At 40.9% G+C, this 129,759-nt stretch overlaps 2 protein-coding genes and 1 long non-coding RNA gene across 3 annotated transcripts; 1 reads left to right on the top strand and 2 right to left on the bottom strand.

Moving 5' to 3' along the window:
- Nucleotides 1–9,855: 9,855 nt before the first annotated feature.
- Nucleotides 9,856–60,668, bottom strand: PLS1 (plastin 1). The gene is made up of 19 exons (XM_072139589.1): nucleotides 60,428–60,668; nucleotides 60,171–60,323; nucleotides 58,370–58,437; nucleotides 48,662–48,878; nucleotides 44,283–44,398; nucleotides 33,183–33,346; nucleotides 29,089–29,218; nucleotides 28,840–28,972; nucleotides 27,046–27,127; nucleotides 26,073–26,238; nucleotides 24,924–25,066; nucleotides 22,880–22,957; nucleotides 22,516–22,708; nucleotides 17,327–17,405; nucleotides 17,088–17,202; nucleotides 14,703–14,836; nucleotides 12,621–12,744; nucleotides 11,657–11,781; nucleotides 9,856–10,114 (listed from the first exon to the last, which is right to left on the bottom strand). Exons 5-19 carry the CDS (start codon nucleotides 44,350–44,352, stop codon nucleotides 9,979–9,981), a joined length of 1,872 nt encoding a protein of 623 aa, XP_071995690.1. The 5' UTR covers nucleotides 44,353–44,398; nucleotides 48,662–48,878; nucleotides 58,370–58,437; nucleotides 60,171–60,323; nucleotides 60,428–60,668; the 3' UTR covers nucleotides 9,856–9,978.
- Nucleotides 60,669–76,377: 15,709 nt separating this feature from the next.
- On the top strand, nucleotides 76,378–120,884 carry ATR (ATR serine/threonine kinase). The gene is made up of 47 exons (XM_072143068.1): nucleotides 76,378–76,541; nucleotides 78,088–78,179; nucleotides 78,687–78,836; nucleotides 80,424–81,307; nucleotides 82,020–82,213; nucleotides 82,488–82,682; nucleotides 83,549–83,745; nucleotides 84,098–84,250; nucleotides 84,460–84,658; nucleotides 86,396–86,649; nucleotides 86,727–86,917; nucleotides 87,156–87,256; nucleotides 88,281–88,452; nucleotides 92,410–92,580; nucleotides 93,401–93,595; nucleotides 93,709–93,894; nucleotides 93,977–94,069; nucleotides 95,172–95,302; nucleotides 95,386–95,529; nucleotides 96,296–96,389; nucleotides 97,395–97,520; nucleotides 98,136–98,342; nucleotides 98,638–98,751; nucleotides 99,353–99,468; nucleotides 100,000–100,120; nucleotides 102,282–102,419; nucleotides 102,590–102,794; nucleotides 103,846–104,027; nucleotides 104,978–105,142; nucleotides 105,429–105,520; nucleotides 105,949–106,040; nucleotides 106,466–106,643; nucleotides 107,550–107,726; nucleotides 108,956–109,115; nucleotides 109,223–109,396; nucleotides 109,577–109,719; nucleotides 110,268–110,365; nucleotides 110,448–110,680; nucleotides 111,292–111,426; nucleotides 111,620–111,826; nucleotides 113,663–113,806; nucleotides 113,899–114,049; nucleotides 114,161–114,317; nucleotides 114,546–114,699; nucleotides 115,566–115,717; nucleotides 116,932–117,037; nucleotides 119,653–120,884. The coding sequence occupies exons 1-47, from the start codon at nucleotides 76,480–76,482 to the stop codon at nucleotides 119,824–119,826; spliced, it is 7,959 nt and encodes a 2,652-aa protein (XP_071999169.1). The 5' UTR covers nucleotides 76,378–76,479; the 3' UTR covers nucleotides 119,827–120,884.
- Nucleotides 96,002–103,587, bottom strand: LOC140122319 (uncharacterized). The gene is made up of 3 exons (XR_011854309.1): nucleotides 103,430–103,587; nucleotides 102,570–102,749; nucleotides 96,002–96,457 (listed from the first exon to the last, which is right to left on the bottom strand). It is a non-coding gene; the product is annotated as an uncharacterized lncRNA (long non-coding RNA).
- Nucleotides 120,885–129,759: the final 8,875 nt, after the last annotated feature.

The raw sequence follows: 129,759 nt of genomic DNA, 5'->3' as shown, positions 1-129,759 counted from the left end.
TCATGCTCTTCCTTTCATAATGTGGCTCCCATCATCTCTGCCTCATATTTTGGACCCTCACATGAACCCTCAGATTAGCCCCCCTCTCCTATTGTTGTTTCCCTCATCTCCTTCTCATATTGTGGTCCCTCTCATCTCCCCTCATATTGTGCTAGTGTGGCCTAGGGCACGCTTTGGTCAAGGTGCTTGGTATGAGGACCAGTTTGGGGTTACGACCCTTGGGGTTACCTGTTTGGGGTTGCGACCCTCGTGCTGGGACAGCTGGTTCTCCTGCAGGTATGCAGTACCCTTCCCTCTTGTCTCCCGTTGAGACTCCCGGAGTACCTGTTGGGAAAAAATTGTGGTCTCGTTGTCATTGCCTCTGGGGCAATGGTAGCAACAGGTTCAGGAACCAGATCATCCTCCAAGGGCAGCAGTATCGGGGACTGCTGCGGGAATGGTGTCCTCTCCGGCGTAGCTCTCACTGGGGTTAGAGACAATCACACAAAACTGAGGTACAGCCATGAGGTCAATAAAACTAGGGGTTGACGAACATAGAGGGTCTCTTGGACTGGGTGTTGGGGTTAAAGGACAGCAGGTGGCGATACGTGTGGGGCGGTTATCCCCAGCTCCCTCTTGTGTGCACGTTTGCTGCACAGGTAATACTTGCTTATCTTTTGATTTAGGTTAGCAGTGTGGTACCACCTATTCATTTACTTTGGCTTGTATATACTCTATACAAAAAAACCCCTTTTTTTGTAACTTTTTTGCAATCCGCTTGCATTATATATTGGTACCATATTCTCCCTAGCCCAATGTGTAATCCCTTATAGGATAATATTGTTGTATCTCTTTTTTGTGTTACATAAGGCTTTAGTCTCCAGGGGGAGCTGGTGTTCCCATGATCAGTAACACTATCACATGTTTGGTTTTCCTATGGTAGATTATTTTGTGACTCTGTTCACATTTCTTTTGGTTTTTATTCTTTTTTTGATGTTGTGGTGTTTTTTTGATATATGAATAAAGAATGTATTGTCTTGGTCACTTGGCATGTATCCTTTCTTTTTCTTGGGGTTAAAGGACTTGACACAGGGGTGAAGGGTCGAAGACATCTCTTCAACTGGTTCCTGTGTAGCCGGAGTAGCCGGTCTCCTCTTGAAATTTTGTACACTTCAGGGGAGAGACTGTTCCTAACTAGGTATGGCTCATGCTCCCAATGCCCATCTAATTTACTGGTGGGATGGTTGTTCCGTAGCCACACTCGTTCCCCAGGGACAAGAGGCTCTACAAAGGCAAGGAGGTCAAAGTCTCTCTTTTGTTTGTCTTGGGCCTCCTCTACCCGTAGATCCACAATTTCCCTGGCATCTGCCAGGCGCCTCTGGTGTTCCTGAATCCAATCAGTCTGGGGGAACAGAGATTGGGAATCAGGGGCTTCCATGTCCAATGCCATATCGGCATGGAGATGGCCATGTCTCCCGAACATAGTATGGGGTGTATCCGGTGGAGCAATGGGTGGTGTTGTACAGATACACCAGCTCCGGTAGAAGCTTCAGCCAGTCAGCCCTTTTGGCAGGGATCAGGGTCCTCCGCATGTTGTGAGTGCACGTTAATGTTAATGAGTCCATTTCCCTGCGGGTGGTAGGCTGTGGTCCTTAACTTTTTACAGCCATAGAGGGTACACAGCTCTTGGAACACCTGGGATTCAAACGCCATCCCCTGGTCCATTAGGATTTTATCAGGACAGCCATAGGGGAGAATGAAGTTCTTCCACAGAGTCGTTGCGGTGGTCCTGGCGGACAAGTCTCTGACTGGAACTGCGACCGCAAACTTGGTATAATCGTCTATTATAGTCACATGCATAGGTATGACCGGACTGGCTAGGCTCCAACTTCACATGATCTAGGGCCAGGATCTCCAATGGGGTGTAGAGGCGCCCTTTTATTATGTCCCTCTCTCCGAGCGATGGCACAGGCTGGGCACTCCCGACACCAGGCCTCGATGTTGGGTTATATGTTCAACCAGTAGAACCGCTTCTGGAGGGTAGCTTCAGTCTTCTGAGCTCTGAAGTGTGCGGACTGAGTGTGATACATATGCAGCACTAGCTTGTCATCTCTCCTTGCGATCACAATCCAGTACAGTCAGTCATAGGTTATGGAATCCAGAGCTCTCTTCTTTAGCAGGCTCTGATGCATACTCAGAGTCTTCCTCTGGCGCCACAGTTGGGCGAATTCCCCGTCAACCCTTCGCCGACGAATTCTTTCAGGCACTCGCCCACTAGAGAGATAGTCCATCAATTCTCCTATGGCATGGCTATCAGCATGGAGACTCATCCAGAGGTCCTTCTCTGTGAGTAGCGCAGACTGTTCTTGTTGTGGAGCAGGCTGTCACCGGTGTTCCCGTGACCCATATTGCAGGTTCACCCGTGCTACTCGCTGCCCACGGGTGCAGTGCCAGCACCACTCACCTGTCCCCGTTCCGGACCCCCATCCACAGCCCGCGTGCGCCGGCTTCAGGAAATTTAAAGGGCCATTTTCCCAAAAGGCTATTTAACCTTGCCTCTTTCATCACACCCTGACGGATATTTCTGCCTACGCCATTGAGAAAGCTTCCCTGCGACATTCCTGAGTATTCCTGTGATCCTGTGTGTTCTTGCTCCTGAGTTCCTTGTTTCTGTGTACCTGCATTCCTGTGTGTTCCTAAGTTCCTGCATTCCTGTGTTCCTGTGTCCCTTGTGCCTGTGTTCCCATTCCCATCTGCCTGGACCTCCCGTTGCTGACCCTGGATTGGACTTGACTTTGCATCTTTGCTGCCTGCCCTGACCCTGTGCCTGAATCTGACCACGAGAATGTCTTCCACTAAGGTACCTTGACCTCAGCTGCCACCGCGGGCTAGTCACACCTGTGGAACGACCTGGTGATCCCCTGCAGCAGCAAGACCATCCCGATTTGCCTCTGGTGAAGACCAGGTTCCACTTAGATTCCAGTCCCAGGTGTCGGCTAGTACCACCTCCCGTGGTGGTCCAGAGGATCCACTGATCCTGAATCCTACACAGGCGCTGCTTAAGAGGGCAAGGAGTACACTCTCTGGGCTTCTTGGCGCACAAAACTGGCATAGAATGCCGGCGTCTCAACGTCTTCTCACTGAGCATCCGTGGAGGGTCCCTCCCACTGGTCGGGGAGATGGGACAGAGCATCAGAGCATCGGTGTTGTCGTTGGTTTTGCCAGCCCGATACTTGATGGTGAAGTTAAAGTTGGCTAGTCTGGAGGCCCACCGCTGCTCCAGTGCTCCAAGCCGGGCGGTGTTCAGATTCGCCAAGGGGTTGTTGTCTGTGAAGACGGTGAAGTAGGAAGCAGCCACATAGTCTTTGAATTTTTTGGTCACAGCCGAGACTAACGCCAGGAACTCCAACTTGAATGAGCTGTAATTCTGGTCGTTCTATTCTGGTTCTCGGAGGGAACAGCTGACGTAGGCTATGTGTTAGGAAAACTAATATCTGGAATACTGTACACCAAACTACCACACAGTCTGAGTGCAGGCTGACAGAACAGAGCAAGAGGGCAAACTAACCCTGCGCTGTTCTACCAACTAGACCCTACCAAGGCAGAAACCCCCTTGAAGGTAGGGAGCCTCTGCTGCAGGAACCTCCTAATTACCCTGCAAGGCCCTGGGAGGTGAGAGGAACCCAAATAGGTTTGTCAGCCGCAGTGAGGTGGTACAGACAGAAAACTGCAGTGTGGGAGTTAGGACAGTATTCAGACAGAGGGAAAAAATAGGACGAAACAAGCAGGGTTCAAGACAGCATAAGAAATTATTAGCGTAACCTAACTGGTGAATACAATACCAGTGTGAAGCAAACAATGCTACAGGAGACCAGGAATCCAGCTAGGCTGTAAGTTCCAGAAGGACAAACACTGGCAAAGGTGGAAGGTCCAGATCCAATTTATGCAGCCTGAGATCCGCCCCCAGAATCCCATTAGAGCAGGAACTGACAGCTTTAATTTCCCTAAAGCGCATGCGTCCTGGATGCCCGCTGCCCCGTGCGCACAGCAGGGTTAACTCGCTGCGGACCTTGGGCGGAGCACGCACAGAAACTCGGGGAGGACCGCTAGCATTGTCAGCATGGAGGGTAGAAGGACCAGCAGACGCAGTGTCCCTTTGAGCAGATCTGACACTATGACCCTTTCAGTTCCATTCTGGAGCTGGGAAAGTACAGCCCCTAGTCCCTGCTTGCTGGCATCGGTGTAGAGTGTAAAGGGCAGATTACTATCTGGATATCCTAACACCAGAGGCTCAGTTAGCCTTTGCTTCAGTATCTGGAACGCAGCTTCTCGTTCTGCTGTCTAGTCGATGGGCGCTTGGGACCATTGGCCGTCTTTCGGAAGTCCCCTTAGGAATTCTTGCAGGGGTGCCGCTAGCTGGGCAAACTTCAGGATAAACTGCCGGTAGTAGGTAACAAATCCCAGGAAGCTCTTGATATCCCGGATGGTAGACAGGGTAGGCAAGTCGTGTACAGCTGTGACCTTCTCTGGGTCTTGCTCAATTCCATCAGCGTTCACCACGTGTCCTAGACACTTTACGCTAGGCTGTAACAGATGGTACTTGGATGGTTTAACCTTCAACTCATGCTTGGTCAGGATTTGGAAGACTTCAGCCAGATGTTGGAGGTGATCCTCATAGGTCTTGGAGTAGATGATGATATTGTCGAAGTATAGTAGGATGGTCTCGAAGTTTCGATGTCCCAAACATCCCTCCATTAGCCGCTGAAACGTGCCCGGGCATTGCATAGGTCGGAGGGCATGTTGTTGAACTTGAAAAGGCCCATTGGGGTGGTGAAAGCCGTCTTCTCTCTATCTTCAGGCGCCATGGCCACTTGCCAGTAGCCACTGGTCAGATGAAGGGTGGAGAAGAATGCAGCCAACCCTAAGGCTGCGAGGGATTCCTCGATTCGAGGCAGCGGATAGGCTCCTTGTGGGTGATATTGTTGATCTTTCTATAGTCAACACAGAATCGAAGGGTTCCATCCTTCTTCTTCACAAGGACCAATGGGGCAGCCCATAGGCTGTAGCTCTCCCAGATGACATTGACTATCTTCATCTCTTGTACCAGCTTCTTCACCTCTTGGTAACAGGCTGGAGGAATTGGCCGATACCTCTCCATGATAGAAGAACGAGAGCCAGTAGGAATAGTGTGCTGGATCAGGGTAGCCTGCCAAGTCCAGCGGGTGTTTGCTGTAGGCCTGGTGGTGTTGCATGATGACTTCCAGGACACCTTGTACTTGGTCTGCATCGTTGTCTCCAATATTGAGCTCTAGCCCCCATGATTGCTCAGCAATCCCACACAAGGAGGTCTCCACTAGATATTCAGGTTGGATGCTGAAGAGAGTAGTCACGCATTGGTATCTTCTCAGATCCACCGGGGAGTCCCCCATATTTAGCAGTCTGATGGGTACTTGTCCTCGAGATACAGTGACTAGGCTCCTATCTGTCAAAATGGGTAGGTCTTCATCAGCTGGTAGAGGTTCTACCATCGCCTGGTAGTCTTGACCTTGAACACCCATACAGGCTCGGCACCATAGTAACGTCTCAGTCCCAGGTTTAAGGTAGACAGGTTAAGGATCTTGGATCTGGACTCTGTCGGGGACAGCAAACTTCTGTTGCACCGCCAGGACTTGCATGGTCTCTTGATTCACCTTCTGAGAATCACTGGGCATCATTGGTAGGGCGTTCTGGAGAGCCTTCAGCACTTCAGGATAGCAGAAGCGGAGGACATTGGTAAGTAACACCAGGGAGAAGTTACCATCTTCAAGGAGCCTCAAGATAGTAGGGCATAACAATGGTGGGCCCGGGTGACAGGAGTCGCTACCCCCCTTTATCTTCCCCAGTGGTACTCACTCAGGATCAGCCACGATAACAGGACAGCTCTGGTGCACTGGCAGGTCTCCAGCAGGTGGTGTTTGCAAGAAATAAGGAGGAAGAGGCTGATGTATTGGTTCTCCCTGGAGCAACCCCTGTGTGTCTGTAAGATAAGACCCATGGAAATGGATGGGGAAGCCCGTGGTGGTAACAGCCTTATCCAGGGATCAGACGGAGGCAACTTTGTGCAAATCAACTCACAGTTCTTTATTGAACAACAGGTAGCAGGCAACGGGCCTGACCGGTCAAACAGCAGATTTGGATTACTGGAGGGGTCGTGGAGAGTGGTCTGTAGGAATAATGCACCAGCCTGGTAGTAGATGTGGATTGGGATAACTGAGATGGAGCTGTGCCCAAACTGTGGAAGCTGCAGTTCTGGATTAGAGTCTCCTGACTCCATTCCTAGGATTGGTTCTTGTGACAGAACTGTCTCTCTGTTCACTCTGTCCTTGTGCTCAAAGACCATGTGCTCCCACTGCACAGGAGTTTTATACTCCACCCGGTAAGGTGCTAGCACCTCTCCAATCACACTCCGGTTTACAATACAGCCAAATAATTGGATAACATCTTACACCCATTTAACTATTGCCCTTCCAGTTAGAGTCTACAGCTGCAATTAGTTAATTTCCAGGCTCTAGAACCTTCATAGAGGGTTCCCGACTAACAGCTCCTGACCTGGAGAGGTCGCTATTCGCAACTACCACCCTGCCTATGTATTATCAGGGGTGTTGCACATCGCTATGGAGAGGGGAGGGCAACCCCTCCTCCTCTTCATTGCGGCGAATGTATGCCCCGGTAGGCATACGTTTGTGTGAATGCAGACACATTGGGGATTATTTACTAAGGGTTGCGCCGCTGTGTATTTAACTAGGGATTGTGTCACACGTGATCGGATTGTGGCGCAGCTTCGCTGGCTTTCATGTGACAGAAATCGGCGGGCGGGCCGTCGAACTATCAGACTGACTCAGGACTGAGCGCAGGATTTAAGTATCAAATTGTGTCGCATGATAATGCACTTACATGCACCAGGAAGAAGGAGGTGAACTCTGTCGGACCTGCACGGGGAAGCGACACATGCAGGATATCGAGCGCATGATCTTCTTGAATCGCGGTACAGTGCATTCCGGTCGGGCAAAGCACTTTCGGGGATCGTGACAGGAAAGGTGAGTAAATGTGGCTGATTATTACATTAGGTTATGAGCTGCCATTACACATGTTTTCCCTGGTGAATGCATATAGAAGTAGTGAGACCCCTACAGGCAATAACAGCATATAACATGCTACAGTAGTGGCTGTACATAAAACAGGACTGCATGGTTGACTGTTCTATGATAATGTGTGGTTGTCACTGCTCTCCATCACCCACCTCTTAAGAATATATTTATTACCTGCTTCTGGCAAGCAAAGGGTCGTCACCCAGTTATTGTAACAAATTTGATGGAACCGGTGTAAAGCTTTTTTAGGATTCCCCCACACAATATTTAGCCATCACTTAAAACTTTCAAAGAAGGAAAACTCCGGCACAGCTAAAACTTGTTTTGTGTTTACCCCTTAACACTTCGGCTCTTTCCTGGTTTTGTGTTTCTATTTATTATAACCCACCTTCGTAAATCTAGAACTCTTATTTATCAGCTTAAGGGCTTCTTATCTGCTGGACAAAGTGTGCTCCTACTGTCAGTATTTATTATTTCATGCAATGTACTGGGAAGCTGCAAAAATACCAAAGTCATTTGCAATATTTTCTTAGGACTTAGTATTTATGACTTTCTTGAACGGTCCATCTCCTTTATTCTCCTTTATTCTTTGGCTCAGTACAATGAAAGAGATACCAAATTTACATAGTTTTTATTACATTTAAATACCATTCAAAAATGCTCAATTTAAAGGCCATCTGCCACCAGGATCAAGGATTGTACACCAAGAACACTGACATACTGGTGTGAACCCTCTCTGACAGGATCTGCTCTTCTTTCAGCTTCTCATCTCCTTGTTTTTACAAGAAAAGACTTTTAAAATTATGCAAATTAGCCTGTAGCCCCTCAAGTTTATTTGCATAATTTTTAAGTCTTTTTTTCTTAATAAGAAGCTTAAAGAAGAGTGGATCCTGCCAGAGGGGACACACACCAGTATGTGAGTGTGATTGGTTTACAAACCTTCATCCTGGTGGTAGATATCCTTTAAGTCAATTTAAATTTAATCAATGGAAAACCTTAAAGCGGTTGTTCAGGAATAGGTACTTCTAATGGCTGTTTAGCTTTTACCGACCTCTCTCTAGCTCCAATTCTCCTGTCACTGCCAGTGTTTGGGAACAGAGGTCAGCGGTGACAATCGTATACAATGCTCCTGTGCTGTATTTCCACTTTTCATAAAGGGGTTTCGTATTCCATGGCTCTTTCCTGTAGCTTCTCCAGACAACCTCTGGCACTGGACCAACCCTGTGGATGGAGCCATAAGCAGCATTTGTTGTGTCAGGCTACTGCACTTCATCTCCTATTCAATGGCATAAGAGGTGGTACCGTGATATTGACAGCGGCCTGCAGTTGTGTCACTTGTACGGGTGCGCTGCATTGGTGCGGTTACTTATCCTCTTTATTGCACTGACCTGGCTTTGTGTGGTCTATTGCTTTCGCAGGTGGAACATGATTGGATCTACCTTTTGATGTTTTAATGTTTTAAAGGCCTGTGTGCCCACTGCTGATGTGTCCTCATAAGGAAAGGCACCCTACATAATGGCAGATACCTGAGCGTTGTGGTTCTTGTGTTCCCAATGAAGGAACTATTTCTGCTACTATCTGAACTTTTATGCTATGCTATGCCTCTTTTATGTCCTTGACTTTAATTCTGGTTTTGTATTCTGCTCTGTCAAGATCCCAGCTTGACCTGTCTATGGTTTATATCTCCATGCCTTGACCTCTGATACTCTGGACTCTGTTTGCTGCCTGCTCCTGACTTATGTAGTGCCCATGATCAGAGAAGCATTGAACTTTGGACATATGTGAACATTTAGATATTTCCCCTATGTAAATTTAGCACTTCTTACTTTATTTTTCATCAAGAGTTAACTTAATCTATAGTGTTTTGTTATTTACAGTCTGTTTATTACTGTATCTGTATAGGCTAATAGGAAGGGTTGATGAACATTGAGATACAGGCCTTTCCTCAGCATAGAGCCCTTCTTTTGTAGATTGGAGAAGTCAGACTTATGTTATGCTTTGTATTGCTTTGCACCTGAATTTCTTCGGTAAAGAAGGTAACTGTTCACTGCAGACCCTGACTCTGTGGACTTATTGCCCATTGGGTTTCACCATGACTTACCATCCCTTTGGGAGAGCAGCGACACGTGGTGGCGCCTCCATGGTGCCTGGCGACCCAGCATAGCGTTGAGGCCACCCCTTCCTGGGAACTGCACCTATGGTTTGTTTTGGGGTTTTTTTGTTTTTTGTTTGGTTGCCATTTAGTTTCAGCTGGATAGACATCTACACCAGACTATGTTGGCTTCACACTGGCTACACACTTGCTTTGCCTGACGCACAATCTGGTGCCTACAACAGGAGTACTTTGAAAGGTAGTGACCTTGTTCCCTTGTTGAAGTGAAGTGGATTGTGTCTAACGCAATCGGATTGTGGCGCAGCTGCGCTGGCTTCCATGCGACACAAATTGGGGAGCATGAAGTTGATCTGTGGGGATATGAGTCAGATCTTCTTATCACACACTGACCTAGTGTATTCGATTCATAGTTGATTTATACTCCATTAAAGAGCTTTCACAACCAATTTTCCTCTTTACCCTACAGAAATGATTGTGCAGAACTGGTCCAGCCAAATGGATATCCATTCTACAAAAGAAAACCAGTCCTTCCAAATCTATTATGGTGGTAACAATCAATCATTCTTCAAGAAGCGTCAATTATTCAACAATATTACACTATTTTCAGAATAATGAAAATTGTATTTAATATCCATCATTACGTACATATTTCATCACATTCATCCTAGTTTATTTCTGCTGGGCAGCATGGTCCGGCTCCCTGGAGGCACTCCACATACTTAACATGGCAATAAAACATTAGGGCGAGGTACATGTGTATTATTTTAATTTGTTTAGTCCTCTTCCCATGAGGCAAGCAAATACTGTCATGACCATCTTAGGTTTTACTTCTACTAAGTCCTCAGGCAGGGCGTATATTCGTGCCCCAATCTTCCTGGCAATGGAAATGGCATACCTAGAAATTAAAGAGTAAAGATGATAAATCTGAAATGTGCTCTTTTTTTGTATACTTTTTTTTTTTTTAACAAAACTGCCAGTTGGTAGAAAAATGACCCCATATAGGGTCAAAGTCTCAAGCTATTTGTGAAGGGAGAACTTTTCACATCTTGTGCCTTGAGCTTAATTTAAGGAGATTTATCTTATGACACATGCACATTACCTGTGTATTACAACACATACACAAGGCAAACCTTTTCAATGATCTATTCAACATCCTTACATCAATGAACTGTACCACTGCCTCTCCCCACTGCTGGAAGTATCCAACCAAAATCCTAATATAGCAACTACTCCTAGCAGAGGAAAGGGGCTGTGGAGCAGCATCGGGCACAGAGAAGAAAGCTCTTCAGGCTGAAAGACCAGAGCTTCAGAGCTGGATTATAACTTCACTATTCACTGTCCTATCACTACTAACATACACAAAGGTATGGTTGTCTGCAGTTTTATATGGTCACAACTGCTGACAGATTCCTTTTAATGCCCTTATGCAGGGGTAGGTAGGTATGTTGAGTGCCTTTACATAAGGCATTACTTTCTGTTGCAATATGTAGAAAAAAACCTTTACAAAGAAGCTTTAAGCTCTCATGACAAGTCTGTAGTAAATGCTTGCATATCTTTGCACTGATTTAATTAGAATTATGCATTACACCTTTGTTCACCTGAATGCTGGAGGTAGAAATGGAAAGCTTAACCAGAATCCCTTTTTTCCCTAATGAATACCGGTAATTCATAAAACAAAGATGTCCTCTTAAAGGGAACCTGTCATCAGGTTCACACATTTCACCCAGTGACTGAATTCCATAGACCTTTTTATATTAAAAGGCTGCAATCATTACAATTATCTTCTCTATTTTCTGCAGGCTCTTTCCACCCTCCCTCATGCAGCCATTAATCCTCCAAGCAAAACTCTGTCAGCTAAATCTGCTGGAGTAAAGGGGAAGGAAGGAGAGAGCTAGCAGAGGAAAGAGAAGATTTAAATGGGCATTGCGGTGCTCAGTTGGACAGCATGCCAGATTTAACATGCAAAGTCCTACTGAAGTGTCTTGCACGCTCCATGTTAAAGGTGCACCAAAAAAAAGGTTGGTGCACTCTGTTGGTGTAGTAGCGGGAGCACCAGATTCACAAAGAAAGTGCAACACAAATCACCAATCTGGCGCTCTCGGAACACTGCACAGGCAAAACCTAACATAGTGCAGACTTTGCTGTTTTTAGTAAATGTTTTTATGTTTTCTATTACTTGTGCCCTGATGTGTGTGTGTGTGGGGGGTGTGTGTGTTGGGGAAAGGGGTGGACTCACTTTCAGAAAATGTATCCAGTAAAATCTGTATCTTCTAAGTGCACAATTTTCATACTGTAATACTGAGTTATTCATGATTGCATCCTGTCCACTTATAAATTAAAATCATGATTAACATCCATACATTTTACACTTTCCTCTCTTTTTGGAGTGCTACTCAACCAAACAAGAAGGTGCAAATAAATGATTATGGTCACTCACTTTGCGTTGTCCATTTTATCTGTATTTGAAAGATTTTCTCTTTTAACCATTTCGGCTTTGACAGCTTTAGGAGCAATGGCATCAATTAAATCAAGCACAGGCAGACTGGTGCTAATAGCCTTATCCTGAAAGGGAAGGGTTAACACAGCATGAACTATTAACATGTTTTATAGATGTGTCAGGCTGGAAAGTGACTTTAATGGATTTGTGTAAGTGTAACGTTACTGTTATTTACTTAACTCTGCAAAATTACTGCTCAGGATCTTCCACTGCTGGTCTTCAATTAATCATAAATATATAACAGCATTAAATAATGCATAATGCAATGCCAAACACATGACTGAAGGATGGACTACACAAGACCATAGAAAACAAAGTGCAAAGGTTTATCTATAAGGGGTATTCTTTTTATTTTTAAAAGTTATTATAATATTCATGTTTTCAAATTCTGCTCACAATCATTTATCATTATTATTATTATAAAATGTAGGGTTGACCCCTATAAGCACAATAGAATGGTGCAGCCTAAAGATCAGTTTGTGAGTTGGCATAAATTTTTAAAAAGTTGCTTTGACTGCCAGGCTGCACCTTTTTCATGGTACTCTAGATGATATGTAACATGGCTGCCTTTTCCTAACTGGCTTACAAAATGGCTGTCTGTTTCTAGGTGACATCATGTTATAAATAAAGTCAGCTGTAAAAGTAAAAAATAGCATTAAAGGGGTTTTTCAATTAATCTGTTCCATTAGACATGTCTCTGCATATACATGTCTTTGCCTTCTTCAAGAGCTTCAGCCTTTCTATGTTCTCACCATGCTGACCTCTACATATATACACAAATTGCTGTTCCTTCAGTTCGTCCTAATGGCGTCACTCACTATGCCTCTTGCTTTAGCGGTCCCTCTAACTGTCCCTCTTGCTTTAGCAGTCCCTCCTTTGGCAAAGTTCACAAAACTCTCATTACCTTGAAGCTGGTGATGAATGTGGTCTTGCTTGCATCACGCAGCGTTTCATTTACCCACTTTATTATGGTTCTGTCATCAATCTTCGCACCCTCTCCAAGATCTGAAAGTACATTCAGTGTATACCTAGGAGATGGAGGTCTTACATTTAGTATAAATCAGTGTAGTGATGTATTTTACTATAATTTCATTATTGTTCATTATTAGTGTACAAATACAATGGGAGTATTATTAAGATTGGCGTTTTAAGGCAACCTGTCATTTGGAAGGTCAATTTTATATGATGACAGGTTCCAATAGCCATGGCCAAGCAGGTTGATTTCAATGCTGCCTTTGTTGTGCATCTGAATAATTCCAGTCCTTTTTGATTGTTTCTTTAACATTACCTGGCTCCCTGCCAGCAGTGTGTGGTGAGTCCTGGGGGAAATGGGATGAGTCACCTTCTCCTCAATGCTTCCTCCCTCTTCCTCACTTATCACCCTCCCACAGCCTCTCCCCTGTTTATGTCAGCTCACCACCACAAGAAATTTGTGTTTGAAGGGAAGTGACAGGTTGATGACAGGTTGACAGGCCGTTGACAGGTTCCCTTTAAACATTACACTTAAAATTCCCCCCTCATCTTTTATGTCATTCCTTTTTTACTCAGTTTTAGAGACTTCTAATACTTCCTGGGGTCCTGGGATCTCAGATCTCAGAGGTCTGGTGTCGGTCATCTATACTCATCTTCTTCTGGAGGGGGGGGGATGCTCTGAGTCCCTCATACCTTTATTATCTGATGAGGACTAGGTGGGCTAGATGAGGACAGTTATAATCCATCAATGCTATACAACACGTAAAAATGTGGGACCTATTTAACTATATATCTAGATAAGTATTGTTATATAAAAAATAGTGCAAATTTTTTTTTTAAAGTTACATTAAAATAAGAATAATAATCTTTATTTATATAGCGCCATCATATTCCATAGCGCTTTATAAATCAAATAACACCCATTTACTATAATGTCATTGTGTCAAGTCCACTGACTGTACAGTCAAATATCCAAACATCCCACTCTAGATAGTCAAAAGACAAGCACAATTTAAAGGGAACCTGTCATCAGAAATGGGCCTAATAAACCACTACTAGTATGTTGTCAAGCAGCTTAACATCTTCCAGATCATGTTTCTTTCATGGTTCAGCGTGGTTCCATAATGCGGAAAATCAACTTTGAAGTGAGATGTAAACTGATATAAAGTCATGGAGGCAGAGTTTTATATTGAAGCTAAGCACTCCCCACATTCTCCCATGTGATTGACATCATGCACAGGACCTCAGGAGATCTGCCTAGTGATGTTTCTGGATGCAGGACTATCAATTACAGTGAAAGAACCATGAAAGGACCATGAAAGAAACATCATCTGGAAAGTGCTTGATAAAGACTCCATGTGAGAATATTTTGGAAGCACCAATTAAGATGTGAATTTTTTTTCACCTGTTGTGCAGGTTTCACAAATTAGATGTATGTCCTAGCCTGCCACTAGGGTGATGTGATGTACTATCAGGGGTGCACCATCCATGAGGCAAGTTGAGCCTCTCGCCTCAGGCATCAGGATTTGCAGCTAGATGGTGGCAGCCACCAGCCATAAAACAGGAATTAACACTTAAAAATAGTGTCTCTTCACACTTTATCTCAGCCTGGGTTTGAAACACTGCATGTAGAGCCCAACTACCAAAAAACTTATGTTATATATTAATACTGGATAGGGCAGTGCCATCTATAGATCGCCTCGGGCAAAAGAATATTTAGGCTCACCCCTGTGTACTACATTTGTACTACTGTGCAAGGCTGTTATTTCTATGGTAGGGGATCAGGAGAAGGGAGGCAGTGAGACAGCAATGTCGGCAGTACTCCCCTATCAGGCTGGGAGTCAGTGGTCTGACACAGCCCTTCTTGCATGGACCCAGTTGGACAATGGTATAAAGTCAATAAATTACATAGTTATAGTTATATAGACAGTGTTGCATACACATTAAACAGAATAGCATGACATAAAAAGGAATGTGGGTTTAAGCTCAAGCAGTTATTTGGCTGGGTACTTACCGCCTCATTAGCTGCCAGACTAAGGCGAGTGTAAGTGTACGGTTCCCTTCATTCAGGTCATTTCCACATATCCCAACTAAGGAAAATCTCGCCTTGTTCTTTCCCAACTCTACAGCATAGTTGCAATTCTCTATCTAGGAAAAAAAAAACATAATTAAGTAGTCGAAAAAAATAAAAAAATTTGCCCATAATTGTAGATGTGTATATTTTGTGTCAAATTGTTAGAAAGAAAAGTAGTATTACTCAAGAGTTCCAAGTTTGCCATTTTGACCAATTTACTATAAATAAGAGCCAGGATAATCCTGTTATATTACAGATGTCCCAAGCCTGGAAAACCATGAAGTCATCACCAAATACCAAGCAATAAAAAAGATCTCTCAAAAAAGATCCCAACTGACCCTTCAAAGAGTCCACAATTTAAGCAAGACATGTTGAAATTTGCATAAATCCATATTAGTCACTAAATTTCCATGGATGCCTAACATCAGGGACTAATATACAAATACTGTGAGGTATGGTGTAGTTCACCTAATACAGGACTATTTGGTGTAATTGAGCCAACAAACATATTCCAAAAAAATCCTCTAATAAAATCTATAGTATATGTCTAGAAGTATCCCAAAATCAAGCTGATAGAGGAATCCCATAAGTAGGATGTCACACAATCACCAATCCAAGTCCTAGTGCACATTGCTGTACACATTTCACATATCAGCAATGGTTGTAGGTTTTCATAGTGGTGCACACATACAAGCCTGAATATTTGCCCATCATTTACCGTACATATAAACTCATATAATAAGCTGCTTATGTCAGAATGGGAGTTACATAGCAGGGATAAAGGATATCATGTCATCCATAACATAGAGTTTGAGTCTTAAAATCTCTTATCTTTTACACTCATTTGTCAAAGTCTCTCTTTCCGGACAACTCTCAAACTTTTTGGGGTGACTATCCAACATTTGCCACTGGGGTTTTATTTTGTTTATTCATGCTCTCAAATCTTTTTCCTATTTAACAAATGGTTTTCATTATGTAATTAAATCATCCAGTATGGTCAGAAGCTGATAAGGGTGACGAGGGTTGCAGCCCAGTGCCCAAAGCTTCTAGGGAGCCCATGAACACTGACACCACCTTCCAGGTTTGGAACTGACCTGTGGAGATAATTAAGAGAAGGACCTCTAGCCCTGAAATTGTCACACAGTGTGATGTCTCTCAACATTTATTCATACAAGACCCTTTTCAGGACCTTTACAGGTTCTTCCAATGAACTTGAAGGGAACCGGTCATCAGGATCCCATATTTTCACCCAATGACAGGTTCCCATAGCATTTTAATATGATTTCCCAATCTGCTTTTAGAATTAACATTAATGATTCCAAACCCTTATAAATGTCATCATCATCATCTCCTCTCTGCTCTGTCAGCTCTCTCCCTCTTCCCCCTCCTGCAGACGTGAGCTGTCAGAGATTTGCTCGGAGCATGGAGTCAGCTAATGGCTGCAGGAAGTGGGGGGGGGGAGATCTAGCAGAGCACAGATAATGATGATGATTGTAACCTCATAACTGATGCCCACATGCATGACGCTATGCAGTTTGCTGGCAGGGAGCCAGGTATACTTTTATTAACTTTTAAAAGTGAATGAAACCAGTAATGTTAACTATAAAATCAAATTGAAAAAAATAGCCTTAAAAAGTCGATGGGGACCTGTCATTAGGTGAAAATGTGTGATGGTGATGACCAGCGGTGTAGAGATTGTAACCACCACTTGGCCCGGGGGCTAGGAGGGGCCACTAGCCTGCAATGATGGAAAGATCCATGACCGGGGGGTGTGAGTATATGTCGATGTAGCATATATGGGGCCTCAATCAAAAGTTCGGGGGTCACTGGTGTCTTGTTACACCACTGCTGATGACAGGTTCCCTTTAAACTGCAAAACATATTGCCTACAGAAGCACGTGTAGGGAGGCAAAAAATGCTGATCCATTAAAAAAAATGAAGTGTCTCACAATTTTTATATAGGCCGGAACCCATGGTCTTAATCCACCCCTGTGTATAGTCATCAAATAAGTCATTCAAAATATGATGATACTTTCAAAACCGTTTCTGAATGTATGAAATCACAAGCCAGAGATGAGGGTATTCCCATTTTCCCATGTAAGAGCTAAAGTTAGTAAAGTAAGATATATTACAAAAGTTTCTTTCATTAACATGTACTATTGATTTATACTAAGTTTTTTTTTGGAAAGCTAGTGACCAAGTAATCACCCATTAGATGAACACTCTTGGGGAGATTATTTAGATGAAGAACTATAACAACCACTGCTCTGCTGCATGTCTGTAATGTAGTATTATGCTATAATCCTAAATATCCTGCACACAGACCTTTCTCATGCGTCCTCCAAGCGCAGAAAACGGGGGTTTATTAACACGACCCCAGTCCACTGGCACCCGTGTCCTATCGTACAGCTGGAAGATCACTAGAGCATCACTTAAATCACTAAAAAAGGGAAAAGAACATCTTGTCACATACAAATCAATAGTTTATCATGCTAAAATAAAGTAATATTATACCCAACAATCTAATAAAATATCCATGCACATACTACCATGCAGAGAATTACCTGTACATATGGTTCACATAAGGGTTCACCCCAAGGGAATTCATCCAGTTGCGGAATGTCCTCTCCTCATTTGTCTCCCCTGTATTCATAAATGACACATAGCATTACAAACAATATGTCATCTGGGGATCACTACTGTACTAATGGCTCCTTCTGGTAGTGAAGGCGCATGAAGCATTTTATTGGGAGACTGGAACTATTTGGGCATTTTAGTTGAGCATCACTGCGCACTGCATGTAACACTAATGAATGCACTGGACTCTGTAGTGTTTTTCAATAAACAGGTCGTTCTTACATGGGTAAAATGGTAAAGAAAATCCCCCACCTCCCTGTTCCCTCTCCTCTCCCCAATCTCATGGCGATTTCAGCAGACGGAGGAAGGGGGATAGGAGAAGTGCTCTGGTGATGGAGCGCTTGCACTTTACATAAAGATTAATGTAAATTTTTAACTGAACTATAGGAGCAGAGCTCATAGTAAACTTATAGCTGGATTCATCCAGCAGCTCTAAGGGGATTGTCAGGGCTTTTACCTACTCCAACACTCCCCTTCAAAGATGAGAGGTGAGTATAAGAGTTTTACTGATTTGCTACCCTTGTATAAACTGGACATTTACTACCAACATGGAGCCTCTACTCTCTCTATGCTCTAGAGCAGGAGGTACTGTTACAGTGGGGGACATGTATACATTAAAAACCGGCAATGCTGAGAGGCACGAGCGCCTCAGACTCATTTACATATTTTAAAAAGTCGTTTGAGCAGAAAATATGCTGTTTCTTTATGCACTAAAACAAGTGAATAACAAAAAGAGCTTGTTGTGCTGGTAGATGTCCTTTAAAGCTCCGACAACCCCTTTAAGGGTAGTTGCAGCTATAAACCAGTGGTAGAATTCATTAAAGTGGTCAAAAGCTGGGACAATTGGGATGTAAACTCATATTAATTTATAGCAACCCTAGTCTTCAAAAACCTCACATAAATAATTAGCAGATGTAGGTTTTTTTCTTGATCCTCCAATTCATTTTATAGTGGAAGTAAAAACACTCCCATAAATGGTTGGAAAAAGCAGTAAAAGAAATATGTCAAAATTGACAGCACCATCTTCCTTCCCTGATCTTAAAATGGCCATAGACTTTAGATGTCTCTCAGCCGAGCAGTAGTATGTGAAGTGAAAGGGAGAGACATCACTGGAGCAGCATATCATATTTTGCATGTGCCAATCCTTATCTGCTGCCATCTGAGGATGACCCTATACCAGTGATGGTGAACCGTTTAGTGTCCGGATGCCCAAACTACAACCAAACCCCAGTTATTTATTGCAAAGTGCCAGCACAGCAATTTAAGTAGTCATTTATTACTACCTGTTCTACAATAACTTCCAATCATATTGGCCTCTTGAGCTCAACAAAACCGTTGAAAGAAGAGAGGCAAATTTGGACTATTGTTGTACCATCTCACCATGGTACAGGGAGAAAACTGGGGCCAGCAGGACCTCTAGAGATAATCCGCCCTTTCCACATGTGAAATAGCACTGAGAGCAGCATTTCTTGAGATGCCTGGGACTGATTCTGTCAGGCGACTTCTGTGCTATGTTGAGGACTTAGGTGCCCAAAATATAGGCTCTGAGTGCCACCTCTGGCACCCGTGCCACATCACATCTGGAAATCTGTGGTCTTGAAAAATGTTTTTGGCTGCCCATTGAAATCAATCACAGCAGAGTTTTAATTTGGCGGCTATGGGTAACAAAGTCATTTTTTTTACTAGGGACATAAATCCACCCTACATTCTCACACAATTGTGCATGCACATTACACCAGTCTCAGAAAAAAACATGCAAAATATAGCTCTAGATTAAGCAGCAGGCAATAACAATAAACCAAAACAAACAGATAGCATCTTAGACTATGTTCACATTAGTGCTAAGGACTAACCCGCATAACAGAAGAGTGATTGACATGCATGTATTCGTAAGGGGAGCAGAAGGTGAACAGAAGGTTTTTCATTCAACTTTAGTGTTTAGTTTACATTACAGATACAATTATTCTGGGGGTTACCTTTCACCATCCCCTGGTAATGGAACAACAAGCCTACAAATTAGGTTGTCTAATTAGCACAATAGGGCATTTGATGTAAAAATGAGGCAGTGTCAATAGTGGGCACTGTGAAGTTACAACGGGGCACTGTTAAAATGGGTCATGGTGATGCAACAAGTGGTCAATGTCCCAATGGGGCATTGTGATGTCACAAAATGGGGAATTGTAGATGCGACAATGGGGTATTGACACAATGGGGCAATGTGATGTTGAAATTGGGCGCTCTGAAATCACATTAAAGGGAACCTGCTATCAGCAATTAGCCTAATAAACCACCACCAGTATATTGTCAAACAGCGTCATACTTTCTAGTTTTTGTTTCTTTCATGGTCCAGCCTGGTGGCATCATCCTGAAAATCAATTTTGAAGTGAGATGTAAATTGGTTGTATGAAGTCAAGGAGGCGGAGAGTTTAACAAGTCAAGCTGGGGAGCTCTGAACGCCTTCTCTGCATCGGATTTCAGGAGATGTGGTTAGTGATGTCTCTAGATGAAGGACCATCAATTAAAGGGATCTGGGCTTTCTGAGGAAGAGAGAGCTTGATTTCAGTGCCTTCTTTACTTTATACAACCAGTTTACTTCTAACTTCAAAGTAGATTTTCTGTATGATGCTGGATGATACACTGGGTGATGAAAGAAACATGATCTGGATGGTGTTTAGCTGCTTGGCAATATACTGGTACTGGTTTATTAGGTCAGTTTCTGCTGACAGGTTCCCTTTAAGATCTCACAATTGGGTATTGTCAAAATAGGGAATTTTTAATATAACAATTTAGCAATTGTCATAGTAAGTTATGGAATGTCAGAATGGGGCACTGTCATAAAAAGGCATTGTGATGTCAATAAAGTTTGTTGTGATTATACAATGGGGCATTGTGACAATGGGACATTCTTATGTTAAATGGGGCTCTGTCAAACTCGGGTAGCGTCAAAATTATTGTAATGTTGTGTCAGACTGGGGTTCTTTGGGCCCATGGATACATTTTATTCTGGTGGCCCATACTTCATCATTCCCCAGAAAGTAGACCCTCTTAGCCATTATTATTTTGATGTGATCTGGATCCCATAAATGCAAATAAATGTCTAAAAAGTCTCCTTAGAAATACTAAAGATACAAAGTTTGTGGTACAGATGCATTTTATGGATATAAATATCAAATTATTAGGGGTCTTACTCACAGTCTGCTTAGTAACCCGGAGGCCCGGAGTCCCCTTGCTCTCATTATCACAGCTTAGTCCCATTCTCTTCGATAGGACTGAGCAGTAAAGAGCTGGGGTATCAGTACAAAGTATGTACCAGCACTGGTACCAGTACAAAATATGTATGAAGCTTTGGTAAAGCAATGGTAGATATTATGCTCACTGGAGAAATGTAGATCCTTCAAAAAGTTCATCCTTGTCATCATCTGGAAATGAGGGTCTATCCTTATGATATGAAAGTCTTAGAAAACGCTTTAAATTATGGACGAACAAAACGTAAAATAGTTTCCGATTTTGCCTGTTGACAAATCTATATGAACCTGCCTGATATCCCACAGAGAAAAACCCAACATGCTTTTGAAGCTAAGAAAAATGCATGAATAATTCATGTATCCAAAAGTATCAAACATTGATCTAAGAAGGCAATAAGTCATACATGTTAAAACTCCACCTATCTCCTCCAATGACGTACATGAAATTGCTGCTTCCTAAACCCTTGTGATTATGGAATAAAGACAAAGATGGAAAACTGGAGTAGGCACCAGGGGAATCTTGGGTGGAGTAAGGTTTTAAAGCAATTCTATGCCATGTACAGAGGGAGGGAATTATCTTTCAAGCCAAATGTCTCATGCAAAGGGCAGAGTCACTCCGGATGAAATCTAAATATACTGTACCTATAACATATGTGAGAGTGAAATCTAGGGTTCACAGAATAAATAGAAAACATTGTTATGTAAGACACTTATTCAATGGAAAATTGTCAACAGTTTTGACATAATCCCATAATCCATGAGAGAACAGGGAAAGCAGTGTAAATGTTCCAGGAATGATGGTAAAGAAGCCATGCTTTAATGTCCCTGGTGCCATCATGGTGGTCCCTGCTTCTCTGCACTGAATGCTCTTCCACCTTCCCCTCTGCTGAGGCTCCATGTTCTGACGGGAGGGGCAGAAAACATTGTGGAGGGGCAGGACTATTGGGTGCAAAGGACACTAACCAGAGGGTAAAGTGGTACCAAGGCATTAAATCATGGGTTTCTAGTAACCTTCATGACCATCACTTCAATTATGTTTCCACTGTTCTCCCTTTCCCTCTATAAAGTGCAGTCAGCAGTTGGCAGGAATAACATTGATTGACTCTCTTTATAAGTGCCATAAAGACATATATGTATAATGGTAATATAAAACAAAGTATAGCGTAAAATGTGTGCTCTCAACCCTCAAAAAACAGACCCTATCTGTTTTGTGGTCCATGTGTCATGGGCGTGTGAGGTCCTCTTACAGCAATGACAAAAAAAAAAGATTGGCTCATGCACTTGGCTGTCAAAACAATGGCAAAAATAACTGTTGTGTACATGGAGCCTAAAGCGCCATGGACCTCAGATGTGATACTGGACTACAGCTGTGTGGGACACTCTCTTTACCATCTTTCTAAGCATGTCTGTCACTAATTTCATAAGATGGACATCTTTTGCTGAGGATCCAACACCCAGCAACCCCACATATAGCAGTTCTAAGCAGCTTATAAACAGAGAATGGAACAGGAAGCAGACAGCTCCGTTTTCTGTGTAGCGGCTGAACAGAGTCACTGCAGCTAAGCTCTAATTAAACTAAATGAGAGCTGATCTGCAGTAACCTGGTCTGACCACTACACAAGATCAGAGCAGTCTAATTCCTGTTCCATTCTCTGTTTATCAGCTGTGGGGACACTGGTGTTGGATCAATCCCTCCTAATCTAATACTGAGGACCTTTTCTGTGAATCAGTGAATCAATATTTCAATCCCTTTGAGTGCCAGCATTGTTCATAACAATTTCCCAGTTTCTCAATGTGTTCTAAAATCTCTAATTGTTCATCTTTTAATGATGCGATAAAACATTTAAGTCTATTCTTGTAATTTTTCTTACCTTCTATTTGGTTCAGGAAATCATTGCCATTGGCTTTGTTGAGAGCTGGGTACATGTTAAACAGGTTTGCTACAAAAGCCAAGTTCAGTTTAGGGTTTCCAGAAACGACATCTGATGGAGTCACAAACTGTCTGCAGCCCAGTTTGTCAGCTTGGTTAAGCATGCAGTTAGCCCTTTTTAGATCATTAGGATCCTATTAAGGCAAGACAAATTTTACTATATTCTTTTTGTTATAGATACTAAAAAAATATACTTAAAAAACATAAATATGGTTATAATTATCAGTGAATAAAACCATACATAAAAGCTAATAAATACTGTAAATAATGTAAGATGTCTAATGAATGTCATTTTCTAAACTTACATCAAAACCAGAGAAGTCTATGAAAACATCATTCTTGGGGGCAATTTCTCGCAATAAGTGGAAATAAGCTTTAGAATCCTGGATAAGAAAACACAAAAAAATAAAATAATCATCATAACTATCACATCATCAGTCACTTGTAATACACTACAAAGGCTTTATAAAGTTTCTCCCAAAGTCCCAACTACAGTCCCAACTTAACCACTTAACACCACAAACCTTTTTCATTATTTGGTTTATGGATTTTCCTTGTAATATACTGGGAAGCTGGAAAATTCAAAATATGGTAAAATTGACAACTAAAATGCTGTTGAACTATTTTCTCACAGGCTTTGTTTATACGATCCACTGTGTGGTCCAAGTGACATATCCCCTTTATTTTTGGGTTCAGTAGAAAAATGCCGCTATATGGCCATATACTGGCACCCGGAATACTTCTATGCAGGAATACCTGTGTTTTCATTGAACACAATGGGGGTCATTTACTAAGGGCCGATTCGCGTTTTCCCGACGTGTTACCCGAATATTTCCGATTTGCGCCGATTGTACCTGAATAGCCCCGGGATTTTGGCGCACGCAATTAACAACACTGTGGCATACGAATATATCTTGTGTCATTAAAGAAAATCTACTATTAAAATCAAGTATGATACATCAGGGGCACTCATCTCACAGATCCAGGAAGTGTGACTTTGGTAATCTTCATATATTTGTTATCCATGGCCTCCTTATTTATAAAATTGACTTTTAAAATTATGCTTTTGAGCCAGAAGGGCTCTGTGGGGACATTACCAGAGCCCCTCTGTGCTGTAGCTTCACTGGCTGTTACACTGTCAAGTGCATCCAACCCTACTGAGATTACAGCAGGCAGAAGAAGTGGGGAAGTGCCAAGGGAAAAGTGGGGTGAGACATGCTCCTGCACAGTATAACAGCCCATGAAGTGCCACCTCCCAGCCCTTTTGGCTCATTAGCATGATTTAAATGTTAAAGGGGTTGTTCACTTTAAGCCCATTCCAGAAAATAATTGATAATGTTTGTTTAATGCAGAGCTATACAATTTTCCATTATTCTTTCACTTTAATTCAATTAATTCTTTATTGTTTTCTAGATCTCTGCTTGCTGTCTTGCAACAGGAATCTTCAGTATTTACTTCCTGTAGATAAACACCGGTCCATGGTCATGTGATGTCACACAAGTGCACAGCTCATTATATCACAGAGTGTAATCACAGCTGTGTGAAACTAACAAGCTGGCCATCTGTGTGACATCACATGACCAAGGACCAGTGTTTATCTACAGAAAGTAAATACTGAAGATTCCTGTTGCAAGACAGCAAGCAGAGATCTAGAAACCCCTAAGCAATTAATAGAGAAAATATATTGGAAATTTGTCTAACTTTTCTTTACACAAACAATATCAATTATTTGCTGTTATATATTTAAAGTGGACAAACCCTTTAAATTTTAATAGAATGCAGGCAATGGATAACAAATATAAGAATATTACCGCAGTCACCATGCCTGGATCTATAGGTATGTGGCCCTGATTTATTATGCTTCATTTTGATGGCAGATTTACATGATGAGGTTAAAGGGATTGTGCATGACTTGTTATTGATTATCAGTTATGTCACATTCATGGAGGTATCAGTGAACTGGATCTGCAGTGTAGGGAGATTCAGACAGACATACACCTCATAATGGCCATCAGATGCATCTGGGTCAATCATTCCCGTGGCAACTGATATAATATTTCATTATAATATAACAATATAACATTGTTGGAGGCCTTTATCCTTCATTGCTGTCTATATTGCATTGATGACCTATTAGGGAAAAACCTGGATCATTGATATTAACTGTCACCAGTTTTTTGTGAACTAAAACCACACTATAATAACAGATTCAGTGATCAGATAACTGGGGCAATTTCTAACCCCCCAGTAGGGGAAAGGTAGTGATATATGAAATATAAATGGATAGTCATGTAATACAAGGGCAGGCCTAGTCCTCTAACATAGCAGTTCCCCCCATACAATCTTTACCTTGATATCTCGGCTGAAGTTAGTTATATTTGGCCACTGAGCATTAGTCAGGTGGTAATTCACCCAGCGAAGCAGGAGCTCTTCGGGGGAGAGTTTCATTAATTCTTCAAGGGTTTCTCCATCTTTCAGTAACGTTATCAATGCTAGATAAAAGCATAAATACATCAGAAAAATTACAAATTTGTAAGCCAAAACAGTATCATACATAATAAAATACTGAAGTGATAGTTTTTTCCTTTTCTCCTAAGAAAAACTTATTTACATGTTAAAGTGCCCATGTAGGTGGCTTTATTTGTCAAACACTGAGCAACACAGTTTTGATGGAATGGATGGGAGGCAGATTGGCCCCAATATGGCACCACCAGCGTTTAGGTGCCGTGGTTTGGTTTGACTGTGATTGGTGCGAGGTTAACAGCAGGTGCCTGCTGTAGACTACACCTAGCCTAAACCTGGAGACCGTCCTCCATACATCCTTTACCGCATTTAAATGTATAAAGTTGTTTAGCGGTAAGAGAGAGGTTAAAGGGCTTTATGTGTTATTTTCTTATTCTGAGTACATATAAGACACTTGTCTTCATGGGAATACCCCTTTAAAGCTCCTGATCATGATGTAAAAGTTGTAACAGTCGTCCAATGTCGACAAATACTATTTATAGTAATGGTATTTTCATGTATAACAGTAAAGTCGGTAAGACCATTTGGGCACCTAGGATCCAATTGTATCTGGAGCTTCTTTGTAATCAATACCTTGTCCCTTACAACAGACATTAAATGAAATCTATCACCTGGATATAGTATTGTAAACCAAGCACACTTACATGTTGGCGTGTGTCCCCTCTGGCAGGATCTGCTCTTATTTTAGCTACTTATGCCCTCGTTTTGTTCCACATTTTATGCAAACAAACCTTAGGGCCTCAGGACTCCATAGCTGTTGATTTAGCCGACATCCCCTCAGGCTCATCTGCATAACTTTTAAAGCCTTCTTTTGTAAAAAACAGGGAATAAGGAGCTAAAAGAAGAGTGAATACTGCCAGAAGGGGTACACACCAGGATGTAAGTGTACTTGGTTCATAATCCATGATTTGGTGGTATATTTCGATTAACAAAATTTGAAGTATGTGTTTAAACTGGTTAGATCCTTTTACTTACCCTCATTCTTGGAGATCTCAATGTCAGCAAACAATCCAGCCTTAATAATCTGCCATAAGAGGCCCAGTACCAAGTGTGGCTTTCCCTCTTTCAAATCTTGTGCTCCAATGTTCACCACTGTACAACCAATGGCAGAGGCTGAATTCAGAGCCAAGTTAATATTTTCCTAGAGTATTGGAAAAGAAAAACAGTATTGGAAGCTGTACATCTGAAAATCTTTTTACAATCTTATTTACAGCCCCTGCCGTCATCATCATCTCCTCTCTGATCAGTTCAAGTACAATAGAGCGTTGATGAGTCTTTATAGGCTGAGTGACCAGATTACAGCCAAAACCCCCTTATTTATCACAAAGTGCTGACACAGCAATTTAATAAGCAACTTATTGCAAATTCTGTGCTGGGATGACAGCCTTGGAGCACTTACAGATTACTCTGAGTGCCACCTTTGGCAACCGTGCCATAGATTCACTACCACTGACCTATGGAGTCTAGAAATACAGTAAAAAATACAAAAGAAATGTAAAAAAATATATGAAAAAACCTAAAAGTTTTTAAATAAAAATAAACATGTAAGGTATCGCCGCATCCCAAAAAACCTGCTACATCAAAATATAAAAATCGGTTATGCCTAGTGACAGTCCCAAATATGGTAGAAATATGAACATAGAAACATGAGCTTGTCCTGCAAAAGTGACACCTTACACAGATCCATATACTTCAGAATAGAGTAAAATGAAGACATTTGCTTCCATACAAAAGATTTTTATTTCTAAAAATCTATTAAAACCTTATAAAATCCACTCAAGGAATAAAGCGAAAATGGGCTGTCAAGGAATATAAAATACTACCACTAGGGAATATAATTTCTTACGCAGGAAATAAGCCCTCTGTCCATGGTAAAAAATTAAAAGTACATTAGCAGTAAGGGGTTAACCCACATGAATATTACCCAATCTAAACCAGCTGGACTTACTGAAATGGTGAATGGCGTGAGTTTTGTTGTGTTGATTGCTCGCTCATCAATTGTATCCGGTTGGGATAAGTTTATCATTTTGCTAAATGAAACAATATAAATATAACAGTTATAAAAACCTGTGTTTTCCATTACTTCTGCTCCACAATTACACTGTACAGCTAATGCAGATATAACATATGCAGTAAACATAAAACAGCGCTATCAGTCTGTGCATAAAACAATACTTTATAATTATACCCCATAATTGGATGATTAAAGGGATTTATAGAAATAAATGGACAGGTAGATTTTGGGGTACCGTAGTTACTAAAAGAACAAGACTTGCAATGTACAGTAGATACAGCTCAGTTTAGCGTTGTATATGGCAAACACACAGGGTATATTAGTAGTGTGATGGAAAAACCTACTCCTTTGCCACCTTTGGCGCATACAGCTGTGTGCGCCGCATTGCCCCGGGTTTTTGGCGCACAAGATCGGATTGTGGCGCATCGGCACCAGCATCCATGCGACGGAAATCAGGGGGCATGGCTGCCGGAAAACCCGACGGATTCGGAAAAGCCACAGAATTTTTTTTTAAAAAGTGTCGCTTGACACGCACTTACCTGCACCAAGAAATAGAAGGTGAACTCCGATGAACTCCAGCGGACCTCGGCGCAGCATCGACACCTAGTGGATATCAGCGCACGGCCCTTAGTGAATCCCGGCAGAACCCGAATCAGCGTTGGAGAACGCGCCGCTGGATCGCGACTGGACCGGGTAAGTAAATGTGCCCCATTGTGTCCTCCCTATGGCCGTGTGCAAGAGGACTTTATCATATGAACAACTGTATGACTCTATGGCTTTATTCTTTATTTGCCATAACCTATAAATCAACAGAATTAGGGACACAGTCTCTCTAGATATTTTTTTCTATTATATTTTTTTAAGCCTAAAACTTAAACCCACCCAAAATAAAGATGTTTAAAAGGCATCCTTAAAAGGTTCCTTTTCATGGATGCAATGTTACCAAAATCAGTTTGTAAACCTGATGTGAGTCCATTACACTAATTGAGTCCTGCATATTAAATTTTACTTGCATTGCCCTGCCTCCTTGTTCCTGATCGACAGACTATGATAGTCTGCTGTATAGAGAGCTCTGTTACATCATTGGGCACTTAAAGTCATGTTGCCAGGATGACATCATCTAAAGTCCTGTTACATCTGCAACATCTACCTCGTGTATTTATCTGATCACATGAAATCTCAGCAGCCTCCATGGAGAATGGGGAGGAATAGAAGTCCATGGGGACTGCTGTGATTTCATGTGATCAGATAAATACATTTGACAATAAATATTGGCCATTGTCTCTTGTTAAATAGTTCTGCCAATACTAAACCATGTTCACAAATTGTTGTGTACTCTGAGCTGCTACAATGAGCTAGAGGCTATGAATAAAGCTATGGAGTATGGACAGCTTTAAAACCAATATCTACAGTAAATTGAGTTTAAAAATTGGGTTTGAAAAAAGCCATTGCTATTTATTACAAATTTTCTACATTTTTGTGCTATGTGTGACACTACATAACAAGTTGCAGAATTTTGTGATCAATCCTGTGATCAATCCTTTATACAGGCTTCATAGAATCTCCTCAAGGTGTCTGTAAGGGGTCTACAGCATGTGGAGAAATAGTATGCGATATTAGGGGTATTACAGACAATATACCATGAATGTAAGTTTAAGTCTTTACACTGTATCACACTATTTGTCTATAATAAACCATACAAGGGGGTATAAACAATGTAACACTCACCATAGTAAAATCCCATCTTTTAGTGATGTGAAGAGGCTGTTGTTGGAAGGATCCATAGGCAGAAGATGCTTTACGTCCGGGTCATCTTTTAAAGCTTTATTTATCCAGTTAACAAATGCCACTTTGTCTTCATCTGAAAGAAGCAGCAGTACAGTTATGTACTGGGAGATGAGCAGCTCATACTATGGTAACCTGTCTGTCTCCGCAGGACTATGACAAGTATCACTTTCCAGACTTGTGTTCTCTTACCTGAGTAGGAATGCTGTGTCCCCTGGCTGGAGATAGCAGAGGTCCCTCCTATAGCTGTAATTCCCTGTCTTCTACTGATAGATTTACGGAATGATCGGCTCACATCTTTGCTCTTCAGTTCTTGGTATAACTGTGAAAGAAAGTTACACTAATCATATTTCAAGAAAAAATAGATTTTATTCACAATACAGATCTATGGATCTAGGTTTTTCACCTTTGCTCCCCCTATTGTGATCAGTTTATTTTGGGCCTCCCTACACTGGCCCTTTTTTATTTTTGCATTTACATTTATTCTTCCGTTTACAGATGTGTATGAGGACTTGTTATCTGCAGTACACATTGTACATGCAGTCTACTGGAAAAAAATACCAAATGCAGAACAATTGACAAAGAGTAAATATTGGGGGATTCATCAAGGTTTATACCGTTGTACAAGCTTGAAAAAGTAGCAATTCCTGATGGAAGACCAGAAATTGTGATCCCCCCCTCCCCTTCACGACATTTCCCGGTAAGGAAGGACCTGGTCCGTTCCGGCACTGGAGTTCTGGCATTTAACTGTAAAATACACCAATTCCAGATGAAAATTATAATAAAATTCCAAATTTATTGAGGCCAGAGCCTCTTAGGCCCCTTCCACACTAGCGTTGCATTTCACGTCAGGGTGCAATGCGTGAAAAACTGACGTTTTTCGCATTCGTTTTTGCGTTTTCGGTGCGTTTTTCACACGCTTTTTTAAGTCAATGGGACTTTTTCAAAGGGACCATGGTTCGGGAATAAAATGTTTTATTTAATGGAAAAAGAATGTCTTCAGATAAGTTAGCAGATGTATGCAAACATCTACAATCTTTTCTTCACTGTTTCGCGCGTATATTATCTCTCGACAAGTTAGCAGATGTGAAGAACAGTGAAGAATAGAATAAAAACAGTGAACACAGTGAACACAGGATCATTTAAGTGAAAAACACAGTAAAGAACACAGTGCAGAATAGATTACAGATGTTCGGCACATCTGCTTACTTGTGGGGAGATACGTGCGGAACGGTGCGAACAAAATAGCATGTGAAGAACAATATATATATGTGTGTAAAGAACACATTGCAGATGTTTCCATACATCTGCAATGTCTTCTTCACACATATATATTGTTCTTCACATGCTATTTTGTTCGCACCGTTCCGCGCGTATCTCCCGACAAGTAAGCAGATGTGCCGAACATCTGTAATCTATTCTGCACTGTGTTCTTTACTGTGTTTTTCACTTAAATGATCCTGTGTTCACTGTGTTCACTGTGTTCACTGGTTTTATTCTATTCTTCACTGTTCTTCACTGTGTTTTTTTAATTAAATGCTCGATCTCGAGCAGGGGAATTATTCATGTCACCTAGTAACCCATCCATTTAAAACGCATTGCACTCGCATTGCACTTGCAATGCTTGCGAGTGCAATGCATTTTTGATGCGTCTCCTTAGACTTGAATGGGGTGGGAAAAACGCGCGTGAAAAACATCGCAAATGAGGAAAGGCCCATTGGAAACAATGGGACAGAGTGCAATGCAAGTTCTGCGCGTCAAAAGCACGCGCAGAACTCGCGCGTGAAAAACGCTAGTGTGGAAGGGGCCTAAGTGAATCCGGTGTAACATGCATTTGATAAATCAACCCTCCTTCCCCCCTGTTTTAACTTCTTTTCCTTTTTTCCCCATTAGGCTTTATGGTTTTCCAAATTAATTCATTAATAACTCTTAATTATTCTTATTTTTATTTGTCCTTCTGAAATACATTTTATGACCAGTCTTCCATAAATTCTCCACATGGACTTTAGGAGTTAAGAATGATATGTAGATTGTAAGCCCTCCGCGTGCAAGGTTCGTCTAACACTTGTTCAGTCTATTTTTTTTCGTTTCTAGTCATTTTTTTCCTGTTATTTTATGCAATGTACATGATCCATGGAATTATTAGTGCTCAATATACAAATAATAACTATAGAGAAAGAAATGATTGCTTCAACATTATCAGACTCTAGGTGGTGCTGTTTTAACTACATATTGATAATTGTTGTAAGCACTTCTATTACCAACATAGAGTATACAGTACATATTGAACACTATGCAGTGAAATGTATTAGGCACAACAACTATTTCTAAGTAACCGATTGCCAGGAATTCATCATTTTCAAATAAGAAAATGTAATACTGTATAATATCATTAAAAAAAGGATGTACAAATGGCAAGGCTGGCGAGGGAAGGAAGGAAACTGATACATGGGTTATAATGTTGCATAATTTATATTGTATGTTGTCATTTCTTGTTATGGTTGTCTCTCCTTGTGATGATAATCAATACAGTTTCCACCAGGATATGATAAACCAAAGCTGCCAGATAATAGAGATACTAATTTGTGACCTGGTTTCAGTAGGCATCCTAATAAAATGCTGTCTTAAGAAGTCAATAGAGAGACAATTGTTTCCAAAAACATACACCAAGATCCATAGTTTATATAGGAGAGCTGAAGTAGTGGAGCTTGGTATATAACAGAGGTGAGACCCCTTGGAGCCCAGAAATAAGGGGTGTATAATGGCTTTACAAACCACTGGGCAAGTAATGCAGCTGGGGGCCTCCAAGATTTAAAGGGATATTCTCGTCTGGGCATTCACATCCAGATTAATTAATCTGCCATATATAAACATTTATTCAATTAGATGTTATTAAAAAAAATGTTCCTGTGTGAAGATAATTTCTCATAAGTGTAGTGATATGGTCCCTTAGAAACAAGACTGTGTCCCTGGATATGACCACCTCTGCTGGAGGGATTGAACAAATAAACAAAAAGTTTTTGTATATGAAATGTCCGGGAGTTATTGCGTGTTCCGCAGCCGTCCTGTGGTAATGATTGCTGAAGCCAGGTGGTCAGGCAGTACTGAATAGCACATGTCTGGCCACTGCTCCTGGAGTGTGACGTGGTCGTAACTGAGGAAGCTATCTCGTTTCTAAGGGACAACATAACTACATTAATGAGAAACTATCTTCACACAGGAATATTTTTTTTTATAACATCCAATTGAAGAAATGTTTATATATGGCAGATTAATGAAACTGAATGTGAATGCCCAGATGAGAATACCCCTTTAACTAGCAACCTGACACACAGAAAAAGAGGAGGTGAGCAGAATGGAGAGGATATATACATGATTGAAGACCAGAATAGATCAACCAAATATGCATTGTGATAAAAATAAATAAATAAATGGGGGAGAGTTATGTGAAGTTTCGGAGAGAATATCTTTAACATATGCTAATGGAAGCCAATGAGAGCTCAGCTTTCATTTTCCCACAGCAGTTTATAAAATGAAAACTTAGCTCTGATTGGTTGCCATTAGGAACAGTTTTGCTTTCAAACACTTATGATAAATCTTCACTATATGGGTGGATTGGATGGTGGCCCTGACAGGGGTACAACCATGCACTTCCCCCACAACACTCCCCATTGTCTTATTTCCAATGCAGTGGCTGTAATTTACAGCTTACACCCATTTTCAGTAACTTGCATCAGACATAACTCCGATCCCAGTGTTTAGGTTTTCATGTAATCCCCAATCCAAAGGATTTCCACCATTGGATGAGAACTAACATACAGACTGCAGTCAATGGGGAAGATTTATCAGGGTTGGAGCGACAGTTTTCTGTTAATTTCCATGCCTTACAAACCTTCCATGTCAAGTGTGTATGGAGTGATATAAAGGGTGGGGTATTCCTGCCCTATGGCTGCGCACTCACTATAGACTGTGATCATTCAAGCCTGAACTGTTCCTGGAAACCGTGCAATTTTACACCATGGTGGGTGGCACCAAAGGGGGTGGCACTTTCATAATATGCCAACACATGAAGCAAAGGCGTATTGTGTAGCAGCTCCATGCAAAAAACTAGGAACACAACAGGGCAGGGATCGGAACAATCCTGGAACATAAATCCATTTTTTGCAGGTCTGCTGCTAGTACTGACCTACGTACATACATAATGGTCTGTGTAGACTAATGCAACAATAACAATCAAAACCATATTTATTTTGTCTTATTGCATTAAATTGCTACACATTACTCACTGAAACAAACTCCTCAAAATCTATCTTCCCATCTTTATTGCGGTCAGCCGCAGCAAATATTTTCTCGATAATTTCTCGCACTCGGTAGCCAGGAAGCGGGAGGTTGGCCTCTTTGAACAAATCTTGGAGTTCATAGTCATTGATATATCCACTGCTATCCGCATCTGCAGTAAAAGAAAATACAGTGTTTTCATTGTTGTACCATTATGTACATGCACCTTACTAAACATCATAGATACAAGTGGGTTGAAAAGGTAAAAATCGTGAGGAGTGACAAATAAAGTATAGGGCACAGGATAGGGCCTAACTTGCTGATTGCTGGGAGTCTCAGTGATGTGTCTCCCACAGATCACGAGAATGGGGGGGTCCAGTGTAACCCCATCAGACCTATGTCACTCCCTGAGATGAGTAGAGGAGCCGGTCGAGCATGGCCTGGCTGCTTCGTTCATCACTATGGAGCTGATGAAGAATGTCGAGCCCGTACTGGCCAATCTTCATCAGCTCCATAGAGATGAAAGGGGCAGCCTGGCCATACGGGACCCATTTAAAAGGAATCTGCCATCAGTTTTGACCATACAAAGCAGCAGACAGTATTACATAGAAGTCCTGGAGATCTGTATAATCATACCTTTGGGTAAGTGTTTAGTAGCAAGACTGTGAAAAGTGAAGTTATAATCCAGGTTTGCAGCTCCTGTAAAGGCTCCAGTCTGGTCTTTCAGCATGAAAAGCTTTCAACTCTCTGAACTGAGCTGCTCTACAGCCCACCAGGATCTACCACCATCACATGCCCCTTCTGGACCATCAAGCCCTCCGTGAGAAGAGTGAATCACCAAGGAAGACCCCAAAATTAAAAGCAAGTGTTCACTCCCCTGGACAGGGCTGGTATTAGAAGCACACACCTGTATTTGCCAGTGATGAAATAGCTGGGAGCTGTATATGCAGGTGCACATGTTGTAGAACTAGAGGTCCCAGCATATTCAGCAACAAGAATTCTAGAACTACAGGTATAATATACCCCTGGACAACCACAAAATGCCCCTTGCATGAATTATAATATACAACATCTTTTATGCCAGGATCTGTGAATAATAGAGATGTTACCAGCAGCATAACCACATTTATACACAATGGTGAGAGTGGTGGGAAGAGTTCTAATAGCTGGTGAAAAATTTATACCGGTAATTGTGTCCCACAAAAGATGAGCCATAAGCTGATATTGAAGTTACATAATACTCAATACTTAGGGCTTGTCCTATGCTCTTTACTGCACTATATCCACTAGATCCGCTCAAAGTACAATGTACGACTGATGATTCTTCCATAAAAGGGAATGTTTCTTTACAGATCACTCAGGTCTCTATACTGTAAGGTTAGGTTTACACATAGCGGTTACACTGGCTACTGTAGCTGTACATCTAGGCTTAGGGTTCATTCACACGCGGTATGCCCGTCGTGCAGGCATACCGCCGTGTGCTGGAGAGGAGGAGGAGGTGGCCCCTCCTCCCTCCATAGAAAACAGCAGTGCACGGCTGCACACTCACAAAAAGATATAGCATGCTCTATCTTTTTGCAGTGTGTGGCCTGGATCGGTGCCACACATGTGTCGCCGCCATGTCGCTATTGCGGCCGCATGTACATCCCCGCAGACGGCCATGTGAGTGAACCCTTACACATAGCAGTAACACTAACTACTGTAGCTGTACATCTAGGCTAAGACATAGTGGTTACACTAGCTAATGTAGCTGTAAGGCTACATTCACATGACCATATGATTTCTCCAGTCCTGTATTTACGGGCCGTATGAGCCCGTATATACGGGACGTTTTTCATCCGTATGCAGCACGTATTTAACCCGTGTTTTATACGTGCCCATAGACTTCTAGGGCATACAGAACTGAAATACGGGAGAAAATAGGACATGCTCTATATTTTTATACGGCTAGTATACGGTACGGTGCACTCCAGTGTCAAAAACGGCAATGTAAATGGTTGGACGTATTGTCCATTGAAATGAATGTGGCCGTATGTAACCCGTAAAAAAACGGTACGTATACGGACGTTTTCATACGTCCGTGTGAATGTAGCCTAAGGTTAGGTTTACACATAGCAGTTACACTGTAGCGGTATGGGAACCTGTCACCATATTTTTCACAAATACAGGTAGTGGCAGATTCCTATTTAGCCCTTTTAACTAACACCCTTCTTTTAGCTAAACATTGTTTCCCTCAGCTCCCCATAAATCAAATTTATAATCTTGCCTGGTATCCAGGGATATGCATACTGCATCAGAGGGCGTGGCTTCCTCAGGCTGAATCCAGCAGCTCCTCCCCACGGCCAAAGAAGTGAAACTTAAAAAAAACGAGCTTCATCTCCCGCAGCTCCATCTTTTTCCCTGCCAGAGCACGCACACTATTACGTCACGGTGTCGTGGCCATGTGATGTCATAGTGTGTGCGCCTGCAGGGAAGAAGACAGAGCTGGGGGAGAAAAAGATGGAGCTAACTATAGCTTTTTTAGGGGTTTCTACAGTGAACATTACATAGCTCTGCTATGATCATTTAATTAAATGGAGGCTCTGCTGTGGACATTACATTAAATGGGGTTTTTGCTGTGATCATTTCATTAAAGGGGGGCTCTGTGGTTGACACTGCATTAAAGGAGGCTGAGCTGTGGATATTTTATAAAAGAGGGCCCTACATTTCATTAAACGGGGCTCTGCTGTGCACATTACATTAAAGGGGGAACTCTGCTGTGATCATTTAAATAAAGTGGGGTTCTGCAGTGGACATTACATTAAAGGGGGGCTCTGCAGTGGACATTTCATTAAAAGGGGGGCTTCTCTGTGGAGACTACATTAAATGGGGGACTACATTAAGAAGCCAGAGGTAAGTACAGCATTGTTTCTTTTAAAGGGGGGCTCTGCTGTGATCATTTCACTAAAGGGGGCTCTGCAGTTGACATTACATTAAATGGGGACTCTACTGTGGATGTTATATTAAAGGGGGGCTCTGCTGTGGACGTTTCATTAAAGGGGGACTCTACTGTGAATATTATATTATAGGAAGGCTCTGCTGTGGGCAATGTAAGTTAAGGCTTTCGCGTGCTGTTTGTTGTTCTGCGTCTGCTGACACTCTGTGATGGACCTGCGCTAGTATTATGTGCATGCGTTTTTAAGTTCCAAGATGCACCGCAGGTCACAGAAGAGTAATGCAGCGCTTGAAGCAATCTTTGCTCGCAGTAAGGATACGTTTGCAAAGTGATCTTAGTTATTATTAAGAGATTGCTTCCGTTATATTGGACTGAGTATGCATAAGTTTATAGATTAAAGTAGATACCTTTTCCAATGATAAGCATTTGTATAGATTGGACGATCATCTGCTGTGTATAGAAGGATTTCTATTCTTTGCTATAAGCGTTTCGGAGTGTCACACTCTTTCCCCAGAAGCATTTAATGTGAACATTGAACTATACACAAACATACTGTGCATAGCGAAATACCATATTTTCACCAGTAAATTTGTGCTTTTCACTAATATATTTATCAATAATTTTTAACAATCATCCACTGTGTCTAAGACAATTGTATACAGTGTTGCGACAAACCGATTTTTTATGTCATGGAGTGTGTAGTTTTCATAGTGTTTATTAAATTATGTAATTCATAAAAATAAATCAAATTTACCTTGTATATTAGTGTCAGTCCCCTATTTTATACTCATTTCATTAAAGGGGACCTGCTGGTCATTTTATTTAAAAGTAGCGGCTGCATTTCTCATGCTAGGCTTATACTGCAGTCAGTACATTTTCCCAGTTTTTTTGTGGTAAATTAGGTTCCCCTGCTTATACTTGGGTATTAATAGTATGTATATTTTTTTCCTCATAGTGAAAAAGCCAAGGGGACATTATAGGTGTGTGGGGCTATAGAAGAGGGGGCATTATAGTGTCCCCTTTTCTGTGCCCCCCTTTCTTATAAAGACGGACAACAGAACAAGGAGCACTATCAGGTGAAGGCCACAGAAAAGGGGGCAGCTCTAAAAAAGGGGGAATTTTAGACCAAGGGCTGCTGGAAATGGCACATTATATCGCAGGGAGTATGTGTGACTGGCTTCACTATCAATTTTGTGATCTGTGGGTACCCCAATTGAATATTATTACTAAGCACAGTATATAACTATTTGACCAGGGGGGCGTCTTTCTATTTGCCTCAGCAGAGAGGCTAGGTTCACCCCCGGCATGCTGTGATTTCATGTGATCAGATATATGCATGGGGTACAGTTTGCTGATGTTAGGACGCTAAAGGACCTTAGATGATGTCACCCTGGTCACATGACATTACTTGCTGAATGCTGAGAAGGCATGGGGCGGAGCTGCTCTATTCAGTCTGAGAAGGCAACGCCCCCTCCACTCACTGTAGATTTCCCTGGAAACGAGGCAAGATTCTAAAGTTGATTCATGGGGATATTAGGGAAATAATTATTCACTAAAAAAGGGGTGTCAGTTAGTTAAAGGGACTCTACAGGAACCTTTCACTAGCTGTTTTTGTGAAACATTTGGTGACAGGTTTCCTCTAGTGGCCTAGATTGATGGCATTATGAATTCAGCTTCAGGAAGTGAGATCAAAAATGGTTGCATGAGGGTTTAGTACTGAAGTCAAGCTCTCCTTGCCTCTGAACAGCCACTCTGCTGTATTTGATGCCCTTAATTAATTACAGTAGATGTATTATTGTGAGTTGTGGAGAACTTCAGGACTTCAGTACTGAGCCCCTGCGATTTTATACATCCAACTTGCATGTCACTGGATGATGACACCATGCTGGCTCGTGAAAGAAAACATGATCTGGGAGCTGTTAATCTGCTTGACAACCTACTGGTAGTGGTTTAAAAGGTCAATTTCTGCAGGCAGGTTCCCTTTAAGAAAATGTAGCTCTGCGTCATACATAGGAACAATAGAACCTTCAGTCTGCCATGTACATTAATCAATGTGAAACTTCTAGATTTGATTTCATTACCCCAGGAAAATACTTAATTGCAATGCATCCCATATTGCTGTGCACCCTCCTCACTCGTTGCTGACCATGGCTATGGCAAATGTACGGGGATAGCTTGAAAGTGGTTACAGGTCACATAATAAAAACATTTGTAGTTATGTTAACAAATATGTTAATGTATATACCACCACCAGAGGATAAACTTGTTCACATTTTAAAATCCCTTTTACCCTGCAGATAACACTTATAAGACTTCACAAGTTCTACTCAAAATGCACAAAATGCACCTAGTTGCCTTTAGTATTGGGCCTTTGGCAGTGGTGTAACTTGAAGCTGATGGGCCCCAGTGCAAAGTCTGTGCCAGGCCCCCAACTATAATGTATGTTTCATAGTACTAGCCTTCTCATATGGGAAAGTGACACCATAGGGGCCCCTAAGCCTCCAGGGCCCTGTTGCGATTGCACCCTCCGCACCCCCTCAAGTTACGGCCTCTGGAAAATGAAGGCTGGGATCTCATTGATTCTTATTGGCATCTGTCACCCTCTTCACTGATAAACAGTATATTTTATCAGTATAAAATCATCTATCAATCCTCTATTTTATCATAGTGATGTCGAAACTAAGATCAATCCTGGATCCTCACTTGTGACTTTTATAGTTACATATTAATGATATCAGGCATATTCTAGTAAGGGCTCTTCCAGACGACTTTGATCTATCCGTGAATCACAGACTTCACAGATTGAAGACAGGACTGTGAGCATCATAGTGATATATGATATAAGGATTTATATTCACTATGATATAACATCTGTTAGCTGCAGCATATTACCACTGCAGCGATAATGCAAAACCCATCATCCTTCCACCATAAAAACAATACATGATATAAAGTATGTGGAAATCCAGCACGCTTTTCCATACTGTGAGCTTACAGTAAGGTGTTCTGGGCGGAGGTGCACTACTTGATGTTTATTATGGGTTGCACCTATCCACCTTGGATACGAGTCCTGCCTTTATTTAGACACACGCTTTCTTGGAGGTTGTACTTAAAACATTGATGTAATGTCAACAGTTATTAGGGTCCACCCTGCCGCCTCTGGAATGTCAATTGTGGGATACATTTATTACTAACGCAGCAGTATTGTACAACCTTTTATTGTAGTACTGAGAGATAGTTCTTACATCTGCAACACATGAATTATGGTTTGTAGAAACTATAGATACAAGTTATAACTGTGCTAGGATCCTATATACTGTATAACCCAGACATATGATTTTGACAGAAAGCTTTGGATTGCAAATTTGCAGCGCACGCATATAATCTGCTGGAATAACTGACATGTATCTGATGCTAAACCTAAATTAATTCAGATCTAATCAAATGGCTTAAAGGGAGTCTATCTCTCCCAAACATTGTAATCTGTTGGCAGCATGCTGTAGAGAAATTATTTTAAAAATTATTATTTCTCTACTGTTTGAGATTTGTTATATATGAACTATGAAAGAGGGAAGTGATTTAGACAGGAATAGCACTACTCCACATTTTGTGGGCACACCCCATGGACATGTACTAGCTCATTAGCATGTGGATTAAACTGGGAATATCTTTGAACTGGAATAATGGACAGAAATAATATAGGTATGATGAAAATAACCCCGTATTTCTCTCTAACATGCTGACATCTGATTACAATGCCATTTAATTCCAATGCATTATGTTGTCTCTGCATATGGCTGCAGGTTAGCTGCCAGTGGTTCTTCTGCCTAAAGCCTAAAGTTGTAACTCCTCTATACCAAGAAATTTCCTTTCTATATGACTTAAAGGAAACTACCATGAGGAATATACTGTTAGAAGTAGATCTAATGGTAGATTCCTCCTGCCTATGTCCTAATCTGTTATTTAAAAGTCCTGGAACCTATGCTACCTTGTTAAAAACTTTATTTAAGTAATATGTAAAGTAACTGCAGAGGCTACTGGGGGTGTGGAGTAGCCTTAGCTCCCAATGCCTGGGTAGCCTAGGTACACCTCCCAGTAGCATATGCTGCTGATTTACATTTTACTAAAATAAAGTTTTTAACAAATTAAGTTACATTTCAGGATTATTGAATTGCAGATTAGGGCAGAGGCAGGTAGGAGGAATATACCATCAGATCTACTTCTGATGGTAGATTACTCATGGTAGGTTTCCTATAACTATAAACCAGATATTGACACATTTTCCCTAACCTAATGATGTGGTCAAATTAAACAATTGTGTATAAGGTTTTCTCAAATCCTATTTCTTTAGAGGTCTGTGTGAGAGCTGTATCCTTGGGGTAAAATGGGATCTGTTTCATGGATTTTTAAGGATGACATGTGCTCAGAAATATCTAGGGTTTTGTAATATATTGCATTTTTATTTAGGAGCTTTTGGCTAACTGGGGTTGCCACTAATGACACTTATTCTCTACCTTGTGTCAGGTTGCTTGGGTTTTGACCACGAACAAGAACAAAAGCATGCAAGCCATTGAAGTGAACATGTGAATGATGTACTGGTGCAACTGCCTGAATTTTATGCTATTCACTTATATGGAAAATCAGGAATGGTTAACTATGGGAAATTTCAAGTACTTACAGGACCCCATTCTTGTTATTACTTAGGGTCCTAGTGATCAAAACCACAGTGATCAGGCTGTGACAAGTGTCATTAGAAGCACTCATTAAGCACTTTATTTAGGACACATAGAATAGTTAAAATCCAAGTTGCCAAATGGGGAAGAATTGGTAAGGATGTGTAGGAGGGAAAAATATAAAGACATGGAAAAACATAAACATAAAGAACCCCCCCCCCCCAGATCCTGTATATGTTAATCTCACAAACAAGATCTACTTGCAGGAAAAATTGCAAGATAAAAACTTAGAAACCAGTAGAGTATAAGGATCCACTGGTGGAAAAAATAAAAAAAATTCCTCTTGTCTGCACTTCTACCTAGACTCGATAACCAGCTAAACCAAGAGCTAAATAGGCCTATTAGTAGGGAGGAAGTAACAGATGTAATAAAAAGGCTGAAAAAATCAAAAGCCCCTGGCCCAGACGGGATAATTAATGAATATTACATATTATTTAGTGAGACACTAATTCCGTATCTGACTGTCCTTTTTAATAAATTTCTTGAGGGTGAGGTTATCCCTGAAGAAATGCAGGAAGCTAAAATTATAATGATTCATAAAAGTGGGAAAGATCCATCAAATTATAGACCAATCTCATTTTTAAACTCGGACCTTAAAATCTTTTCATCTATATTAGCTAGGAGAATGTCGGCTGTATTATATAGATTATTGTCACCTGATCAGGTTGGTTTTATTAGAGGGAAGCAGACAAGAGATGCAACAAGAAGACTGCTTAATCTGGTCCAGATAGCAGATGCCTCGAGGGCCCCCAGTGCAGTCCTGTCATTAGATGCTGAAAAAGCATTTGACAGGGTGCACTGGGGGTTCCCTTATGCATCATTGGAAAACTTTGGATTTAGTGGACGCTATTTGAATGCAATAATGTCATTATACAGCAAGCCATCGGCAACAGTAACAAATGCAGGGCTTCACTCTACTAAGTTTTACCTTTCAAACGGTACTCGACAGGGGTGTCCCCTGTCACCCCTTATTTTCAATCTATATATTGAGTCGCTTGCACAAACTATCAGATTGGATAGCAAAATCAAGGGAATTACTACGGGTATCTATACTATTGGATTATATGCAGATGACGTGATTATTACCTGCCAAGATCCAATGAGATCTATGTCTAGATTAAGGGTGGTTCTAGACGAATATGCAGAGGTCTCCCTTTATAAATTGAACGAAAAAAAGTCTCAGATTATATTGATTCATACTTCCTACATCGAAAGCCTTGCAATAAAAACTGCCTTTAAATTTGTTTGGCCTACGAAGGGAATAGAGTATTTAGGAGTTTTAATCGATAAATCGATTGAAAAAATTATTAAACTAAATTCGAAGAAACTTATGATAAAGTTAACAGGGGAACTGGATAAATTAGCCAGATTACCCTTCTCGTGGGTCGCAAGAATTAATTTAGTAAAAATATATCTCATACCGCACTTTCTATATCTGGTGAGATGTATACCAGTTAGGTTTCCTCTGGAATATTGGAGACAACTACAAAAATTGTTGCTTAAATTTATATGGGCAGGGAAGGCATCGCGGATAAATAGAAAAACTATGATAACATCAATAGAGAAAGGTGGGTTGGGAGTCCCCAATATTGTATTATATCATAAGGCGGCAATCATTGAGCAAATTAAGTGTTTCTGGGACAATAAATATAACAACGTTTGGACCAAAATAGAAGACGCAGAAATTGGCACGATTACAGTAAAGGGGGCCATTTTATTAAAATATTTGGCCTCATTTAGGTTAGAACCTTTCTTAAGAACAACAAAGGATCTCTTGTATACTTGGAATAAAAAAAACCAAAGAGAATTTGCGTATAAATATTAATTATGGAGACATCAAATTGGAATTTCTGAAGGAAATAGGTCTAAACCTTCATTTACATCTGTGGGAAAAATTAGGCATCAGGACATTAGAGAATTTAATTGCCAATGGGGCGCTGATCCCTCTTTCTACATTATGCAAAGATGAGCTGTTATTTAATAGACTGTTTATGCAATATTTAGGTCTAAAGAGCTGGGTTATTAAAAACAATCTACTGAAGAGGATAAGGGAAAATCCATTGGAATGCTCCAAGTTTAATAAACTCCTATATGGGACGGATACATTGAAGGTAGGAATCTCTATGGTTTATAAAGACCTGCAAAGTACTGAGTGCCAAAAAAAACCTGGGCTATATGATAAATTGGGAGAAGGATTTGGGGAATTCATTCTCACTAAGCCAGTGGCAACTAGCCGTGTCACGACCATATAAAATATATTATTGCATAAACCACATTGAGACGCTTCGTAAGCTACAGACAAGATGCTACGTATCTCCATCGCGATTAGCAAAATTTTCTGAGTTAGAAAGTGACAGCTGTTGGCGCTGTAAAGAGAAGGGAGCAAATTTATTACATATTTGGTGGAACTGTAGCAGTATTAAAACTTTCTGGGGGGAAGTCCAGAATCTGATCAAGCAGATCTGGTGCCCAATAATTGAGCTAAGTCCGGAACTTGCTCTTCTGAATTTAAATATGGAGATAATCCCGCCAGAATGCAGATGGGCTGTAGCTAGAATGCTAGCAGAAGCAAGAAAAGCCATAGCATTATTCTGGAAAGAGCCAAAGTATCCAGATTTAAAATCGGTTATGAGGAATCTTAAGCAAATCTATCAATATGAGAAAATTTTGAACGAGAAAGCTATCTTAACAACAACCAACTTTGATAGTAAATGGGAAAAATGGAAACTATATGCATCGAACAATGATATATTTTTATAAAAGTTTAAAGCTTTCTATATAATTGTTTTTCTATTCTTATTTTTGTTTATTATTATTATTATTTTTTTTTTCCTCCCTCTGTCTCCTCTTCTTCTTTTTTGCTGTTTCTCAAGTGCCTACGAGATATTAAAATCTCATGCCTTAATAGGGAATAGACATATTTATGTCTGTATTATGTAAAATAGTACCTAAATAGATTCACGATATAGAAACACGTTTTGATGGAACCTTATATATGCTATGATGTACTGTTATAAGTATAAATGTAATGTTAAAATCTTAATAAAAAGAAATTCAAAAAAAAAAAAAAAAAGAAACCAATCCCAACCTTTCAAAGAAAGATTACATTAGAGTCCCACCTTGCAATAGTTCTCCTCCATCCCTACCAGTTATCATATCATTTTAAGTCTGCCTAGTATGTTAGCCCAGCTTGGTTTTTAACTTTTCTATGTATCCTAAATAAAGTTCTTGGATTTTATTCCTGAGTGTTGGATGCACTTTGTATTTATAGATGCCTTTATTTCTAAACTCAAAAGTAAATTACCTAGAACAATGTCTAGAACAGTGTATTTACGTGAAAATATCTATAAATATATATTTAGTTAAAATATTTTTCTGTGCTCGGCTTCCATGGAATTTCTCGGATTTTTATCTGGTCAACACAATCGCATTAGCCTTACCGACTTTATCAAATGCTTCCTTGAGTTCTTCTAGTTCCTCTCTGGATATGGTGATCGTATTGTTAGCCATGTCCTGTGGCAGTCAATTGGAGACCTTGAGATGTTGTTCTTGGGACCTAACAATGAAGAAGGGAGGAGCGTGACTGAACATCTTCTCACTTTGATGCTAGAGTTACTAATGTCTATGGATACCACACAATGTCTATGGGTTTATCCTAAGAATGCTTGCCTGCTTTCTGAACAATAACTGGGTAAGCAGGACATAAAGTTTACATACTACACTAGACTAGTACCATCATGGGACAGACAATTTATGGACTTGCTTTCTGTAAACTTGACTGAGGAAGTACACAGTGATGAAGATAATCGGGTCTTTACATTCAATGTATACTGTTACTTGCTGCTGAGAACATTTTAGGTTCCACTATATTTTTATTGATTTTTAAATAGATAGTACCGCATTATAGTGCGCCTTATAGTCCAGTGCGCCTTATATATGAACCATACTTACAGACAACAGCTGCCTTGAACTGTGCACAGATCTGCCACCTGCTGGTCATTCATCCTTATAATCAGGTGTGCCTTATACTCCGATGTGCCTTATATATGAACCTAGACGTTTTAGCAGGCATTTATTGATAGTGTGCCTTATACTCCGGTGCGCCTTATAGTCCAAAAAATACTGTAAGTATATTGGATATATGGGACTCCACACATCATAGGAATATGTGATACAAGAAGTCCCTGCTTCCACCCAGGAGAGATGTGCTGGACTTTGCTCATGATTACAGCAGGGAAGCAGGGACTCCTTCTATCATATATCACTATAATGCACCTGTACTCTGCACTGTTATTCGGTACATGCCAGCCAGGACATGTCAGCCAGTATATGTAAATTTTTTAACATACCAACCACATTTGTGTGCATCTGGCCTTACTGTCATATACGCAAGAGAACTTCTGATATCAGCCACTATGTAAACCAACCTGGAGGTCCTACATAAATCAATAATGTGAGGGCTGAAATTTTCCTGCACTCATTTGTCTTCTATGACATTTCTGGGATTGCTGTGATGTTCAACAGTTAAATGAAGGCACATTTAGTAGACCAGAACATGAAAAACTGTAAGATGTGCTATAAAGTTACCTTTGGTTATCATATACATGTCTTTTGTGGCTTGAACATATCCTTTTTATCAGTGGAATGTTTATGACGCTCGGATGAGGTTCATTGAAGTTATGATATAGTATAATTATCATCACTGTAGATTACTTCTATAGGTTGAATATGGTTCATGTCACTCAAAAGAAAATCTAGACAACATTGTTTAAGCTTCCCTATCCAAATATATATTAAGAATTGTAAAAATGAATGTTTACAGGGTTGTACAGGCATAACATGGCCAACACCTGAAAAGAGTCTATATAGTGCAAGATGTTATATAGGGCCAGATGTTAGCCAAGCTGGATTCTACTTAGAGAGGACAACACATTTACAAGAAATCTGGGATATAAAGATTGACTCCTAGTTATGATGCAAATCATTATTATGTTCATGAAACCAGAATGACACTTGGAACAGTACCCCATTGATAGTAGTGATCAAAAGATGGTAAGACTGGGTCCATAAAGATAGACCAGAACAATCTTCAAATTGTCAATGTAATTTCAGAATTCTAAAAGGTATAAAACATTCCCCCAACATTCTACAGCTCAAACACAAGGCACCAATATGGTTCTGATCAGCTGCTGTCTTATAAAACAATTTTCTTAAAGAGAACTTGTCACCAGAAGGTAATTTTTAGCTGATGACAGGTTCCAGTAGACACTGCTATGGTGATTTTAGGAATGCATTTGTCAGCATTCTGAATCATTTCAGTATTTTTAAACTTAATTCACATTACCTGGTTCCCTACCAGCAGTGTGTAGTAAATCCCATAGGAGGGACAGTTGCAGCCTGTGTGTGCCTGTGTTTCCTCATGCCTGCAGATTGTGATGTCTGCGGATTGGTGGTGGGACCAGGCTGCACTGAACATGGATGGGTCCGCATATATATCAGGCAGTTGAGCCGAGAGGCACTTGGGTGACCTAGACCGGAGCTCCTCAGGCTCATGTGAATATTTTTTATAAAGTCTGTTTTACATTAACCTGTACAAAAAGCGAGGTCATCCCCTGGCAGACATAACGAGCAAGTACGTTTGGGACATCTACCATCAGTAAATCTGATGGTAGATGTCCTTTAAAAACCCTTACTTAATAAACATAAGCCAATCTGAGCATCCACAATGTAAAAATACAGATAGCGTCCAATGTCAATGTATAATTTCACCTTGTTAGTACAGAAAAAGTTATAAGTGGTGAATAAAATTTAACTTTTAATTGATGTTTGTTAAAAAGAGAATTAAAAGTTAAATTTTAATCTGAGCATCCGGGCTATACTATCATGACTATCATGACTAGAGAAAACAGTGTTTGCCTTGCTACATATTATTTAGCGATCTGGGTGCAGGGTATTTGTCACAGGTGCCCCTGCGACCTATACCTCACCTTTCCTGGCTCTAGCCGGTCAAAGCTATGCCCGCGCTCCGGTGCATGTGTCCCCGTCCCCTTGGCGCTGTAAAATTTAAAGGGCCAGCACGTCGTTGATTGGTGCTGGTGAGCTGTCTGCCCTGATGAATTCCAGCCCCTCCCTGTGTCTCCTGCCGGATTTTTGTGCTTCCATGCCTGAGAGAAAGCTGTATTCCAAGCCCTCTGCGGTTATCCTGATTTCCTGTTGTGAACTCGATTCTGTTCCTGACTCCGATCCCGTGCTGCCTGTCCTGACCTACTGCTACGTCCCTGACTCTGATCCTGTGCTGCCTGTCTCGACCTCCTGCCTGTCCCCAAACACGAGTTTGTCTGACGATTCTGTACTAAGTCTTGGCTGCCACCACGGACAAAGTCGCGCCTGTGGAATGAACTGGTGGTCAGCCTACATCAAGGAGAATTTGCAGCAGGGATTCATCCGCAAGTCGTCTTCCCCTGCTGGTGCTGGATTCTTCTTTGCGGCCAAGAAGGATGGTTCCCACTGTCCCTGCATCTATTAACCGGCCTCAATAAAGTCACGGTGAAAAAACGCTACCCTTTGCCTCTCATCACTGAACTTTTTGATCGCCTACGGGGTGCCAAGGTTTTCACCAAGCTGGATCTGCAGGGGGCACATAACCTCATCCGCATTTGTGAAGGTGATGAGTGTAAGACGGCCTTCAATACTCATGAGTATCTGGTAATGCCCTTTGGACTCTACAATGCCCCAGCAGGGTTCCAAGAATTCGTCAACGATATCTTCAGAGACTTGCTCTACACTTCTGTCATTGTCTACTTGGACAATAATCTGGTGTTTTCTCCTGACCTACAGTCTCACCTGATCCGGCAAGTTCTCAGACCCCTACGGGCCGATTGCTTATATGCCAAGCTCGAGAAATGTCATCAGTAGTCTTCCGTTCCTGGGATATATAATTTCTGACAAAAAACTACAGATGGATCCTGGCAAATTGTCTACCGTACTTCAGTGGCCTTGCCCAATGGGACTACGTGCCATACATAGATTTCTGGGCTTCGCCAATTATTACAGCCAATTTATTCCACATTTCTCTTCTCTTGTATCTCTTTTTGTGGCTGTGACCAAGAAGAACACCAATCCGAGACTCTGGCCTCCGGCGGCAGAAGAAGCTTTCACTAAGCTGAAGTGGTGCCTAAAGACACCATTTGTTTCACTTTAATGGAGGGCTTTTGAGATATATATATATATATATATATATATATATATATATATATATATATATATATATTTATTTATTTGTTTATATTGCTTGAGTGTAGGGCATGGCATGCAACAGAACTCAATAAAACCAACATCAATCATGATTGTAAGAAATAAAGAACACTGGTAAATGCATCTTTTACATAGGTGAAAGTATAACATTTTCACATTTTTAGACACATTTGAAAATACAAATTCCTTTAGTAATAATGAAAACATAAGTCACTGAGAGCTAGAAGAGTGCAACCCTCTATCTGGAGATACTGGCAAGCACTCTGCTTTCTGCTTCTCTTTGCTGTATATCCATCTAGGTCAGATCAGTGCAAAAGATTCTGTCGGCATTTCGAACAGGTCGCATTTTCTGAATTCCCCCAATATTGTGCTAGTGATAAGATTATAAATGCACTGAGTTGTTGCAGATTTCCATGCTACGGGATATTTTTACACCGTGAACATCTGGGAAAGCTTAAAGATGTGCATTGGGAAACAACTACAATAAGTAAATATTTATTATTATGTGAGCATGCATAAAAATAATAAATGCAATAAACTAAATAACAATAGCTTAGTAGCATACCTTGATGGATGGCTGACGTAGACTGAAGTAAATGTAACTGTACATTTAAGGCTTGCTCTGTGCTGGCAAATGATGACCTATCCTCCAGCTTGTACTTGGGAGGTAGGTGCAGCCAAGAGTTCTGTGCTAATTATAATACATGGGAACTTTGTCCTGCGGGGCCGACCTCAGGAGGGTGTGGGTGTGATCTTCTGATCTGCTATAACCTGTACATTATCTGTATGGGAATATGAAATTGAAACAGTTCATTTGAATCTGTCAAAGTTAGCTACACACTGACTGCGAGGCTACTCTATCTATACGATCCTATGGTGAAATAATTTGTTTATGTGGGTGTTTCTAGTCCTCTATGATTATTTCTGGGTTAGAGAAGAGCAGTCATCACCCCTGGAATGTCTGTTTTCATAAAACGATTTCCATAAAAATTAATATCCCTGGAACATCTTTTTTTTAAACCCCTGTCTTAGTTCTAAAAATCACTTTGTTCTCGGAGATGGACGACCATATCATCTATCCATAGATCAATATCTTCAAGCTGGAAAGAGCAGGAGGAGTTTAGCAGATTGTACATAGTGTCCTACATGCAGGCAGCATGTTATAGAGCAGGAGGAGGTTAGAAGATTGTATACCGTGCAGGTAGCAGATTATAGACGGTTCTGAGCAGATTGCAAATAGTATCCTACCTGCAGAAAGCAAGCTGATATATAGTTTTGTGGGGAAAGATAAGTTTAACCAGTCATTTATTCAAATATATCTCTGTTTTTTCTATGCTTGGTACCATTAATCTAGTCATGGAGCTTGTTCTATCATTGACTACTTTTAGTTTTTCTAAACCAAAGATGACTAAAGGTGCACATGTATATTACATAAAAGCATACACAATGTACATTTACTTCAGATCCTGTAAAGACCACATAAATCTGGCAAATAGTAAACCACAAACCTAAAATATTGATGCAAATGTCATTAGAAAACAGGAATCGTAAAACAAAAAACCCTAAAAAAATCTTCTTTAGTTCATGTATCCAACCATTATCGCGTTGTTGAGAATTCATATAGGAGACACCCTTTAAATGGCCACCAAACACTAATATATTTGTGTAGGATAATACTTTACTAATGATACTGTACGCCCTTTGATCTCTACTCAGCTGTAAGTTCTAGAGATCATAAAATGATCTGAAAATGATGACAACATAAAACATGAGCAGCAGAAACGGTTATATCTTATCTTCTGTTACTTATAAATCAACCTGATACCAGTGAATCTTCATGTGCAAAAAGTAAACGTTTCTTAACAAATTATTACATGCTGCTATATAATATGATCAGTCTAGAAATAAAGTCTAGTAAAGTTTGTTCAACTTGCAGACACAAGACGTATGTGTCTAGTGACTCACATTTATTTACCAGGGATGTTTCACCTTTCTTTCCTTTGCTGACAGTGATTGCTTAGGACCTTGCTAATGGCTATGGCAATGGAGGCTTGTTCTCCACACCACTATTAAATGCATCCAGCATTAACTTTATTTATACAGCACCATCATATTACGTAGCGCTTTACAAATCATAGGGGGCTTATACAAAAAAAAAAATAAGACATTACAAAGTACCAACATATGGAACAATAGGTGTGAGGGCATTATTAAAGAATTATGTTCCTGTGTCCTTATTTCTCCTCGACCTTTCTTCCTTAGCATGCTTTCTGTCCATATGCGCTGACATCTGGGAGACAAAGGGGGTCATTTACTAAGGGCCCGATTCGCGTTTTCCCGACGTGTTACCCGAATATTTCCGATTTGCGCCGATTGTACTTGAATTGCCCCGGGATTTTGGCGCACGCGATCGGATTGTGGCGCATCGGCGCTGGCATGCACGCGACGGAAATCGGGGGGCGTGGCCGAACGAAAACCCGACGTATTCGGAAAAACCGCCGCATTTAATAACCGAAAATGTGTCGCTTGGGAAGCGCTTACCTTCACCTGATCCAGCAAGGTGTATTCCGGCGCGATCAGATGCACTTCAGCGCCACCTGGTGGACGGCGGAGGAACTGCCATCATAAATCCCGTCCGGACCCGAATCCTGTTCAGAGAATGCGCCGCTGGATCGCGAATGGGCCGGGTAAGTAAATCTGCCCCATAGGATCCTGATAAAGTGTCTAATGATTAAAAACTATTTTACCATGAAAATAAAGCATAATAAACCAGTGTCACTTACTTATAGATCCAGACAACAGTAACACCTCCCAAGTCATCTTTGGTTTAGAAAAAATAAAAGTAGTCAATGATAGAACAAGCCCCATGACTAGATTAATGGTTCCAAGCATAGAAAAAACAGAGATATAATTGAATAAATGACTGGTTAAACCTTATATTTCCCCACAAAACTATATATCAGCTTGCTTTCTGCAGATAGGATACTATGTGCAATCTGCTCAGCACCAAGGTCTTTCAGAAAGGTCTGACCAGTTCTCTTAGTTGTCTTGCCATCTTAGTTTGGTCCTTTAGTCTTAAAGGTTGCATTTTTTATCTGCTTCCAAGTGAAATCTAGAAGTGCCTGCTGCTCTCTTTGACAAGTGCCTTTGCCACAAGATGATCACTGTCATTCACCTGACCTGGTAGCATTTTATCTTGAGCTTCCACACAGCGGTTTTGCTGGACATACTGTAAAATTGTGGTGTTTTTGATTTGCCTTAGCCATGTACAATCAGTGGGTCTTTGTTGACTCGTCAAAAAATCTGTGTGAACGTGTGTTGAAATGAACAGGGATATCCTTCAAAGGTTATGAAGTCCTTAGCTCCTGGGCTGCAGCCTCTTACCCCCTCCTTGCCATACTATGGTGGCCATTTATGTTTAATTTAGAAATTTGCGTCTGTCTTCTTTTTTTGTGGGGGATTTGGGCTTTATATTAGAGGGTGTAAAATATAGCCTAGGAGTTTGTTACAAAAGTCACACATTTTTGAGCAACCCAATCTGATCTTTTTCCTTGTTTCATTGTGCACAAATTGGCAACATTTTGTAACCGAAACATCAACATCTGGATTCCAACAATAAATCAGGCACAACCCTAGAAACTTATTAACAGCGCCCATTGCTGGGTGGGGCAAAAACAATGGATAATGTAGTGGCAGCGAACATTGTTGGTTGGTGAAATCCACTTGGAAACATTGCTAGGTGGGTAAAAAAGTTGCAAAATCCACCAATGCGCCCAAAAGAGTTGCAAAGATGACAAAAGTCAGCAGACCAAAACACGTATGGGTTGGGTGTTGGGCAGCATTCCTTAAACTGCATCCATCACAGGTATACACTATCAAGAGCATCTTGTGTCCAAGCCCTCCTAGATCTTCAAATAGCCGAAAATGACACAACAATTAGGAGGCAGAGCTGGGACGTAAGATGCATGGAGTGGGCAGAGCAAACTGACTGCAGGAGCTGGAGTTGTCAAACTGCAGGAGGAGGGGTTTCCTGACTGCCTGACTGCATCGTACAAAAAAATAAAATATGATTTTGCATTTAAGCTGTGACCTAGAAATATGCAAAAAAGCCTCCATGGGACGTGCATATAACAAAAAAGGTACTGTTACTGGGCATTTATGGTGATGACTGGTTCCTTTTAAAATCTCCAGCAATTGAAATAGTATGATTTGAATTTATTTTTTTACAAAACTCAGTATTTATGCTAGCTTTAACTCCGTGTTACGTAATTGGACAATAGCACATGTAAACACACCCAAAAGCGGACATACGTGGAGCACATGTTAAAAAAATACCATTCCCATAAACAATAAAATACATGACTCATTTCCTCTGCATGCTAGCAGGTCTACTCCCCGGTTACCATCTAGTGTAATGACATATATAGCTATATACTTAAATAGATACATCACTATTTGCCTAAGGAGGTATCAGTAACATACAAGACAAATAGACTGGGCTTCTCCTTTTAAAGGTATCAATAAAAGGGGTGTGGTTTTAGTTTGTTTTAAAAGTTTATGTTGTATGTTTTCAGATTTTTGAGTAGTAGAGAAATACAATGTTACCTAAACTAAAACTTAGAGAGAAAATAAATGCTATCATACTCATGACCCCAGTTACAACCAGCAGCTATGTTTACCTTTTGTAGAGTAAGGGCACCACCATAAGGCCCCTTTCACACAAACGTATGCTTGTCCAGACCTGAACCCAGACGCAGCTTTCGTCAGGCTGGAGAAGGGGAGGGGTTGAGCACTTATATCTTTTTTCCAGTGGTGGCATGGATAACAATACTGTGCCCATTCACAATGAATTTCTATAGGCCCTATATGAAGATCTGCCATCAGTCTTAAAAAAAATCTATGCTAACCTTCTTCGGCTTTTTCTCCCTGGCTTGCGGGTCCGTCTTCTCCTCTTCCTACCTGGGCACATACACAATGACATGGCAGTGTTGCAGCCAGGAAGAGGAGCCGTGGGGCCAGAGTGAAGAAGTCGAAGTGATTATAGAGAGTCGGGCATCTGATGTTCTGATGTGGACATTTTATTAAAGCGGGGCTCTCCTGTGCACATTTTATTAAAGGTTGGAATCAGCGGTGGACATTTCATTAAAAGGGGGCATCTGGTATGGACATTTTATTAAAGGGGGCTATCCTGTGGACATTTGTTTAAATGGGGCATCTGCTTTGGACATTTAATTAAAGGGGTTATCTGCGCTGGAGATTTCATTAAAAGGGGCATCTGCAGTGGGCATTTCTGAAAGGGGCATCTGCTGTGGACATTTCTTTAAAAGGAAGCTCTGCTGTTGACATTTCTTTATGGGGGGGTCTGCTGTGGACATATCTTTAACCCCTTAAGGATGCAGCCATTTTGTAGCTTAAGGCTCAGCCCGATTTTTTGGATTCTGACTTGCGTCTCTTTATACGGTTATAACTTTTGAACACTGTTACTTATCAAAGCGATTCTGAGATTGTTTTTTCCCCACACGTTGTACTTCATTTTAGTGGTAAATTTTGGCAGATAAGTTTTGCATTTATTTACAAAAAAAAAGAAAATATGATAAATTTTTGGAAAAATTTGCCATTTTCGAAATTCAAAATCACCGCGTTTTCAGGCAGATAGATTTACCACCTAAATAAGTTGCTGAATAACATTTCCCATTTGTCTACTTTACATTTTCATAATTTCTGAAATGTCTGGATAATTTATTTTGATGTCACGCGGCCTACAAAAAGAATATCGCTTTTCCGGATTTTCAGAATTGACTATTTTGGGGATAAATACAGTTTGGAATGAAATTTTACATATTTAGCATCAAAACCCCCTATATAACCAACCCATTTTCACATCTGCACCCCTCAAGCTATCAGAAACAGCTTTTACGAAGATTGTTAACCCCTTGAGATCTTCATAGTAATTGAATCAAAATGGAGGTGAAATTTAGAATGGTCATATTGTTCCCTTATACGTTCATTTAGCCCTAAAATTTACACATTTCCAAAAGATAAAAAGAGAAAACCCACCATACAATTTGTTCTGCAATTTCTCCTGAGTACAAAGACCCCCCACATGTGGCTGTGACTTGTGTTATGGGGGCACAGCAAGGCGCAGAAGGGAAGGAGCACCCTGCAGCTGCCAGGATTTTAGTTTCCTCATTGGCCCCTTTTGAAGGCTATAAAATTTTCGCTTTTTCGTTATTGGGGCCATGTGATGCCATTTTTTTTGCGGGATGAGATGCTTTTTCCAATGTTACCATTTTGGGGTTTGTATCACCTATTGTTGAAAATTTAGGAACGTTTTTTGAGGACAGGAGTAGAAAAGCATCAATTCTGTACTGGATTTTTTACTTCTTTTTTTTTTGGTGTTCACCGTATAGCCTAATAATCATGTTATCTTTATTCTATGGGTTGATACGATTACGGGGATACCAGACATGAATATATTTTCTTACGTTTTACTAAATTTGTCAAACAAAACCCTAATGTGGGGAAAAATCTATCATTTATGTATTGCCGTCTTCCAAGTAGCATAACTTTGTTACTTTTTTGGCTACGGAGCTGGTTGATGGCTTGTTTTTTGCGGGACATGTTGTACATTGCACCAGTATCATGTCGCAGTACATATGGTTTTTTGATCACATTTTATAGCATTTTTTGTGGGATTGAAAAGGTAAAAATCATAATTTTTGGAGGGTTTATAACAGTTTTTTTTTACGGCGTTTATCGTGCGGGTTCAATAATGATTTACTTTTATTCTACGGGTTGTTACGGACGCGGTGATACTATATATGTGGGGTTTGTGTTATGATTTAGACTTTTTTTTGAGTTATATGTCTCTTTATATGTTTTGGGGGTTTGGGGCATTTTTAGTGATTTATGACTTTATTTTTTTATTGAATAACTTTTTTTTTTACTTTTTCACTTTTATACCATGGGACATGAAGAAGCAATCATCTGATTGCTTCTTCATGATAATATTCTGCAATACTCATGTATTGCAGAGTATTATCAGTGTCAGCCTATACACTTGCATAGGCTGGCACTGTGCCAGTAAGATGACGTCACAGACGCCATCTTACTGGCAATTCTTGCAGGTAACTCTGGGGTCCAGATCGGACCCCAGAGTTACTATAGCAACGATCGGCGCACCCCGAAAACGGTTCGGGGGGGCCGATCGTGGGGGAAAGATCCCCCAGATACATGTTAGATGCCGCGGTCGGAGACAACTCCGATCGCGGGTGTTACACTGGGGTGCCGGCTATCAGTCACAGTCGGCACCCCGTGTTTCCCGATGCCGGTTCGGCTCAGATCTTGAGCTGAACCGGCATCAGCTCAGCGTCCGATATATCGGACGCTGAGCGCTAAGTCACTGCGCTCAGCGTCCGATATATCGGACGCTGAGCGTTAAGAGGTTAAAGGTGGGCTCTGCTGATGACATAACATTAAAGGTGGGCATTGCTGTGGGCATTTCATTAAAGGGGGCCCTGCTGTGGACAATTCTTTAAAGGGTTCTGCCGTGGCCATTGCTGGATAATTTAACAGAGTAGCCGCTGCATTTCCTGCCTTAGGGCTTACACTCCAGCCAATAACACTTTTCCCAGTTTTTTTTTTGTGTGGCAAAATTAGGAGCCTCGACAAGTATAGAGGCCACATCTCCTACACTGTCTGGGAGATCTGGTCTGGACAGTAGTCGGGGTGGATGGCTTCATGCAGTATGGAAATGTGATTGGCTTTCCTAAATAAATGGGATATAAGAGCATGTTTGAAGTTCATCATTAAACTTTTATAACCAGTACAAGATTAAGTACAATCAATAGAGGAAGCCACATTACCCATGAAGTTACATTCCAGAAGTTTTTATTTTCATCCAGGCATTAAAAACACAAGTATTTCCCACCCTCGGCTTATACTCAAGGCAATAGGTTTTCCCTGTTTTTTGTGTTAAAATTAGGGGTCTCGGTTTATACTCGAGTATATGGTATTCATAAAAGAGCATCAAAACTGGATCCTGTTGAGTTCTGGTCCTTTTCAACAGGAATAGTTTAAATGACTAAAACATAGAGTTGTCTGTATACACACATCATCAATCATTGGTCTAAGAGTTGCAGTGAAAGGTTGCAGTGGTGAAGTGTGCACCAACCCCTGTTTAAAAGGATATTCTCATCTGGGCATTGACATTTAATTTAATTAACCTACCATATATACACTTTAATAAATGTTATTAAAAAATATCTACCTTTGTGAAGATAAATTCCCATAAATGTAGCCACGTTGTCCCTTACAAATGAAATACTGTATTTACACATACTTGAGTATAAGCCGACCCAAGTATAAGCCGAGGTGCCTAATTTTACCACAAAAAATGGGAGAACCTTAAGCCTAGTATAAGCCTAGGGTGGGGAAAACATTAGTCACAGGCTTCAGCCAGTACCCTTCCCCCCCAGTAAATATATAGCTGCCAGCCACTTGCCCCTAGTATATAGCCAGAGAGACACGGGCCTCTTAAGTATATACCCTGCCAGCCAATGCTCCTTAGTATATAGCCAGCCCGCCCATGCCCCCTAGTATATAGCAAGCCAGCACATGACCACAAGTATATAGACAGACAGCCCCCTGCCCCCAGTATATTGCCAACCAGCCCATTCCTCCTAGTATAAATTCAGACAGCCAATGTCCCCTAGTATAGAGCCAGCCAGCCCATGCCCCATAGTATATAGCCAGCACATCCCCCTAGTATATAGCCAACCAGCCCATTCCTCCTAGTATATAGTAAGATAGTTCATGCTCCCCAGTATATAGCCAGCCCATGCCCCAGGTATATAGCCAGCCCATGCACACTAGTATATAACCAGCAGCCTCTGCCACCTGTATATATCTAGGTCCTGCCCCAGTATATTACCAGTCAGCCAATGCCCCATAATATATAGCCACCCCCTACCCCAGTATATTGCCAGCAAGCCCATGCACCCTAGTATATAACCTACCAGCCCATGCCCGCTACTATATAGCCAGCAGCCCCTGCCCGCCAAGTATATAGCTAGGCCATGTCCCCTAGTATATAGCCAGCCCATGCCCCCTAGTATATAGCCAGCCTCTGCCCCAGTATATTGCCAGCAAGCCCATGCCCCCTAGTATATAGCCTGCCAGCCCATGCCCTTTAGTATATAGCCAGCAGTCCCTCCGTCGAGTATGCCAAGCCTTTAAAATATGTAACTCTGTACTCACTTTTCCGACACCCCCCGCAGGTCCTCTTTTTTATTCTGGTGCTCCAACTCCGTCTTCCGGTCCCCGCGCACTGCCAGCACACACACTATGATGTCCGCTGCTTGCCAACGTCAGTACATGTGCGCCACCAGCATCGGCACTTGTGTCAGCAAGCAGCTGACTTCATAATGTGGGTGCCGGCATCACGCAGACACCGTAAGAAAGAGCAGGATCTACTGGGGGTGTAAGGAAGGTCAATACAGAGTTAATTTATTTTATAGACTCATGTGTAAGCCAAGTTAGGTTTTTTCAGTACATTTTTTGAGCTCCAAAACCCAGCTTATACTCAAGTATATACGGTAATTGCCCTTTGAATCAACCACCTCTGTTGGGGTGATTGCACAAAGAAACAAATAGTTTTTGCATATGCCTGTCCTATAGCCATCCTGTGGTATTGATTGCTGAATCCAGTTGGTTAGGCAGGGCTCAATGGCTCATGTGTGGCCACAGCTGCAAGAATGAAGGGGGTGGTCGTATCCAAGGACAGCTATCTTGTTTCTAACATAGCTATATTAATGGGAAATTATCTTCACACAGGAATTTTTTTTATAACATACAATAGAACACATTTATCTATTCGGCAGAATTACATTAAATTTGAATGCCCAGATGGAAATACCCCTTTAAGCCATGGAGACAGATCCCTGTTCTGATGTCCAGAGCTCATGACCTGAAGAACATATAAATATATAGCTTGTTTAATTCCTTGCATTTATAGATAACAGCTAATCCTTTTATAGCAATAATACAATACATCTATCAGAAAACCTTAAAATGCTTATCTGAGAAGTCATATTATGAAACTAATTTGCCTGATGGCTGTAATTGTTGTGAGATGTAACAGTAAGCACTGCATTTGCTTGTCCAGCTACACTAGAGCAGAGCCGCAGCTAATGTGAAACATAACAGCACAATAAATAGACTTCTCTTTCTGAAGGTAACAAGGTAGAAGTGTCTATTCTTACAGATGACTCACCTTTAAGAGTCACACAATGGTCAGTGAGTATGGGAACATGACCATTCCTTCAGGGCCCTGTGTAACACCTGAAATGGAAATAATTCTTTAGTGCTATTACAGTCACTGGAGGCCTAATAATATTCCTGCACCTGGGACCTTGTTTTCTAGTTACACATCTGAACAGGAGCGAGACTATTATCATGTCAGAGAGAAGACTTAGTGAATACATAATTCTGTTCTTTAAATCAGATATTTTATTAAAGTTTTCAGATTTTTGGAACACAATAAGGTAAATAATTCTGTTCTAATTTTTAGAATATAGAAGCAGATATGTTTCAATGCTTATATGAAAGCAGATAACCCATATATCTACATGTCAGTGATGCAATATTAATACATGTAATATCTTATTCATAATAATGAATCAGTTTCGCAAACATCTTTATTTTTTAATCTGAGCTACATTCCTGTTTAAAGTTTGTCCTTTTTAATAAATTAGGCTCCAAATGGGTTAAAAATAAACATTGCCACCATTGTTGTAATGTATATAAAGCCCCACTGGTCTTCACTTCCTGCTCCTGTTTCAAAACACAGGAAGTGCATCTGCAGTCAATCAGTGGCCGAGGTGGATCACCATTGTGCCCAGTGATTGGTTGAGTGGATTTTCAAGGCATTTCCAGTGTTAAGAAAGAATCAAAAATTATTAACATGAAGGGACAATATTTGCTGTGGTTGATAAGCGACCGGCATCCCACGGCATCCCTCTTCTGACTGAAACAGTTGTGAACTGAGCCTTAGCTGCACTGGAACAACCCTCTGAAAATGTATTTAAACATATTGGGACTTTATAGCTGAATGGCAACTACAGATGAGCTAATCTATCCACTGGTTTATAGGTTTGGTCTGAATCTGCCATTTTTAAGGCACAAACACAAATCTGAATATTTTCTGCTTTGCTTTGGATTGACAATGGTGATGGCTACTGCTGCCATTCATCTCAGAGCTTAGGAAGGGTGGGATGGGTGAGTGAAAATGAAAAAAAACCAAAACAATAAAACAAGGTAGGAGCTTTTTATGAAATCTGTGTTTAATAGGACTAGAGGGGTTATACAGGCGGTCCCCTATTTAAGAACACCTGACTTACAGACGACCCCTAGTTATAAACGAACCTCTGGATGTTGGAAATTTACTGTACTTTAGCCCTAGGCTACAATAAACTGCTATAACAGTTATCAAAGGAGTCTGCAATTAAGCTTTATTGTTAATCCTGGTTATCAGGTCAACATCTGCAAAGAGTTTGTATGTTCTCTCCGTGTTTGCGTGGGTTTCCTCCGGGTACTCCGGTTTCCTCCCACACTCCAAAACATACTGTTAGGATGTTTAGATTGTGAGCCCCATGGGGACAGGGACCAATTTGACATTCTTTGTACAACGCTGCATAATCTGTGTGTGCTAAATAAATAAAAGAATTATTATTATTCTTATGACAATCCAACATTTTTAAAATCCAATTGTCACAGAGACCCAAAAAATTTTGGCTGGGGTTACAATTATAAAATATACAGTTCCGACTTACATAGAAATTCAACTTAAGAACAAACCTACAGAACCTATCTTGTATGTAACCCGGGGACTGCCTGTATACTAATTTCAAGGACAATTGAACTGAATAGATTTGAATAAAAGCTTTCACAAATTCAGTGGAGCTTTATTTAAGTGAATCTTGGATTTGCTCATCTTAAAAGACAACCTTGATGGGAAAGTATGGCAGGTACTGTGCTGTGCAAATGTAGTAAATTCCATATAGTTAAGAAGTTACCTGTGCAAAAATAATTGAAATTCAAACATCAAAAATGTAAAGTTTTTCTCTGTACCAAAGGGTTTTCTTCATTATCCATTTTAGTAACTTCTTTGTGCTCGATGTGTTTTCACTATCTACTTCCTCAATCTGCTGCAGGATGCTCAGAGGATGCTGTAAATAAATTATTAACATCATGTATCCATTGCGTATATAGCGCTGTCCCTTCCCATTGTATGACACATAAGGTCGAAAAAAAGTTTTTTTTAAGTACTTACATGAATTCTTGCAAATCCTTCATGGGACAAAGTTTAAGGATGCTGTAAAACGTTAGACTGCCAGCTCCTGTGTCTTTCTCTCCGCTACCTGCATTCAGCTGGTAACCTGCTACCTGAGGGGCACTCCCCGCGCCCAATCATACTGGAGGAATGAGACAGAGGGGAAGGGCTGGTCAAGCACCATTTCACATGATTGGCAGTCACCAAGGATCAGGTTGCAGTGACGCTCTTTACATGTCCTAGTCACCATGGAGATCTGTAGACGCTGACGAAGGTTTATACCTCTGACTGCAAGCTGTACTGCAGTATACACGGCTTGTAGTATCCAGAGCACACACCTAGAATGGAAACACCTATTATCTGATAATAATAATTATCACACAATAATGGGGTTTTAAAAAAGCAGTTCTGATTCCTGACATTTTTCTGTGCTGCTCATATCTAGTGAAATTGGTGGCATGACACATAGAATAGAATATTCATAAAATAAAGGACGGCTCCAAGGTCAAGGATGGAGACCACGTCACAGGTTTGAGTCATGTAACACAATTATATCAATTAATGAGGGTAAGGATAATTGAAGTGTATTGAAGAGGGATGAATCATGGGGAAAACTTTTTTTTTCTATCTTTCCAAGAAAAAGGCAGCACTAGCAGGGTTGTGAAAAATAAAGTGGTGTTTATTCTATCTCAAGCAACGTTTCAGCTGATGGTTCTGCCTTTGTACTGATATTTTACGTACCCGCATTAAGTAATTGGTAAGTCCCTTACACACTATGTCCAACTCGCTTCACACTTGCAGGGTTGGACTCGCAGGGGGTCCAACTCACTTCACAAGTCCAGCCTGAATGCAAAGCAACCAGAACTTAGGTCAGTTGCCAAAGTTTGGGCCGGACATTCTAGCCAGCACACGCCAGGCCTGTAAGGGGCCTAACATTTACCACTTACTTAATGTGGGTAGGTAAAATAACATTACAAAGGCTGATGTGTAAGGGACCTTACATATGTGTGTGGTCAGACTGCTGGGACACACATCAACTGCTGGAAAGCTGGGTGGCATTGTCACCATTAGGACCTGTTATTCAGATATCTTGATATCCTAAACTAATGTAAGCAGGGTGGAATTGTTGTTTGTAGAAATTAGACACCATACATATTTTTTTAAAAGTCCTATGCTCGCCATATGTGATTAATACCATCATATCATGTGTGCTGCAGGTCTTTATGTACAGATGATACTTTTATTCCCTGTGTGTACAGTACAGAGTAAAACTAGTATAACCTGTGTACTGTATTCAGGGCCGATTCTAGCATATTTGCTGCCTGAGGCGAATATTAAAATGCTGCCCCCCCCCCCCCGCTCCCTGTTAAGTAAATCCTTAAACTTTATTAACAAGTAACATCCCTACAGACAGCTCCCTGACACTGTGTGACTGACTACAGGATCTGAGAGGCATTAGTGACATCTAGTACCTTTTAGATGACAATCTCTTCCATCAGGAGGACTTTATTCCGGGTTCTCCAATCCATGACGTATCACAGCTGAATTCACGGCCGGATATCTTCAGCTCCGTGCAGCATCTCCACCCGGCGTCCCTAAAAATACCACAGTCACTTACAGTATAAAGTCTCCTGGATAACAACACTGTGCTCCTAAATAATATATACCCCTCACAACACAACTGACCGCACGCTACCCCACATATAACACATCCCTTCATTATAAAGGGATAAAATCTTGCCCCACATGTACAGTCCCCTCCCAGCTTAGTAATATACTGTATCCCATATACAGCCCCTGCAGCTAAGTAATATACTGTACCTGCTATATGCCCCCCCCAGCTTAGTAATATACTGTATCCCATATACAGCCCCTGCAGCTTAGTAATATACTGTACCTGATATACAGCCCCCCCAGCTTAGTAATATACTGTATCCCATATACATCCCCCCAGCTTAGTAATATACTGTATCCCATATACATCCCCCAGCTTAGTAATATACTGTACCTGATATACATCCCCCCAGCTTAGTAATATACTGTACCCCATATACAGCCCCCCAGCTTAGTAATATACTTTATCCCATATACATCCCCCAGCTTAGTAATATACTGTATCCCATATACAGCCCCTGCAGCTAAGTAATATACTGTACCTGCTATATGCCCCCCCAGCTTAGTAATATACTGTATCCCATATACAGCCCCTGCAGCTTAGTAATATACTGTACCTGATATACAGCCCCCCCCAGCTTAGTAATATACTGTATCCCATATACATCCCCCCCAGCTTAGTAATATACTGTATCCCATATACATCCCCCAGCTTAGTAATATACTGTACCTGATATACATCCCCCCAGCTTAGTAATATACTGTACCCCATATACAGCCCCCCAGCTTAGTAATATACTTTATCCCATATACATCCCCCAGCTTAGTAATATACTGTATCCCATATACATCCCCAGCTTAGTAATATACTGTATCCCATATACAGCCCCCCCAGCTTAGTAATATACTGTACCCCATATACAGTCCCCTCCCAGCTTAGTAATATACTGTATCCCATATACAGCCCCCCAGCTTAGTAATATACTGTATCCCATATACAGCCCCCCAGCTTAGTAATATACTGTATCCCATATACAGCCCCCCAGCTTAGTAATATACTGTATCCCATATACAGCCCTCCAGCTTAGTAATATACTGTACCCCATATACAGCCCCAGCTTAGTAATATACTGTATCCCATATACAGCCCCAGCTTAGTAATATACTGTATCCCATATACATCCCCCCAGCTTAGTAATATACTGTACCCCATATACATCCCCCCAGCTTAGTAATATACTATGCCTGATATACAGCCCCTGCAGCTTAGTAATATACTGTACCTGATATACAGCCCCCCCAGCTTAGTGATATAGTGATATATAATATATACAGCACCCCCCAGTATAAAATGATTCTGGCCCCATATAATATATACGGAATCCCCCCCCCAGTATAAAATAATTATAGCCCCAAATAATATCTATAGCATACCCCCCCAGTATAAAATAATTATAGCCCCAAATAATATATATAGCGTCCCCCCCTCAGTATAAAATAATTATAGCCCCAAATAATATCTATAGCATCCCCCCCAGTATAAAATAAGTATAGCCCCAAATCCCCAAATAAAATATACAGAACCCCCCCCCCCCGCCCCTAGTATAAAATAATTCTGGCCCCATATAATATCTATAGCATCCCCCCCAGTATAAAATAATTATAGCCCCAAATAATATCTATAGCATCCCCCCAGTATAAAATAATTATAGCCCCAAATAATATCTATAGCATCCCCCCAGTATAAAATAATTATAGCCCCAAATAATATCTATAGCATCCCCCCCAGTATAAAATAATTATAGCCCCAAATAATATCTATAGCATCCCCCCAGTATAAAATAAGTATAGCCCCAAATAATATCTATAGCATCCCCCCAGTATAAAATAAGTATAGCCCCAAATCCCCAAATAAAATATACAGAACCCCCCCCCCCACCCCTAGTATAAAATAATTCTGGCCCCATATAATATCTATAGCATCCCCCCAGTATAAAACAATCATAGGCTCAAATAATATATATATAGCATTCCCCCCAGTATAAAATAATTACGGTATAGCCCCAAATAATATAAATATATATTGCATCCCCCCCCCAGTATAAAATAATTATAGCCCCAAATAAAATACATAGCATTCCATCATCCCCCCCCCCAGTGTAAAATAATTATAGCCCCAAATAAAATACATAGCATTCCATCATCCCCCCCCCCAGTGTAAAATAATTCTGGCCCCATATGATATATATAGCGCCCCCCCCCCAGTATAAAATAATTATAGCCCCAAATAAAATACATAGCATTCCATCATCCCCCCCCCAGTGTAAAATAATTATAGCCCCAAATAAAATACATAGCATTCCATCATCCCCCCCCCCCAGTGTAAAATAATTCTGGCCCCATATGATATATATAGCGCCCCCCCCCCCAGTATAAAATAATTATAGCCCCAAATAAAATACATAGCATTCCATCATCCCCCCCCAGTGTAAAATAATTCTGGCCCCATATGATATATATTGCGCCCCCCACCCAGTATAAAATAATTATAGCCCCAAATAAAATACATAGCATTCCATCAAGCCCCCCCCCCCCAGTATAAAATAATTCTGGCCCCATATGATATATATATAGCCGCCCCCCACTATTAATTATTAGCCACATTTAATTAATTAAATACATGAAAAATAATAAAAATCATACTCACCTGCAGGCAGCTGCTCCCTCGGCGCACGGGTCCCGTCCTCACACGGCTCTTCCGGCAGGCCGCGGCTCCGCACAGTGACACATGTGCGTGACGTCATGACGCCTGTGTCACTGCTTAGAACGGAGCGACGCAGCTGCCGGAAAGGCGCTGCGTCGCTCCGCATATAAATCGCGCCTGTGTCTTAAAGAGACAGGCGCGATTTATTTAGCTGGTGGGCGATTCGGGCGTTAATGGACGCCCGAATCGCCCACTTTAGAGCGGCGAATTTCGCCGCCCTTTACAGGGACCCGCATTCTGCCGCCTGAAGCGAGATTTTCATCTCGCCTCATGGCAGATGCGGCCCTGACTGTATTGTCTAAGTGTGTACTATACAGAGTACTACCCTGTGTACTATACTGTCTAGTTATGTAAAGTACAGAGTATACTATTATACCCTGTGTACTATACTGTCTGGGTATGTACAGTACAGAGTATAATATTATACCCTGTGTACTATAGTGTCTGGGTGTGTACAGTGCAGAGTATAATATTATACCCTGTGTACTATAGTGTCTGGGTGTGTACAGTGCAGAGTATACTATTATATCCTGTGTACTATAGTGTCTGGGTATGTACAGTACAGAGTATACTATTATACCCTGTGTACTATACTGTCTGGGTATGTACAGTACAGAGTATAATATTATACCCTGTGTACTATAGTGTCTGGGTGTGTACAGTGCAGAGTATAATATTATACCCTGTGTACTATAGTGTCTGGGTATGTACAGTACAGAGTATAATATTATACCCTGTGTACTATAGTGTCTGGGTGTGTACAGTACAGAGTATAATATTATACCCTGTGTACTATAGTGTCTGGGTGTGTACAGTACAGAGTATAATATTATACCCTGTGTACTATAGTGTCTGGGTGTGTACAGTGCAGAGTATAATATTATACCCTGTGTACTATAGTGTCTGGGTGTGTACAGTGCAGAGTATACTATTATATACTATTATACCCTGTGTACTATACTGTCTAGGTTTGTATAGTACAGTATATGGTATTATATCCTGTGTAATGGTGTCTAACATACCTCCCAACCTCTGAGCTGAGGAAAGAGGGACAAAAAGAGTGGCGCGCATAGCGCACCACACATTTTTTTGCATAATAAACCACGCTCCTTCCCCCGCTCCTTATCCCACCCCCCTAGTATGCTCACACAATATAATACCTAGAATAATGGCTCTTACACTTTATATTCTCGCCCTGTACAATGCCCCATTCCCCTTCTATTTTGGTCACTTTCTCTGCTTCCTCTCTTATTATGAACCGATCTCTGCTCCCCCTCCCATTTCCTTGGTCCCCATTTCTCAGCTCTCCTTCCTTATTATGCACCTTATCTGCTCCTCCTCGTATTATGCCCCCTATCTGCTCCCCCTCTTATTATTATATCCTCTGAATATTGTGGCCCCTTGCCCTTCATGCTCATTTATATTGTGGCCTCTCTACTGGCCTGGGGAAACAAAAAAAAACTTTACTTACCTTTCCATTGTTCCCCACAGTCCTGATTCCTCCTTTCCCATGGCTCCAAGATGATAAGGCAAATGGGAGGGGGGGGGGGGCAGCTGGAGGTAGCTCCTCCCCTTGGTTCATCCCTTCTCTCCTCCTGCTGTCCCACCTCCTTCTGGTCTCCGGCCCAAACACAAGAGGTGCAGAGCTGAGACCAGGAGGTGGTCTCCTGGTAACTCACCTTTCCATCGTTCCTCCACAGTCCTGCTTCCTCTTCTCCTTGCAGCTCTGAGATGACGAGGAGGAGAGGTGGGGTCAACCGAGGGGATTAGCTACCGCTGGCTGCCCCACGCCCCCTCTGTCTTGTCATCTTGGAGCCCTGGGAGAGGAGGAAGCAGGTCTGCGGGGAATGATGGAAAGGTGAGTAAAGTTTTTTTTTTGTTTCATAACCAGGACGGGAGAAAGGCCACAATATAAGTGGGCAAATTTTACAAGTTTGATCATTTTGTTTTTACTTAATTATAGCATTTATGGTGCAGTAGAAGAGGAAAAGTATGAAGGCCACGATAGAGTGGGACATTATTCCAATGCTGGTATCCTCTTTATTGTATTATGTGTATGAGGAAGGATCAGTCAGAAATCTATCTGATATCTGCTTGTTGCAGGGATCTGTATGGACATATAATGGTTTCCTAATAAACCTTCTTTGTGCTGTCTATGGCCATAGTGATGGATAGGAGTCAGTCCCCAAAACCACAATGACTACCATTTCTTGTCACCTGTCATTGATCTCTGCGACACCCAACCCTTCTACATCTGAGGACACAATAAAGTGTAACTACAGCCCTGTGTACAAATACACTTTACATACATATTTTGTTGTTGGACATTAATGGCTCAGAAAATCTGTCTGTTGCCCAAAGAAGCCAATCGCAATACGGCTTGTATTTACTACAGCAGTTTGAGGAATAAAAGCTGAGATTTGATTGGTTACTTACTAGGTGCAACAATCATACAGTGAGTACTTCATATATATCCAGTATCTGCCTCAGCAGAAGAGAAGCAACAGCTATATAATGAAATGTGCAGTGCCCGGGACAGACAAATATAAGGTGCTGTATCCTAACCCTTAAATGCCTTATCAGTATCTGGCCCTGTTATAATAACATTGTTTTTTTTCTAAGGTAAAGTGTCAAAAATGAACCCAATGAATGCTGGCGATATATATATATTTAAGACTTATCTGGTGTGTGAGTCATCGTGGCAAGTGCCACATTCAGCAGCCAATAGGATTGCAGCACACCACTTCAATGCAGGGGGAAAAAAACATTGGTTGGTGCCAGTCAGTGAAAGCTCTCAGAGTGCTAAGACAGGCTCCCGTTACTACATCAAGTGATTTTGGAATTATTAATTTTAACCAAAACCCAGATCCACACGGAAGATCTACCATCTACATTCAAGAAAAGACTGAAGAAAAGGAAATGAACAGACAGATATGGGAGACTTCACCACCAAGTCACTTGGGAGAAGGAAGATACATCTGGCACAGCAGGACAAAAAGATGGCGGCCTTCCTCAATCTCCTGGAGAGAAAAATACAAAAAGATCTACCGACCATGTCAAATGAAGAAAGAAGAAAAGACTTGGAGAGGAAGAGACTGGAGACTTCACCACCAGATCACCAGGAGCGTACCCCTAAAAATAGGAAGATAGACCTGGCACAGCAGAAGGAAGAGATGGCAGCCTTCCTCAGCCTCCTGGAGGATGAATACATCACAGAGTTCCTTTCCAGTGACAGCAGCAGGACCTCTTCAGACAAGTACCTCCTGGCTACGGTCTGTGAGTATTTCAGAAGAGCAAGACTTCCCACTAAGCTCTACAGACACTACTTCTTTCCAGCACTCTTCCTAGCCAGTCAATTTGAAGAGCAAGATTCAGACATCCACAGCGAGATCCTCTTCTGGCCCTTGGAACGCTTCTGCTTTCTGGAGCATTTTCTCCATTATCGTGACCTGCTGTTCAAGAGAATTGGCTTCCAAGCTTGGGTAGACCTGGACACCTGTCATCAGATAATGGCCGAGGACCCCAACATTGGGCGTGGACAAGAGAAAGACCAATATGACCGATCCACCATAGCCCGGTTGTTCCAGCACCCAGGGAAGAGTAAAGAGAGTCATCATCTATCTTCAACTATGCAAGCAGGAGGTCTGCAAGAAAGCCTGAAACATCATGTATACTTACCTCTGCCAGGCTGCAAGATAACAGCTGCTAGACCATCATGGAGAAGACCAGAAAAGCAACATGGATGAAGGCATATGTTTATTGGTAAGGCCCAGAAATAAACTCACAGCACATAACATTCACAGCCTCAATCACTGTAGGTAGCTACATGCAGTCACTCTAGGTAGGTAGATACACTGCCACTACCTCCCTTAGTATGCCCAGAGGAAGGGCAGTACAGCGGCCATGGTTTCCCTGCAGGTTTCCCCCACAGGGGGTTTTTCCGGTCGTGAGCGCCGCAGTACACTGTGAGTGACGGGAGGTAACAACCAATTACATTAAAAAATATATTTATAATAAAATGTCACATTATTTAACTTACTATACTGTGTGGTGTCGTTTATTTCTAATAATGTATGTAAAATGTAACATAAAAGGGTTTTATGGAAATAATTTCAAAATTTTCATAGAAACAGTAATAATTATTCTTCAGATAATAAACACTATTGCTATACAGGCTTGTGTATAATAGCTGCACCATTCAGCCATGACATCCCATTAGTTTAAATTTGCATTGGACCATGGACCATGATGGGTTAATCAATGCAATGTGAAAGATTTAACAATGGGGCAAATTTACTTAGCTGTTCCTGTCGCGATCCCGTGGTGCGTTGTCCGACGAGGATTCGGGTCCGCCGCGATTCACTAAGGTCGTGTGTCCAATTTCCTGCATGTATCGCTTCCGCGCTGAGGTCCGCCGAAGTTCACAGTCTTCTTCCCGGTGCACGTGAGTGCTTGATCTTGCGACACAATTTTGCTTTTAAATTCAGCGGTTTGTCCGAATCAGTCGGGTTGTCCGACGCCACGCCCCCCGATTTCTGTCACATGCAAGCCGGCGCCGATGCGCCATAATCTGATCACGTGCACCAAAAACCCGGGGCAATTCGACGCGAAATGGAAATATTCTGTAAAAACGATGGAATTGCGGTCTGCGGACCCTTAGTTAATGTGCCCCAATGTGACTCAGGTTCCACTAGTCTCTAGCTGGAAAACACTAGTCTTTTGCTGTGCCAGATTTATCATTGTGATGATAAATTCTGGTGCAGCACAAGACTGTCGGTACCTACTTAAAACCTACTTTTAGTTGGTCTAAACCGTGCGCCAGAATTTTGGCCACATGGCCGATTCCCATAAGCCACACCTCTTTATCACTAGGCCACACCCTTCTCACTCAAATACCATGCCCTTTAATCACATAAGTCTGGAAAGTGCCAAAAAAAGGTCTAAAAGCCTTGATAAAATGGCAAGGTATTTTAGAAAGTATTTTTGGCGCAAACCCACCACAACTGTTGCGCAATTGCGTTAACAAATGCCCCCCAATATGTCCCAATACACCAAAATGGTGACTTTAAAGGACACCTGTCATCAGGTCTGTGTCACTTGTCCTGTCACCTCTACCTGTTGGAGCAGCTCACAAGGATCCCATCCCAGCCTTTATCTAGTTATTTCATACATTATTCATTGTAAAATCATCTATTTTTAATCATGTAAATGAGGCTGGTCACATGGTCAGAGGCAGTGATGTCACCCCTGTTACCCCTCCCCTCTCCTCCCCCTGCTCATGTCTGTGTGTAATGTATAGTAAAGCATGGCTAGTGTGTGTATGTCATCTGCTGACATGCTGCATCCTCCTAATATACAGAGACATAGACATCACCTACCCATGAATCTGACATGTTCTGCTGTAACATGGCAGCCTGGAGCTGCTGTATCTCACACACACATGCACACACAGGCTGCAGGGGGCATGGTCACCAGCACCAGGAAGCACATCATTATACAGGCTCACACCATTATACAGGCTGTCAGTCATGCACTGGGGGTGTGGCTGTGCCTCCCACTCATGAATAGAGTGGACAGCTTGAATATGCTAATGCTTCATTGGACATTTCACAGGTCATTTGCATACAGCTTTAGGACCTCATTGCTTAGGTTTACAGGCATGTAGAGGGACAATGAAGGGATAGAGGCATGCTCTCTAATGGCAGTTTATGAAAATATATTTAGTTTAGGGGGGTTATTTTGCATGACGGGTTCTCTTTAAAGGGTTTAGACATTTTGTGACCTGCTGTCATGACATGAGGCTATGGAGGAGATTTATCAGAGAGGAAATCTTTAAGAGCTCTTGGTAAACAATCAGAGCTCAGCTTTCATATTCCAAAACATAAAAATTAAAAAAAAGAAAGCTTAGCATTGATTAGTTGCCATGAGAAACCAGCAAAATTTCTCTCTTAGACAGTTCTGGTAAATCCATATTGTTGTATCTCTCAGACAAATTTTTAAAAGGAGTAATAGAGAAAGGGCTGATTTTTCAGGGCTTTTAGGCCAGTTTTTGGCACACGGCTAGAAATTGTGACTACAGTATTTACCCACTTATGCCACCTCCACGCCTGGTGTGATGTGAAGGTGGCTGTGGCAAGAAGTGGAGTAGTCTGGAGCAGGGCCCTCCTGTCCCATGCCTGCTCACTATACCTATAGTAATTGCATTTAAATGTCTGTTCTATTCCTGATCTAAGGATTTAGGCCAAGGCTCAAGGGCCAATATAAAATAGTTTTTTCAGCAAAACCACTCAGCTCAGGGATTAACCAAGATATGGTCCTGCATCAGTGTAGCTACAGCATTATCAAGGTATGTTTGCTTCATAATGCATCAAATCAAATGGTAGATTTCCTTTAATTGAATCAAAATGAATAATTTAGAGACCTTGGGGCTTATTTACTAAGGTTCCCGTGGCTGCATTTTTGTCGGGTTTACAAACTTTTCGGGGATCGCGCCAGGGATTGCATCGCACGCGAGCGTATTGTGTTGCAAACGCGACGGCTTTCACGCGACACAAATCAGGGGGTGGTCCGTTAGACGATCCAACGGATTCGGACTACACACGGGATTTAACATTTAAATTTGTGTCGCAAGCCATGCACTTACATACAGTAGGAAGAAGAAGGTGAACTCCGGCACACCTGATCGGGAAAGTGACACATCCAGGAAATCGGGCACACGATCTTCTTGAATCGCGGCAGAGTTAATCCTCTTCGGACAGTCCGGATCGGGGATTGCGCAGGGACCGGGTAAGTAAATGAGCCCCCTTGTGTCAGGGGAAGCCAAAAACCATATATGGACACTTCATGATATTTCCTTCTTCTATACAAAGGATTCCCTGACCTAACATTTCTATTCAAAGGATTTCCTGCCCAATGTCTCCTCTGGGGAATTCTCTGCAGATAGTTACATGGTGGCTTGTTCTTGGAATACTTGTTCAATACTTTCAAACTCAGAATGTTCTATATATCGGGTTTCTTTCATTTTTGGTACTAAATGACAAACAAAAATGAAAGAAACCTGATATTGAACGTTCTGATTTTGAAAGTATTGAACAAGTACTCCAAGCCACCATATTCTGACAAACACTAGTATTCATCCTCTTCAAAGCTCAAGATTCTCTTTGGCATACAATATAGAGGAAATTTGGGCACATATAGCGTAGTCTGTTTCACCAAATTGGATTGCTTTATTGTATCATACTAAAAAATAAAAATTTTAAATGTGCGTATAAAATTCCACGAGGATGCCAATCAGGACACCTTGGGCAAGTCAGGAGACTAAGCCCTAGAGCAGAGGTCCACTGTCCGGATCTGGCTCCATCTTTACCAGCCCAGCCTGAAGCTAATACTAGGCTGTGAGCAACCCTTTCAGTGGACCAGCTACCTCCTACCAGCTTTCCAGCCTGCTGAACCTGCTGTTGATTTTAGACCGTTGCCCTCTGTTCAAGTTCAATAAAGAACTGTAAGTTGCACAACGTGCCTCCATGTGATCCATGGATCAGGCTGCTTCACCACCACATGCTCCCCATCCTTCATCTCCCGGGGAATTTCCATATACCACTCAGGGGTTGCCCCAGGGAGAAACCTCTTCCATCAGCCTTTCCCTCCATCTTTTCTTGCACCCACCACCTGCTAAAGACCTGCCAGGCTGTAGGTCAGCCCTCTGGTCCCGATACCAAGCACCGTGACCACAACGTTCCCAAGGCCGCATAAGCTAGCTCTGGTATTCTGGGCCCCAGCTGTGTACAACCAAAGAAAGGTAAATGTATGCACTAGTATACAGAGATGGATCTTCTCTCTTTATATTACTACATTTTTCTTCTTTTTTTAAGCATATAATTAATACAGTTAAATAGAATTAATTAAAATGTATAACAGCTCATACTGCTGGGAGTGTCCATTTTTTTTAATCTGCAAATTAAACTAGATACATCAGGACAACCATTACAATACATACAATAAACTGTCATAAAAACCGATAGCTCTCCTCTCAAAACACTGGTTGACCGCTACTGATTGCATACGTTTCAATGGAATCATATATGCGATCAGGGTAAGGCACCCCCAGACATTTGCATTGCATTTTTAAATTTTTAAAGATAATACTTTTCTTGAAAATATTGTATCAGTATCACAATGCTTCTCAACACTAGTATAGTATTGTGTATACTATTTAATTATGTATACTATACATTTGTATTATACCCGGTGTACTATACTGTCTAGGTGTATTATACCCTGTGTGCTATACTGTCTAGGTGTATTATACCCTGTGTACTATACTGTCTAGGTGTATTATACCCTGTGTGCTATACTGTCTAGGTGTATTATACCCTGTGTGCTATACTGTCTAGGTGTATTATACCCTGTGTGCTATACTGTCTATGTGTATTATACCCTGTGTACTATACTGTCTAGGTGTATTATACCCTGTGTACTATACTGTCTAGGTGTATTATACCCTGTGTGCTATACTGTCTAGGTGTATTATACCCAGGGTACTATACTGTCTAGGTGTATTATACCCTGTGTGCTATACTGTCTAGGTGTATTATACCCGGTGTACTATACTGTCTAGGTGTATTATACCCTGTGTACTATACTGTCTAGGTGTATTATACCCTGTGTACTATACTGTCTATGTGTATTATACCCTGTGTACTATACTGTCTAGGTGTATTATACCCAGGGTACTATACTGTCTAGGTGTATTATACCCTGTGTACTATACTGTCTAGGTGTATTATACCCAGTGTACTATACTGTCTAGGTGTATTATACCCTGTGTGCTATACTGTCTAGGTGTATTATACCCAGGGTACTATACTGTCTAGGTGTATTATACCCTGTGTGCTATACTGTCTAGGTGTATTATACCCGGTGTACTATACTGTCTAGGTGTATTATACCCTGTGTACTATACTGTCTATGTGTATTATACCCTGTGTACTATACTGTCTATGTGTATTATACCCTGTGTACTATACTGTCTAGGTGTATTATACCCTGTGTACTATACTGTCTAGGTGTATTATACCCGGTGTACTATACTGTCTAGGTGTATTATACCCGGTGTACTATACTGTCTAGGTGTATTATACCCTGTGTACTATACTGTCTAGGTGTATTATACCCTGTGTACTATACTGTCTAGGTGTATTATACCCTGTGTACTATACTGTCTATGTGTATTATACCCTTTGTACTATACTGTCTATGTGTATTATACCCTGTGTACTATACTGTCTAGGTGTATTATACCCTGTGTACTATACTGTCTATGTGTATTATACCCTTTGTACTATACTGTCTATGTGTATTATACCCTGTGTACTATACTGTCTAGGTGTATTATACCCTGTGTGCTATACTGTCTAGGTGTATTATACCCTGTGTACTATACTGTCTAGGTGTATTATACCCTGTGTACTATACTGTCTATGTGTATTATACCCGGTGTACTATACTGTCTAGGTGTATTATACCCTGTGTGCTATACTGTCTAGGTGTATTATACCCTGTGTGCTATACTGTCTAGGTGTATTATACCCTGTGTACTATACTGTCTAGGTGTATTATACCCTGTGTGCTATACTGTCTAGGTGTATTATACCCTGTGTACTATACTGTCTAGGTGTATTATACCCGGTGTACTATACTGTCTAGGTGTATTATACCCGGTGTACTATACTGTCTATGTGTATTATACCCTGTGTACTATACTGTCTATGTGTATTATACCCTGTGTACTATACTGTCTATGTGTATTATACCCTGTGTACTATACTGTCTAGGTGTATTATACCCTGTGTGCTATACTGTCTAGGTGTATTATACCCTGTGTACTATACTGTCTAGGTGTATTATACCATGTGTGCTATACTGTCTAGGTGTATTATACCCAGGGTACTATACTGTCTAGGTGTATTATACCATGTGTGCTATACTGTCTAGGTGTATTATACCCTGTGTACTATACTGTCTAAGTGTATTATACCCTGTGTACTATACTGTCTAGGTGTATTATACCCTGTGTGCTATACTGTCTATGTGTATTATACCCTGTGTACTATACTGTCCAGGTGTATTATACCCTGTGTGCTATACTGTCTAGGTGTATTATACCCTGTGTACTATACTGTCTAGGTGTATTATACCCTGTGTACTATACTGTCTAGGTGTATTATACCCTGTGTACTATACTGTCTATGTGTATTATACCCTGTGTGCTATACTGTCTATGTGTATTATACCCTGTGTACTATACTGTCTAGGTGTATTATACCCTGTGTACTATACTGTCTAGGTGTATTATACCCTGTGTACTATACTGTCTAGGTGTATTATACCCTGTGTACTATACTGTCTAGGTGTATTATACCCTGTGTACTATACTGTCTATGTGTATTATACCCTGTGTACTATACTGTCTAGGTGTATTATACCCTGTGTACTATACTGTCTAGGTGTATTATACCCGGTGTACTATACTGTCTATGTGTATTATACCCGGTGTTCTATACTGTCTAGGTGTATTATACCCTGTGTACTATACTGTCTAGGTGTATTATACCCTGTGTACTATACTGTCTAGGTGTATTATACCCGGTGTACTATACTGTCTATGTGTATTATACCCTGTGTACTATACTGTCTAGGTGTATTATACCCTGTGTACTATACTGTCTAGGTGTATTATACAGTGTGCTATACTGTCTAGGTGTATTATACCCTGTGTGCTATACTGTCTAGGTGTATTATACCCTGTGTGCTATACTGTCTAGGTGTATTATACCCTGTGTGCTATACTGTCTAGGTGTATTATACCCTGTGTGCTATACTGTCTAGGTGTATTATACCCTGTGTACTATACTGTCTAGGTGTATTATACCCTGTGTGCTATACTGTCTAGGTGTATTATACCCGGTGTACTATACTGTCTAGGTGTATGGACCAATTTGACATGCATTGTGCAGCGCTGCGTAATCTGTGTGCGCTATATAAATAAAGAATTATTATTATTATACCCTGTGTACTATACTGTCTAGGTGTATTATACCCTGTGTGCTATACTGTCTAGGTGTATTATACCCTGTGTACTATACTGTCTAGGTGTATTATACCCTGTGTACTATACTGTCTAGGTGTATTATACCCTGTGTACTATACTGTCTATGTGTATTATACCCTGTGTACTATACTGTCTAGGTGTATTATACCCTGTGTACTATACTGTCTAGGTGTATTATACCCTGTGTACTATACTGTCTAGGTGTATTATACCCTGTGTGCTATACTGTCTAGGTGTATTATACCCGGTGTACTATACTGTCTAGGTGTATTATACCCGGTGTACTATACTGTCTATGTGTACACCCCGTGTGTATACTGTCTAGGTGTACCCCCTGTATTATACTATCTACAAGTATTATAGACTGTGTAGTACACTATAATAAAGCAGATACACTCCTCTCTCTGTACTGTGTGTACAAGGCATTAGTAATGTTTACTACTCGTTCTCGCGATATTAGTGTTTTGTCCCTGGGCGGCCACTGTAGTGAGCGCTGTTCCCGTCACACACAGGGGCTTTCGGATAGTTTTCCCGGGAAGAAGTGGATGACAGCGGCGGCCCAGCATGGCGGCGGACCCCGGGCTGGAGATGGCCTCCATGATCCCGGCCCTGCGAGAACTGGCCAGGTAATGGGCGGCCCACACACCTGTGTCTCCCTGTGTCCCGGCATGTGCTCACTACAGCTGGTGCTTGTGGCGCGCCATTGCTGGCAGTGACTCCTGTCACTAAAGTCTCCATGTAGGGTTGAGGCAGTCGGGTGACTTTATAGATGAATGTCCCGCACTTTGCTTTAGGTGTGAATTATGACAGAAGACCTGGCGCTCTCACATTGCTGCATGGTAGAAGCAGGGTCATTTCTCCTGGCCACCTATCCGGTTGAATCTTTCTTCAATGTCAGTGCCTTTGAACAATGTAAGGCAGGCTCTGATTGGTTGTCACGGGAAAATTGCACTATATATTCATATAGAGACCTGCCTTGTGTTTTAAGGGCTTATTCACAAAGACAAGTCCATTGGGAAACCACAAAAATGCATCAGGTTTCAGTCAGTTTTGTAATAGAATTGTATCCACATACTTCTATCATCATCATCATCATCTGAAGAATAACCTGACCGCACATAATTGATATCCATGTGACGTCACCCATTTGATGTGGAACTTTAACCTCTCAACGACCAGGCCCTTTTTTGTTTTTGCATTTCCATTTTTTCACTCCCCACCTTAAAAAAAAAATCTATTTTTTTAAAATTTTTCCATGTAAATAGCTGTGTGGTTTTCTGCGTAACAAATTGCATTTCTTAGTGACGGTATTTAATATTCCATGCCGTGTACTGGGAAGTGGGAAACAAATTCCAAATGCAGTGAAAATGGTGAAAAAACGCATTTGTGCCATTTTCTCGTGGGCTTGTTTTTTTTTTTTTACAGCTTTCACTGTGCGCCACAAATGACATGTCTCCTATATTCTTTGGGTTGGTGCGATTACGTGGGTACCAAATTTATATAGGTTTTATATTTTTTTCATAAATTTACAAAAATTAAAACCTCCTGCACAAAATGAAAAAAAATTCTTCATTTTGCCATTTTCATACTGTGTGCCCTGTCGTTTTTCGTGAGATGAGATTTGCATTGAAGTTTTCATTGCCACCAATTTGAGGACTCTACGGCCCTTTGATCACTTTGTCTTACATTTTTTTATATGTTTCATAATGGCGAAAAAGTGGCTTTGGTTACGACTAGAGATGAGTGGACCCAAACTTTAGGTTCTGCATCCTCTGTTCAGCAGCTGTGCCTAAGGGTGCTGTCACACAGTGCGTTTTTGGTCCGTTGTTTAACGTACTGTAAACGCATTTGTTTTTATGCATGTGCGTTTTTGCATGTTTATCATGTCTTGGACTGGTTTGAATCCGTTTCACAGATGCTTACACTTCCAGAAATGAAGTAAAACACATTCATACCAGCCAAACACATGGTAAACATGCACAAGTGCGTTTAAAAACCTCCAAGAACGCACCATGTGAAAGCATCGGTACCTGGGTTATGGGGAAAAACATTTATTTAATTCTTAAATGTTGGACTCGAAAGACTTGAGCAGAGGGCATTTTCCTACAGGCAGCTGCGCAGTGCCGCATTGTATAGAGAAGTGACACTTCTGTGCTCTGCTCTTTGTTTCAGCGCCAGCTCAGAGTCCTATGAAGCAGTTGTGCAAAAACCCAGACAGATTCTCTGCCAGTTCATAGACAGAATCCTGACAGATGTGGATGTTGGTAAGTGAGATATAACACAACTATATACTTTTTCTGCCTTAAAGCTGTTTTACCTTATGGTTTGTCCAATACAATGGTCACGTCACAGATGTCAGTGAGGCAGTGATCACACACACCGCTTGCATTGTGTTTTAAAACACGGGGGGGGGGGGGATCTGTGTGGCTTTCCATTGTCTTTCCATTGGCCAAACATAGTTGTCATCAATCATCATTTATGCAGGAAAACTGGGGTGCCTGATGATAAATGTGTCCCCACATTAGCCAATATTTGCATATTTTCTTCCCCCATAAAAATCAAAACAAAATCATAAATGCTCCCCAGTTTCACAACTGAAACACTGCATTGTATACAGATAATCTGCTATAGGGCACTACACCAGTTGGTCACATTTTCATGCACATATGTCTCAATGTTTAATACAAAGTCATCCGGCACAACAATGGCTAATGCCAAATGTAGCCAAGGGCTGATGAATCATTGAGTACTGCTTCTTCTTTTCTCTTTAGTTGCTGTGGAGCTGTCTAAAAATACAGAGTCCCAACCAAGCTCAGTAATGCTGTTAGACTTTATTCAGCACATCATGAAGTCATCGCCACGTATGTTTGTCAATCCCATCAATAGCTGTCAGACCAGTGATGCAGATCGGAGCTGTATTGGTACGTTTCTTCTCTTCTGACTGAATCGTCTTAATTCTTGTTTTAGCTGTCCGCAAAGAGGGTGAGGGAATTTTCAAGAGTTATTCCTATATACAGGTTGTGCCACTGGGACCTGCACCCATGTCCTGTATGCAGTGGAGATAATGACGACCAGTTATGAACTGCTAACTTTATACAGTTTTGTGCGAGTTCCCCAAATTGCAGAGCATCTTTTTCACCTGGATTTTCAACATAGTTCCCTCCTCTACATTAGAAACTACTAAGGCGGGAATTCTCCTTTCAAAAAGTTCTATGTGTTGTGATCAATAGTCCTAGATAAGGACTACACAGCCAGTGTTAAAATGGTGAATGATCTATGCACACCTTTCGTTTTTTTTTTTTCAATTTGCTACAAGTGCGAATAATGCCACAATAGCCAGTGTGGAGAAGGTCCACAACAGATACCCCTATTTTGGGCTGTATAGAACCTAGGGTCCATTCTTCAGGTGTTTTATAAAAGAAAATCTATCATCAAATCCATCATGATAAACCATGGGCACTTACTCATAGATCCAGGCACCGTGATTGTGGTAATTCTTGATTCTTAAAAATGTACTTTTAACATGATGCTAATGAGCCTGAAGGGCTCTTGTCGGTGTTTCCAGAGCCCCCCAGTGATGTCTTTTTTCACTTGTTACAATGACCCCAGCAGGTTTCCCCTTGATATCCTGCTGCTGCTAGATTACACAGGCCGAAGGAGGAGGGTGAGACATGTTCTGCTCATTGTAAACAGCCTGAGATGCTGCAGCGATGAGGGGCTCTGGAAGCGCCCACCAAATCCCTTCAGGCTCATTGGCATAATAAAAATGTATTTTAGAGGGAAGGAGGCCATGGATAACAAGTATAGAACTATAACCACAGTCATGGTGCCTGCATCTAAGAGTAAGTGTCCCTGGTTTATCAATGCTTGATTTTGATGGTAGATTTCCTTTAAATATGAGAATTTCAGTTTTGTGGTACGACCAGAGATAATTTCTTTGCGAATTGGATCTGTTTCATTCTTAACTATGGGGGAGATTTATCATACGCCCCACCCTGGATACTGCCAGATGAATCAGGAGGCTTGGGCCACCTGATGCATCCGTAGGGTGGCGCTGCCGCCGGGCAAAAAGGAAGCGTAAAACCAGCAAATGAAAACCCCCAGAAAACTGGCGAAGAACCCCTGATAAATCTCCCCCTATGTCTTTAGTTGGCAATTCAAGTTTCGTTTTTTTTACCTAAGTTTTTAAATTTTTTTTTGTATCTCTTTCTCACTGACTTCTTTACCAAAGCTTTATAGTAAAATCATTCAGATGACTTGAAGACTCTGTTCATCTTTGGGAAAAAAATCAGATGAATGTTAGCTGGGTTTAAGAGGATGGGAATTTGACTGCTGAAACAGAAACTTTTTACAGCTTTAATTTTTTAAACATAGCTCCGCATAGGACCCATAGACTTAAACAGACAAGCATTTTTCTTTATTTTTTGTCACAATGCAATTTTGTTGCATATAATCTAGGAATGTGTTATAATGTGAAATAAATCCTTAATATGTTTAATCTCTTTCAGAGTTCAACAATTGGATAGTCACCAAGCTGCTCCGGATAGCCGCCACACCAAGCTGCAGAGCTTTACACCAGAAAATAGCTGGGGTCATACATTCCTTGTTCTTCCTTTTTAAGAATAAAAGTCCCTCTCTTTTTGGCAAACTTACAAAAGATTTTCTGCATCTGTTTGAAGATCTTATTCATTTGCATAAAGAAAGTTTGGAGGGCAATGCGGAGTGGCCTTCAGCCATAAGCAGGTTTTTATGCAATGGGATTGAAAACCAGGCAAACCTGAGGTCAGCTCCTTTTCGGCTGGTGAATATGCAGCAAGTGGAGTCCCTAGAAACAACCATGATGATGGTCATGACGGACAATGATTCTGATATCTCTGCCTTTTATTTCCCGAGACAGAACCTTGTACTTTGGGGAATTGGTTGTTCTTTGCTAGATTTTGGGGGTTCAGACTTAAAAGTTCTGGCTTTACGCTTCTTAAAGGTGCTGATCAGTTTGGGAGGACCACCAGAGCAGCCGGCACACTACTTCTTCACTGTGTTTTTTGGGATGCTGACATATATAAATGATATGGACTTGGAAGAACAATCGCTCTTTGAAGCTCCACTATTAGAGCTTGTGAAGGTTTTGTTTCAACTTGAGCTGGATTCGCACTTGAACATTGAACCTGTCTACCTTAATATTTTGCTGAAGAAGCTAGCACTTCTGTTTGAAGGAGGTATCTTGAAGGTTGTGCAGCATGGTACCCTGAGAGAAGCACTTTGTCATATGGTACTGTACTTTCTGACTGTTGTTCCACCCGGATATGAATCTGCTAAGGAGATCCACAGTGAGCATGTCCGCTGCATCTATACAGCATTTGTGGATGTTCTGGGAAACCAGAATCAGCAAATGGTAAGAAAAGTTTTCAATTTAAATCATGTAAGAGACAGACCCAAACATACTTTCTATGTGCAGAATCCTTTTTTCCCCCTTGAGAGAGTCAGTGTGCTTTTCAGACCATCTCCAGCTCCAATTTCACCCAAAAGGAAAACATAGCACTAAATGAGATCTCGAGACATACATCTACAAATTAGAAATCTATATGTAAGAGGAAATACAGATTTTGTATTTATGAAATGAGCTTCTTAGTGCACCAAGGGAGGGGGTCATACGTGATGGTGCACTTGGTAACTTCATTCTACGTCTGGGGTATCTATCATTGTGTAAGAGCAGTGCTGGGTAACACTTGGCGGCATAAAGAATAAGAAAGCAGGTACTGCAAGTGCTCCAGGAAGCTTGTTTACTAATGAATGGAGAAAGTTCTTTTGGATGACAGATTGACTAGAAAGCTGTAAAGGTAGGTGCTCTAACCAATGCTGATTTTACATGGGTTTTGGTTATTTGGGAGCTGGTAGGCCCCCTTTAATCTCCGTGTTTGTCTTGGCCTGAAACACGATCAACAAGAGGCGATTCTTCTCTGTAATGAGGCACCAGAATTGTTTGTTTGTTTTTTTTTTTAAGTGTTTTACATGGTAGCATGTCCTTCTATTGCACTATCCAGAAATTAAAAGAAGTTTTGTTGCCTTGTCTGGTTATTTTTTGTGTTTATTTGCTTCTGTCTCAGTACTTGGTGGCGTCGGTGTATGCAGCTGTCCAGAAAGCAAGCGATGAACACATCCAGCAACAGCAGCAGATCTCGGCACAGCCCCCCAGTACGGAGTCTGAGGGTGGTGGGAGCAGCAGCGATGAGGTTCAAGAGAAGAGGCCTCGCTTAAGTTTAACAGCAAAAACCCAAAAGAAACAAAGCCAGTCTGGAGTGTAAGTCTTAGTGCACTTCTAGTATTGTGTAGTACACTGAAAGTTAGATGTGCTCTGACTGTCTCTAGAGGATAGTGCCTCGACTTGTGTAGTTCCATACAAGTTTAACATACAAGTTTGCAGGTGTCATTTTAGTTGTGGTAATGAGGGGGGTGCTGGGGTCCATTATTTTCAATCCCTAGGAATATTACAATGTTAAACCTGTCTTATTTTTCAATCTTATTTTTTCTTTTTTTATGTCTACAATCACCTCCTTCATTGTGAAATTTCACAGGGCTGTTCCGGTCGATATGAAGTCTAAGCTCGCAATCTGGAGAGAGATAAACAAAAAATTTTTGTCTCTCTTGTATGCATTGGAAGAAGAAGATCTAGCAGAAGATGGAGTCATTTGTCCATTGGAAGGCGTGACAGTTACCATGATTTTGGCTGCTCTTTGTAATGGACACATTTCTACTAATGATTCTGTTATGTAAGTACAATGCACTTTGTAAATAACAAAGTACTGTAATGGAGGGGATTTATTTTATATTTTCATTATTATGGCTCAACTCCCAAGTTTAAATGCAGGTTTCAGTTTTGCATTCTCCACACATGCACAATGCATGGCACTTGTCCAAAATTTGGGTGCTGCTTAACGTTTGTAGCGGTTGGCCACTAATGAGAAACTTTACTAGGGTAAGTAAAGCACCCTAATATGGCCATCCACATTGTACTTATCCTAGTACAGTTTCTCTTTAGTCGGTAGCAGTCACATGACTTTCTGTGACATCCTGTATCCTGCTGGCTTCTGGCGAATGGAGGGGTGCCAGTCAGTAATTACTGTATGCTTATTAGTGGCTAATGTCTGCGATTGAATCCCATGGTATAAAAAATAACTATAGTAAGGCTTCTTTCACACAAATGTATGCTATGCCTTGGCTGGGCCCGTGTAGCATACGTTCGGCTGGAGAGTTGGAGGGTTGAACCACTCCTCACCCCACCCCTCTCCACAGGGAGGTGTGCTGCGGTACCTTATGTACGGCACTATCCTTACGCTGTGCTCGCTGTAACATGCCTTGCACAATGCAATTATATGGCGATGTTTGCATCTGCCATATTTGAGGCTAGCTTACGGTCTTGTGAAAGAGACCTTGGTCATATAAATGTGTCACTTGAACGTTTATACCGTTAAAGTATATGTAGCTTATGTATGCAGAAAGGCCACTCATATACTTTGTGATTAAAGTCTAGGGATTACTTGGTACTTAGTGCAGTATGTGCTTTTGATATATAATATATATTTGCACACACCGTCCTGTATATGTATTTATTCATGTTTTTTTTTTTCTTCTACAGTGTGTCGCCAAAGACATCAGACCTGCCTGGGACATCTAGCACCCAGATTCCCGATGTGAAACATTCCTGGGTTGGCCTAGAGGAGATAGTGCGAGTACTTAAGATCTGCAGGAAACTTCTTAACTCTGGATTCCACTGCATAGACCTAATTCTGAAGAAGATGATTAGGATATATGATGCTTTGATGTACATACATGGTGAGGCAAATTAAATTTAATAGTATCTTTTAATGGAATATATCAATTGTTGAGAGAGGTAGCACACTTGTATGACTCTTTTTCCACTGATCTCCATGGGAGTTTAGGGAAGCAATCTTGGCTGTTTTGGTTAGTCCCATGGAAGTGAAAGGGTACAGCCATAGCATGTTTTTTTTTTCAGGTAGATGCTGTTCCTATAGATGAGTGCTGCACCTATGGTATATTCTTTGGTGAAATACGTCCTATGTACTTTTACTATATACAGCTATGAATATAGATCATGTCTATAGCAAAGTATTGTGTAAGTCATTTATAATGTTAAGCTACATATTCTGTTCATCTTTGCTTTTAGTCAAAAATCGTCTCCCTGATCAAACACTGGTGGATTTGTGTGGACTGATCTCTTTACCTTGGATTTACAGTCATGCAAGCCATGCTTCCTTAAAGGTTGCTGCTTTTGATTCTTCCCTTATAAAATTAAGTCATAGGATCCACGAGGAAGTATGTAAGTAACATGGTGTGTTTCACCACTCTTGTAATGTATAATGGCAGGGATGAATAGTGTTATGGTTGCATGGATGTCTTTAAAGCTGTTTTTTAAAGTGGCTCTTTGTCTGACAAAAGTGTTTGACGTTCATGTAGCGGCTGCGTGGGAACCTGTGCAGGAAACAACTGTTGTCTATGTAATCTCTGCATATCTTGTATTCTCTGCAGCACCAGGTATTCAGTCCCAGTGTCTCCTTCTACTGTCACTTTTCCCTAAACATATAATGCCGGACTGGAGGTTGGCGGTGTACCAGTGGTCATTAGAAAGCCAACATGAAATTGTTCGTGCCTTTTGCATTAAAGGATTTCCTATAATGAAACAACACATTAGCCAGGAGGCTCATAATTCACTCCCCAGAACTTTACTGTAAGTGCTTGGAATTTTATTCCCTTCCAGCAGTATCATCAGACAGAATAAATCTTCTATCCACTTGTAATCGCTATCTATAAAATGTATTGTTCTATGCCTTAAGTAAGCGTTTACATGTTATAATGATTCATTTGTTTCTGATCATCCAAGGAAGCTTGAGCGTTTTTTTATTTTATTTTGTGGGTAAGTTTGTACTGTGTACCAAATTCTTAAAAGGGTTGACGACTTTTCAATATATCTGTTCACAGCCACTCTCTGTATGCATGTGAACCTGTACCGTTGCCTCCTTTGAAAGCTTCTGCCTTTCCCTGTTCTCTCCATGCTGCCCTCTGCATATATACACAACTTCCTGCTTCTTACTCCTTCAGTCTGTCCTCGTGGCTTCACCTGACAGACACAGGTAGAGGGGGGAGAGCAGGATGAGTCATAATCTCCTGCTTCAGCCCCTCCTATTCATCATTGCTTAAACATGTAAATAAAAAAACATCCACAGAGTTTGCAGACAGCACTAAAGTAAGTAGCAGGATTTCTGAAGCGCTTGATGAATATTTAGGGATTATTATAACGTCAGCAAAGGCACATGGGCAATGTATGTAAGAGTGGCCAACCCATACTGCATTACCCTGTTTCCCTGAAAATAAGACCTAGCGGCAGTCATTGCTACAGCTCCTCCCATGCCGTACATTACAATTGGTAGATCTTATAGATACTGCAGGAAGTTGTGACAATGATGAAGAATTCATGAGGTACAACCAATAACAGCTGTGTTGCATATGTGCTATGAGCAGCTACCTGAAGAAGGGCTTGTTGAAGGAAAGTGCTAAACCTGAGAGATTGGAGATATGGAGTCATAAGAAATTCAGCATGAAATTCAGAGTTTGGAGAGTTATAAAGATGTTAGAGAAGATGATGACATTAAATTAAATATGTTGCTTTTTGTTAGTAACCACCAGGATAGTTAATTAGATAGATTGTTGTACATGGAAATAGTCACAAGATTTTTTTGATGGAATTCAGAAGTTTATGCTGATTAATAAATATAGAATTTTTGTTTAAAGGGAACCTATCACCACATTTTTTACAAATAGAGCTAGTGTTTTCCATAGAGCCCTTGTAACTAACTACCGCCCTTCTTTTAGCTAAAAATAGTTTCCCTCAGATCCAATAATCAACTTCATAATTTCGCCTTGTATCCAGGGATATCTATAGCTCTTTGTGGCCTTCTCGGGCTCAATCCAGCAGCTCCTCCCTATTCTTTCTCTGCATTCGTCAGTAATGTCATGTGACCAGGGTGACATCATCCTAACATTAGCAAACTGTACACCATGCATTTATTTCATGACATGTTCTTACAGCATGCCTGCATGGAGAGGAGTAGACGTGTCAGTTAATAGGGCTCTATGGGAACCTGCCACTAGCTGTATGTGTGAAAAATGTGGTTCCCTTTAACAATAATTAATATAATATAAAATATAAATGAATAATATATAATTAAAAATTAATGTAAGACACTGTCTTATTTTCAGGGAAATACAGTTTGGGTGTACAGTTTTTACTTTTTACAAAAGTTTATTTAAATACAGGTAAATCATATTGGAGGAATGAAGAGGTTTACCAATATAGTGCACTCTCTAATAAATGATCTTGATATTTGTTTTGCCTTCTACCATGCACGTATATTCAGAATTGGAAGCTTTTATAAAATCACCTTCTGGTTATTCTGTTCTTTTTTAGGGAACGCTTGAATGACAGCTCGGAGCTTGTAAAGAAGGAGCTGGCCCAAACTATGTCTAAGTTATCTTGTGGCTTTACCATGGGATTTGAGAGGCATGATCTGCAGAAAGGACCTTCTATATTCTGTGACCTTCTCTGCTGCAGTTTGAGACTCAACCTGATGCCTGTCTCTGCCCCTTCCGCCATTACTGCTTCTTTTTTTAAGCCTTTTCTTGTTCTGTTGGACAGAACCATGCCAAGTTCTGTGAAGATGGGTAAGTTATGTAATGATGATGTGTGATAATGTATATAATGTGTCCTGCTCTAACAGATGATTTTTTTTTTCTTCCAGCATTCACAGAAAATATCCCAGACTTGTTTACACACCTCAATGTCCAGAGAGATGAAAAGGACCTGAGAGCAATGATTCAAGCCTTATTGAGCCTCATGGAAGATCCAGATAAAGACATCCGAATAGCATTCAGTGGAAACATCAGATATATCTTGGAGGCTGTGAACTGTGAAGAAGGAAGTTTAAATGAGGTATAAACTTCAGATTTTTGCTTTAAAATAGGGCGTTCAATAATTTCATGATTCAGAAAGCCTCTATATAGGGAGGAGATAGAGTACAGCTGGTACATCTGACTATATGGGACTTCAATGTTGACCTTGTAATAAATGAAAACTATACAGTACAGTCTGTTCTGTCATCTTTAATTTGCGTTTTAGATGTTAAGTGTTTTTCACAGTTTTTTTTTATGTTTAATCTTTTAACATGCAGTTATTGGTTGGTAGAATAAAGGACGCATATACCAACGCTAAGTTGGCAAGAGATAATGAACTGAAAGACTCGCTTATACTTACAACTGGTGACATTGGACGGTGAGTACTATGGCAGCAATGGTTATGATCAAGACCTCTGTGACTCTCAAGTTTTTAAACCTGTAAATAAATAATAAGAAAAATACTAGAAATATTGCCCCTTTCCCCCCAAAAGTAACTATATAGTGGGTTAAAAATAAAATCAATTAGAAAAAAACATAATGGGGCAGATTTACTTACCCGGTCCATTCGCGATCCAGCGGCGCGTTCTCTGCGCTGGATTCGGGTCCGGCCGGGATTTATTAAGGCAGTTCCTCCGACATCCACCAGGTGTTGCTGCTGCGCTGAAGTTCCCTGGAACGCACTGGAATACACCGAGCCGGGCTGAGTGAAGGTTAAGTGCAAGCTCCGCGACACATTTTTTGTTTTAAATGTGGCGGTTTTACCGAATCCGCCGGGTTTTCGTTCGGCCACGCTCCCCGATTTCCGGCGCGTGCATGCCAGCGCCGATGCGCCACAATCCGATCACGTGCGCCAAAATCCCGGGGCAATTCAGGGGAAATCGGCACAAATCGGAAATATTCGGGTAACACGTCGGGAAAACGCGAATTGGGCCCTTAGTAAATGACCCCCAATGAGTTGTCTGTAGCGACCCCCTACTGTGTACATTTTAATTTAATGCTTTCTACCTTCCAAAAACTTTTCTAAGACCCCAAAATAGTACCAATTAAAATGTTACCTTATCCCAGAGTAAACAGACCCTAACATGAGTTTTTCCTAAAAAGTAAAAACTTAAGAAAACCTGTATATGTTAGGTGTCTCTCCCACTAACCTTTAGAAAAATGTTTTTATATATATATTTTTTTACTGTAGGGTCAATCATAGGGTTAAACTTAAAAAAAATGTAGTGGAATCACTGTTTTTTGTTGTTACCCCAAAGGAAAGGGATAAGGGCAGTGTAAAATACAACTTTTACCACAAATAAACAGGCCTACATATGCCTTTTATTATAAAAAAGCTTGCTTTAAATCCGTACTGTATATGTAAAAAGAAAAACGTTTGAAATATATTTTATACCTTTCAGAGCTGCCAAAGGAGATCTTGTGCCTTTTGCTCTTTTGCATCTCTTACATTGCCTTTTGTCTAAATCTACATCAGTAGCTGGAGCTTCCTACACTGAAATCCGATCGCTGGCCGCTGCCAAGTCTGTGCGCTTGCAGGATTTTTTCAGTCAGTATAAGAAACCTATATGTAAGGTGAGAGTGGGTAAATATTATCTTGCAAAAAAATTAATTATATACAGTTTGGACCTTCTCTTTCTGTATTTTTGTGACTATAAAAATAGTAGATTTATACTGAAGGCATTAAAACTATGAATTAACACATGTGGAATTAAATACTTAACAAGAAATTGAAACAATTGAAAATATGACTTTTATTCTAGGTTCTTCAAATTAGCTACCTTTTTCTTTGATTACTGCTTTGTACACCCTTGACATTCTCTTGATGAGCTTCAAGAGGTAGTCACCTGAAATGGTCTTCCAACAGTCTTGAAGGAGTTCTCAGAGATGCTTGGCACGTGTTGGCCCATTTTGCCTTCACTCTGCGGTCCAGCTCATCCCAAACCATCTCCATTGGGTTCAGATCTGGTGACTGTGGAGGCCAGGTCACCTGGCGTAGCACCCCGTCACTCTCCTTCTAGGTAAAATAGCCCTTACATCCCGGAGGTGTGTTTGAGGTCATTGTCCTGTTCAAAAATAAATGATGGTCCAACTAAACGCAAACCGGATAGAATAGCATTGTGCTGCAAGACGCTTTGGTAATCATGCTGGTACAGTATACCTTTAATTCAAACACCATCACACCTCCTCCTCCATGGTTCGTGGTGGGAACCAGGCATGTAGAGTCCATTCGTTCATCTTTTCTGCATCACACAAAAACATGGTTGTTGTAACCAAAGATCTCAAATTTGAACTCATCAGACCAGAGCACAAATTTCCACTGGTCTAATATCCATTCTGTGTTCTTTAGCCCAAACAAGTTTCTTGTGCTTGTTGCTTGTCCTTAGTGGTTTTGCTAGCAGCTATTTTACCATGAAGGCTGCTGCACACAGTCTTCTCTTTCCATTTGTTGTAGAGATGTGTCTGCTGCTAGACCTCTGTGCGGCAGTGACCTGGTCTCTAATCTGAGCTGCTATTAATCTGAGATTTCTGAGGCTGGTGACTTGGATGAACTTATCCTCCTCAGCAGAGGTGACTCTTGGTCTTCCTTTCCTGGGGCGGTCCTCAGTTTCTTTGTAGTGCTTGATGGTTTTTGCAACTGCACTTGCGGACACTTTCAAAGTTTTCCCAATTTTTCGGATAGACTGACCTTCATTTCTTAAAGTAATGACGGCCACTTATTTTTCTTAGCTGCTTTTTTGTAGCCATAATACATATTCTAACAGTCTATTCCGTAGGACAATGAGCTGTGTATTCACCTCTGCACAACTTCTTGACTTCTGCACAACACAACTGATGGTCCCAACTCCATTTATAAGTCAAGAAATCCCACTTATTAAACCTGACAGGGCACCTGTGATGTGACAACCTTTTCAGGTGACTACCTCCTTGAAGCTCATCAAAAGAATATCAAGAGTGTGCAAAGCAGTAATCAAAGCAAAATGAACCTAGAATATAAGACATATTTTCAGTTGTTTCAAACTTTTTTGTTTACATATGTGAAATTATATAGTTAATTTTTGATGACTTCAGTGTGAATCTACAATTTTTTTTTGTCGTGAAAATACAGAAAACTCTTTGAATGAGAAGGTGTGTCCAAACTTTTGGTCTGTGTTGTTTGTGTGTGTGTGTATATATGTGTATGTATGTACCGTATATTCCGGCGTATAAGACGACCCCCCTACTTTCCTGTTAAAATAAAGAGTTTAAGATATATTTCCAACGCATACAAAACACCGGTAAAAATTAAAAAAAACAAGATTTGAATTGAACATGGTCCTTTTTTTAATTTAAATTCTTATGACATGCAGGTATATAGCAGGAAAACTGTCGCTCATAAACATAAGGCATACAACAACAACATTAGCATCGTCCATTTTACTGTAAATGTTACCATACTGTACCTTAAATTTTTATTTTATTAAATAATCCATGCCATGTACTCAGAAGCGGGAAAAAAATTCCAAATGCAATGAAAATGGTGAAAAAACGCATTTGCGCCATATTCTTGTGGGCTTGGATATTACGTCTTTCACTTAGCGCCCCAAATGACATGCCTACTTTATTCTTTGGGTCGGTACGATTACGTGGATACCAAATTTGTGTAGGTTTTATAATGTTTTCATACATTTACAAAAATGAAAACCTCCTGTACAAAAATTATTTTTTTGATTTTGCCAACTTCTGGCGCTAATAACTTTTTTATACTTTGTTGTACGGAGCTGTGGGTGGTGTCATTTTTTTGCGACATTTGATAATATTTTCAATGATATCATTTTTAGGACTGTACGAACTTTTGATCTTTTTTTATAGATTTTTTAATATTTTTCAAAATGGCAAAAAAGTGCCATTTTCGACTTTGGGAGCTATTTTCCGTTACGGGGATAAACGCATTGAAAAACCGTTATCATATTTTGATTGGGTATTTTCGGACGCGACGATACCTAATGTGTTTATGATTTTTACTGTTTATTTATATTTATGTCAGTTCTAGGGAAAGGGGGGTGATTTGAAATTTTAGGGGTTTTTTAATTATAATTTTTTTTTTTTAAACTTTTTTTATTTATACTATTTTTCAGACTCCCTAGGGTACTTTAACCCTAGGTTGTCTGATCGATCCTATCATATACTGCCATACTACAGTATACTAGTATATGGGGATTTTCCTCATTCATTACAATGTGCTATCAGCACATTATAATGAAGGGGTTAAAACGAAATAGCCTCGGGTCTTCGGGTATTACCGGTAAGCCTTTGCTGCAATATGCAGCAAAGACTTAGCGGCTATGGAGAGGGCTCAGCGCGGTCGGGATTACCGGCGTATAAGATGACCCCAGAGAGCTGTGATTGGTTGCTGTAGGCAATGAGTATAATACAGCTTATATGTGAGGTAAGATATGAGGTAAGCTAGTGAAGTAATATGTGAGGTAATATGACATCCATCAAATACAGGAGCCATTGTCTGCTGTATCAATAAGCAACTAATTACAGCTTAGCTTCTATTTTGCCACAAGTCAGTAATATGAGCTCTGACCTTTGATTGCGTGTTTTTATGGGTTAACACGTGCATTTTCAAATGCATGACAACATCTGAGAAGAGAAGATTTGCCTAATTACGTTGTTGCCAACATGTTTACAAAGTGCAAACGTTAACACGTGTTAACAAACGTGTGAACGCACACGTTTTGTAAATGCAGTGTTGACCGCAATGTAATTTGGCAAATCTCTTCTCAGCTGCTATCTCAATATGAGCTCTGAGTTTTGCTTGGTTACTATAGGGAATGAGTGTAATACAGTTTGTGTGAGGTAAGATGGATAGGGAGAGAGACAGTCAGGGAGAGTGAGTGACCAGGCGGGGAAGAGATAGATAATATTTTTGTGTTAACCAATTCTATTTTGTTATAGCTAAGAGCAGTTATTCACTATCACGGCGGATAACGGCGGGATCTAAAGCTAGTATATGTGTGTGTGTGTGTATATGTATGTATGTATATGTATATATATCTCCATGATGGTAGGTTTCCTTTAATTATATTTATTTACCTAATAATAAGGTAGATCTGGGGCTAGGTTCCTATAATCCTATGGCAGCCGATCTTTTTTCAATAAAACTTTGTGCCCCAGAACTTAATACAAATGTTATCTTACATATATTCAAATTTTCTTGAGAGGCTACTGGGCCGTGGAGCTATGCTCTGAAGAAAAGCCATAGGAGGGATCGAAAAAAAGATACTGGGGCGTGGAGTAGCCGTAGCTCTTGCACCACGCCGTGGCTACTCCACGCCCCAGTAGCATCTCAAGAAAATTTGAATATGTGTAAGAGAACATTTCTGAGGGACTGAAAGTTTTATTATAAAAAAGACACGGCTGCCCTAGATTACAGGAATCTGTCACCGCACCTACCTTATTGGCTAGATCCGTGATGGTAGGTTTTCTTAAGGTAACATTTAACACCACACTATGTATGGATTTGAAATTTTACTTTGCATCCAGTTCCTTGTAGAGTCTTTGCACACAAGCCAGCAAGCTCTCCTCTCTAGCACACCAGGGAGCAGCAGCGAGATGCAGAAGCAGGAGGCGGCACATCACAGAGACGCAGCACTGGAAATCTTGTCTGAAATTGCCAACGTGTTTGATTTCCCAGACCTCAACCGCTTTCTAACAGTAAGAACTTTTTGCTTCCTACTTTTTTCCCCCTGGCCTTTCACTACATTTAAGTGTTTTATTAGACCTTTTTTATTTTTTTAACACTTTCTATACAAGTAAAACAAAGGGGAGGGATGAGGGTCTGAAACAGCGCAAATAAGGTGCATAGTAGGACTTGTCAGTCTTACACTATGCCAATTTATCCACTGGTGCAGCAGAAGACTAGTCAAGATGGGGCACATTTACTTACCTGGTCACCGGAGTTGACAAAGTGCACTGTGCTGCGATTCACTAAGATCAGGCGCCCAATATCATGAATGTGTCGCTCTCCCCCTCAGGTGTGTCAGAGTTCACCATCTTTTTAGTGGTGCATCTTAGGCCCCTTATACACTCGCATCACACTCGCGACGCATGCTGCCGGATCGCAGGGCCCGAGCGCTGCAAACCCGGAACTGAACTCAGCATGTCAGTTCAGTTCTGGTTTGCAGCGTTCGGGCTGTGCGATCCGGGCAGCATGTGTTGCGATTGTGATGCGAGTTCACACTCGCGGGTGTAGCAGGGGCCTAAGTTCTAGGGCTTGCGAATCAGTCGGACTGTCTGATGGCACGCCCCCTAAATCAGAGCGCACCCTCTACTTAAATACATGTGCAAGCCATTTTGACATTGAAGGACGGGCACAGTGCGATAAAAGTGTCACAAAGCGGTGCAAATCCATTAGTAAATGTGCCTCATTGATTTTTATTGTTTTTCTATACTTCCCACTTTAACTGACTTCAAGGAGACGGAGATCTGCATATGGAACGTCATCTGTATTATGTTTGTATTTTTCTTACAACAGAAGACATTGCAACTTTTGCTTCCATATCTCGCGGCCAAAGCCAGCCGTGTGGCCTCTGCTTTGATCAGAACAATTGCCAAGCAGCTCAACGTCAATCGCAGGGAGATCTTGATCAATAACTTTAAATACATCTTTTCTCACCTTGTTTGTTCCTGCACCAAAGATGAACTTGAAAAATCTCTTCACTATCTGAAGGTGTGTGGTATAACAATTTTACTTAACTTTTTTTGTGTAATGAACTGTAAAAAAATGAAAAAAGTTATTTATTTTGATATTTTTGTTCCACATTTCTTCTTTTGAATACAAAGAATGAGACTGAGATTGAGCTGGGCAGTTTGCTTAGACAAGATTATCAGGGACTGCACAATGAGCTGCTGCTTCGGCTTGGGGAGCATTACCAGCAGGTGTTCAATGGACTCTCAATTTTGGCTTCCTTTGCATCCAGCGATGACCCATACCAGGGACCGAGGAACATTACTAAACCAGAGATCATGGTAAGATAATACTAGAGTGTAATGTAACATTTAGAGCAATGAGAAGTACCTGCGATTCACTGCAAGTTGTATTATTTTGCAGGCTGATTATCTACAACCCAAACTATTGGGGATACTGGCTTTCTTTAATATGCATTTATTGAGCTCCAGTATTGGCATTGAAGACAAGAAGATGGTAAGCATTTTTATACTAATAAACATCAATGGGGCCCCACCACATGGACCTACATTTATTGCTAATGTGGAAGTATTGGTCAGGATGACTAGTTACAGAAGTGGCTGAGTGCTGTTTATTAGTGTCATTGTAATAATACAATATGGAGACGTTCTTCTGGACTTTCCAATACTTCAAAATCATATTTATGATGTGTACAAATTACTAAGCTGCAAAAGATGTTACCACTTTTTACTAATTTGTTACATTAAAATTATTATACTTTATAGATGTACATTAAAACTGCTGTTTTGATATCGTAACATTTAGTGACAATTTGATTTTAAAAAACGGGTTGTCATGAGAACCAGGATTAACACTAAAACTTAATTACAGACACCTTTGATAACTTTTATAACTGTTTATTGTAACCAAAGGCTTAAGTACAGTAAATTACCAATATCCAGAGGTCCGTTTGTAACTAGGAGTCGTCTGTAAGTTCTTAAGTAGGGGAACGCCTGTACATGTATTGTCTACTGAGGCTCCTTTGCTCTCTAGATCAATAGATATAGAAGTACTGTATATACTCGAGTATAAGCCGACCCAAGTATAAGCCAAGGACCCTAATTTTACCACAAAAACCTGGTAAAACCTATATATATTTTTTTTATTCGCGTATAAGCCGAGTTTGGGGTTTTAGCACAAAAAAAAAACTAGGCTTATACTCGAGTAAATATGGTATATTTATATAGTATGTTTGCTGTTGTAGAGGACATATCTACTGTTCCTATGTTTTGACATGGGCGTCCTTAGGGGTGGCTGGGCTATTGCACATATTTCACTGTTGTGGTTTCTAAACTATACATAATTTTTAATCATTGGTTGTACATTGTGAATTTTGGATTCAATGCATAACAATAAGGTATATTCATTTTAATTGACATAAAGGTTAAAATTGTCCAATGCTGCAAGTTGTGATAACTTGGTGAATATATTGACATAATCCGGTCGCACTTGGTTCCATTTTGTTTAAGTCATGTTCTAAAATCCAGAAACAAGCAGCAGTTACTATGTTCATTGAAAATACAGATCCATGACATTTTACAGATTTGCTTATTCTTAGGCCTTGAACAGCCTGGTCTCTCTGATGAAACTCATGGGACCGAAACACATAAGTTCAGTAAGAGTAAAGATGATGACAACCCTGAGGACTGGGCTTCGATATAAGGAGGATTTTCCTGAGCTGTGTTGCAGGTAATTTTTTTTCTCTGTATTGTATTGTTTTACTGACCATTTCATAATGAAGATGTTTACGCATGTTTTATTACCCGTTTTAGATCATGGGACTTGTTTGTGCGATGTCTGGATCAGGCATACCTCGGCTCTCTTCTCAGCCATGTCATAGTTGCCTTATTGCCCCTCTTACATATTCAGCCTAAAGAAACAGTGGCTGTTTTCCATTATCTAATTGTGGAGAACAGGTAAGATGGAAGAGCCTGCTGAGCACTTAAAATGAGGCTGCACCTGCTATTACTATTTTAGAAAGACGTTTATTGCATTGAATTTGTTTATCTACTTTTTTAGTATTCTAATTATGAAAATATATAATGAATTAAACACTTTAAGGTCAATTTTTTTAATAATATGGCTTGAGACTTGCATATAGTACAGAATTCAAGGGGTATTCCCATTTCAGCAAATAAATGTTATTGTTTGTATGATGAAAAGTTATGCAATATTACAATTTACTTTCTGCATTGTTTTGTAGATCTTTGCTTGCTGGCATTCTATAGAAAGGAACATAACTTTACATAACTTCCTGTAGGCAGAATTTTGTCCCTGGTCATGTGATGTCACACAAGTGCACGGCTCGTTATCACACACAGCTCTGATTACTCTCTGTGATACTAACGAGTCATGCGCCTGTGTGACTTCACATGACAAGGGACGGATTTTTATGCACAAAGCCTGCCCACCTCAATCTCAATCAATTTATACAAACTGCCCAGCTCAATCTCAGTCTCATTCTTTGTATTCAAAAGAAAAAATGTAAAACAAAAGTATGAAAATAAATGTATTTTCATATTGCTAGATTTCCCCAATGAATGTTGCTATAGAGTGGCAGCAAGTGTGAGGTATTGATACAGAAAGCATATAAGAAAATGTTATAACTATTCGTCATACAAACAATAACATTTGTGGAAAAAGTGACCAACGTTTTTAACTGGAATTTTATTATTTTATTAGAGATGCTGTTCAAGATTTCCTCCACGAAATATATTTCCTTCCCAGTCATCCAGAACTCAAACCAATACTGAAGGTTCTTCAACAATACCGAAAAGTATGTTCAAAATGTTTTACAGCCAGTGCCTGGCTGTTTTAAGTTGTATTTCTGCAATACTGTTGTATCTGAAAGAAAAACAGTTCTAGTTATTCATGACAACCAATCACAGCTCAGCTTTTTCACAAATACAGCTAGTGGCAGGTTCCTATAGAAATAACCCTAGTAACCATCTGACCCCCTTCTTTTAGCCTAAAGTAAATTGTGTAAAAATCAGTTGCCCTTAGACACAACCCTATAACTTCTGACTTTAGGGTCTGCATACATCATGCCAGAGGCTTCACGGAGCTGGTATCACTGTCTCTGCTCCCTGCACTCTAGCCCCGCCCCCTTGCAGTCCAGGAGGGAGCTCGCTCACTGATACACACTGACACATCCTGTTGGCAACAGCATGAGAAGTACTGCAAGCTACAGAAAGATAAGTTATTTATGAGGGGAGGAAGGCACAGGAGATATAGTGTGTTGTGGTATAGCAGATATGTAGTAGAGCTGACAGTGTGTAATAGGCATCTCATGGATCTCATCATCTCATCTCTAATCTGTCTCATCGCTATTTCTATGTCAGATACTAGTACATTGTTTAGGTAATTTAAAAAAGTGTATATAAGCCGGTGCCGTGATAATCTAACCACATTTTCAGCACAAAGAACTAGATGGACCATGAAGTGTCTGCTTAGAGAGTCCCCGCCCACACCCTGGAATCTTACACTGACTATCACTGAGTAAAATTGTGAAGTAAAGGGTTAAAATGATCTTTGTTGTGTTAACATCACTAGGGGGTTGAGACTTGAGAGTTTTCTTAAATGGGAAAACCCCTTTAAAGCTGGGCTCTAATTGGCTGCCATGAACAACTGGAACAGTTTTGTTCTCTGACACTTTTGATAAACCTGATACATATTTCTTCGGGCCCTCAACTTGTATACATTTGTCACGTATATATATTTTTAGTTGATTTGGTTTAATTTTTCCTTTTTTCTGTCTTTATGTTGTGTATTTTATTTCCAGGAAACTAATAAAAGCACAGACTTGCAGACGGCAATGAAGTTGTCTATAAAAGCCATCCAGCATGAAAATGTTGATGTTCGCATTCACGCTCTCACTAGTTTAAAGGAGACTCTATATAAGAATCAGGTATCCTTTCTTATGCTAAATCTGTTATTTGCTACTAAAGAGGTTTTCCAGGGATCCTATAAACCCCTGGACGAGGTGACAAAGTAAAAAGAGAGAATATTTACAGTGGTTTGGCTCCCAGTTCCAGTGTCATGGAGGTCTCCTTGTGATGTCCTGTGGTCTGTGCCACAGACATGAAGACCACCATGGCACCGGAGAAGGGTGAGAACACCTTTTAAAGGTTGAATTAACATAGTAGATTGACAGAATACACTTTCTAGCTAGTTATATCATTATCTGCTTGACGTATAATATTTATCTCTCACTAAATTGTGCATGAATTGATGGGAAAAGTGAATGTATAAAAACATTTTAACATAAAGATGATGCTATCATTTCCATTTATCAGGCAATTTTTTTCCCTTCCTGCCTCCATGACAACTAGGTCTCTAGCCAAATATATATATGCTAATGTATGTAATGTTTTTGGCACTGCTGGGTACACATACAAACATTGAGTACTATAAATTAAGTCAGTTTGTTGTAAAGTTAGTTTGTTGTTTCTTGGAATAGTTGACCATTATTTTGCATATTCTTGGCACTTTGCTTTCTAACGTGGAGATTTTATTTTTATAGGCAAAACTATTACAGTACTCGACAGACAGTGAGACTGTGGAGCCAGTTATTTCTCGGCTGGTGACAGTGCTGTTAATTGGCTGCCAAGATGCCAGTCCACAGGCTCGCCTGCTTTGTGGTGAATGCCTCGGCCAGTTGGGTGCAATTGATCCTGGAAGATTGGACTTTTCTGTTAGCGAAACCCAAGGGAAAGGTTCAACCTTTGTTGTAAGTTACAGCTTGCTATTTATTGAGCTTATGCTTCCTCTAAACATAACAGATGAGAATGTATTGGTGTTTTGTGATTCAGTCATGAAACTCCAGAATTACTAAGAGGTCATGTCTGGTCTAACCTGTACCAAGATTCTAGTAAGGTGCAGTCCAGGACAGCCCTGGACAAATAATTGATGTGGTATGCTGGGTTTTAGACCCCCATGAAGCTGTTAATGGGAAAGTAAATTAATATTCTTAGACTGCAAAACCTCTTTAGAAAAAAGAATAACATATTATTTTATTTTTTTAGACCGGAGTTGAAGACATGAATTTTTCCTATGAACTGTTAATGGAACTGACAAGGGCCTTTCTGGCATATGCTGATAATGTTCGGGCTCAGGATTCTGCTGCCTATGCTATTCAGGTAAAGAAAATGCTGTAGTAGTACATTGTACTATAGCTCCTGTATTTGCTTAAATTGTATCCCATAAATGGGCCACTAAGGGTGCGGTCACACATAGTGCTTGCGCTGCATTTCCAAGGGCAGCACTAGCGCAAAGGGGGAGTGCCTTGGCCTGACAGCATTTGCTTTTGCAGTGAAATCCATGCAGTCGATAAGCAATTGCATGCGTTGCATTGGAAACGCTAATCAGATCGGTCTAAAAGCACTGTCCCAACGTTAGCTCAGTGCTCGGAAACGCAGCATGTGACCGTACCCTAATAGTTATAGCTCGTAAATCCCCTTTAGCACATGCTATATTAGTAGGTGCTTCTTAAAATCTCTTTGAAAATCTATCTGTCTGTGGACTCTTTATTCTTAAGTTGTATCTAGACAAAGTAGTCCTTTTTTCCCCAAATTTTTTGAAAATTTAGTCTACTATGCTTCAACATTTTCACTAAAAAGGGATCACTAAAATGGCACCTAAACAGTATTGTTAATTTTCTACTAGGCAAAAGTAATTTCTATTTCAAAGCTTTGCCAATGTATCTAACATATTTCTTTTTTGGTTTACATACAACTTAAGGAGCTGTTATCCATTTATGAATGCAAAGAGGGAAGAACTGATTGTCCTGGACGCAGGCTCTGGAGGAGATTTCCCGAACATGTTCAGGAGATATTGGAACCTCATCTCAACACAAGGTATTTATTGTCAGGTAAAAATCTGTTGTCTAATCTAAGCTGATCTATTTGTAGCACAAAAACACCACATGGTCCATCTAGTCTGCCCTTTAGGTTACAAATAAAGGCTACAACAAACACATTCTACATCTGCTGTAAAATTTCATGCACAACTGTGAGTGGGGTCTTTTTACCCACATCCATAAATGGATGAATGAATTGAATGGGATGTGGTGACTATATTCCTCTCTGGAATGCTTAATCTGGAATTTACTAACAGCCACATCACATCATTGTAGGCTGTAATAAGCCTGCAATAATCGGAGCAGAAACCAACCTGTGGTCAGCCAGTGGGGACAGAGTAGGTACGGTACTTTCTTTGTTTACATCCATTTTATTCTGCAGCTTTCATTACTATATATGAGAACCTCCTACTGGTAGGTATGGTTTTATACACGTTTTCGTTGTCCACACGGTAATTCTTTGAGTGTGTAGTTCTTTTCTTTTAGCCTTTTGGTTCAACAACTTTTGTTGTCCCTTTTTCTTTAACAGGTACAAAAGTTCTCGTAAGGCTATCAATTGGACAAACATAAAGAAACCTATATACCTCAGTAGGCTGGGAAGTAACTTTGCAGACTGGTCTGCTTGCTGGGCTGGTTACTTGATCACTAAGGTACTGTACTATAATAAAGAGACAATGTTAACCTTTCTCCCCTATAGACTGTCGTGGTAATGGATTTTGGGGTTTAACAGATTTGACCACCTAAGGGCTCTTGCACACAAATGTGTGCAACCTGTGTAAACCTGCCATATGGTGGCACAATCCCACTGGCTGCACTCATAATGCAGGAACAGGAAGCATTGGGGCACATTTACTTACCCATCTACTGGAGTTCACAGAAAGTGCATTGTCAGATGACAATGCACTGTGCCGCGATTCACTAAGAACGTGCGCCCGATATTCTGCATTTGTCACTTCCCCGCTTAGGTCCGACAGAGATCACCATCTTTTTAGTGGTGCATGTAAGTGCATTGATTTGCACTTGAAAGTTAAATCCTGTGCTCAGTCCGAATCAGTCGGGTCGTCCTAATCGTCATGCCCTTCAATTTGTGTTGCATGGAAGCCAGCACAGCTGTGCCAATAAACGGATTGTGTGCGACACAATCCCAGAGCAGACACCTGTTAAATGACTGTCCAAAAGTGCAGTCCCGAAAAAGACGAATAATCCGCCGAAAGTGCGATCTGCGAACCCTTAGGAAATTAACCCCCTAGTGCCTCTGCAGCTATTCAGCCGGCAAAGGGAACGTCCTTGCATTATATTTGTATATAATTCATGGACTCCTGTCCTCTGCTCTGTGTGTACCATAGAGCAATTTTACATGGGCTCCACACGTTTGCATACAAGAGCCCTAACTGTGTATTAAAATCCAATGTCCAAACATCCATCCATATAGCACTACAGATCAGTTAGTTATATTATTGTATAAGAACAGCATGAAAACGTTAAGTAATTAAGGAATAACAAGTAACCTGCATGTAATACCAGTCTAAAAATAAAGGAGGATGATATAGGACCCATATGTGTGGCAAAATTAATGCAAACAATAGAAGGCTTAAATATCCATCTGGAGGGCTCACCTTGTGGTTCAAAGGTCAATTATCCATATTACTCCGTAAGGACATATTGAAGGACTATCCATGGTCTCCAGTTAGGTCACAGTCAGTACGTCCTTGTACACACGACACAAGAATGAAGCATACTAGCGTGTGAAGTACACAGGTGAGAAGTAGAGGGATCATAGAATTGTCAATATGGCCAAGGGTCTACATGACGCACATGGTTACTGTCCCTGTATTGCCCTATGTCGCAGCACAAAACTATCACATCCTAAATTGCTTTACTTTGGAGCTATTACCCTAAACGAAAGCCCCGACCAGAACCTAACTCTGAGGTTACTGGCTCCGTTAATGAACTAATGCACAGGTTAAGGCATTAAGGTCCTGCAAGTAGGTGTCAGTATAGGATGTGAGCCCTCAAGAGGGATATTTAAGCCTTCTACGTTTTGCATTACTTTTGCCACACATAGGAGAGTACCCCTATTAGGTTCCTATATCCTTTTTTTCAGACTGGTATTACATGCAGGTTACTTGTTATTCCATCATTACTTCATGTTTTCATTCCATTTAATATTAAAGTAAAAGTTGTGTTTTACTTTTCATATTGATTTTTTTAAGGTGATTTCTCATCAGGTTTATTAGTAAACCAACTTGCCCTCGCACTTTCTCTGAGTAGCTGGGGGTATTATCCAACGTATCACAAATTTTCATGAAGTGGTCATGGAAGTGCCTGGCTTCATATGGTAGTCTGTATTTGGGCATATTTAGTCACTTATGGTATCTTTTCCCAGTGGTTGACTTTCTCAACAATTTGTTATCATGTAGCTCAGAGTTAAGTCTCCTTGGCCTGTGGTCGCATGATGATTGGGATCACTTTATAACATGATTTCTGTTGGAATCACTATTCTAACAGAAATCATACATATAGTTATTTGATTTGTATTGTGGGGGAATGTTGTTGCTTATTTGTATTTCACCTATTAGTTGGTGTACTCTAAGATAATCTTGGACAAAAGTCTCAAGCTACACTCTTTTGCAAGCAGGATAACAACCTTTCCTTTTCAACTATACTGAATGACACTGAAAGACTAGAGAACTAATAAAAGCGGCGCTAGATCTCTGAGGATTGCCTAATATGCTTAATTTATACTAATAAATGTTCATTGAGTGTCTCCTGTGCTATGATAAAATTATTTTTACTTTTTGTTTTTCTTAGGTCAGGCATGAATTTGCAAGAAAAGTTTTCACTTGCTGTAGTATAATGATGAAACATGACTTCAAAGTTACCATCTATCTTCTGCCGCACATCCTTGTCTATGTGTTGTTAGGAGGTAGCAAAGAAGATCAGAAAGAGGTAAGGGGCGTTACAAGGATTCTGGCCGCCTCCTGCTCTGCTTGGGCATGTGATACCTAACAATGTGTAACTTTTTCCTCTACATGAACACTTTATAAAACTATTAGCATATTGTTGAGTTCTAAAAATTCTGTCTACATGAATACACACCTTAACTTATATTTTCTCAGGTTCACGCTGAAATAACAGCAGTTCTGAAACACGATGATCCCTGGGTTCGACGTCTACAGGACAATGCGTCTGATCTTAGCCAGCTCAGTACTCAAACTGTCTTTTCAATGCTCGATCACCTTACACATTGGTCAAGGGAGAAATTCCAGGCACTTCATGCTGAGAAAAGCAACGTCAAAAGTGGAGGCCGTGGCGAATTGAAAGGTTAGTTACAGTAATAAAAGCATTGCGTTTGATAGATATATATATATATATATATATATATATATATATATATATATATATATATATATATATATTGTGTATATATCTATCTATTTATATATCTAAAGTTGAAAAAAGTGTAGGCAGCCCTCCAAAAATCCAAAATTCTGAAGGGTGAAGTTTATTGAAACAGTGGCGAGGTTTCGGTGTGAACCACTTTCATCACCTTAAATAACCACTCTTGGCTACAACAAAATAGAATGAGTTAAGAAAAGATTTTTTGCAAATAGAGACAGTAAATATTGGTTGCTATCCAGGCTAACTGCCACAGCAGCCAACAGATAATGGCTCTGGTAATTTGGCATGAGGTTAATAAGCCTATTTTGGAAAGCAAAAGCATGGGGGGGGGAGCAGAGTCTATTTCATTCCCCCTACCTTCCACCCCCGGTTCACTAGAGGTGGATGTGGAAAATTTTGTCATTGCAAATATGGTTTTAAAGGGAACCCGTCACCACTATTTTCACAAATACAGGTAGTGACAGGTTCCTATAGAGCTCTAGTAACTATCTGACACCCTGCTTGTAGCTAAAAAATATTCCCCTGAGATTCCTATATATTCAACTCTATAGTTTTACCTGGTAACTAAGCATGGCTACATGGAGTCCAGGTGGGCGTGGCCTCCTCAGGCTGAGTCCAGCAGCTCCTCTCCATCCCTATCTCTGTATGCTGCTATAATGTCATGTGACCAGGGTGACATCATCACAGGTCCTATAGCTTTAGTAGCATTAGGAACTGTACACTAAGCATATATGTCATGAAATCACATAAAATCATTTGCCTGCAGTGCAGCTGTAATCTTTCTCTTTGCAATCTTCTTATTAGTTTTAGGAAATTTACAGGCGTTAAAGCATTAGTTGTCCCACAATTTAATATTTTAACATAAAGAAACTAACAGCGAAACAAAACTTGTCATTGTCTTGTTCATTAAAGTTTTGTTTTTTCAATCTATTTTATATTTATTTAAATTTTAATGATTGTATTTTTCCATCAGCAAACTTTAACGAGGAATATGTTGAGTATCAAAATGTGACCAAGTTTCTAGAGCTCATACCTCAGGATACTCTGGCCGTAGCTTCATTTCGCTCCAAAGCTTATACGAGAGCTGTAATGCACTTTGAGTCATTTATCACGGAAAAAAAGCAAGAGATTCAGGAACACCTGGGATTTTTGCAGGTGAGCAGCTGCTTGGTAATAGAAAATTTTTAAGCTATCAATGTGCTTTTAGTAATTTAGGCATGTTAAATGTATTGCATGTACTGCTACCACTATTTTTATTTTACATGTAAATGGAAAGGATTTTTTGAAGTTCACGCTACTATTACTAATATCTTGAACTGGTCTTCAGTTGCAGCCATTATTACAGATCATAGTTGTCTTTACCTTTTGTCACAGTTACTATTGAAAATTATTTACAACGTTTCCTTACATATAAATTGAATTGGGTTGTGTGAGAATAGCCCTTAGTCCTCAGATTAACTTTGCAGTCTCTTCACATCCTACTAAACCCATGCCAGACATATTGATAGGCTATCCATCTGATAATAAATCAATATTAAATCCTGGCCTCCCTATGGAACAAGGAACATACATACACGCCTGTCTCCGGAGCTCCTCTCCAGCACTGCACCAACATGAACGATGCTTTGTCCATGTGCAAACCCCACAGCCTAACACAGCAACCGTGTGGTGTCAATGTGGCATCGCCACTGAGCCTCTGTATACAAAGTAACCTGGACAGGAGTGATGGAAACAGGTAAGTATAAGTACTTTGATATGTTTAGACACTGTGGCCCAACCTGACTACACCTTAAACTATGTAACTTGTCACCATGAAAATGCATTCTTATCCACTGTCATGTTAGAGAGCAGACAAACTGAGTCGATTGTATTACGTTATTTTGTTGTGAAAAATAACAGTTATCGTTTCTAGAATAGTCCAGTGGGTGGTCTGCATACTGAGTGAGTGTTTTCACACAAGGCTATGTATGAGTCCACTTGAGCTTCCTCTGCTTTATATTGTTCATCTCGCAGATTTGACCGCATTTGTAATTTAAAATGTTTCTTTCTCACATGGCTTTTATATCAGTTTGTAAGACCATGTCTTTTTTTTGCATCTTGTCCAGAAACTTTATGCGGCTATGCATGAACCTGATGGTGTAGCTGGGGTGAGTGCTATTCGTAAGAAAGAGGCGTCTCTGAAGGAACAGATCCTGGAACATGAAAGCATTGGGTTACTGAGAGATGCTACAGCCTGCTATGACCGAGCCATACAGCTCAAGCCTGAAGAGGTAGACTCAAGTTTTATAATAATCAATCTTGGTGACTGTTCAACAAACTTTAAATTTCTTATCAGAGAAAAATATCCTTTTCTTGCCTTATCACCTCAACCTGTCAGTTAAACTAACCAAAACTAACTAAACATTTGTGTGGGTTCGTTTAAAGGGGAAATAGAGGAATAATTTTTACGTTGGGTTCTCAGCAGAAGGATGGTAATGTCCAGTGAGATATTTCTACGTATGACGTGACCTCTGTGATATACCAGCATTACATTACTGGCTTCTTCTTTTTCTGCAGATTATGCACTATCATGGAGTAGTGAAATCCATGTTGGGTCTTGGTCAGTTGTCTACGGTGATTACACAAGTAAATGGAATTCTTAATAGTCGGTAAGTATCCTTACTTTCCACAATGTGTGTGAATGGGTATACTTAGAGGAACTATCGCCTAAATTGTGTTGCATTTGGCAATGATTTGGTATTCAATTGTTCTTATTTTAGCAAATGTAGGAAAAAAGTTGACAGGTGGGTTTTACACATCTGGGTGTGTGTAAATTGGATACATTTCTGTCAGATATTGCAGTTTTTCCTACATTGACCAAGTGCAATGTATATGGGAGCAGGATGCCCATTCTGGAAATGATCATGTTGGATTTCTTTATATCTAGGACAATACTGGCTTATCCCACTCTCCCTCTTGGGTAAAAAAAATTAAAATATAAAACTTGGTCCCGGGATAGTCACTAGAGATTTCTATTGTATAATCTGGCTTTGGAGAGGCATTGTAATGGTAACCAAAAGGTTTGATCAATCCCCAGGCCTGAATGGACAGCTGAACTGAACACTTACAGAGTTGAGGCAGCCTGGAAGCTCTCCAAATGGGACTTGGTGGATGAATATCTTTCTACAGGTAATCATTGTACAACTAATATATACGAAACAGAGAAAGTTAATGTGAAGCAGCTATGGATTTAACAGACATTGAGACCCGGTGGTATAATAGTGTGTACATGTATTTTGGGTTGTGATTTAGCAGGTTACACATACCATTTCTGATCTTTGTAGAGCACTTATGGAAGTCTGTTTTTTGTGATGGTTTCTTACATTTCATACTGCAGAACACATGCTGTGATGATATATATCGCTCCCTCTGTGTGTGTGTGTGTGTGTGTGTGTGTGTGTATATATATAATATATATATATATATATATATATATAATATATTAGTGTGTGTGTGTGCAATACCTGTGGACAATCCATGTACACAAGGACATTTCACATTGCAGTAATATTCTTGCTCTGAGTCCTTTGTAACACAGTTGTCTTGCCTAACAGATAGAAAATCTACCAACTGGAGCATCAGACTGGGGCAGCTGCTGCTGTTATCCAAGAAGCAGGAGAGAGAAGCTTTCTATGACACGCTCAAGGTGGTGCGGGCCGAGCAGATAGTGCCCTTGTCTGCTGCCAGCTTTGAGAGAGGATCCTACCAGCGAGGATATGAGTATATAGTAAGGTGTGCATGTTTATTTCTCTACTGATTATACAGGCTACATGCATGTGGCAAAGGTTACCGGGGGTGGGGGTTGTTGGGGGATTTGAAGTATTTTAAAAGAAGAGGTTTTTCAACATCTCATTTCATATTTTCTGTGAAGTTGTATCCACAGTAGATCCAATCTACAAATTCTTCTTTATTTTATTATTATTTTTTTAAAGTAAATCTTATCTTCAAAATCTGCAAGTGTCTCCTGTCGATTTTGATATGAATTTGCTCTGGATTCTGATGTAAAATCCTGCATAACGCAATGGGGGTCTTCACTTCATTTATACTACGGTACATTACAACACAGAATTTTTCTCAGACAAGTATGCATGTAATTCATACTGGGGGTCATTTACTAAGGGCCCGATTCGCGTTTTCCCGACGTGTTACCCGAATATTTCCGATTTGTGCCGATTTTCCCTGAATTGCCCCTGGTTTTTGGCGCACACGATCGGATTGTGGTGCATCGGCACCGGCATGCAAACGAGGGAAAGGGGGGGGGGGTTGGCTGGCCGAACGAAAACCCGACGGATTTAAAAAAAAAAAAAAAAGTGTCGCTGGACACGCGCTTACCTTCACCAGGAATAGGATCGCGAACTCCGGGGGACCTCGGCGAACTTCATCGCAGCAGCGCAGGAACTGCCTTGGTGAATAGCCGGAAAACCCGAATCCACCGCAGAGAACGCGCCGCTGGATCGCGACTGGACCGGGTAAATCTGCCCCACTATGTCTAATAGTACATGCATCACAGATTTTGTTATTGACCCAAATTAAGTTCTCCTTACTGTGGATTTGCAATCCATAACATGTGATTTAATTATATAGTGCACATAATTTGTGTGATTGAGATTTACTTCTTCTTTTCCATTTACTCCAAAGGCTCCACATGTTGTGTGAGTTTGAACATCGTGTAAAGCTCTTGCTCCAGGAACCTGCTGGTGACTCAAATACAGATTCTCTTAACTGGCCCGCACGGCTGGAAATGACCCAAAACTCCTACAGGGCAAGAGAGCCAGTTCTGGCACTACGCAGGGCTCTACTGACTGTCTGTAAGAGGTAAGTTTTAGCTTTTATGAAGTACTAGCTGTAGCCCCCAGCGATTCCCTGGATAGTAAATAACTGCTCTATCTATTATATTACCTCACACATAAGCTGTGTTATACACATTGCCCTTAGTAACCAATGAAAGCTCAGAGCTCATATTAATGACCATAATATATTTGGCACAATAGGGTGACAGAGAGCAGCTGTACAAAATTTGATGATTGTAAACCAAATTGTCTTACCATATCATTAGACATGTGTTAGCTTTATGTATTAGAATACATGTGACGGTGTTAATGGCTGCTCATACAGTAACCTAAATAAGTATAAATGGTACGTCTACAACTTAAATTTTACTAGTTATAGCATGAAAATACTTGAAAGCAATATGACCTCGTACATAAAAACTGGCAAATAAGTGCCAAGGGGTGAACAACCCGCAACCACACACAGTAAGATGTCCCTAAATGATGCTCATACACTTATCCTCTCAGGTGCTTGATGTGGTAAGATAGGCCACCTTGTATGCATAGACCACGAGATAAGGGAATATATATAGATCACAATACAAAGAAGGTGACACAAAGAGACAAACATATAGGATAGGAAATGACAATTGTTGCCAAGGGACCCACAATAAAGCTGTCCGTGGTGCACCTTCTCCATAAAGGCTACAAGCCCTAAGCTTCAACTTGGAGCCGCATCCCTTGATAGATGCCACCTCAACATGAACCTATCCCTACAATGGAATCCCTAGGTATGCACCTATTTTGCCTGGTCCCAGGTATATAGATTAGGTTGGTAGGTTTTTGGCAGTTATGTAGAAATATGATCCCACGTACAACGTTTCACCATAAAAATAGCTCATCATGGGATAGCAAAGAAACCTAATACATGTTCCAAAAGTATTTCTTAGACATGCAGTATAACGAGTTGCAAAAACAGCATCCAGGGGATTGACTTTGGCCTTTTAACCAGAGGGCGCATAACAATGTAGCGGGAAGCGTGCATAAATTGGGTATCGGAGGAGCCAGGAGGCGCCCGGCAGATGCGTCACTGAGCGCCTCTGGCTCATTTGAATATTTTTATAACCTTATTTTCTGGCTCTGACGGATGCCTCGTTGGAAACTAAAAAAGGCTCAGTCATCCCCAGCAAGTAACGCAGGTGCGTTATAGGACAGTCTACCACCGAGAAAATGGTGGTAGATATCCTTAAAGTGAAGTTTTTTTTTATTTTTTAGGCCTGGTTATACTGACATGATAGGGGAATGTTGGCTTCAGAGCGCTCGTGTTGCCCGAAAAGCAGGCCACCATCAGACTGCATTTAATGCGCTCCTCAATGCAGGAGAGACCAGGCTGGCTGAGCTTAATGTTGAACGTGCTAAGTGGCTGTGGTCTAAGGTAAGTGATCCAACCTCTCAAAGAATAAATGCTGGTAATAAGTACGTTGGAAATATGTCAGTGTATTCCACTATAGATAACCCTAATTCTTCTGTCATACTGCATAGGGTGATGTGCACCAGGCCCTGATAGTCCTTCAGAAGGGGGCAGAGATGTTCCAGGCGGTTAACACTTTAACCCCAGAGCAGCAGCTGATCCATGGCAGAGCCATGCTCCTAGAAGGACGCTTTATGGATGAGACGGCCAATTTTGAAAGCAATGCCGTGATGAAAAAATACAAAGCAAGTATTAAGCAAAATCTTCATCTTCGGTAAAAGACTGGCTGTGCTTTTTATAGTAATAAATTATGTATCTCATGATACACAGACGCCAATTGTTTTTGTTCGCCAAGCAACCCATTTAATAAGGTGTAAATTTGTGTAATATTGATTGTTTGTCTTTCTCTTGTCTATATAATACAGGATGTGACCAGTTTGTTACCAGAATGGGAAGATGGACACTTTTACCTTGCCAAGTATTACGACAAACTGATGCCTATGGTAACGGAAAATAAGATGGAGAAGCAGGGGGACCTGATCCGATACATAGTATATCACTTTGGGAGGTGAATACTTATGTTCAGTTTTTCTTATTGCAGTTTCTGTTTAATATGTAATAATAAAGGTCATATCGCTGGTGAAGCTGGCCCACTGATTCTCTGTGCCAGTGATGAGCACTTGCTATAGAAGATCTCTTCGAGCATTCACATAGAATTAAATGGAGGGGCTCCTTTGCATAGGTGTTAAAGGAAACCTACCATTTCAAATTTTTAAACTTTATAGCATAAACTGCTTCGGCGCTGCGTGCGCACGATCGTGCGCGCGCCTACATAGGAAATGCCGCGCACGCCGAAGCGGCTTCTGCTATAAAGTTTAACACTAACGAAACGGTTTTAACACTAACGAAACTAAGCACCGGCACCAGCTCACCCTGAGCTGGTGCTCGGTGTTTACAGCTTAAACCTACCATTTGAAATGGTAGGTTTCCTTTAAACTGAAACAGCCCATTAATGCCTCAAAGCTGACCTCCAAGGATCATAATATTTTCTTAGCGATCAATCATACTAGTTTAGGAAAGCTGTGCATAAATCTGGTTTATTTCACCTTCCCTTAGGTCCTTGCAATATGGAAACCAGTTCATCTATCAATCAATGCCTCGGATGTTGTCTTTGTGGCTGGACTTTGGCGCTAAAGCCTATGAATGGGATAAAGGTATGAATGATATAGAACATATGAAAGTATTATTGTTAAATATAAAGATTGTAGTTTCATTTTGCCGCTTATCCCATTACAGCTGGTCGGGCAGATCGTCAGCAAATGAAGAATGATCTGATGAGAATTAATAAGGCCATAACTGAACATAAGAATTATCTAGCGCCGTATCAGTTTCTCACCGCTTTCTCGCAGCTGATCTCTCGCATCTGTCATTCTCATGATGAGGTGTTTGCAGTACTGATGGAAATTGTGGCAAAAGTCTTTGTGGCTTATCCTCAGCAGGCAATGTGGATGATGACTGCTGTTTCTAAGGTAATGGCTGCTATCAAACTCTCTAAATCCAATCAGGCATGTTTACAGCATAAATTCAGACTACCCAACCACTGTCAATACCACTCTTATACAAACAGGTTTATTATTCGTCACGTTGGGATACAGTGTTACTGTAGCGGTTTTGACTGTAGGCCATGTTTGGTTGTAGTCAAGAAAGGGATGTTTTCAACCCAATCCTACTAATGGCCTATCGATGAAGGTACAACACCCAGCAATCATACTTTATATATTACAGTTGAGGCTGGATGCACACTGCTCGATTGCTGTGTATTTATAGCATCAGCAGTGTCGGCTGGTTTTTTTTTTGGGTTCAGCCTAGCTGTGATCGGTGGTGTCATGCTGACCCGGAGTGGGGTGAGTATTGTGCATTTTTTATGTTTATAACCCCATGGAATCTGAATTAAAAACCCTGATCTTGACCAAACGCTTTAATGTAGTAGAAATTCATAAATAGCTGACAACTAGAGATGTGGCCTTCTCAAGGGAAGAATATTATCATAGTAAATAATAGAAATGTACACATGACATCAAGTATTGTTATTACCCAAATGCTCCTAATGGATTCTGATTGCTTGTATTTTCCCATACAGTCGTCTTATCCTATGCGTGTAAATCGATGCAAAGAGATACTCAATAAAGCCATTCACATGAAGCCTGCTCTTGGGAAATTCATAGGAGATGCCACCCGCCTTACTGACAAGCTACTTGAGTTGTGCAATAAACCTGTAAGTACAAATTGTACATAAGTTTATTCTTTCCACTTTTTTCATCTTATCCCCCTTAAGGACCTAAAATAAATGTTGTTTTGCACTTTAAGGGCCAGCTAAATTATTTCCATATACAGCTGGGACTACTGTATTGTACATACAACACCCACAATCTGGTTTAGACGTGTATGTTTTTCCTTCTTCTTTTTAGGTTGATGGAAACAGTGGCACTTTAAGTATGAGTGTCCACTTCAGACTGCTCAAGAAGTTGGTAGAAGAGCAAACATTCAGTGAGATCCTTATACCTCTACAATCAGTGATGATCCCCACACTGCCCTCTACAGCCATAAAACGTGACCATGCTGACCATGACCCCTTTCCTGGACACTGGGCCTATATTGCTGGCTTTGACGATGTTGTAAGTTCTATTCTTAGCAGGGCTTTTCCTCCAATAATGGATTGTATATCTACAAAACCATATGCAAAAGTTCTAATCTAATGTAGATATGTCAGATTTCATATTTCGCCCTATCTGCAGAGTGTGCAGATACTTGGTTTTATGTGATTTGATAAAGTATTTTCATGTATAACCCTGTGTGACTGCTGCTAAGACTCGCAGAGAAGGCCTACGAGTCCTGCCTCTTACATAGAACAATCTTCAGATTTTTCTGTAGGAGGTGTTAGTAATTGTGTGTAGATGGGCTTATATTTTTAATGTTCATTTTTTTATGCATTATGTAAACCTCCTTTTAATTGAAAATACTTAATCCCCACCACATCAAAGGAAGCAAAATATCCCCCAGCTCAACATCTCGACTCAATTTTGTGTACTGCACTATGGCAACATGGAGGACCCAGGCAGATCCTGTTCAAAAGCAAAAATGTCTTTCAATGTTTGTTTAGAAGTTTAGCCATAAGGGAAAACATCAATAGGTTTTAACAGACAGTGTTAGGTATTGACCCTGGAGACCCCTATACAGGTGGTCCCCTATTTAAGAACACCTGATTTACCCCTAGACCACTGCTAGTTACAAACGGACCTCTGGATGTTGGTAATTTACTGTACTTAAGCCACAGACTACAATAAACAGCTGTAACAGTTATCACAGGTGTCTGTAATGAAGCTTTATTGTTAATCCTGGTTCTTATGACAATTCAACAATTTTAAAATCCAATTGTCACAGAGACCAAAAAAATTTTGTCTGGAGCTACAATTATAAAATATACAGTTCCGACTTACATACAAAATCATTTTAAGAACAAACCCACAAAACCTATCCTGTACATAACCTGAGGACTGCCTTTAATCATATATTTGTGTGTGTTGTAAGTAGCAGCATGACAGTGAAAAAATGCATTAATATTCCAGGATTGTAGCTTAACCTCAGAGTGTTGCGAGAGTCTCTTTACATTTGTGTGCTGTAAGATCTCTGCATTGTGCTTCTTCACCAGCCCTCACCACTACTATATGTAAAAGCTGTAGCAGGATTCTGGTTTAATACTACAGCAAACAAGAGGGGCTGTGGAACTGTTCGGTACAAAGTATATAGACATGCCTTACAGTGCACAAAGGCCATCTGCAATCCTTTCACCAAACAAATGTCCTCTCCCAGACACACTGATTAGGGATCACTCTATACAATATAAGTCCATAGACAACACCTATCAATAGATACCACCAGATGGCTGTAGAGTGCTATTGAATAAATATTTATTTTATTTATAAATAAAAACAAAACAATTATACGAGAGACATCAATTTTGGATCATAATATTTCTAGAATTGCCAATATTGAACGGAGAAAATTGAGGAAAGGTACAAAGTAAAAGGAAGAAAAAAGATTAAAAATATGCAAGGGACTCCAGGTATCTTCCACTATTTAAATCAACAATAAAAAATGTGTGGTCAGAGCTAAGCTGAAAAGTTTCTGCTCCGCAGCCCCTTATAGCCAACTACTATTTAAAAATGCAACTAAATAGGGGTTGCTATATTGTGAAGAAATGATAGTGAAATAACACTTGACACGTCTATGCCGGATGTTATGGTAAGGGGCTAGCGTGCCATCGAAGGGAAGAGACCCGGCTTCCATCTGCAATCTTTGAATATAAATGCGTTTTCACCTGGTACCAAAGGAATGGTTACACAGATCTCCAGGGCCAATGCCTAACATTATTCGCATCTGGGATAGCCTGCCTGCTGGTAAACTCAATCTCAACCTTATTGTTTCCCCTGGCTGTTCTATTATATTTGTAGGTGGAGATTCTGCCATCACTCCAAAAACCCAAAAAGATTACTCTGAAAGGATCTGATGGCAAATCTTACATAATGATGTGTAAACCTAAAGACGATCTCCGAAAAGACTGCAGACTTATGGAGTTTAATTCCCTTATTAATAAGGTAGGTAGCTTTGTGAGTGATGCTGGCTTTTAAAATTCATTGCATGAATATAAAGGAGAAATTTGAGCTTAACATTTTGTGTCCCTGATCAGTGTTTGAGGAAGGATGCAGAGTCCCGGAGGCGAGAGCTCCATATTCGTACCTATGCTGTGATCCCTCTGAATGATGAGTGTGGAATAATAGAATGGGTGAATAACACTGCCGGCCTGAGAAATATACTGATAAAACTCTACAAAGAGAAAGGTAAACTCCACCAGTTTCATTTTACAAAAGTGGATACTATGTGTGTACACCCATGCTGTGTACGTATATATATATATATATATCCTAACCACATTAATTTCTCCATCCCAGGAGTGTACATGGGAGGGAAGGAGCTACGTCAGTGCATGCTCCCAAAGTCTGCACCTCTGCAGGAAAAACTCAAGATATTTAAAGAGACTCTTTTGCCTCGGCACCCACCTGTGTTTCATGAATGGTTTTTACGCACTTTCCCAGATCCTACATCTTGGTAAGTGGGTATAATTGCATTATGGTGTCGGAAGAGTAGTATTTCCTTGTAACTACATGTAATGTAATGTAACTACATGTAATTTATGTGCAGACTGGACTTCTATACATTCTCTCTCTATGTACTATGCATATCTTCTTCCTTTAGAGGATGTCCCTTCACTGCAGGTTTAGGCTGCTTCATGGGATTTCAGTGTAGTTACTAATGATGACACACTGCTTTGTTCAGGTATAACAGCAGGTCCGCATATTGCCGCTCCACAGCTGTGATGTCAATGGTTGGTTACATCTTGGGACTAGGAGATCGTCACGGTGAAAATATCCTGTTTGACTCTCTGACCGGAGAATCCGTCCATGTGGATTTCAACTGTCTTTTTAACAAGGTAAAAGAGTATATATAGAAAATCCTGTGCCGCACAGATGTAGTTTATTGCTCTCAATTTCTATTGTTTTGTTTTTTTCTACTGTGGGTTACAAGAAAAAAAACAGTGCTCTGATCTCAACGCATTCTAAAAATCAGTACAGTAGCACTTCACTTACACGTCCATGGCAAGCTGTCCCAATCATATCACCAAACTTGTGATGAGGGCATTCTGATAGCTAATATCAAGGGTCAGGAAAGGGCCTTGTTACGGAGACTTCACCAAGTAAGGCCATCTTGCTGGTGTGGAGATTTATAGCCATTCACGCTTCACTGGGGGATTCTGTAAAATATTCAAATACGTTTTAAAGGATGGGCTAAGCCTATATCAACATATTATAGCATTTTGTAATGCTCTATAACAGGGCCCATAATAGCCTTAATATGGCAAACGATTATTCAACCCTCTAGCTTACATTTAAAGGGGTTATACTAAGTTTGCTTGTTATCGATTAAAAAGAAAAAAAAAAAGAGAATAACTTTATTGAATTATTGTGTTATCTATATTTTAATAAATGTATTATTATAGTGTATAATTACCTGGATCATTTGCACATCTCTTTTTCTTGGGCATGACAGGATAGGAGATCTATCAGTAATTGAGAGAATTGAGGTCCCAATCTGACTAATTGATGGGTTAGCAGGTTGAGCATGCGTCCTGCCGCTCCGTTAATACAATGGGTGTGAGTACAGCACTCTGTTGTCACTCTCATAGACAGTTATTGGGATCACTTGAGATAGCTGAGCTGTGGATAGGGGATAGCAAAACTAATTTGGTAAAACAAAATGATAACACATTCAATATTTTGCTCATATTTAAATTTTTAGGGTGAAACATTTGAAGTTCCAGAAATTGTCCCTTTCCGACTGACACACAACATGGTTAATGGGATGGGACCAATGGGGACAGAAGGCCTTTTCCGGCGTGCGTGTGAGGTTACTATGAGGCTAATGAGAGACCAAAGAGAACCACTAATGAGGTAAATAATAAGCAGGCTCGTAAGGTGCTTTATGTGTTATTTTTTATGTTGCTCATGTAGTTACATAGTTAATACGGTTCAAATCAAAACACATGTCCCTCAAGTTCAACCTAGGAAGGGAAGGGATTGGATGTGAAAGGGACTTGGGGAAACATTTCTATATAACATAACTGTCAATGTTATTTAGGTGTAAAAAGGCATCTAGACCCTTCTTGAAGCTCTCCGCTCTCCCTGCTGTGACCAGCGCCTGAGGCAGGCTATTCCACACATTGACAGTACTCATTGTAAAAAAGCCCTGTCAACTCTTGTAATTAAACCTTGATTTTTCCAGACGGAGACAGTGCCCCCTCGTCTTTTGATTTGATTTAATCTGGAGCAACTTTCCACCATATTTTTTTGTATGGACCATTCATATATTTATATAAATTAATCATGTCCCCTCGTAGTCGTCTCTTTTTCAAATTAAAAAAATCTAGTTTTAATATTTCCTCATAACCAAGACCCTCCATACCCCTTATCATTTTTGTGGCTCTACGTTGAACCCTCTCCAGCTCCAGGGCATCCTTTTTATGGATCGGTGCCCAGAACTGTGCAGCATATTCCAGGTGAGTCCGAACCAATGCATTGTATAGTGGTAATATTACATCCCTATCACGAGAGTCCATACCACTTTTTATACTTGAATGACATGATACATGAATGACGTAACTTTATCAATGCATATAATTAGCACACAGTGTAAACCCCAAAGTACAATATTTATGGTAATGAAGCTTTCTAGGATTTTGGTATTCGGATGCAGAGAATAGCGCTGCCATAAGATAACAAAGAGTCTGACAGAAGTCAGACAGCGATCTCAAGACAAATGTGAATAGCTCTGCTGCCTTACAGCTCTGCATGGAGTTAGTATAAGGTGGTAATATTTGTCGTTACTTTAGGCCCACATTTATAAGCGATATGGGTGTATAGTTGGCAACGTCAAGGTGATCTGTTTGGGTATAACATGGAGAGTATAATGTTCTGCGTATAAGTATATCTATAATATAAAATGTGCTGAATGAGTCGCATTGGTTACGCTTGGCTTTTATTAAACATTATTGTGGTCCAAGCATTAAAAAGATAAGATGTTAATGCTCTATTGCTTTGATGTGGATTACCATGGGGTTAAGCTGATCAGCTGTTTTTTGTATGAATTGCCCCACAATGCTCTATAGTGTACTGAAGCCATTCCTGCATGATCCTCTGGTGGAATGGAGTAAACCTGCTCGTGGGGGAAGTAAAGTTCAAGCCAATGAGACTGGAGAGGTTGTCAATGAGAAGGTAGGTTTATGTATCCTGGCTTTGTCTCTTGTTGATGGTTTGATATCGGATTTATTACTGATAAACTAACATAAGACGTGATGCAGGAAGACCTGAGTTCATATGGATGTAATTTTCACCATTGATAGGTGTTAATAAATTTTATTTTGTACAAAAAAAACCCTCCTTGTTTTTCCATATTCTAACACTAATAAAATCTGTATATGGACCTGTATAAGGTGTAAATTTTTGAGGGAAGAGGTGACATTTTCACTGCTACTGTTTTGGGGACCTTTTGATCACTTTTTATTCCCACTTTTATGTGTCACAAAATAGCAAAAAAGTGTTGGATTCAGACATTTGCACACTATTTTCCATTGCGGAGTTCACCACTGGGAATAACCAAATTTCAAATTTTGATAGATCTGGACATGGCAATATTTAACATGCTTATTATTTTTTTACTTTTGTTTCTCTTTATACGGGTTCTATGGAAAGGAGCAATTTGAGCTTTAAGGTTTTTTTTTTTTTTTTTTTACTGTATTTGTAGACCACCTAGGGTACTTTAACCCTAGGGGTCTGATTCCTCCTACCATATACTGCAATACCACTGTATTGCAATATACAGGGATTTGATCTGCTACAGTGTGCCCCTGGCCAGGTATATGTAATAGTAATGGTGCATGCGGGTAATGCTACATATCATAGAAAGGAGGTGTCTGGCAGTACTTGTGGTGGGAGTAGTGCTGTTCTGAGCCATAACCTTCAATTTCATAATCAGTAAAAGATTTACCTGCATTCTAAGTTCTCAATAGAAAGATATGCTTGTATTATACAGACGGACCCCGATATAAGAACACCCAACATACATATGAGCTCTGTGCTCACTTTGACCTTGGGTGAAGTTTTCTGTATACTGGTAATTTCCCCCAGGCTACAATGAGCAACAGTGAGGTTTCTTCAAAGAAGCTTTATTGTTACAGTATATACTCGAATATAAGCCATGTTTTTCAGCACAATGTTTGTGCTGAAAAAACCCCACTTATACTCGAGTGTATATGTATGAAAAAAAACCTTTGTGCTGGACCCCGGCGTCCTCTTCTCCTTGCGGCTCATCTTCTCTCTGCATCTTGCGGCTTCCAAGCAATGAAAGCAGAGGCACGTCTATGCTCTCTGCCCGCGTGCACACCCAGTAACGCGGCGTGGCATCATAGTGTATGCATGTGGGCAGAGAGCATAAACCTGCTTCTGCTTGCACTGCCAGAAAGCCAGAGCAGAGAAGACAAGTCGGAGGGTGAGTACCAAGTTTATTATTTTGTGTGAAAGGGCCATTTCATGCTGGACATTTCTTTTAAAGGGGGGCACCACTGCATTTCCTACCATAGGCTTATAGTCGAGTCAATAACCCAAAAGAGAGCCGGAAAAAAGCCATCAAAGGATAATTAAAATTCATAATATATTTTATTAGAGTGATAATACACAAAATACAGAATACCACATAGTAAGGAAGAAAATAGGGAGAAACAAATAGCCCCTGATGAAAATGGGGGCAACCATGGAAAACATAAGCGCCCTAGAGAAACCCCAGAACCTAAAGGTAAATAGTAGTACTACAGACTGAAAGGTCTGATAAATAGTTGTAAGTAATGCAAACGGGAATGTAAACAGAAGAATATATCCTCAATTCAGTCCTATGTGAGGTGGGGACCGGAGGTACCTTCCGGCTCCCACTATGCACAACTGTAGTTTATTAGCCTCCTAGGATCCCCCATCGAACCTACCACTATGCTTACGGGTAAGCTTTAACTGATTATGTGCATAGTGGGAGCTGGAAGGTACCTCCGGTCCCCACCTCACATAGGACTGAATTGAGGATATATTCTTCTGTTTACATTCCCGTTTGCATTACTTACAACTATTTATCAGACCTTTCAGTCTGTAGTACTACTATTTACCTTTAGGTTCTGGGGTTTCTCTAGGGCGCTTATGTTTTCAATGGTTGCCCCTATTTTCATCAGGGGCTATCTGTTTCCCCCTATTTTCTTCCCTACTATGTGGTATTCTGTATTTTGTGTATTATCACTCTAATAAAATATATTATGAATTTTAATTTTCCTTTGATGGCTTTTTTCCGGCTCTCTTTTGGGTTATAGATTGGATTTTGGTTGGGAGCTGCGGTGGTATACTGTGTACCAAATTGGGCTTCCTTTTCTTTTTGGTTTTTTATAGTCGCTTTTTATAGGGCTTATACTTGAGTCTATATGGTAATCCTTGTTCCCTTGTCAACCCAAAGATTTCAAAATCAAAGAGTCACATGGACCAAAAGCATTTTTGTAAAATTTTTTACATAATATATACCTTTTACGACTTGCATATAGAAGCTATCTTGTACGTAAGTCTGGGACTGCCAGTACTTGTATTTACCGGGACATATAAGGGCTATAGCAGTCGCAAGATTGTCTTTAATTTATGGCTGTGTATTTTATGGCCCTGTATCTATCATGATGCAAGATCCATCAGCCACTCGGCTAAACCCATCATACATCCCCATATACTAAGGGTTATAATTCCACAGCAAATGCTCTACTCCATGGCACTGATCTACTCCCATGTTGTTTTATTGTGTCCTTTCTTAGGCTAAAACCCATGTGCTTGAGATCGATCAGCGTCTTCAGGGTGTGATTAAAACAAGGAACCGTGTGAAAGGCCTTCCCCTCTCCATAGAAGGACATGTCCACTATCTGATCCAAGAAGCAACAGATGAAAACCTTCTCAGCCAGATGTATTTGGGATGGGCACCTTATATGTGATTAAAGTCCGGGTCCAGACTGTTTGCACTTCATACTTTCCTGGGTCCATATATTTCTATGCACAGGTCAGTCTTCTAGGTTCTGCAAAGTGGACATGTAGGATCTACTGCACTGAATGTAAAATGTAGCATCTTTTACCCCATAAGAGATGTTGAATGTGAAATTTCTCTAAGGAGAAGACTTGTTTAATAGATATAGTAAAACCACTAGATCTGAACATTGCCCTCACTATATCCTGCTGTTCTAAGCAGAGAGAACCTATAGGATTTACATTTTCATCATAATAAAGCACAAGATACTACAAGAGGTGCTCTGGTAAGGCGGTCAAGCATATTGTATCATAGAAGAAGGTTAATGGTTGATTAAATGTTCATCTGGTGAATGAACGCCTATGTAGGCATACCTGTTGCAGTCATTAGAAATAGACATACCTTTATGGTAGGTGACAAATGATTTCTTTGGCAGGATTGTAGTGGATATGAGTGAAATATATTTCATCTTTGTCTTTGGAGCTGGAGTCGCAGTAGCTGTGACTCCTATAGCGCAACCAAAAATGTTCATGGCACAACTTTACTAATGTGAGTGAATGGCAACTGCAGTGCTGTATGTTGTATAGGTCACAGTCACAATGTCCATGGGGTAGGAGAAATATACATTAGTGAAGATATGATCATTAATCATGCAACAGGAGTCAATAACAAAGTTGCAGTGTGGCCTTAGCTTAAAAGCATACAGTAATTCATCCTTCTACCTGAACGTGCCGCTTTGTTTGGTCAATACTTGTGCCGCCTATAAGAGGCTATAATGTATTCCATTCAAACAACACTCATCTGTTGGCTGCTGCGCCCAAGCAGGTGAGTACCAGCCTAAACTCGTGACCCCCTAGGTATCATTTGTCAGTGCTAAGGTTCCCGAGGTGCAATAGACAAATGCTTGTACAGCATAAAGATCCAGTTATGTGTTATATATTCTGTATTATTCTTCCTTATATCCAAGCATTTTCAAGGAAATTCAATTTTCTAAAGTTCTTTAAATAAAAATAAACATGTAAGAAATTACTGTGGACTTGGATTTTTTTAAACATATGTTTGCAATAAGTTCTGTAAATACAGTACATGAGATGTCATCACATGTAGGTGGACACATTTCATGTATGAAAGTTTTCTAAAAGCCATGATGGGTACATTGCCGATATACACACGGGAAACCATTTATATACGTATATGTGGGGTTTTTTTACAGATCATTGCTGACAGGGGCGTGGAGGGGGAGTGTCGGCCGGCCTCCTCTTGAATACGGCCGACTGCCAGGGGACAGGATACGAAGATACGACCTCTTATTTGGTAAGAGGTCGGATCTATTAAAACTGACATTGCCAACTTAAATTTAAAAAAAATATATCATTGTTAGAAAGGGGCTGGGGGAGGATTATGGGGGCCATATTTGGTGGAGGTCTTTTGGGGGGGGGGGCAGTTTGACAGGTCCTCTTTAAAGTCCAGTGTAGGGTAGGACTTTTTATGAACCCCTACGGGACTCAGCCTCATTTGGCCTAAAGGACGCGGCCCCATTTTTCAGATCTGCCCTGTGTCACTATAAGTGGTTATAGCTTTGAAACGCTATGAGATATCCAGGGGATTTTGAGATTGTTTTCTCGTGACACATTGTACTTCAAATTAGTTTAAAAATTTGGATGAAATCTTTTGTGTTTAGTTATGAAAAAAAACAAAATTTGGAAAAACTCTTTCAACATTCTAAATTCTCTACTTTTGATGCAGATAGTCATAGCACCCAAATAAATTCATAACTTACATTTCCCAAATGTCTGCTTTATGTTGCCATGGTTTTTTAAGATTCCACATATTTTATTAGAATGTTATGAGGCTTAGAATTTAGGTATCATTTTCCACATTTTTTTGTAAAAATGTGTATTTAGATGGACCTGCTCAACTTCTAATTGACACTGAGAGGCCTAAATAATAGCGAGACTCATAAACTACCCCATTATGGAAACTACACCCCTCAATATATGAAACACCACTTTTAAGAAGTTTGTTAACCCTTTAGGTGTTTTATAGGGGTTAAAACAAAATGGAGGTGCAGTCTGCAAATTGTAATATTTTTTCACAATACATTCATTTTGGGTGGAAAATTAAACATTTACAATGGATTAAATGAAAAAAAGCTCCACAAAGTTTGATACCCAATTCCTCCCGAGTACACCGATACCCCATGTGTGGTGGTAACCTGCTGTATGGGCGCACGGCCGGGCATAGAAGGGAAGGAGGCGCCATCCAGAGCAGATTTGCTATGTCACATTGTACAGGCTATACTTTTTTTCTTTTTTTTAATGTGGACCTATAGGGGCTTATTTCTTTTGCCACATGAGATGCACTTTTCTGGTACATAATTTTGGTGAGATTTTATTAACTCTTTGTTGGTGGAGGAAATGAAATAGTGGTCTTATTTTAGAGTGCATAACATTTTTAAATCACTTTTAAGAGCATTTTTATAGGGTATTAATTAAAAATTATCTTTTTTGGAGAATTTTTGGGGTTTATTTTTTTTTTCACAGGGTTCGCTTTGCGGATCTAATAACGATTCTGTTTTATTATGCAGATCACTACGGACGCAGCGATACCAAATATGTGGGGATTTTGTGTATTTTATTCAATTGTACTGAATAAAAACTAATTTGGAGAAAATCTTTTTCATTTTAGCATCACCATCTTTTCATATGCAGAACTTTTTTATTTTTTGGCTGACAAATCTGGTTTATTTTTTGCGAGAAGAGTTGTTCTTTTTAGTGGGCTTATTTTAAAAGATATTAATTAAAAATCATCTTTTTTTGGAACGTTTTTTTTCTCCGGCATTTACCGCGCGGGTCCACTAACGATTCTGTTTTATTAAACAGATTGTTATGGACACAGCAATACCAAATATGTGGGTTTTTTTGTTTTTATACTTTATTAAGTGTTTTTATGGGAAAGTGACTTTTAGGGGCTTATATTTTTATGTATTTTTTATTCTAATGTGTAGTGTCAAGTGTTTTTACATGTTTTTACTTTTCCATACTTGAACCAGTGATGCTCTGATTCAAGTCCAATACACTGCTCTACAATACTTTTTCATTGTGAACTTTCTGAGCATGCCCAGACAGCTTAGAGTCAGACCCGGAAGGGGTCTGACTGCTCAGAAGATCAGGCAACCCGGGGCGCTCGGCAGACTTCGGGGCTGCCCAGAAGTGGATCGGATCCGACGGTAAGCAGCACGGGGGATCCGATCCATAGCGGAAACACCCTTGCACGCCGCGGTCATGCTTGACCGCGGCGTGTAAGGGGTTAACACCCACGATCTGAGTCAGCTCCGATTGCGGGTGTTACAGCTCGGTGTCAGCTGTGATAGACAGCTGACAGCCACTGCTTCTGGTGCCGGTTCCGTTCGTGAGCCAGTGCCAGAAGCAGGACGTTATAGTGCGTCCTGGTGCGCTATTTATCTAGCCGCCGGGACATACTATAACGTGCTGGTGCGCCTAGGGGTTAAAGGCAATCTGTGGTCCCTCTCACCCCCCCCCCCCCCCACCCACATATTGTGTCCCCTTTATTTCTCCAGCATTGGGGGCAATTGTGTTTCTATTGCAACCAATACGCCAGTAGACAACTATTTGGTTTCCATAACAACCATTCTGTCTCCACAGCGATCATTCCACATCCATTTTGAGCGTTCCGGCTCTACTGCAACCACTTTATGATAATTACTTTATCTCCACTCTGGCAACCACTCCATCTCTATGACAACCATTCCATTTCCAGGGGAACCACCGTATCTCTATGGCAACCACACATTTTTCATGACGATTGCTCCATCCCCATGGCAACCATTCCATTTTCATGGCAACCAGCCCATTTCCCATGGCAACTGCTTAGTCTCACATACCAGCCACATAGTTTCACATGAAAACTGCTCCATGGCAACCACTGTCACCATGACAAGCACTTAGTTGCTATGGAAAAATGTCCGTCTTCCATTGCAGACTTTTCGTCCCTGATGGTGACTGCTCTGTCTCCATGTCAACCACCATTTTTCCCAAGGTAACCTTTCTGTCTACCATAGCAACCAATCCATTACCATGGCAACCGCTCTGTCTCCAATGCCAACCAATCTGTCACCATGGCAACCACATTGTTTCCTTGCAACCGCTTGGTGTCGATAGCAACCACTGCATCTCCCATGGCAACCACATGGCAACTGCTCGGTGTTCATGGCAACCTTTCCCTCTTTCAGTCTCCATCTCAATCAGACTCTCTCCAATGGCAGGTAATCCGTTTCCATAAAAAACTCTGTCTACAGTGCCAAGCTTTTCTTCAACTAGGGCTTCCACGGCAACTGCTCTCTCCATGGCAACAGCTCTGTCAACATGGCATGTGCTCATGTACCGTACCAACCGCTCTGTCACCATGGCAACCGTTCAGTCACCAAGGCAACCAATGAATCTCCATGGCAACTGTATTGTAACCATGGCAACTGTGCAGTCTCTGTGGCAACCCATCTGTCACCATGGCAACCAGTTTATCTCCATGGTTATCGCTTCTGTTACAATAGAAATGAGTTGGTTTCCATGATAATCGGTCCATCTCCATTGAAATCGAAATATCACCATGGAAACCTCTGATCCAGTATGGCAACCAAGCTGCCTCTAAGGCAACTGCGCCATCTCTATGGCAACCACTTCTTTCATGGTGGCAACCATGGCCACTAGTCTGTTGCTATAACAACTGGTAAAATTCCATGGCAACCACTTTGGCACCATTACAACCATAGCTTATTCTTAACAGCCAGCCTGTCTCCATGGCAACCCGTCTATCTTCAAGGAAATTGTGTCGTCGTCCTAGAAACCATGTCACTATTATGCCAACCTGCTGTCTTAATGACAACCGGTCTGCAATGGTCCTTCTCCATAGCAACCACTCTGTCACGATGGCGCTCAGTCCATATCCATGGCAACCGGTCCATCTCCATGTCAACCATTGTATCACCATGGCAACCGAAGGATAACCATGACACTGGTGGTGTCTCCTTGTCAACCAGTCCATCACCAGGGAAACCAGTCTATCTCCGTGGTAACCACTTCCACTACAATGGCAATCAGTTGGTTTCTATGGCAACCTCTGTCACCATGGCAACTGCTTCTGTGAATCAATCCATTTCCGTGGTAACCACACCATCACTATGGCAAACGTGACGGTTCCATGGCAACCATTCTGTCTCCCTGGAAACCAATCTGTCTTTTTTTTTTCTTTATGGCCACCACTGCATGTCCCATAGCAACCACTTTTTCCCCATAACAACCACTCCTTTTCCCATGGGAACTCCTCTGTCTTCCATGGCAACCATAAAACATTAGTCCTATCCAGTATCTGTTCATTTTATTATAAAGCTGAAGTGTTGACTATGCACCAAAATATGTGTAACCTAATATAGAATACAGGATGACCGTAACGGTGCGCGATTTCCCTTGTAGACTTCCCGCTGTGTGGGACTCCTGGTGGCAGGTGCCACACTCAGCAGCCAATAGGATTGCAGGGAAACACATCGGGTGGTGCCGGTCTGTGATCGCTCTAACACAGACGAGACCGGCTCCAGTTTTGTGCACCAAGCGATTTAGGAATTGTTTGTTTCTGCTAAACCCGGATCTACATCACCCAATCGGAAGATCTAACACCGACTAGAAGAGAAGAAGACATCTGCTCCAGAGTTCCTAAAGGAAGACAACCTGTCCTGAAGATGAAGAGACAGCGGGAGAATTCTCCATCTGCCCACCAGGATGACCGGATGCTGCAGGGCAAGGACATGGCGGCTTTCCTCAACCTATTGGAGGAAAGACACATCCGCAAGAGGAAGATCTACGGGAAAGATCTAAAGGTGGATCCCAACACTACATTGTCAAAGGCATCGCTATATCTACCTCCACCAGGATGCAAGATGACAGCTGCAAGACCTGCTGCAAGATGGAGAAGACGACCCGCGGGACCATATGGATGAAGCCATCTTTCCATGGAGAAGGTGCAGTAGACCAGTCACAGCACATAACATTCACAGCCTCAATCACTGTAGGTAGCTACATGCAGTCACTCTAGGTAGGTAGATACACTGCCACTACCTCCCTTAGTATGCCCAGAGGAAGGGCAGTACAGCGGCCATGGTTTCCCTACAGGTTTCCCCCACAGGGGTTTTTTCCTGTCCTGAGCGGCGCTGTACACTTTATGTGAGTGGCAGGAGGTAACAAGCAATTACATAAAATATCAAAAAAATAGACATTTATAATAAATGTGTCACATTATTTCACTTACTACACTGTTGTTGCTTCTTTTCTTTCTGTGTAAGGATGTGAATAATGTAGGGCTTCCATAGAAGTAATGAATTATTATACTGCGCTGATATACTATTGGTATACGAGTTGGATACAGAAGGGCAGACTTAGCAGGGCTTATACACCAGTTTTCTGAAAAAGTCACATGGCAAGGAATTAGGACTATTAACCCCCTGACAACAAGTAAGTGTGGAGGGGCGTGAAGGGAGCTGTGTCGGGTGGCAGAGTGGGCTGGGGTGGGACGCCACCTATGGCCTACTTGGTGGTAGAATTGCCCAGTAGAGCAGCTGGATTTATCCTGATAGATCGGACGTGGCAGGAGAGAATTAAAGGTCTAATCATACACTGGAGCGCGATGCTCCATTGTTTGATTATCCTCTCGTATATTCATTTCTCCACTGTCAGAGGGAGCAGGAATTTCTGTACATGCGCCACTTTGGGCAAAGGCATTTTTGGGTCTTTGTAAAAGTCTTATCTGTTTTAATATGCAGGAAGCTTTTTCTCTCCTCTCCCTCAATTGTCTTGTTTCTGAACTGCTGCTTCTTCACCGCTACAGCTCGCGGCCCCGCTCATCGCAGCGGGTACATAGTCATGTGACCAGACCATAATGAATAGCTTGGGCCAAAGATATTCAGTGTTGGTCGCTGAGGAACTGGTCATTGACAAAGATGGAGTCTATGAGCTGCAGCAGTGTGGGAGATGCATTTATGCATTTAGCCACCTTCTACTTTACACATATACAACTGGTACCCCAGGTAAAATTTAAAAAAATAATAATAAAGTAATACCCCTTAATGATCGTTGTATCGACTGTGTACAGCAGCCATTTAGGGTACCACCTCTGACCCCACGCCGTTCTAGTTTTCAGGGCCTAGTGTCCTGTGTCGGCCTGCCACAGTCCAGCCGGCACCAACACCCCAGATCATTTCCAAGCAGCAACTCCATCCCCATGGCAACCCCATGTGTTACCATAGCAACCAGCCTGCCTTTGTGGGAACTGGTCCATCTCCACGGAAACCACCCTGTCACCATGGCAACTGTTCTGTTACCACGGCGATCTACCGGTCATCATGGCAACAGGTCCATCTCTATAGCAACCACACTGTAACCATGGCAACCGATTTGTCATTGTGGCAACCACTCTGTCACCATGACAACCGATGCATTACCATGGCAACCAATAATTTCCACGGGAACTAATGCATCTTCATAGCAACAACTCCATTACCATGGCAACTATGCTGCCTCCATGGCAACAGGTCATCACCATGGCAGCCGTGCTGTTACCATGGCAACCGGCCTACCTACATGGCAACTGGTCCATCTAGATGGCAACCACTCTGTCACCATGACAACCAATAATGCATCTCCATGGCAACCACACCATCACCAAGGCAACCATGCTGTTACCATAGCACCGGTCTGTCTCCATGTCAACATGTCTGTTTCCATAGCAACCACTCCATCACCATGGCAAACCTGCTGTTCCCGTGGCAACCAGCCTTTCTCCAACAAGATGGCAGCACCCACGCACCGCCATAATTTTGAAGCCCGCCGGCAGCTTTGCTTGCGGCGATGTGCAGATTAACACCTAGCACCGATTCAATGCATTCCAATTAATTGCAATATGCAGCAAAGACTAACTGGCTATGGAGACGGCTCAGCCGTGAGCCCTCTCCATGTACTGGGACCCGACCCATGACATGCCATTACTTTACTGAGTGAAATGTTACAAATACCTTGGGGTCTCTGTGGACGATAAGTTATATTAGCATACCAATGTGGACTTTGGATTTAAAAAGTAACTGTTAAGGGTTTTTCTTCCACAAATCAATAGCTCTAGGATGTAAAACAACTTTGATTATTATGTTTGTTACCTATACGCAGCAGTTTCTTTGCTATCCCCCTCAGATTACCTTGGTGCTACAATGGCTGCTTCCTCTCCCTGTGCTGATAAGCCCTATGAGATCGTATCTTATTTATAAGTTGGGCTGCTGCTCCCTGCTCTCAGAGGAGGAGGGCATGTGAAAGAGCTCTCTGTATGTAGTAGAGCTGGATCTGTGTAGAACAGTGAATTAGTGATGGAAATTCCAGCTCTTCTTAGTGAGTTGGCTCAATAGGCTCCACTCACTAAGAAGAGCCAGCTCTTCTGGCTCCTGAACGGCTCCCTATTAAATATATCATAGGGAGCCGCAGGCCAGTCTGGCACCCCGCACCACTCCACTTTTAAACCTATTTTATTGGGTTAAGAGGGGCGTGCTGAGCCATTTAGGGGCGGGGTTTAGTGAGCAATCGGCTTACTGATGGGAACCGGCTCAGGTCATTCATGAACAAGAGCTGGCTCTTGCGAACCACCGTGAATACAGATGTCTCCTGCACAGAATAGTGAGGTACAAGATCTCCGCTGCTCCCTATCAGGCCCTCATGCTGTAGCCCTTCCCCTGCCTTATCATCGGCACTATCAGGTCTGTGCAGAAAAGCTATTAACCCTTAGTGCTCACACAGCACAGGCTATGCGCTGCATGTACCTGGGTTACTTATGATTTCTTCCATTTATTACATGTTCTCTGCTCCTCCATGTGATGGAAGCTGCCAGGCTGGTCACCATTTATATCCTGTATGTGCTCTGTACATGTCCCCTGCTCCTCCATGTGATGGAAGCTGCCAGGCTGGTCACCATATACAAACTAAATGGATTTAATGCTAAATTACTTTGAGAGAGAACACAAGGCATCATGGGATCTGTGGGCAAGCTAACTGGCCTCAGCCTGAGGGCATAGACAGACAGACAGACAGACATTAGTCTCCACCCACTTCACCTCTGGTGAGAAAGATTTTTGTCTAACACTTTCAGAACAGAAAATGTCATAACTTTGGAAAGAAAAGGGTGAGCAGCACAAAGTAGGCATCGTTCTGCTTGTTTTTAAAGGGGGAATCATATAAAATAATTTGGTAAAATCATTATACCTTTACAGTTATGCTTTAAGAAATCAATGGCCAGGATGTATTTTTTGCACTTCTTGTAACCCATTAATATTAACCAGTCCTTGCTGATCACTTTTTATAAATCAATCATTTTGAGTAAATTGTGTAATTGATTTGTAAGCTGGGGTATTTGTGTTGTATTATGCGATTTAAATAGGTGTCAGAGTGAGCCAGCAAGGGAGAACTGGGAATCGATGCTTCAGAATTGGAGAATTAGGAATCGATGCGTCAGAGAAGAAAGCTGTAAAAATGTAATGGCATCTATTTAAATGCCAGCCATCCTTTGTATTCCCTCGTAGATGTAGAAAAGTACTTTCATACTAATTACATTCTGTTTTGTAAATAATTGCTGTACGATGTCAGCTACTAGTCAGGTGGAAATTAAAAAAAATAAATAAATAGAAGTGGCAGTGAACTCAATTGTGGCACGTTATCATTGGAAGACATGTATCTTTACTTTTTGGATTGTTCTTTTCTTTTTGCACATTTTGTCTTTTTCTCCCCTATTAGGAAGTTCATGCCCGGGAGTCAAGAAGCTGGGTGTTTCTGTTGCAGTGTTCCTAATGCATCTTTGTAAGTGT

This window comes from Engystomops pustulosus, chromosome 3 (genome assembly GCF_040894005.1).
Source record: "Engystomops pustulosus chromosome 3, aEngPut4.maternal, whole genome shotgun sequence".
NCBI lineage: Eukaryota > Metazoa > Chordata > Amphibia > Anura > Leptodactylidae > Engystomops > Engystomops pustulosus.
Note: the sequence above shows the minus strand (reverse complement) of the source record. Positions and strands in the feature narration are given on the sequence as shown.

Bases quoted from the DNA above. Each gene is read 5' to 3' on its own strand.
- PLS1 (XM_072139589.1), bottom strand. From the start codon at position 44,352: ATGGCTAACAATACGATCACCATATCCAGAGAGGAACTAGAAGAACTC. The intron at 25,067-26,072 runs GTAAGTAAAAGG...GCTTTTATCTAG, and splicing joins TGAGATCTCCAAGAATGAGG to CATTGATAACGTTACTGAAA. The intron at 17,203-17,326 runs GTAATTCTCTGC...TCCCTTTTTTAG, and splicing joins TATGTGAACCATATGTACAG to TGATTTAAGTGATGCTCTAG.
- ATR (XM_072143068.1), top strand. From the start codon at position 76,480: ATGGCGGCGGACCCCGGGCTGGAGATGGCCTCCATGATCCCGGCCCTG. The intron at 100,121-102,281 runs GTACTGTACTAT...TGTTTTTCTTAG, and splicing joins CTGGTTACTTGATCACTAAG to GTCAGGCATGAATTTGCAAG. The intron at 114,318-114,545 runs GTAAGTGGGTAT...TGCTTTGTTCAG, and splicing joins TTCCCAGATCCTACATCTTG to GTATAACAGCAGGTCCGCAT.